This window comes from Rhinoderma darwinii, chromosome 1 (genome assembly GCF_050947455.1).
Source record: "Rhinoderma darwinii isolate aRhiDar2 chromosome 1, aRhiDar2.hap1, whole genome shotgun sequence".
NCBI lineage: Eukaryota > Metazoa > Chordata > Amphibia > Anura > Rhinodermatidae > Rhinoderma > Rhinoderma darwinii.
In genome coordinates this window covers 442,225,166-442,369,344 of record NC_134687.1, presented here as the reverse complement: position 1 = coordinate 442,369,344, position 144,179 = coordinate 442,225,166, and the positions used below count along the sequence as shown (strand labels likewise).

At 43.4% G+C, this 144,179-nt stretch overlaps 2 protein-coding genes across 2 annotated transcripts; both read left to right on the top strand.

The window, feature by feature from the left end:
* Positions 1-8,542: 8,542 nt before the first annotated feature.
* On the top strand, positions 8,543-41,590 carry LOC142743299 (protein DGCR6-like). The gene is made up of 5 exons (XM_075853934.1): positions 8,543-8,755; positions 11,887-12,047; positions 13,825-13,925; positions 34,785-34,925; positions 41,121-41,590. Exons 1-5 carry the CDS (start codon positions 8,646-8,648, stop codon positions 41,202-41,204), a joined length of 597 nt encoding a protein of 198 aa, XP_075710049.1. The 5' UTR covers positions 8,543-8,645; the 3' UTR covers positions 41,205-41,590.
* A 45,722-nt stretch (positions 41,591-87,312) lies between these two features.
* SLC7A4 (solute carrier family 7 member 4) lies at positions 87,313-131,698 on the top strand. Its single transcript, XM_075831030.1, has 5 exons — positions 87,313-87,483; positions 104,928-105,977; positions 122,421-123,115; positions 125,005-125,113; positions 131,286-131,698. The coding sequence occupies exons 2-5, from the start codon at positions 104,996-104,998 to the stop codon at positions 131,480-131,482; spliced, it is 1,983 nt and encodes a 660-aa protein (XP_075687145.1). The 5' UTR covers positions 87,313-87,483; positions 104,928-104,995; the 3' UTR covers positions 131,483-131,698.
* Positions 131,699-144,179: the final 12,481 nt, after the last annotated feature.

Genomic DNA, 144,179 nt, shown 5'->3' with positions numbered 1-144,179 from the left:
AATGAGGTTCCCACTTCCTATGTGAGAGGGTGGGAGAGAGAGCTTGCGTCGCCTTCATCGGTGGCGGATTGGTCAAAAGCTTTTAAGTTGTGTCATAGTTTCTCCATCTCCTGCAAGGCCCAGGAAACAAATTATAAGATCTTGTCGCGCTGGTATAGGGTCCGAGCATTGCTCCATTCCTTCTACCCGGCGGTACCAGATGAATGTTGGCGATGTGGCAGAATTGGGGGTACGATGCTGCACATTTGGTGGTAGTGCCCGTTGCTTCAGCCATTCTGGGCAACGGTGGTGGACCTTATACAAAAAATCACGGGCCAAGTACTCCCAACACCCCAGAGGTGTTGCTTCTCTCCATGCTCCCTGGAGCGATTAAAAAATACTCGAAAACTCTGATCAGTTTCCTGTTGATCGCAGCCCGCAGTTATTCCACGGTTATGGAAAACCAGTAGCGCGCCGACCATCACTGAATGGTTTCAGATTTTATTGCTGCAGAGAATGGAGGAGGCAACACAGGCCCAGCGAGAATATCAGAGAGCGGGAAGATTGGTCTGGCAAGAGTGGCAGGAGTTTTGTGAGTCGGACGAATATCTGCTCTATGCATAGGCCATATAGGACATAGCAGGGAGGGGGGGGGGGTTGGCTTGATCCGCCTGGAGGTCGGTAGTGGGAGTTTGGGTCCTCTGGTTCTGTCTGCTTTCTTTCTCCTCTATCCGATGAGGAGTACGCAATTGATGCTTTGTCACATGCTATGGTACCTTGCCGCCTGCCGTGGTGCCCACTGTCCTGGATGCATTTTCAATATCGTGAGTAATGTATAGCTCTGTGTTCTCAATGCCCGGACATCCTGTCCATTGTATTAATGTCGCCTCTGCTGGTACAGAGGTCTGTGTTACATTATATAGATGTGTCATATGCATAATACAGCTTGTTTACTTTTTCGTGATTTTTGCGTGTTTTTTCTGACTAATTATGTAAGATGGATGCGTATATTTTCTGTATTGATGTATACTATTGGCCTGTTATGATTTCTTTGTGTTGAAAAATACCCAAAAATAAAGAATGTTAAAATAAAAGTCAATGTCTGTTTGTCTGTTCTCTATAGGCATCCAAACGCCTGAACCATTTGACCCCAAATTTGGCACGTAGGTACATCGGGTGTCCGGGAAGGTTTTGGTAAATGTCCCAACCTTGCCGTTGTTCTGTTATCAGCCATTATAGCGAATGTCTGTTTGTCGTCCTCTATAGACATCCAAACACCTGAACTATTTGACCCCAAATTTGGCACATAGGTACATCAGGTGTTCGGGAAGGTTTTCGTAAATTTCTCAATCTTGCTGTTATTCTCTGAAATGAAACACGCAACCCTAAACCATCTCTACACAATATAAATGGAATTCTTTGCCTTGCCATCTGAGTCATGTAGGTTAAGTTTTGGCTCATCTAAAAAAAATAACTTCCCTTACAGTAGCATAACATAGGGGGAATTTTCCATCCTGTCAGCTAATAGGTCAAGTGGAATTTTTAATAATGCTTAAAACAATATAAAGACCCCAAACCACCTTAATTGTATTTTTCTGTTCTACTTTGTTATATTTATTATCCTTTTTATGTGTTTGTAAAATTAATTGCACTTATCTTAGATCTTTCATTCCTAAAGTTTCCTATATACGGCCCTATGTATATCATTCTGGTATCCTTCTGGAGCCCCTTCGAGGTCTGTTACCTCTCATCATTCAGGAGGCTGAAAAAACCCTTTGTATCTTCTCCATTCCTACCTAGCAGTATATTCCTGCACGGGTGACCAGATGTACATACTTAAACAACATCACAATATTGGGTATGTATATGGGAACAATACAAACACCAATATGAGTTCAAAATTAGAAAGATATTTATTACAGATATATAAATCACATTGACAAAATAAAAACAATTAAAATGGCATAAACTTGCACAAAATTCAAGAGGGCTACCACCATGATAAGTGGTCAAACACCAGCCCTCATATAACCGCTAACCCTTATAACCATGGATATTTCTAATACACAGAAGGGCCCCGTTACCTACAGAGCCCAAAAATGTACAAATATACTAAATGTTGAATCAATGTAACCAGATAGCGTGTATAGCGTTGTTACCAATATGAGGGGTAGTGGTGAGAGATGTCCCGAGCGTATCGCCCCAACATGGCTTCCCTGAGGAAAATTCTGGTTGCTGGACAGGCTGTTATTAAACTATATACAAAATGGGGGTGAACTTTTGGGGTCTTTATGTAGTCTTAGGCTTCATTAAAAAATGTAAATGTCCTATTATATTGTAGGGTGGAAAGTTCCCCCATAGGTTGTACTGCTGACGGGACTAAGGGAAAAAGATTTAAATTCTAAATCCAAACTTTATTCCACTCAGCTTCATACCATCTGGCATGTTCCTTAGCCCATTGAAGCCGCTACTTTCTATTTCCTTCATCAGGAGAAGATTCTTTCTGAGACGACGACTTTTACCTCCTGTTTGCTCAGAGACAACCGAGAATCAGAGATAGAGCCTGCAGAGGGAAAACTGCTAAATAATGCAGAATGCAAGTCATGAAAAGGCAGAAATAGTGTTATTCCTCATGTACACACATATGACAGCTTATTCTGAATAGTCACCTGAAAAGTTAGATACACTTTAAAGAGGATCTGTCACTAGTTTAGTAATGCCCAATCGCCTGGCTAATCTGATAGACGCTGTCACACTGATAATGCTAGTGACAATTGTGTCCCAAAACATGTATTATTTTAAAAGTTATGAGCTTTTTTCTAAATATGTAAATGAGCCTTTATTAGACAAGCGGGAGGTTACACTAGTGATTCTCCGGAGGTGGAGCTCCTCACAGCCTCTGACGCTGTCCTATCAGTATGAAGCTGCTTCACACAGTGTGAGAGACTGAGGCTGGAGGGAAGGGGCGGGGTCACTTCAAACAGCCATATCTTGGGCTGTGGCCCACCTAGAACAGCGGTGGCATATGAAAGAGGACATTCTAATCTGTCATATGACACCAGGATCGCAGTTCTAGCTGTGACAAGACCAGAGATATCACCAGTTGAATACAGAGTCAGGAATGGACGCTGTATATTATAAGATCAGGCTGTGTTGCTGGGCAGGGAAGGGGGAGAAGCTGTATGCTGATTGGACAGCGTCATACAGAAAACATTACACTGCCCAGAGTGAAAAGAAAGAGTCACCCCCTATTTGGCTAGTAGAGCCACATTAGCATTCATAACTTTGCAAATAATAAACATTTTTTTAAAACAAATCAAACTATAGTGATCAGCAGCAAAGCGCCTATTAGATTAGTTAGGAAATACGGAATTGATAAACTGATGACAGAGTCTCTTTAAGGCCTTGTTCACACTGTGCAGATTTTGCAAGTATTTTTTATGGCAAAAACAGGAATGGAAACTAAACAGAAGAAAATTATAAAGGAAAGCCAAGTAGGTTTGATGTCCGGGATCCAATTCTGGTTTTGGCTTATAAAAACCGCATCTGAGACAAATCTTCAGTGTGAACAAGGCCTTACAGGGTTCATGAAAAGGGGTTGCATGCAAATTTAACATGTTACTTTGCAGTCATTTAGTAAGGCTGGGTTCACACGACCTATTTTCAGACGTAAATGAGGCGTATTATGCCTCGTTTTACATCTGAAAATAGGGCTACAATACGTCGGCAAACATCTGCCCATTCATTTGAATGGGTTTGCCGACGTACTGTGCAGACGACCTGTCATTTATGCGTCGTCGTTTGACAGCTGTCAAACGACAACGCGTAAAAATACAGCCTCGTCAAAAGAGGTGCAAGTCACTTCTTTCAGACGTAATTTGAGCCGTTCTTCATTGAACTCAATGAAGCACAGCTCAAAATTTACGGCTGTCAGAGAAGCCTCGCAAAATGCGAGGAGGAGCAATTACGGCTGAAACGAGGCAGCTGTTTTCTCCTGAAAACAGTCTGTCATTTCAGACGTAAAAGCCTCTCACCGTGTGCACATACCCTAAGGCTGGGTTCACACGACCTATTTTCAGACGTAAACGAGGCTTATTATGCCTCGTTTTACGTCTGAAAATAGGTCTACAATACGTCCGCAAACATCTGCCCATTCATTTGCAGGACACTTCTTTGGACGTTTTTGGAGCTGTTTTCTCATAGACTCCAATGAAAACAGCTCCAAAAACGGACGTAAAAAACGCCGCGAAAAATGCGAGTTGGTCAAAAAACGTCTGAAAAGCAGGGTCTGTTTTCCCTTGAAAACAGCTCTGGATTTTCAGACGTTTTTGGTCACTACGTGTGCACATACCCTAAGGGTATGTTCACACAAGGGCTTCCGTTACGGCTGAAATTACGGGGATGTTTCAGCCTGAAAACTTCCCCGTAATTTCAGCCGTACCGGCATGTGCAGGCGCTTGAACGCCGCGTCAATTACGGCCGTAATTGGCGCTGCTATTCATTGGAGTGAATGAATAACGGCTCCAATTACGGCCAAAGAAGTGACAGGTCACTTCTTTGACGCGGGCGTCTATTTACGCGCCGTCATTTGACAGCGGCGCGTAAATATACGCCTCGTGTGAACAGACAAACGTCTGCCCATTGCTTTCAATGGGCAGATGTTTGTCAGCGCTATTGAGGCGCTATTTTCGGGCGTAATTCGGGGCAAAAACGCCCGATTTACGTCCGTAAATAGGCCGTGTGAACATACCCTAACAGTAAAATAGTGGGCACTTGGTACTGTGTACTTAAAGGGTATGTGCACACGTAGTGACCAAAAACGTCTGAAAATCCAGAGCTGTTTTCAAGGGAAAACAGACCCTGCTTTTCAGACGTTTTTTGATCAACTCGCATTTTTCGCTGCGTTTTTCGCGCCGTTTTCGCGGCGTTTTTTACGTCCGTTTTTGGAGCTGTTTTCATTGGAGTCTATGAGAAAACAGCTCCAAAAACGTCCAAAGAAGTGTCCTGCACTTCTTTTGACGAGGCTGTATTTTTACGCGTCGTCGTTTGACAGCTGTCAAACGACGACGCGTAAATAACAGATCGTCTGCACAGTACGTCGGCAAACCCATTCAAATGAATGGGCAGATGTTTGCCGACGTATTGTAGCCCTATTTTCAGACGTAAAACGAGGCATAATATGCCTCGTTTACGTCTGAAAATAGGTCGTGTGAACCCAGCCAAAGGGGTATTCCCAACTTATAAAGTGATGTCATATCACTAGTATATTATCCAAATGCAAAGATTGAAAAATTAAGCACTACCTCTGTTAAATTTTCACTTTTATTTCTCTATTAAAATCATGTGGGCAATATAGGATATGCCATAACTTTAAGATAGGTGGGGGTCCGACCTCTGGGACACCCACCGATGCTGAGAATGTCTGTGTAACGTTTATGGATATGCCAGATCCTCACTATATCGTAGTTTATGTTAAAATGGTTGTCCGGTTCTTCACAAAAAAAAAAGCTGGACAACCCCTTTAATAGAGGGGTACAGAGCAAGAGTCTCCCTTTTAGGGTTGCACGATGCATCGAAGCTTCGATAATGTTTTAATGCTGTGAACCCTCAAACAGTTCGATACCGTTATTTCATTATGTCGATACTAAGCTGTGCGGCAACACAGCTCAGTATTGTAATACATAAATGTAGTTAGAGCGGGGCTGCGGGTGTGTAAGGTTGGGTTCACACACCCTATTTATGGACGTAATTCGGGCGTTTTAACCTTGAATTACGTCCGAAAATACGGCTCCAAAGCGCCGGCAAACATCTGCCCATTCATTTGAATGGGTTTTACGATGTACTGTGCCGACGGTCATTTTTTTTACACGCCGCTGTCAAAAGACGGCGTGTAAAAAAGACGCCGGCGTCAAAGAAGTGCATGTCACTTCTTGGGACGTAATTGGAGCCGTTTTCCATTGACTCCATAGAAAAACAGCTCCAATTACGTCCGTAATGGACGCTGCGAAAAACGCCTGCACTTGCCATTACGGCTGAAATTCAGGAGTGTACGTGTGACCAAACCCTAAGGGTATGTTCACACGGCCTATTTACGGACGTAATTCAGGCGTTTTACGCCTCGAATTACGTCCGAAATTGCGCCTCGATAGCGTTGGCAAACATCTGCCCATTGAAAGCAATGGGCTGACGTTTGTCTGTTCACACGAGGCGTATATTTATGCGTCGCTGTCAAAAGACGGCGCGTAAATAGACGCCCGCGCCAAAGAAGTGTCATGTCACTTCTTCAGACGTAAATGGAGCCGTTTTCCATGGACTCCATTGAAAACCAGCTCCAGTTACGTCCGTAATGGACGCGGCGTTCAAGCGCCTGCACATGCCGTTACGGATGAAATGACGGGGCTGTTTTCTCCTGGAAACAGCCCCGTCATTTCGCCCGTTACGGACGCTGCCGTGTGAACATACCCTAATAGTCATTGCCCCGCTCCTGAGTCCTGACAAGCGTGTGCGTGCAGCATGATGTGATGCGACCAGCGCTGCACTAATGATTGCTTGCACTGAAGACAAAACATAGCGGGTGAACTACAAAACACCCCCATGTGCTGTCTTCAGTGCCGCTCATTAGTGCAGCGCTGGCCGCATCACCTCATGCTGACCGCGTGCACTAAGGCTGGATTCACACGAGAATGTTCGGTCCGTAAAGGACGGAACGTATTTCGGCCGCAAGTCCCGGATCGAACACAGTGCACGGAGCCGGGCTCCTATTATCATAGTTATGTACGACGCTAGGAGTCCCTGCCGGACAACTGTCCCGTACTGTAATCATGTTTTCAGTACGGGACAGTAGTTCCACGGAGAGGCAGGGACTCCTAGCATCGTACATAACTATGATGCTAGGAGCCCGGCTACCTGCACTGTGTTCGATCCGGGACTTGCGGCCGAAATACGTTCCGTCCATTACGGACGTAATGTGCTCGTGTGAAGCCAGCCTTAGGCCTGATTTACACGAGCGTGTGCGTTTTGCGCACGCAAAAAACGCTGCGTTTTGCGTGCGCAAAAGGCACTAAACAGCTGCGTGTGTCATCAGTGTATGATGCGCGGCTGCGTGGTTTTCGCGCAGCCGCCATCATTATGACACTCCGTTTGAATGTTTGTAAACAGAAAAGCACGTGGTGCTTTTCTGTTTACAGAGTTTGACAGCTGTTGCGCGAACCACGTAGTTCGCACGGAAGTGCTTCCGTGCGGCATGCGTGGTTTTCACGCACCCATTGACTTCAATGGGTGCGTGATGAGCGGAAAACAGCGAAATATAGAACATGTCGTGAGTTTTACGCAGCGGACTCACGCTGCGCAAAACTCACGGACTGTCTGCACTGCCCCATAGACTAATATAGATGCGTACGACACACGTGAAAAGCATGCGCGTCTATTAAGCTCGTGTAAATGATGCCTTATTGTCAGGAGCAGGGCAATGGCTGTATTACACAGCCGCAGCCCCGCTATAATGGCGGAGATCAGAGAAACCTCTCATCTCTGACCGCAGCATTCAAGGGGTAAATTATGCACTTTGGATCGCGTCACATGGAATATACCATATATGGGCAGACAGCCCAGGGTCCATTGAAGGACCCCAGGGCTGTCTGACCATATTTCCTGTTGTTAGGGCATACTTAGGTATGTCCTAACAACTGCCTGTGTACTATCAGTATAGATATATGCCAGTACATTAAAGTTTAAAAAAAAAGTTTAAAAAATACACACATTTTTTACAATAAACGTTAAAATAAGTCTCGATACATAAACTATACACATTCGGTCGTGACCGTAATAACAAAAATAAATAGCGTCATTTAGGATGTTTACGCTGTTATAAAATAAAAACTGCTTTCTTTCACTTATTAATGTGAGGTATTATTAATTATGAATCTCCATGTGCCCCACATTAACAGTAATTAACCGAATCATGATGTACCTCACACATTAACCCAACGTTGTCCATTATGACTGAGGAACATGATGGGGTTAATTACCATTAATGTGAGGCACATATAGGTACAAAATTCATCACCCCACCTCACATCAGAAAACGGAAGAACTTTTTTTTAAAATTATTATTATTATTGTTGGCAAAGCATCGTTTCGGTATCGAATATCGCAATACTACACAAAGTATCGGTATCGAAGTCCAAATTCTGGTATCGTGACATCCCTAGTCCCTTTATTACATTCATAAGACTTATGGGGGCTATGAACATGGGTTGGCTAAACCAGATTATCCCTTAAAGGGGAACATTTAATCTACTCAGAAACGATCATAACTACTAACTTGTAAAAACTGCGCAGCCACCTAAGCTCAGCAGACATTTTACTGAGAGGGTTAAGCGTATTTCTACCCTTCCTCCTAGCTGAATCTCGTAATACACGGGTTCTACGTGGATTTACTGACGTAATATACCGGAGACTTCTAGTCACAAACCCTAAACGTTTCTACATATTATGAGAACAACCGCACGTCCCCCTCAACCGTACACCGCGCGACACCGGAAGTGACGTGATTCTATAACCAGAAAACACGGCTGCAGTTCTCACGTGACTGCTGGGGATTGTCACATGACTAGCAGCATATCTTCACATGATGTTGACGTCCCCCTGGCGGTGGTACAGCTGACATGGCTGCTTACCTGGGGATGTATGGGGAGCCGAGCGACATAGCCCAGCAGCAGGAGCGGCACTATCACCTCCTGTCCGAGCTGCAGAGCCTCGTCAAAGATTTACCAAGGTATAAACAACGTAGGGCTGGTGCTTCCATCTGTGTTCACTGTTTACTCCCCGTTAGTAACGTTACTAGTGGTTTACCGGGAAACACGCCATTGCACCAAGACTGCCACAATGTCCAGAGGTATTTAGCTCGTATCTCTAGCAACTTTATTATATATCGCAGTGACTTGTGAGTTAGATCCCCCTGACCTATTGCGCTATAGGGCTCTGTGAACCGCACTGCCCTCCCCCATAAATATTTCACTACCTCCGTAACGCCAATTATTTTGATGCCTTATAGCGAATGCGTTGTACGCCTCTATTAAAATGAATGTTGCTCCGAAAACCTGTCACCAATGTCCAAAGGGATCGTTGCCTTTTCCTTTGATTGGGCGCTGTCTAATACCACACTCCTCTTGCGCTGCCCAGAAGCTTTCTCAACACAGAGACTACATTGTGGGCCTCCGTTTCTCTCCGAGTGGCCAATAGTGGCTACTACATCCCAGACCGTTTGTGTGTCGTGGACCAAATTCTACTGTTCAGGGAAAGTGACTACTAAATTTTTGGCTTTACTTGCCTGTGATGGGACAGTTCACTCCGGCTGCTATGTATTAAAGGTATCTACCCGCATTTATGAAGACTGGTGTAGTTGGAGCGTTATGTGCCTTTAAAAGGTGCAAGTTTCTAATAAATTTGGCGTGTTTTGAACCCTCTGACAGCTACGTTTTTCTTTCTGATCTGTCAGATATTTATGCTGCCCTGTCTGAGGATAATATAAAGTAGTGACAGACGCTGATTTCAGCAATGTGTCACTTAGTGCAGTAGCTTGGGAGAATTAACATGTTATACGTGCATCTGGTGGTGATGCAGGGATAGAGTCCAATGATATGCATGCAGTAACTGGAGAAATGTGTCAATCAGCAGCTGGAGGGCATTGGCATTGCCAGTCACGAAAGTATAAGCTGTAAATTCTCACAAGCTACTGTGCATTATCGAATGGGAAACTGCTGAAATCAGCATGCTTGTCACTACTTTATGCTGCCAGACCGCTTAAATATCTGACAGATCCGGGTTGTCCCGACCTTTGCATTTTTATTTAATCATGTAGAAAACATTGTTTTAAAGGGTAAATCAACTTTTAAAAAACTTTTGACATGTCAGAAGTTTTGATTGGTGGGGGTCCGAGCACCGAGACACCCATCGATCGCTAAAACAAAGCAACAGAAGTGTTCAGGTGAGCACTGTGCTGCTTAGTTTCTGATTGTCTTTCCTTGGAGTACTTTCTTTGTTACGGTTTCTGTGGTAGTTACAGCAGAGGAAGCGTAATCTTGCGAGATTACGCTGTAGATGACAGTTTACAACGAGATTGAGCTTCCTCTGCAGTAAGTACCACAGACAGAGTAACGAAGTGCAGAGATTGTGAATAGACATCCCGTGGAATGTCTATTCACTGTCTAAACACTTCAGTATTGTTAATGTGTTAGTATAAGACAGCACATAAGGATCTAGCAGGATCCCTATGCGCTGAGTAAATGAATGGAGAGGAGTGCATGAGGCTGATTGGTCACTCATTGGTCAGCGTCATACACTCCTCTGTACAACGCCCACTTGGTCTAAAGTAAAAACACGCCCACTTGGGCATTAAGCAACTCATTAGCATAAATCTAAAATCGCTAATAAAGTGTTGAATACAGATAGTTTTTTTTAACCATAAAAAGCACTGCTGTCACCTACATTATAGGAGGGAAAGAAAAGACGTCACCTGTAAGTCATTGGATGTAACTGCACGGTCTTCGCTCTCCACTGTGTAGAACTGGTAACATTATTAGGTGCTGCATTATTTAGAGGTATGGGGGGGGGGGGGTACAAAAACATATGTTTGGGGGTTTGTGCCCATGATCTTTTTAGACCCAAACAACGCCTATGGCTACTTGTGCTTCACTAATGGGTCACTTTTGAGACCCAGCAATGCCGCTGAAAATTACGGGGGAGTCGTAAAAAGAAGTTGCTAAGAGGGAGGGGGCCCAAGCAGAACTTGCGCACCAGGGCTCAAGAGCCTTTAGCTATGCACCTGCAATCCTCTATTCTGTAGTCATTCAGAAAAGCAGCGCTCATCACGAGCCTGCACAGTTTTAAAGTTAGATCTCTCCGCCGGCTATATAAAAGTGCAATGGAAAGCAGATTTTCAGGCAGCAGCGTCTGTATATACTAGCTTCAGACACTCACTGTGCACACGCCAATGAATGAGGCACCTACAATGTTCTACTGGAGGAAGGCTTCAGAGAAATACAGCCAATGAATGAGGCACCTACAATGTTCTACTGGAGGAAGGCTTCAGAGAAATATGGCCAATGAATGAGGCACCTACAATGTTCTACTGGAGGAAGGCTTCAGAGAAATATGGCCAATGAATGAGGCACCTACAATGTTCTACTGGAGGAAGGCTTCAGAGAAATACAGCCAATGAATGAGGCACCTACAATGTTCTACTGGAGGAAGGCTTCAGAGAAATATGGCCAATGAATGAGGCACCTACAATGTTCTACTGGAGGAAGGCTTCAGAGAAATACAGCCAATGAATGAGGCACCTACAATGTTCTACTGGAGGAAGGCTTCAGAGAAATACGGCCAATGAATGAGGCACCTACAATGTTCTACTGGAGGAAGGCTTCAGAGAAATACGGCCAATGAATGAGGCACCTACAATGTTCTACTGGAGGAAGGCTTCAGAGAAATACGGCCAATGAATGAGGCACCTACAATGTTCTACTGGAGGAAGGCTTCAGAGAAATATAGCCAATGAATGAGGCACCTACAATGTTCTACTGGAGGAAGGCTTCAGAGAAATATGGCCGATGAATGAGGCAAATGGAAGACCACGTTTATTCTTCATAGTGAAACCCACCTGTAGCTAGGATGAATATTTTGAGGGAAGAATTTCTAAAAGTGGCTTCTCCTCTCATTTGTCTCCGTGTGTACCTGATGTCTGCTTTTTAGATCGGCTCCATTAGGGCACAGCTAAGTCTGAAGAAAATGGCAAGTAAGCCATACCCGTGAGTAGTGACTTCCACAACTCCATGTCTGATTTACTAGTAGAATTGTTATCCTATGTCATGTCTTCTAATGCTTATCACTGTAATCTTTTTCTTCCAGCTCTTTTCAGCAGCGTCTGTCTTACACCACTCTCAGTGATTTGGCCCTGGCACTCATTGATGGCACCGTCTTTGAGATTGTTCAAGGTTTGTTGGAGATCCAGCATTTGACGGAAAAAAACCTATATAACCAGCGTGTAAAGTTGCATGCAGAACACAGAGGTAAAGAACAAGTATAGATGTTTGGGTCTTTATCACTGACGCATTACACTACACTTTACAGACCATTTGTGGCTTGTCAAATCTCTGATGTAAAATTTCTAACACTATGACTGATGCCATAAGCCACATGCTAAAATCGTGAAAGTACAGTTTTTTTCACCTTTTTATAAGGCCTAGAAATGTTGAACTAGTGTTTGTAAAGGTCTGACCTCATCTGTGTATTCTTCTTGAATTTAAAGACATTCCACTCTGGAATGGAGTTTTCCATGCACAGACATAACGTATCTACTACTTCTATATGCATTTGTACATATCCATAGTATTTAAGGACTTATTCCCCACTTATTTGTCCCCCTGGATTCTACGTTGATTCTTCTGCTTCCTGATACTGATTTGAGATAGAGGTATGTGTGTGTGTGTGTGTGTGTATATATATATATATATATATATATATATACACCTCTAAGCCCAGCAGCGTGTGGGAGCAAGCTATGAGGATCAGACCAAAGTTCCAAATACACAGAAATCTAAAAAATGAGCAGCAACTCCAAGGATTCAGGTGAAAAAAATGGGTACTTTATTGCCCGTGCAATGTTTCTGCTCCGTCCACTAGAGCCTTTCCCAAGCTTGTCAGCTCAGCAGAATGCAGGGTGAAGAAAGGAGAACAAGCCTCCTGGCACTCCGCTATAAAAATTGTGAACGTTGGAGGATACGATGGGAAACCAATAATGAAGTAACCTTCGTGATCACATCCTTCTTCTCTTTCAATTCAAAATGTTCTTAATATTTTAGGGGATATGTAAAAATTGTCCTCACTTCCTGTGGATAGGTCATCAATATGAAAAATTGTCCCATGCCTTTAAGGAAGAGAAAGGTCTAAGATGTCTAGCAAGATTTGCCAAATTTATCATACAGCGTGCGCCACGGTGATCAATTCTGTGCATTTTCTGCTTGCCTGGTCTAGTTTAAATCTGTCACACAGGGGTACATGTGCTGCAAGAAAAAACAAAGCAAATTTGAGAGCATGCTGCAGATTTTCAAATCCGCAACCTACCTTCTATGCTGCAAAGTCTTTCTGGATTGGTGCACACTGTGTGTTTTTCCAATAGAAGATAGTCCGGACACTGCATTTGTTTACCAGCATTCATGACTGCTGGAATCTGGTTACTTTGGGCAGCCTCCACTATTCTGCTGATTTCGCTAGTTAAACATTACTTTTAGAAAGACTTAGAATCCCTGTTAATAAAATCTGGTACATTCTTGATCCCACAGCACTCCGTGTTTCAAGGGTGCGTGAGTAGGCTTCCACGCCAACGTATAAAAAAAATGGGAACTCCGCACTCCAAGGTATTATGCAATAAGTGCTATTTTATTTCACATATAGCGAAAAGTAGTAATCCAAAATTAGGTATAACGTTTCGGTCTATACATTCGACTTTCTTCAGACATGGATTATGTCCGTGGATATTCGGCACTTGCGACCTCAGTCGCTGTTAGGTAATGGCGTCATTATCCACGGACGTAATCGGTGTCTGAAGAAGGTCGAATGTATAGACCGAAACGTTATACCTAATTTTCGATGACTACTTTTTCGCTATATGTGAAATAAAATATCACTTATTGCATAATACCTTGTTAATAAAATCTATTTCTGCTGCTGATTTGCTGCATGCAAATTACATGCAGATTTTGAAGTAAATCTGCATCAATTCTGCAGCCTGTGAATTCACCCTAACCGTACCAATTCCTAAAAATATTTTTTCTCCTCTTTGTAAAGGGTTAAAACAGGATCTTCTCAAGAAGCATAAAGAGGCTCGGCAATCATGTAAAGCACATAATATACCTGTACTTCGATCCACCCAGCAGAGGGAGCTAGAGGCAAGTACAGCATGCTGTGTTTGTGACCTTGTATTGAGTGTTTGGATAAATATCTGGATTGGTTCTGTTTGTTGTATATGGGGCTTGTCTGAGCTTTTTCTTTTAGGCCCTGTTTACGTGGAGTTTTTTGCAGGCAGAAAATTCTGCCCGTAAAAATAGGCTCCAGTTTATTTTTAGGCGATGTTCACATGGAGTATTTTGCCGAGTTTTTTGACGTGGAAACCGCGTCGCAAAAACGGCCCTAAAATGCCTCCCATTGATTTCAATGGGGGGCGTCGGCGTCTTTTTCCCGACATGCCCGATCTTCGGGCGTTTACGCCTCTGACCTCCCATTGACTTCAATGGGAGGCAGAGAAGGCGTATTTCGCTGTGTTTTATGCCCGCGGCGCTCAATGGCCACGGGCGAAAATCGGCGTGCAGGGAGAGAAAAATCTCCCTCAAACTTCCAAACTGAATTTTGAAACAGATATTCCTCCTGCAAAATACTCCGTGTGAACATAGCCTTAAGTGGTTTTGCACCACAGGTGATTCTTGACCCATGTGTTTGTTTGTTTTTTTGTTTTTCTTTACATCTTCAACAGTAAAAGGAAAAAACCGTGAGCAGTTTTTGCCATAAAACGCGTCAAAACTCTGTGGCCGTTCGCTGCGATTTTTTTCCGTCTCCCATTTATTTCAGTGGGGTTTTTGAGTTGGAAAATGCCTCAAGATAGGGCATGTCGCTTTTTCCCGCGAGTATTTGCGCTCGCGGTAAAAAAACAAAAACCTCCATCTTCCATTGAAATCAATGGGAGGCAGTTTCGGACATTCTTTGCTGAAATGAACCACAACAAAAAAAAAACTAAAAAAAAAAAAACTGTGAACAGGGCCTTAGTGGTTTGTAAAAAAAAATATGTATTTGTTTTGATTTTACTGTAGAAATAAAATAATTCTGCCTGGCAGAAGGCACAACTCTTACTAAAAGATACTACGGATTCTTCTGTTTCCCCCAGGACTCCGTTATGGAATAATCCATGGCTGCCTCACCTGGTGTCCCTGCCGGGAGCGATGATGTGGGCTGGGGTAGGGGTTCGATTTTTAGGCCAAATATACTCTGTAGACAGCGAGTTTGTCTCCTTTTCTGAGCTAGAGGAGAGATTTGGGGTCTCGAGAGTTTTTATTTTTATTTTTTATCATTATCTCCAGTTGAGACATGCCTGCTTGGCTCAGTTTGGTTCTGTTATGCCAGCTTTGGGGTTTTCCGGATTGGAGGACCTACTCTGCACCCCAGACCTTCCTAAGACCCTTACTCAGACGTATGCCCTGTTGCTGTCCTCTGTAAAATGTCCATTTGATAGGGCGTACCTGGGGTGGAAGAGAGATATCCCTGATCTGTCGGAGGAGGAGTGGAGGGAGATGGAGCTTTCCTTCTTTGATTCCGTAGTTAGTGCTCGAGACTTTTTAATACAATCACGGTTTTTACACAGAATTTACTATACTCCGGTTAGACTTCAGAGAATTGGGGCCTCTGGGTCGGACAGCTGTTTTTGGTGTCAGTCGGATGTTGGCACGTACCTCCACTGTGTATGGTCCTGACCTAGGATTTCACTATTCTGGTCAAGGGTTGTAGAGTTTCTGCATGACAACTTTGAGTTTCCCCGGGTTCTCTCGCCACAGGTGTGCCTCTTGGGCATTATGAATGAGTTAGTACAAGGCTATTATGACAAAATCTTTTTCCGATTTGTTTTGTTCTGTGCACGGAAGGTTATAATTATGGAATGGAAGGCCACGGTGTGTCTTAGTATAGAACATTGGTTACAACTGGTAAATAAGTATATACCGTTATATCAGAAATTATACATTAGCAGAGGGTGTCCTGACAAATTCGGGAAGATATGGGCTAGATGGATGGAGATTTCGGACACTGTTGTCTGATAGATAGGAGTGAGTGAAGTGTAACTGGTTGTCTGTTTTGGCAATAATGGCGGTCAAATGTTGATCCTATTTTCTTAATACACTTATATGCACCGGTGATCCGTTACGTTTTCATGTGGGCTTTTGCACTGTAATTGTATTTTTCTATATGATTGTCATTGCCAACTAGTGCGGTTGGTTGGTCAGTATGTTATGTATGTTTTTGTGCGCAATTTTGCGCTTTTGTACATTTGTATTTTGAGAAAAACCTTTTAAAAAAAGAAATAAAATAATTCAAAAGCTAAAAGTTATATAGAGCTTAAAGGGGTATTCCAGACAGAAAAATTTTGGATCAGTGGAGGTCCAACTGGTGGGACGCCACCGATTGCTAGAAAGGGGTCCTCTGCTTTCACAGGTGAAACTAATTGAAAGAACTTGTTTCACCTGTAGAGGCCATGCAGCCATAAACTGCACCGCAAAACCACTGTAAAACGTGTGCAGAATGGAAGAAACTGGGTTTGAGCCTCCAAAATAGTTTTTATGGTCTTACAAAAAGGGCTTCCTTGCCATTTGATTATAGGGGGGGTTTGAAAGACACCTATGGGCAAAAAAGGCAGTTAACGTCCTTAGAAGGGCATGGGAATCCAGGGCAGCTTATTTCAAACCTAATGTTGCAGCCACCTGTATGGCTAGAACCCTTATTCTGTGGCTAGAGCAGTTTGAAGCCCATATTAGAGGGAAGTCTACTAGGCATAAAACTCTCCCTACGATTCAAAAGGCAGTAGATTTCATTGCAGATGCCTCGGCAGATTCAGCTAGGTTAAGGCCTTTTACACTGGCCAATCATCGGACAAACCAGCGTTCATATAATGCTTGTTCCCGATAATTGCCCTGTGTAATCCAATCAGGGCAACAATCAGCCGATGAACGAGAAAATGCCCGTTCATCGGCTGATCTGCATTGTTTTAAATGGGCAAAATATCACTGTCGGCAGCACATCTCCCTCTTTAACCCCTTAGTGTCTAAGCCTGTTTTGGCCTTGTGGACACAGCCGATTTTTGCAAATCTGACGTGTTACTTTATGTGGTAATAACTCCGGAATGCTTTTACCTATCCAAGCGATTCTGAGATTGTTTTCTCGTGACATGTTGTACTTTATGATACTGAAAAAATTTGGTCGTTAAATTCAATATTTATTTGTAAAAAACACAAATTTAGAGAAAACTTGCAAAAATCTGCATTTTTCTAAATTGTAATGTATCTGCTTGTAAAACAGACAGTAATACCGCACAAAATATTTACTAGTTAACATTTCCTATATGTCTACTTTATGTTTGCATCGTTTTTTGAACGACCTTTTATTTTTCTAGGACATTACAAGGCTTAGAACTTTAGCTGCAATTTCTCGCATTTTCAAGAAAATTTCAAAAGGCTATTTTTTCAGGGACCAGTTCAGTTCTGAAGTGGTTTTGAGGGCCTTATATATTAGAAAGTCTCCATAAATCACCCCATTTTAAAAACTGCACCCCTCAAAGTATTCAAAACAGCATTCAGAAATTATTTTAACCCTTTAGGCATTTCACAGGAATTAAAGCAAAGTAGAGGTGAAATTTACAAATTTCAATTTTTTTTTTTTTACGAAATTCATTTGTAATACAGTTTTTTCTGTAACACAGAAGGTTTTACCAGAGAAACGCAACTCAATATTTATTGCCCAGATTCTGCAGTTTTTAGAAATGTCCCACATGTGGCCATAGTCTCCTAATGGACTGAAACACCGGCCTCCGAAGCAACGGAGCACCTGGTGGATTTTAGGGCCTCTATTTTCTTAGAATATATTTTAGGCACCATGTTGGGTTTGAAGAGGTCTTGTGGTGCCAAAACAGTGGAAACCCCCCAAAAGTGACCCCGTTTTGGAAACTACACCCCTCAAGGAATTTTTCAAGAGGTATAGTTATCATTTTTAGCCCACAGGTTTTTTGCTACATTTATTGGAACTGGTCTGTGAAAATGAAAATCTACTTTTTTTTCTGAAAAAACATACGATGTTTTCGTTTTTACAAGGAATAAAGGACAAAAAGCACCCCAACATTTGTAAAGCAACATGGAGTCAGACTACAGTTCACCCCCCCCCCCTTCAGGAATATTTTGCATCACAGATCTTAAAGGGAACCTGTCGCCAGCATTTCACCTATTGAACTCTACTCACCACTCGATGGCCGCTGCTGTCTTCATTGCCATTATTCCCTCTCCTAAACTCCTCCTCCGACTGTAAATAATGGTCTGCAAACACTTTGCGCCTTTTATGGTAATAATCCGGCAGTTTCGTTCCTTTCTCTTCTTATGCCTGCCCACCACTGAAAACTGGCCCGCCCTGAATGCCAAAATCTCATCTGAGATATGCATGTGCCCTTCATGTATGGTCCGACACCCTACACTGCTTCGTACAGACCTCAAATCTAGTTATCGTGCATGCGCTGCTATGGTGTCCCATTGAGCACAGGACGTCTATGCACAAGGGTGGGATTTTGTGTGTGTGATGGTGGAGGCGAGAAGCTGTCCATCAAAAGTAAGGAGGCGAGAAACTTGGAAAGGTTTGAGAAATGAAGATCTGACTACTTTCAAACGAAGATGACTCTCTTTGTGCTCATTAGCATACAGCGCTGGAACACTAAAAAACTGAATACTAAAGGTACAGAGCTGACTTAGAAGACAATTATAGGTTATATAAAAATGATTTTTCACCCACTGCCACCAGGTATTGCTGGTTTAATAGGTGAAATGCTGGTGACCAGTTCCCTTTAAAAAGTCCAGGTGCTTCAAATGACGTTCGAAATGGGAGTAATTTCTGTGCGGGAAAAAAGCGTCTTGGGCCTTATTTACACAAGCGTTGCGCATCGCGGATGTGAAAAACTGCAGTTTTTCATGTCCGAGGTGAATCCGTGCTCTGCGGGACGTGATATCTCGCATCCCCCATAGATGAGTCTATGGAGGGATGCGTGACGCTTGAAAAAATAGGACATGTCCTATGTTTTCACGGACCCTTCACATGGTCCGTTGAAACAACGGCCTTGTGAACGGCCACATTCAATTATATAGGTCCGTGCGACGGCCGTTGTTTCAACGGACGTCACACGGATGTTTAACATGCTTGTGTAAATAAGGCCTAAATCCAGGTTCCAGAGGCAGAGAAGGGGGCAAGATTCCATTTGATTTTTATTTTTTATTTTTTTTGATCGCTGGTTCAAGTCCCATAGGGGGATTGTTAAAATTTTCTTTACTATTTAAAAAAAAAAAAACAAAAAACAGCCCCCCCCCCTCAAAAAAACTATGTAAAAAAAATATATAACATCATTTTGTATCCAAGCATCCATAAAAGTCTGAACTATTGCAATTTAACATATCTAACCCGCTTAGGGAACGTAGTAAAAAAAAAACAAAAAAAAAACCCTGGAATCAGTTTTTTTTGGTCATCCTATCGCCTACAAAAAATGGAATAAATGGTCTCATGTACCCCAAAATGGTACCAATAAAAACTACAGTTCACCCTGCAAAAACTAACCCCTTACACTGCTAAATCGACGGAAAAATAAAAGTTACGGCACTCAAAAATAAAATTTAGTTTTGTGTCTCAATATTCTAACAGTTTTGTGGTTTTTTTTCTTGTAAAAGTAGTAAAACATAAAAAAAAACAAAAAACTATCGCCGTAATCGTATAGGCCCGCAAAATAAAGCAAACATGCTGTTTTTACTGCACGGTGAATGCTGTAAAAACTAAACCCCCAAAACAATTGAAGTATCATGGTTTTTTCTTCCAGTTTTGCCGTACATTATATGGTACAATAAATGATGTGAAAAACTACAACTCCTCCTGCAAAAAAACAAGCCTTCATACTGCTGTATCTACGATTAAAATTGTACAAATGGGGTTGTAATAGGGGTCTTAGTCTAAGCACCCTGAAAGTACAGGTTTCTATCGTATAAAATTGCAGATCACCCATGGATAGTTAGACATCTTTTTTAAGGCTTTTTTCCAGGTCCCGGACAGTTGTAAAACTACAATCACATGACAGTGAAAAAAAATGGCCATTAAAAACTGAACAACTGTCCTCTTTTAATGGCTGTTTTTCACCAGTGTCAACAAATTTTCATCCATTTCAAGTCTGTCTGACCATTTTTAATGGCCATTTTGTCTTTCGCTTGTCATTCGTTTTTCAGGGCCGTTAAAACCCGCCACCCCAAAAAAACATAAAAACACACGGATGGATTTAATTTGTCAAGTTTTGCTTTTTGTTTTTTTTGTCCCAACCCCCTGAAAACACCACAGTGGCCCTGTAGATAATGCCCAAGTAGTGCCACAGTGTCCACATACAAGTGTCATGTAAAGGGCCATAGTGCCACAGTGACCATGTAGATAGCGCCACATTGTCCCCTGTAGATAATGTCCCTATAGTGCCACACCCCCTTGTAGATGGCGCCACATGCCCCACCATATAGATAGCGTTATTGGGACTCCCTCTAGGAGCAGAATCCCTAGCTGCCAACGCTCTGGCCTGGGGATTCCGCTCCTGGAGTAGCCCCCGATGTCACTGTCCATATATGGACAGTGACATCAAGGGCTTCCCCGGGCTCCACGCTAGAAGGGAGTCCTCTTGTGAGGGCCAGGATCAGTTTTAAACGGTCACAAGGAATACACCCATAAGAAGTTGTGTTCTGAAAACTATCACACGGCCAGTTTTCACGTGTGAAACGTAGCCTTACCCTTTAAAGCCATTTTTCTGGTAGCCATCACCTCTGCTTCAATGGTAGGTAAGTTACAAGCCCTGTGTGTGTATATCCTCCCTATACCAATATCTTGGAGGATAGGGTAATTATCAAACCTGCTTCAGTACATTGCTTCTACTACAACTTTTAGAAAATCGAATTCCCTTTTGTGTACAATTTGAAGGGCCTAATAAAAGTGGATTCCATCTGGAAGCCATCCGTGCGCGGTCTGTATTTCACAGATCTGTCATTAACGGCCGTTTGACATGCAGCAGATGTGTGCATGAGGCTTTAAGAACAATTTCCGTAATATACTATTAGGCCTCATGCACATGACCGTAGCTGTGTGCACGGTCCGTGATTGCAGCACGGATGGCTGCGGATTGTCATCCGTGGGCTGCCCGCAATTCACAAACCGTACACACATTGATTTCAATGAGCCCGGACCGCATAATGACTTGTCCTACCTTTTTGCAGTCCGGGCTCCCGGCCAATGCATGGACCATGTAAACCATGGTCGTGTGCATGGGCCCATAGAAATGAATGGGTCCGCAATTCACCTGCAGATTTGCGGGTGAATTGCAGCCTCAAAAACACGTTCGTATGCATGAGGCCTTGGGCTGTGTTGACACATCACGTTCAATTTGCGTGTTTTGACACAATTTTTGCAAAGTCGTGGCAGCAAACCGTAATGGACTGCGATGTATGAACACAGCCTTCAGACTATGGCTATACAGAGACTTTTTGCAGTGCTACTGTGTTATTTTTAACTATTGAGAGACCGCTTTTGTCCCCAAAATTGCATGCAATCAATGTATTCCTTTGAACTGTAGCTTGATAGTTAAAAATCAGTAGCGTTACAAAACTAGATTAATGGAGTAATAATAAACAGATGAGTTTTCTCAGGGGTTGCGTTTTTAGCCCCTGAATATTACCACAGATAAGGGGGCATGTGCACATGCCAACCTCATGATTTCAGCCATCTTCCATGACATACTCTGGAGTTTGACTTAAAGAGACTCTGTCACCAGATTATAAGTGCCCTATCTTGTAAATAATGTGATCGGTGCTGTAATGTAGACTACAGCTGTGTTTTTTTTTTTTTTTTTTTATTTCGAAAAACAATCATTTTTGACGGTTATGACCTATTTTAGCTTTATGCTAATGAGCTTCGTGCCCAACTGGGCGTGTTTTACGTTTTGACCAAGTGGGCATTGTGGAGAGAAGTGCATGACGCTGACCAATCAGTGACCAATCAGCGTCATACACTTCTCTCCATTCATTTACACCGCAGATAGCGTTCTTACTTGAACAATATATGCAGCCACATACACACAAACTAACGCTACTCAAGTGTCCTGACAGTGAATATACATTACCTCCAGCCGCGGCGTGATGTGTATTCAGAATCCTGATACTTCTGTAGCGTTTCTGTGAGATTTACAGCAGAGCAGGCGTAGTCTCGCGAGATTACACTGTAAATTGTCATTTACAGCGAGACTACGCCTGCTTTGCTGTAAATCAACCACAAACTCTACAGAAGTATCAGGATTCTGAATACACATCCCGTCCTGACTGGAGGTAATGTATATTCCCTGTCCAGACACTGCAGTAACGTTATAGTGTGTTTATGTGGCTGCATATAGTAAGAACACTATTGCAGCGTAAATGAATGGAGAGAAGTGTTTGAGGCTGATTGGTCACTGATTGGTCAGCGTCATACACTCCACTCCACACCGCCCACTTGGTCAAAAAGTAAAACACTCCCAGTTGGGCATTAAGAAACTCATTAGCATAAAGCTAAAATAGGTCATAACTCCGTCAAAAATGATCGTTTTTCTAAATAAAAAACACTACTGTAATTTACATTACAGCGCCGATCACATCATGTACAATATAGGCCACTTATAATGGGGAGACAGAGACTCTTTAAGTTACACAACAACGGACTGGTGATCATTATGGAGATAAACCGGCTATGTCAGATGGAGGAGCTGCTTTGTATTCAGAGTTGTACATAAAAATGTATGTTTAATACAAAATGCTAATGTTCGTTTCTTGTATTTAGCAATTGACTATAAAGGAGATTACAACGTATTTAGAAGGGCAGCTGTAATGTGGTGTGATTACGGGCTGATGAACAGGCTTGCGACCATAATCTGTTCCTTTCACAGCTTATACCAAATTAATTTGCAGTAAAATCCCATCTTTACTGCTGTGTCCTGGAAGATGTATCCCTCATTGAATGGGCTGCTGTAAATTGCACAGAAGAATAAATTATGCAATGCTAAATACTTTTGTGTCAAAAAAGACAAGAGTATTGTAGGTATGATACCTTTATTGGCTAACCAGAAAAATTCTATATGCAAGCTTTCAGTGCACACAGGCTCCTTCTTCAGGCAGTTTACAAATGAATGACTTAGAATAAAGCACAACATTTTAAGATGTTACACAAAGACAATTCGTATATGAGGTGATACGTCATCAAGGCCTCATGCACACGACCGTGCCCGTAATCACAGGGCCGCAATTGCGGGCACGGACGGCCGCTGACGGCTACGGACAGCCATCTGCATTTTCGGCACGTGCTCCAATACAAAGTACGGGAGCACGGCCCATAAAAAGCAAAAGATAGGACAAGCCCTATCTTTTGCAGTACACCTCTACGGCCCAGACACCTTCCCGTTAATAAGCGGGATGGTGTCCGTGGACAATAGAAGTGAATGGGATTTTTTTCGGTCGTGTGCATGGGGCCTAAGATAATACGGGGCAATAAAACTGAGGCTATAGGAGTGGTGACTTAAGGGGATTTTACACAGGACGATTATCGGGCAGACGAGCATTCATATAAGGGCTTATTTAGACGAACGTGTAAATACATCCGTGCAACGCGCGTGATTTTCACGCGCCTCGCACCGACCTATGTTAGTCTATGGGGCCGTGCAGACTGTCCGTGAGTTTCACGCAGCGTGTGTCCGCTGCATAAAACTCACGACATGTCCTATATTTGTGCGTGTTTCGCACATCACGCACCCATTGTAGTCAATGGGTGCGTGAAAATCACGCGCAGCACACGGAAGCACTTCTGTGTGTCGCGCGTCATTCGCGCAACAGCAGTAAAAAGTATGAATGAAAACCGAAAAGCACCACGTGCTTTTCTGTTTACAAACATAAAAACAGTGTCCTAATGATGGCGGCTGTGCGAAAAGCACGCAGCCGCACATCATACGAGGGTGACACACGGAGCTGTTAAGTACCTTTTGCGCGCGCAAAAGCTGCGTTTTTGCGCGCGCAAAATGCACATGCTCGTGTAAATCCGGCCTCATTCTCATTGCCAATAATTGCCCTGTGTAAAAAATAAAAAGGGGAACGATCAGCAGATGAACGAGCAATTGCTCGATCATCTGCTGGCTGTATCATTTTAAAAAAGTAAAATATTATCGTTGTCGGCAGCGCATCTCCCTGTGTAAACAGGGAGACGCGCTGCCGACATGATTATGTATGGGGACGAGCGATCCCCATAGCTCCGGCTGACAGGAGCAAACGAGCGCCGATCAACGATGTCTTGTTGTTTGGTGCTCGCTGTATCGGCCGCTTGTCGGCCTGTGTAAAAGGGCCTTTAGGAGTTAGGGAATTGATAAACTGGTGACAGTCTCTATCTCAACTAATCTAAGAGGCGCTTTGCTGCTAACTACTGTTTTCTTTGTTTTAAAAAAAACAAAACGTTTATTTTAAAAGTTATGAATGCTAATGTGGCTCTAATAGCCAAGTAGGAGGTGACTCTTTCTTTTCACTCTGGGCAGTGTAATGTTTCCTGTGTGACGCTTTTCCTGTGTCCAATCAGGATACAGCTTCTCCCCCTTCCCTGCCCAGCAACACAGTGTGATCATATAGTATACAGCTTCCATTCCTGACTGTGTATTCAACTTGTGATATCTCTGGTCTTGTCACAGCTAGAACTGCGATCCTGGTGTCATATGACAGATTAGAACCTCCTCTTTCATATGCCACCGCTGCTTTATATGGTGGTCCACAGCCCATGATATAGCTATTTGAAGTGATCCCCCTTCACTTCCCTCCAGCCTCCGTCTCACACGGTGTGAAGCAGCTTGATGTTGATAGGACAGCGTCAGAGGCTGTGAGGAGCTCCACCTCTGGAGAATCGCTGCTTTTGACACCTGCTTGTCTAATAAAGGCTCATTTACATATTTAGAAAAAAAGCTCATCACTTAAAATCTTAAACTTTTTGGGACACAATTTTCACTCATCAATGTGACAGCTCCTATCAGATTAGCTAGGAGATATGGCATTACTAAACTAGTGACAGAGCCTCTATAACCCCTTAACCTCTTCCCGCCCTGCTCGGCATTAGTACGTCCTGCAGAGGGGTTAGTTCCCGCATCAAGAAGTACAGTTGCGGAGTAGTTCCCGGCGCACACTGTCCTAACGGATAGTGTCCGGGAACCGGGAGTTCAGCTGTCCCCGGCAGCTGACACTCCAGCCTTGCCGGTCAGCGGACCATCGCCGCTGATTTCAGCAATTAACCCCATAAATGCGGCGACAGATTGCCGTCGCCGCATTTAAGTGGTTTGAAGCACATCAGCAGCCCCCACAAAGTGATCATGGGGGCTACCGATGCTTGTTGTGGCAATCGGAGGTCAGACAATGTCCTCCGAGGCTTCCTGTCAGTGTGACTGTCATGTCACAATGACAGTTGGAATGCATTACATGTGTAGTGTAATGTATTCCAGCAGCGATCAGAGCTCCAAGTCTAAATGTCCCCTAGTGGGACAAGTAAAAAAAAAGAATAAAAATGTTTTAAAGTGTAAAAATAAAAGTTATAAGTTATATAAACAAACACTGCATTTTTTTACTATAATAAGTCTTTCATTATAGGAAAAACATGAACACGTTAAAAAAAGTACACATCTGGTATCACCGTGTTCGTAACGATCCCAACTATAAAACTGTAATGTTGTTTTTCCCGCACGATGAACACCCCAAAAAAAAAATCTATAAACGACACCAGAATCGCTATTTTTTTTTTGGTCACCACCCCTCCCAAAATAGAGAATAAAAAGTGATCAAAAAGTGGCATGTACCCGAAAATAGTGCCAATAAAAACTACAACCCGTCCCGCAAAAAACAAGCCCTTACACAGCTTTTTTGACACTGAAATAAAAAAGTTACGGCTCTCAAAATATGGTGACACAGAAAATAAATTATTTTATAAAAAAAATGATTTTATTGCGCAAACGCTGCAAAACATGAAAAAACCTATATACATATGGTATCGCCGTAATCGTATCGACCCGCAGAATAAAGTAAAATTGACATTTATAGTGCACGGTGAACGCCGCAAAAAATAAACGAAAAAACATTGTCAGAATTGCTTGTTTTTGGTCACCCGGCTTTCAAAATTTTTTTATAAAAAGTGATCAAAAAAATCGCATGTACCCCAAAATAGTACCAATGAAAAGTACAGATTGTCCTGAAACAAATAAACCCTCACACAGCTCCGGTGGTGAAAAAAATAAAGAAGTTCTGGCTCCCAGGAATATGGCGCTGCAAAATGTGCAGTGTTTTCTAAAAGCGGGTAACATCCGACACCATTTATCAGTGCGACACCGGCCACATATCTATGAATTATTATTTATTTACCCCATTATTATACCCTCTTATTATGCTCTGATGTACTCCGCACAGATTACATACGCCCCCCACATTATAAACTGAAATACCAGCAAAATCCCAAACAGAAAAACTGCCAAGCGGAATCTGCGATCCAAAATCAAAATGGTGTCCCTCCCTTCTGAGCCCTGCAGCGTGCCCAAACAGCAGTTTGCGTCCACATATATGGCATCGCCATACCCGGGAGAACACGCTTAACGTTGTATGAGGTATTTATCTTCAGTGGCACAAACTGGGCACAACATATTATGCACTAAAATAGCATATCAGTGGAAAATTGCAATATTCACACCATCCGCTGTGCATTAACCCCTTTGCGCACTATGACTTAATAGCACATCATGGTGCGGGGGTTCATGTATGGAGCCGGCTCACGTGCTGAGCCCGCTTCATACACTGCGGGTGTCTGCTGTGTATTACATCTGACACCCGGGACTAACGGACAGGAACAGCGATCGCGCTGTTACATGAGTCTGTAAAAATAACAATATACTGCAATACATTGGTATTGCAGCATATTGTACCCACGATCCAATGATCGCTGGTAAAAGTCCCCTAAGGGGACTAATAAAATGTGTAGAATAATTAAAGTTATTAGTAGTGAGAAAGAAAAAAAAAAAGTTTAAAGGTAAAAAAAACAAAAGCATTTTCCCATTTTTCTTCTAAAGTAATGTAAAAAAAATAAACAGAATTGATATCGCTACGTCCGTAAAAGGCCGAACTATTACAATATACCATTATTTAACTCGCACAATGAACACCGTAAAGAATATAAACCGCCAAAAATCGCTGCCGTTTTCACCGCACGGCGAAAGCTGTAAAAACGAAAACCCCAAAAAATGGAATCAGATTTTTTTTTTCCTATATTACTATAGTTTCCTATTTATTTATTTTTCAGTTTCCCAGACATTTTATGGCACTTTAAATGGTATCAATAGAAACTACAATTCCTCCCGCAAGAAATAAGCCCTCACATCACTCTACTGACGGAAAAAGAAAAAAGTTATGGCTCTTGGGAGGCGGAGAGTGAAAAACGAAAATAAGAAAGCAAAAAATGGATCAGTCCTGAAAGTATTAATTCATTTCTAATGAAAAAAAACTTTTGACCCCATGTGGGGTATTTCCGTACTCGGGAGAAATAGCTTTACAAAAATTGGTTGTTTATTTATTTCTCCTTTTATCCCTTGTGAAAATGAGAAAATGCAACATTTTAGTGGGAAAAAATTGTGATATTAATTCCACTAAATTCTGCAAAAAACCTGTGTGGTCAAAATGCTAATTATACCCCTAGATAAATTCCTTGAGGGGTGTAATTTCCAAAATGGGGTAACTTTTGGGGTGTTTCCATTGTTTTGGCACCACAAGACCTCTTCAAACCTGATAAGGTGCCTAAAATATATTCCAAAATCCACTGGGTTCTCCTTTGCCCCTGAGGCCTGTGCTTCAGTCCATTATCACACTAGGGCCACATGTGGGATATTTCTAAAAACTGCAGAATCTGGGCAATAAATATTGAGTGGCATTTCTCTGGTAAAAGCTTCTGTGTTACAAAAAAAAATGTATTAGAAATGAATTTCGGCAAAAAAAATAATTTGTAAATTTCACCTCTACTTTGTTTTAACCCTTTAGGCGTTTCACAGGAATTAAAGCACTGTGAATGCTGATTCGAATACCTTGAGGGGTGCAGTTTTCAAAATGGGGTGATTTATGGGGACTTTCTAATATATAAGGCCCTCAAAGCCACCTCAGAACTGAACTGGTCCCTGAAAAAATAGCCTTTTGAAATTTTCTTTAAAATATGAGAAATTGCTGCTAAAGTTCTAAGACCTGTAACGTCCTAGAAAAATAAAAGCACGTTCAAAAAACGATGCAAACATAAAGTAGACATATGGGAAATGTTAACTAGTAACTATTTTGCGTGGTATTGCTATCTGTTTTACAAGCAGATACATTTAAATTTAGAAAAATGCTAATTTTTGCAATTTTTTTTCTAAATTGTGGTGTCTTTCAGAAATAAATACCAAAATTATCGACAACATTTTTTCACTAACAAAGTACAATATGTCACGAGAAAACATTCTCCGAATCGCTTGGATAGGTAAAAGCATTCCAACGTTATTACCACATAAAGTAACACATGTCCGATTTTGAAAAAATCGGCTGGGTCCTGAAGGGGTTAAGGACACGCCTAATGGACCAGGCCGCTTTTTTTCAAATCTGACATGTCACTTTATGTGATAATAGCTTTGGAATGCTTTTGTTTTTTTTAGGTGATTCTGGGATTGTTTTCTTGTGACACATTGAATGCATCGAACAACGTTACCAATAATTTGTGAAGAATACCAAAATTTTAAGGAAATTTAAATGTATCTACTTGTAATACCACACAAAATAGTTACTAGTTAAAGGGGTTTTCCGAGTTAAAACTTTTTTATGTGTTAGTGCTTTTAACTTGAATGTCCTTACATTTGTAATGTACTTAGTTTCAAAATTGGCCCAGTTTCCCAATGCCGCCGTGAGTCACATGATTGGTGACGTCACTCTCTGCCCGCTGTTTATCAGCCATATACCTGTTACGTGGTCAAATTTAAGTTTTCTTCTTGGTATGCGCGTTCCTGGCTGTATAACAGAATAGCCCATACACTGCATGTCACCAGTGACGTGGCGTATATCAAGAAGAAAATTTTAATAATTTGACCACGAAACCGGTATACGTCTGATCAACACAGCGGGCAGAGAGTGACATCACCAAATGTAAGCACATTCCCAAGTTAAAAGCACTAACACGTAAAAGTTTTAACTCCGAAAACCCCTTTAACATTTCCCATATGACAACTTTGTTTGCATCGTTTTTTGAACATTCTTTTATTTTTCTAGGACGTTACAAGGTTTAGAACTTTAGCAGCAATTTCTCACATTTTCAAGAAAACTTCAAAAGGCTATATTTTTCAGGGACAAGTTCAGTTCTTAAGTGGCTTTGAGGGCTCTATATATTAGAAACCCCCTATAAAGCACCCCATTTTTAAAACTGCACCCCTCAATGTATTCAAAACAACATTTAGAAAGTTTCTTAACCGTTGTAGTGTTTAACAGGAATTAAAGCAACGTTTGAGGGGAAATTTACAAATTCTTATTTTTTTTGCATAACTATTTTAATTATTATTATTTTTTTTTGGAAGACAGAAGGTTTCACCAGAGAAACGCAACTTGATATTTATTGTCAGGATTCTGCAGGTTTTTTATTTTATTTTTTTAAAATCATCCCACATGTGGCCTTAGTGTGTTAGTGTACTGAAACACAGGCCTTAGAAGACTAGGAGAACCTAGTGGATTTTGGGGGCCTCCATTATTTTACAATATATTTTAGGCACCATTTTAAGAGGTCTTGTGCGGTCAAAACATTGGAAACACCCCCCAAAAAGACACAGTTTGGCAAACTACACAACTCAAGGAATTTATCATTTTAACCCCACAGGTTTTTTTCTGTATTTAGTGGAATTGGGATGTAAAAATGAAAAAGATAAAAAAAAATTCCAATAAAATTTAGAAATCTTCAAGGCATAAAGGAGAAACGGCACCCCAACACTTGAAAAGCAATTTCTCCCGATTAAGGCAATACTCCATATGTGGTAATAAACTGCTGTTTGGACCCACGGCAGGGCTAAGAAGGGAAAGGGTGCCATTTAGCTTTTGGAGCTCAAATTTTTCTGGAATGGTTTGCGGCACCATGTCACCTTTGCAAAGCCCCTTCGCAACCAAATCAGTAGAAACCCCCCAAAAGTGACCCCATATGGGAAACTATACCCCTGAATGAATTTATCTAGGTGTGTAGTGGGCATTTTGACCCCACTGTTTTTTTTGTTTTTTTTTGCTGAATTTAGTGGAATTATGCTGTGAAATGAAATATTTTTTCCTGATTTAAAACTTTGAAAATTTAAAATTTTTACAAGGAATAAAGGAGAAAAGCTCCAACATTTGAAAATTAAATTTATCCCGAGCACGATAATATCCCACATGAGGTCATAAATTACTGTTTGAGCCCTGCCATGTGTCCAAAGACAGGAGCGCTATTTGGCATTCAGATTTTGCTGGATTGGTTTTTGGGCACCACGTTGCATTTGCAAAATCCTGAGGTACCATTGTACAGTGGAAGCCCCCAAGAAGTGACCCCGTTTTAGAAACTACACCCTCAACGCATTTATAATTTGCCTGGACACATGATGGCTCAAAAGTGAAGCACACCATGTCCATTTAAGGCCTATTTTGGTGATTTTCGCAGCATTGGTCCACAATTGCAGAGCTCTGAGGTCAAATAGTAAAACAAACCCCCAAGTTGTCACCCCTATTTTTGGAAACTACACCCTTAAGGCATTTTACCTTTACAGGTGGTTTTTCATTACAAATTAATGCGCAGCGTATGGTGCAAAGTGAAAATTGCAATTTTCCACTGATATGCCATTTTAGTGCACAATATGTTCTACCCAGTTTGTGCCACTGAAGACAAACACCTCATAAAATGTTAAGTGGGTTCTCCCGGTATGACCATGCCATATCTGTGGACGTAAAATGCTGTTTGAGCACGCTGCAGGGGTAACGTACAGCTGACACACTTGGCTGATGTCACAGGCTCAGAGAGGCTTCTGAGCCTGCGCCATTTTCCTTTTTGCGGCCGGAAGCCATTTTGGTCCCGCCTCTGGGCAGGACCTAACAGGCTCCCGTACTTGGCAGACGAGGCCATTGTTCGTCCTCCGGTCTGCCAGAGCAGCCATCGGAACCCCCATGAATAGCATTGCAGGCTTCCGATCTGCTAGTAAACACCATAGATTCAGCGCTAGTCTTTGAGCGATGCATCTAAGGGGTTAATCGGCCACATTAGAGGCTAGCTGACACCCGCTAGGCAACGGTGCGGGTCCTCTTCTGAGTCAAAACTAGCAACACAACGTACCTATACATTGTGTTGCCTTGAGTACTTAAAGATAGAGACGTAATAGTACGTCTGATATCGTTAAGGGATCGGGAGTCAGTCTGATGGGGGATGCGACCTGCGTCCATGTAATGGCTTATATATCCAGCTGTTAGATTGAGGCCTTGTGTCAATGACTGGAATGTTGTCATCCGCTTGAATGTCCGATTTAAAGGTCCTAATACTGAAGGGTCATTTTAAGAACAGAAAATAAAAATTTGGGAAAACTGTGGTCTGGTCTAGAGGTATTTTCTCACAGGTGTATCCAGCTCCTGTTTTATTGTATGTCTGTGTAGATTCATCCTGGTTTGTAGTTTTTGTATTGTTTCACCAATGTACAGGGTGGGCCATTTATATGGATACACCTAAATAAAATGGGAATGGTTGGTGATATTAACTTCCTGTTTGTGGCACATTAGTATATGGGAGGGGGCAAACTTTTCAAGCTGGGTGTTGACCGTGTCGGCCATTTTGTATCCAACTTTAGTTTTTCAATGGGAAGAGGGCCATGTGACACATCAAACTTATCGATAATTTCACAAGAAAAACAATGGTGTGCTTGGTTTTAACGTTAGTTTATTCTTTCATGAGTTATTTACAAGCTTCTCTTTGTTTACAGCCATTGACATGTCGCAGAGGTTAACACGTGAGGAGCGGATAGAAATTGTGTTGTCTGGTGAACGCAGTACCCGGGTCATTGCAGCAGATTTCAATGCAAGACACCCTACGAGACCACCCATCTCCCATGCTACAGTTTGCAAACTGCTTGCCAAGTTTCGTGAAACTGGTTCAGTGTTGGATTTGCCCAAATGTGGACGCATAAAAACTGTCACTAATGAAGAAACATCAGTGGCTGTCCTAGCTTCATTCAGCAAGAGCCCACAGCGTAGCACTCGCCGCATGTCACTGGAGAGTGGCATCAGTCGAACATCCCTTCGGCGGATATTAGCTACTCACAAATGGCACCCTTACAAACTCCAGCTGCTGCAGCATCTCAACGAGGATGACCCAGATCGGCGCACTGAATTTGCAGAATGGGCAAAACAAAAATTGGAACAGGACCCTCAGTTTACACAGAACATTTTGTTCAGTGATGAGGCAAACTTTTATGTGAATGGTGAAGTTAACAAACAAAACCACCGCTATTGGTCTGACACTAACCCACATTGGATAGATCCCTCCAAGACTGTTGGAACACAAAAATTGTTGGTATGGTGTGGTAAATGGGGTACAAAGATAGTGGGGCCATTCTTCATCAGTGGAAACCTCAAGGCCACGGGATATCTGAAATTGCTACATGATGATGTGTTTCCCTCTTTATGCACTGAAGCTGGCATGTTCCCTGAGTTTTTCCAGCAAGATGGTGCACCACCACATTATGGGTGTCGGGTCCGAGCATTCCTAGATGAACAGTTTCCTGGAAAGTGGATTGGTCGTCGTGGGACAGTTGAATGGCCCCCTAGGCCTCCCGATCAGACCCCCTTAGACTTTTATCTTTGGGGTCATCTGAAGGCAATTGTCTATGCTGTGAAGATACGATATGTGCAGCAACTGAAACTACGGATACTGGAAGCCTGTGCTAGCATTTCTTCTGCGGTGTTGCTATCAGTGGGAGAAGAGGGTTGCATTGACAATCCAACACAATGGGCAGCACTTTGAACACATTTTATAAGTGGTCAGAAACTTGTAAATAACTCATGAAAGAATAAAGTAACGTTAAAACCAAGGGCACCATTGTTTTTCTTGTGAAATTCTCGATAAGTTTGATGTGTCACTTGACCCTCTTCCCATTGAAAAAACTAAATTTGGATACAAAATGGCCGACTTCAAAATGGCCGCCATGGTCAACACCCAGCTTGAAAAGTTTCCCCCCTCCCATATACTAATGTGCCACAAACCGGAAGTTAATATCACCAACCATTCCCATTTTATTTAGGTGTATCCATATAAATGGCCCACCCTGTAGATTCCTTTATTGATGCACCTTGTACACAGGATCATGTAAACTACATTGAAGGATGTACAGGGGAACGTGCCAGTGATTTTATAGTCCTGTTGCGAGTTTGGTAAGAAATATCAGAGAAGAGATGTCCATAAAGTACACCAAGGGTTTAGCATTTGATGGACAGATTTCTGCTGGTTATGCAGTTACAATTTCGTACTGTTTTTGTCCGTGTTGTAGGTCACCTGGATGTGGCAATTAGATTTTGTGTTCTTCTATATCTGTAGTGAGCAGGAATAGTCCGTACATAGTGCAGTGAATATAGCCCCACTTCTAGTTACATGTCTAATGAATTCTAGCCTTGAGATAGTAGAAAACTAAAGAGAGATTCCCATCCTGTAAAGTCCTATAATTGCTATAATCACATGTCTAACCTGTGCAACCTGCCCCAACCTTATCTCCTGGTATACGGTGTTTAACTTGTTTTCCTTGTAGATGGCTCTGCAGGGAACACAAACCACAATGGTCTTCCCCTAGTGAATACACGACAATGCTTTTGAGGCCGCAATTTATCTGCATTATTGCGGACCTGTTCTTTTCTATAGCCCCATGCACACGACCGGGGTTTACATGGATCAGTGCGAGGGCCGCAAATCTGGACCGCAAAAACTCAGGACATGTAATTTTACAGTCCAGATTTGCGCATTCACCAATACTGGTGAATTGTTGTGGTTCCACGAGTCCTGATGACCCACGGATGCACAACAAGGCTTTTTTTGCGGTCTGCGAAACCAATTCGGTTGTGTGCAATGAGGCCTTAGGCTGGGTTTACACGACCTATTTTCAGACGTAAACTAGGCGTATTATGCCTCGTTTTACGTCTGAAAATAGGGCTACAATACGTTGGCAAACATCTGCCCCATTTGAATGGGTTTGCCGACGTACTGTGCAGACGACCTGTAATTTACGCGTCGTCGTTTGACAGCTGTCAAACGACGACACGTAAATTGACTGCCTCGGCAAAGAAGTGCAGGACACTGCTTTGCTACGTAATTTTGAGCCGTTCTTCATTGAAGTCAATGAAGAGCAGCTCAAGATTTACGAGCGTCAAAGACGCCTCGCATAATGCGAGGAGGAGCTTTTACGTCTGAAACGAGGCAGCTTTTTTCTCCTGAAAACAGTCTGTCTTTTCAGACGTAAAAGCAAGCTAGCGTGTGCACATACCCTCACTGAGCTTTATGGTTTACTATGGGTGGCCTTCTGTCTGGTCAAGGCCTCCTGTCCACTAGTGGCATCAGGGATAACGCAATCCATTAAGTAAACCTATCCGAAGTGGGCATTTAGGAAGAAGCGGACAACACAATTAAAGGGGTTTTCCAGGATTAAAAAAAGCCTGTTCATTTTTCCTTAAGTGCCTCTTGCACATGAGCGGTGTCTGATATTGCAGGTTATCCCCATTTACTTGAATGGAGCTGAGCTTCAATACCAGACGTAGTCCATGAACAAGTGAGGCACTATTTACGTAAAAATAAGACACTTTTTCTAGTCCTGGACAATCTAAATCAATTGAATGTAGTTTGACATTTTATTCACTTTTTTTTACTTCCAGGCTCTAGAACAGAGAATTCGGGAGGAACAACAAATGATGGATGAAAAGATAGTACTAGAATTAGACCAAAAAGTTATAGACCAGCAAAGCACCTTAGAGAAAGCTGGTGTGTCTGGGTTCTATGTTACAACTAATCCCCAGGTAGGTGTTCAATTATACAGAATTCTGTGTGATCCTCCAGCTAACACTTGTATTAGGGGAAATTTGCTGCGCTGAACATGATGCTGCAGGACGTGATGGTGTAAAATAACATCGGTGCAGGGGACAAAGGCTTTTACTTGCTGATTCTTTTTAATAAGTTGAAGGGTGAAATTCATGGCACACCTCAGTCCTGTTTTGTTATTTTCAGATGGAATTATATCTGCTTTCTTCCCTTCACGTCCACACTTCTCAAGCACAACACTGATCAATACCAGAAATCTCATTTTGTTTCAATGGTTAAGATTCAGGGATACAACAAAAATAAGCAAAGTTACAACTGTGATTCTACAGGATTGTTGGTAAAATTTTGCGCACCTAGTTTGGTAACTATTTCGATCCTTAATGACCAAGAGATTTAATAGTTTTTGCCTCCTCTGATTCAGTCCACCATAAATGTTAAATTTTTAAGGGCATTTTTCAAAGATTTTTGAGGCTTTGTTTTTTTACGGGACAAGTCATACTGTTTTTTTTTTTTTTTTTTAGGCATTGTTTTCAGGTAACTATATGGTAGCATTTCATTTATATGAAATTTTTCATATAGGGCATTTGGGGCATAACTTTATTGCTCGGGTCAAGACAAGTGTGCGGATATATAACAAGCCTCTATCTTAAATGTTTGTTTTATACCTTGATTAAATTAATTTGTTTAAAATAAAATAGTGCATTTTGTATTTTTTTATTTTTTGTTTGCGTTGCGGCAGGATCTGTCTACAAAAAATGGGAACTGGACAATGCTTAGCAATTTGGAGTGTTTTTGCAATGGCAGCTGGTAGAAGCCATAGGACACACCAAAAGGCTAAGGTTATGTTCACACAACTTATTTTTGGGCAGTAAATGCCCGAAAAATCTGAAGCAGAACGCCTCCATACATCTGCCTATTAATTTCAATGGGAAATACGGCGATCTGTTCCGACGGGCCGTTTTTTTATATGGCCGTTTAAAAAAAAATAACGGCCGCGTCAAAAAAACACCCGCGAAAAAAGTGCATATCACTTCTTGAGCCGTTTTTAATTGACTCTATAGAAAAACGGCTCCAAAAACACCACAAAAAACGCTAGTTGCTAAAAAAAAAAAAAAAAAACTTCTAAAAATAGGGAGCTATTTTCCCTTGAAAACCGCTCCGTATTTTCAGACTGTTTTTTGCTAAGCATGTGAACATACCCTAAGAATTGTGTATATATAGAAGTGTCAAGTCAATTCCTTTGCACGTAAAACACGCCAAATGTTCCCGTAGTCAGTGGGAGTCCTAATTAAGTGCCAAAAAATGTGCAAAAAGCACACGCAAAATTCGTCAGTGTCAAACGCTTGATTAAGCTTCCCATTTAAATCAATGGGCCGTTTTTTTTTGTTTTTTTTTTTTAAAACGCTTGCGGAAAAATCTGTGGCGTAAAAAAGCGTTGGATCAAAAAAAAAGGATTTGTGCATGGCAGCATAGAAGTGAATGGCGCAGCAAACATGCAACACAAAAAAGTTGAAAGGGCTCTGCTCTACCACTTACTATGCATCGCTGGTGCGAGGCAGTGACATCATCAGGAAAGTTATGGGGTGTATTATACTATATTGGAGGCATAATACTGTGCAGGGGCAGCTTTGGGGGTAATACTGTGTGGAGGGCAACTATAGGGGCATTATACTGTGGAGGTAGTTATTGGGGCATTATAATGTGTGGGGGCAGCTATGGGGGGCATTATACTGTGGAGAGCACTATGGGGGTAATATACTGTGGGGGCAGTGTCAAAAGGTATATTATACAGTAGTACAGGATAAATATTTTAATGGCATAGCTTGCAAATAGGGGCGTGACATGCAAAAAGGGGTGGGGCCTAAATCGTTCATTAATCGTAATCGAGGTTACATGTTCAATTAATCGTGATTTTGATTTAGGTTACAATCGCCCAGCCCTATGTCATACAGTATGTCTATAAGACCTAAGGTATGCCCTAACAGAGGGTATCACCAGGCAGCCCTGGGAGCCTTTCTTAGGCCCAGGGCTGTCAATCGTATTGTCAGTGCTGACAGGGAAAGAACAAAGGGAACATCCTCCTTTTGTCAGCACTGCAATCTACGTTGATCACGGTGTGAAAAGGGTTAAATGGCCAGGATCAGGGTTTTCTCAGATTCCGGCTGTCAATCACAGCCATCCTCCAGCAGGTGATCACTCAGGCACAGGTTCCGTGCCCCACGCTTACACACCACATATATGTACGTGTGAATGTACGTGTCGATGCAGGAAGGCCTTTTGTTTACCGCCTGATTCACTCTACAAATGAGGTATTTAAAAGCGTATTCCCATCTTAGAATGGTATGTTGCTAGGATATGCCATAACATTCTAATCGGTAGGGGTCTGAATCTCTGGGGCCCCTACTTATCACAGAACCAGATTCTTTTGGCTTTTTTCCTGCACAGTGGAGATATCGAAAAGGGCGTGTCGACAGAATCCCTTTAACATACCGTTATTCATGTGGTAGTTCAGAGCGCACAAGACCAGGGTAGGTGCACGAATAGGGTCCCAACCCAATCACATAGCAAAGAAGTATTCGGCACACCAGTTGCAGTTTTTAGAAATCTTGACTTTTATTTTATCAATAGTTGATGCCGGAGGTTTAGTGCGACATTTCGGTCGTAATTTAGACCTTCATCGGGCACTTATTCCTCCTGGTGTCTGGTTTATCCAGTCGTTGGCGCTGTGTATTTCAATGGCGGCTGACCACTATGTTTTGCGCACGGACCTTTGTTAGTGAGTGGAGCCGTGCAGACAGTCCGTGATTTTCACTCCGCGTATGTCCGCTGCGTAAAACTCACGACATGTCCCATACTTGGCTGTTTTTCGCGCATCACGCACCCATTGAAGTCAATGGGTGCGTGATAATCGCACACGAAAGCACTTCCGTGTGTCGCGTGTGATTCGCGCAACAGTAGATAAAGAAATGAAGGAAAAAAGAAAAGCACTACCTTCATTTCTTATACTACACTTCAAAACCGTGTGTCACAAGCATAGCATATGCGTGAAAATCATGTAGCCAACACTGACACGGAAGTGCAACGCGCGCAAAACGCACACGCTCGTGTGAATCCAAACTAATTAGCAGACCGTGTACATGGGTACTGCACGTCAGGTTGTTTCTGCATTTGATGTGTCTTGGCTTAAATAATTGATGTCTAAGAGGATCAAGACTCTGGTAAGATGCCATTTTTTTTTCTAGGTTGCAGACAAATTACAACTCAAAACACAAAATCTAATTCTAGTCTAGTAAATCTGGAAATGTATTTTTTTTTTCAGTTTTCAAAAGGTATTTACACTGGCTATAAAGCAAATTTTAGTTGAGTAAGGACCTGCTCACATTTGCACTATAGTTTGTTTCTAAATTTCTTGTTGGGCTTCTGCACAATTCTTTGTTTCAAAAGCAACATAATCCCTCATGGGATGTTGTATTGCAGATATTTGCCTAACATAGTAAATTCGTGTTTTTTTTTTTTTTGTTTTTTTTTACAGAATTTTGATATCCTTTAGGGTATGTTCACACGCTGAGCCAAAAATGTCTGAAAATACGGAGCTGTTTTCAAGGGAAAACAGCACCTGATTTTCAGACGTTTTTTGAGCAACTCACGTTTTTCGCGCCGTTTTTTCGGCCGTTTTTGGAGCTGTTTTCAATACAGTCTGAGAAAACGGTTCCAAAAAACGTCCCAAGAATTGTCCTGCACTTCTTTTGACGAGGCTGTAATTTTACGCGTCGTCTTTTGACAGCTGTCAAACGACGACGCGTAAATTACAGGTCGTCGGCACAGTACGTCGGCAAACCCATTCAAATGAATGGGCAGATGTTTGCCGACGTATTGGAGCCGTATTTTCAGGCGTAAATCGAGGCATAATACGCCTCGTTTACGCCTGAAAATAGGTCGTGTGAACCCAGCCTCAAAGAGACTCTGTCACCACATTATAAGTGCCCTATCTCCTACATAAGGAGATGGGCGCTATAATGTAGGTGACAGTAATGCTTTTTATTTAATAAAACGATCTGTTTTCACCACTTTTATTAGCGATTTTTAGATTTATGCTAATGAGTTGCTTAATGCCCAAGCGGGCGTATTTTTACTTTGGTCAGCGTCATACACTCCCCTGTACAACGCCCACTTGGTCTAAAGTAAAAATACGCCCACTTGGACATTAAGCAATTCATTAGCATAAATCTAAAATCGCTAATAAAGTGGGGAAAACAGATCATTTTTCTAAATAAAAAGCATTACTGTCACCTACATTATAGCGCCCATCTCCTTATATAGGAGATAGGGCACTTATAATGTGGTGACTTTAACTATTTACACAACGCAAAAGTAAAGATTCTGCTGTCCCCTCTTTGGAATCTGTATGTTTATCTGTACACCACAGACATTCATGTGACTTAAAGGGGATGTCTGCTTTACTACCCATTTAAAATGAGCTGATCACAGGTTATACATTAGATCATCTGTAACCTCTAGGGGAACCTAGCAGCAAGGGTTCAAATTCACCTGCAATGCTACAACCGGGTAAATGAAGCCTGAAATGGTGCCCATTGAAACGAATGGGCTGTCAGTGTAATGCATGGAAGAACTGGGTCATCTAGAGGGAGACGTGTTTTTCTTCTGGGGAAGAATTTTTGCAATTTACCCAGACCAGTCCGCAGAAAACCTCTCCAACTTCAGTAATTCTCATGCTTTCAGAATCCGCCAATAGGCTCTTGCAGAGATAACCTGATTCTTTCAAAGGTGCCCAATGGGTAAAGGCTGCAAAACCTATTTGGTAGCTGTCGGCTGACAACTATATATAAAAAGCCACTCCCTATCCATCTACCAGTAGCTTATCTCCTGCCTGAAAAATGGATCGCTTATGTTGGTCTTACACTCTATCTTTCTTTCCCCAGACGTCTGCTATTAGGGGACTTTTGGGAGGTCTTCATTCACATTAGATCGTCTGCCAATCCCACCAAAATCAGCCTGACTGATCTAATGGCCCTCATTTATCAATAAATTTGCACCTTTTTTTTTTAGACACATTTTACTCCAAATAGTGTCTTTTATACTGTGTGACATATTTATTAACCGTTTGTGCCAGTTTGTAAAAGTGGAGTGAAAATTGGGTTTGGCTTACTACTTGGCCAGGATTCAGACACCTTTTATGACTTTTTTTTTTTCTTCTAAAAATTGCCAAATGAGATAGTCATAGCTATACTCCACACAGACCCTGGCATAGAATGGACTAACGTTAGCCAGTGTGAAAGTTAACGGCAGAGGTGTATGTTGTGACACACACCTCTCAAAAAAGTGAACATGCAGTCGTAAATCGCTCCCAGCTTATGGCTTTAACTTAGACATTGACTAAACGGACGTTCCTTTTGATAAATGTGGGTGGATGTGAATGCCCAACTTTAGACCTCAAGTTCAAAGTATAGATTTAAAGGTGTGTACATTAAGGGATTGCTTTTACAACAGTGCCCTGATATAGATCTAGTATCAGAATGACTCCATTTATGAGCATAAGCAATATTGAAAATAGACCTGGGCACCATCGGGGAAATCACGTCCTTCTGTTGTCTCCATTTACAGCAGTCTATTGTCTGCCTATAGCTCAGCAGACACACAAGCTGTCACAAAACGGCCTCTCTGCTGAAGGGATACATGGAAGCTGCAGGGAATTGGATTTTCCTTAATTGCCACAATATGATGGTATCTGGTCTCTCGTCGGAACGCTGTTCCTGTTCATTCACTGACTGATTGTGGATGTTTTTATGAATTGCTATATAAGCAGTTCCCCCTATATCTACTAATGTTGACATGTTACTGTTATTCTAGGTTTGACTAGTATTGTATGCCGCTTCTGTGCACTTTGTAAATGTTACCCATGTTATCAGTTCTGCACTCTGTGACTTGTTCGTGCAAATAATAGCCTGCCTCCTGGATATTATCCACTTATGTGACATGTGTTCTTATGATCTTATGAAGGTGCAGAGCCAGACCGAGCCAAGCTGTTCATTAAGATTATAGTTGTTCTCAGAAACAAAGTATTGCAGTGAAATGATCATCATGTACCAAATATATTGAAATGCACTTGATGGAAAGTGTGAATAACTTTTTTAAATTGTTTTGTTTTCTCCTAGGAGCTAACATTGCAGATGAATTTATTGGAACTAATCCGCAAATTACAGCAGAAGGAATCTTCAACCAGCAAAACCTATTCCTAATTTCCTACATGAAATAGCAGTGTGTTTTTGTTTTCTAGTGTTTTTTTGGTTTGTTTTTTTTCACGTTCTGTCAGATTAGCCGGTGAACACTATTGAATCCCAATTTTACTCTGAAAACAACTGATGTAAATATTCATTTTCGAGACCTGGAGTTCTCCTGCAAAGTGTAAGGCTGGTCTAAAGCGTGGCCTCCAGGGGAAACTTTTAAGGTTGTAGAGGTCTATAACGTAAGGCAATGCTTTTGAGTTGTTGGGATTTTGCCCCATGTTACATTGTCGTCTTGCTGTTGGCTGTGGTCAAGAGCTTGTATTGTAAATTATATATTTTTCAGCGGGGATAGTAGATATTTTGTTCTGTTTTATTAAACAGGGTTTTTTTTGCCCATGTTTCTTTTTACCGATCAATTTTTCTCTCGCTGTATAATGTAAATTCTATGAATTTTTAATGCTGGAAATACTGTATTCCTTTATGGCTTTTTATTTTATTTTTTTTGTCCTGTTCTCTTAATGTATTTCTTTTCTTCAGAAGAGTCAAGTCAATCTTGTATCTGGTCTCTGTAGACTAAGGGTATGTTCACACAGGCTATTTTCAGCCGTTTTTCGGCCTGTAAACGTCCCAAAAAATGGCTAAAAACATCTGCCCATTGATAATAGGAAATATGGCGTTCTGTTCCGACGGGGCGTTATTTTACGTCTCATTTTCAAATAACGGCATGTAAAAAGAAGTGCATGTCACTTCTTGAGCCGTCTTTGGAGCAGTTTTTCATTGTCTCAATAGAAAAACTGCTCCAAAACCGCTGCAAAAAATGCTAGTTGCTTAAACTTTTGAAAAGCAGAGGCTGTTTGCCCTTGAAAACCGCTCTGTATTTTCAGCCATTTTTTGTTGAGTGTGAACATACCCTAAGGCTGTACCATTTAGCTACAGTGAATCAGTGAATGTCTGTTTAGAAAAACGTTTCCACACTATGGAAGATGTTAATGAATTGCAAGTGGATTTAAACAAACTAAGTGTTTGGACATCCAGTTGGCAAATGAGGTTTAATGTACATAAATGTAAAGTTATGCACCTGGGTACGAACAACCTGCATGCATCATATGTCCTAGGGGGAGCGACACTGGGGGATTCACTTGTTGAGAAGGATCTGGGTGTACTTGTAAATCATAAACTAAATAACAGCATGCAGTGTCAATCAGCTGCTTCAAAGGCCAGCAAGATATTGTCGTGTATTAAAAGAGGCATGGACTCGCGGGACAGGGATGTAATATTACCACTTTACAAAGCATTAGTGAGACCTCATCTAGAATACGCAGTTCAGTTCTGGGCTCCAGTTCATAGAAAGGATGCCTTGGAATTGGAAAAAATACAAAGAAGAGCGATGAAGCTAATAAGGGTATGTTCACACGGCGGGGGTCCGTAACGGCTGAAATTACGGGGATGTTTCAGCCTGAAAACATCCCCGTAATTTCAGCCGTACCGGCATGTGCAGGCGCTTGAACGCCGCGTCAATTACGGCCGTAATTAGCGCTGCTATTCATTGGAGTCAATGAATAGCGGCTCCAATTACGGCCAAAGAAGTGACAGGTCACTTCTTTGACGCGGGCGTCTATTTGCGCGCCGTCATTTGACAGCGGCGCGTAAATATACGCCTCGTGTGAACAGACAAACGTCTGCCCATTGCTTTCAATGGGCAGATGTTTGTCAGCGCTATTGAGGCGCTATTTTCGGGCGTAATTCGGGGCAAAAACGCCCGATTTACGTCCGTAAATAGGCCGTGTGAACATACCCTTAGGGTCATGGAGAATCTAAGTTATGAGGCAAGATTAAAAGAATTAAACCTATTTAGACTTGAAAAGAGACGACTAAGGGGGGACATGATTAATTTATATAAATATATGAATGGCACATACAAAAAATATGGTGAAATCCTGTTCCATGTAAAACCCCCTCAAAAAACAAGGGGGCACTCCCTCCGTCTGGAGAAAAAAAGGTTCAATCTGCAGAGGCGACAAGTCTTCTTTACTGTGAGAACTGTGAATCTATGGAATAGTCTACCGCAGGAGCTGGTCACAGCAGGGACAGTAGATGGCTTTAAAAAAGGGTTAGATAATTTACTAGAACAAAAAAAAAATATTCGCTCCTGTGTGTAGAAATTGTTCCCATCCCTTGGTTCAACTTGATGGACAGGTCTTTTTTTTTTTTTTTTCAACCGTACTAACGATGTAACTATCTGCATCCATAATCCCCGCTCTAAATGTTGAAAACACTCCATAATTCCCAGTTAGTGCCTTTTTAATACACTGTGATAGCCAGATGTCTCCCATGAATCAGCTATGAGTCAGTTAATGCATAAATCAGGTGTGAGGGCTAGAGTTCTCCCATAAAAATGACATCCACAGTTCCTTCATAAATCTACAATGACAGCAAGATTTTCCTCATAAATCTACAGCGAGACCTAGAGTTACCTCATAAATCAAACATAAGAGCCAGAGCTCCTCTGCACTACATCTGCATTTTCCTATCTGGAGCATAACACCTTCCCCCCTTTCCCTTCTCTCTCCCGGTCATCGCGGCTTCTGTTCTAATCCTAACTGCGCTCGAAGATTCAGTTCCTTTTATTTATAGCTGTCCTGCCACTGCAGTAGCATGGAGCTCATCCACTGGTCAGGTAAGAATGTTCTGCTGTTTTTTTCTATCTATACAGACACTACAGTTAAATATTTGCCTGAAATAGGGCTGCTGCCTATAACTTTCTGAAATGAGAAAAGTACAATTCTCTAAACTATTGTGTTTTAACTGGTAGTATACAATCCATTTCACATAATAAACGTTTTGGTTTTTTTCAACCGTTTTTTAAAGTTTTTATAAATGTACAAAAGATACGAATGATTGACAATGTATAAAGTCGGCAAATGACGGCATACCGAGGACTATAGAAGCTTTCAGCTACCGTATCACAAACCCTTATGAAGATCTGACTACTTCAAGGAAGAGTTGTTCAGAAGGCTTATGTCGAGGTAGATTCCTAGGTATATAATGTACAGTGTAATAAACGAAAAACAGTCAAGGGAAACTGAAAACAATAATGTAACAAATGCGCCCATAACTGGGCAGTGTTTCGGTCTGTGTAAGGCTATGTTCACACGGGGTATTTTGCTGAGTTTTTTGACGCGGAAACCGCGTCGCAAAACTCGGCAGAAACGGCCCGAGAACGCCTCCCATTGATTTCAATGGGAGGCGTCGGCGTCTTTTTCCCGCGAGCAGTAAAACTGCCTCACGGGAAAAAGAAGCGACATGCCCTATCTTCGGGCGCTTCCGCCTCTGACCTCCCATTGACTTCAATGGGAGGCAGGAGAAAGTGTATATCTCGCTGTTTTATGCCCGCGGCGCTCAATGGCCGCGGGCGAAAAACGGCGCGATAATTGCCGCGAAAATCGGCGTGCAGGGAGAGGAATATCTGCCTCAAAGTTCCAAACGGAATTTTTAGGCAGATATTCCTCCCCCAAAATACTCCGTGTGAACATAGCCTTAAAGGATAAGCTTGTGTCCAGACAAAGGCAAGTGGAGTATTAATATAAAGAGGTTGCATGTTCAGTGTTTGCCCAAACTATAATCTTTAACAAATTTGTTTGTCGCTTGTCTATTACGTGCAACCATATATTCATACTTGTAGCTGATATTTACTGCATGCTGATAGCTAGAAGTAGTCGCAGCAGTGTGGATTGTAACATCCACGGACCGTCGGGGTTACTCACCCCTCGAGGGCCGTGGCGCTGGTCCGCATCTCCCCAGGAGACTCCAGCGCTCACTTCCGCTCTGTCCTGTAGGATGCGCGTGCACGCTCACACCCGGCCTTAAAGGGCCAGTGCACGCACATGAAAAACGTCAGTAATTAGACCATGATCATCCTTGACTATAAGAAGGGCTCCGTAAATATCAGCTACAAGTATGAATATATGGTTGCACGTAATAGACAAGGGACGAACAAATTTCTTAAAGATTATAGTTTGGACAAACTCTGAACATGCAACCTCTTTACATTAATACTCCGCTTGCCCTTTTAATACTTGCCTGAGCATTGTTTGTATTCCTCTATTTAGTCTTGCAAATGGTTCCTTAGTCGTATCCTGCTCCCGTGCTCTACTACCTGTGTTGCGTGGTGTATTTGTTCCTGTGCCATATCTAGTCTTGGAGTCGTGTTGTGCCGGCGTCTACGCCTGCTGACTTACACCACATCTGGTGTCGATTGCCACGTTTTGCATCACCTGCCGTCAAGGTCTTATCTGTGCTTAAGCCGTTGCTACTGTCTGGACTATTACAGGTACCCTTGTGCTTAGACTTTATATTGACTTGGTATACTGTTTGGCCAGCTGGTACCCCGCTACGGCGGTGCGGCTTAGTGGATCCACATACCGACGGATCGTGAGAGTACGCTCAGGCAATGGACTCCGCTGGTCAAGCCAAGACCACGCCGACGTCACAAGCCATGCGGGCGGATATACTAGACCTCCAGTCACGACCGGACCAACTCCTCCAGGTGGTGAACATTATTGCGCATCAGCTGCATACGCAAGCTGCAGCCCTCCTGGCACCTGCTCCTATTGCTCCTGCTCTTCCTCCTACTACACCACCTGGCAGTACAGATTCCCTATTCTCTATGCCACTGCCTCTTTCATTACGACGGAGACACGACCTGCAGGGGATTTCTGAACCAGTGTCATATCCACTTCAGTCTACTTGCCGGTGCTTTTCCTTCCTATGGCGGAAGGATCTCATTCATAGTCTCTCTCCTTACTGACAAGGCCTTGGCATGGGTGAACACCATCTGGGAACGTTAGGGACCGGAGACCTGCGACCTACAGACTTTCCGCACTGTATTTGAGGAGCCGGGGCGAGTCTCTTCATCGGCTAATCCCTGCTGACCCTTCGACCAAAGAAAAACCTCCGTTGCCGAGTGTCACGTTGGGTTCGTGGATCCACGGGGCCGTACCGCCTTGGCGGTATGGCAGCTGGCCAACAGGGCGCAGGTCAGAGTCTATAGTTCATATAGGGTACCTGTGGCAGCTCGGACAGTAGCAAGGCAGGCTTGGCTGGGACTAGGCAGCAGGTAGATGTCAGGCGTGGAGTAGCAGGACAGGCATGGTATACAGCATGGCACTAGATCAGGATACAGGGAACACTGGGAGCAGGAAACACTAGGGGACTATTTTCAAGACAGACTTAGGCTGGATTCACACGAGCACATTACGTCCGTAATGGACGGAACGTATGTCGGCCGCAAGTCCCGGACCGAACACACTGCAGGGAGCTGGGCTCCTAGCATCATAGTTATGTACGATGCTAGGAGTCTCTGCCTCTCCATGGAACTACTGTCCCGTACTGAAAACATGATTACAGTATGGGACAGTTGTCCTGCAGCAGGCAGGGACTCCTAGCATTGTACATAACTATGATGCTAGGAGCCCGGCTCCCTGCAGTGTGTTCGGTCCGGGACTTGCGGCCGAAATACGTTCCGTCCATTCCGGACGTAATGTGCTCGTGTGAATCTAGCCTTAGGATACGACAACAACAACGCTCAGGCATAAAAGCAAGGGGCTGAACCCCTCTTATCGTCCAGGGACTTATGGGCTGATAGTTCATTAAAGTCCGATGAGCGCGCTGCCCCTTTGAGCGGTCACGAGTGTGCGTGCGCACCCTACGGGATCCGGCTGAGTGGAGGCGAGCGCTGGCGTCTCCTGAGGAGGAGACTGGGGCCAGCGCTCGCTGACTCGTCAGGGGGAGAGTGGAACTGACGGCCCGCAGCCACAGACATGACAGAGAGTAAGCCATTTAGTTCCGTACCCTGGCGGCAGAGCTGATCTGGAACAACGACGCCTTAGTGGCTACATTCTGACAAGGGTTTTCCTCCGATATCAAAGACATGCTTGCTGTTCGAGATCTGCCCTCTACCCTAAATGACCTCATTCTTTCAGCCACCCGGATTGACGAGGATCCAGGAACAGTCTCAAGAGATTCACCGGGGCAGGAGATTGCCAAGGCAGGCTCCTACATTCCAGCAACCCCTGCTGCCCTCATCAGCTGTTCCACCAGAGGAGCCTATGCAAATAGCCCATCTCAAGTGGTCTATCCAGGAGAAACTGTGCAGACTTCTTTCGGGACTCTGCCTGTATTGTGGCCTCGGAGACCATTTTGTTTGTCTGTGTCCCCAAAAGCCTAAAAAGCTCCAGAGCCTAGGATTGGTTGGAGAGACAACCCTAGGTGGAAAAAGACTAAATAATAAACTCTCTCCCACATTGTCCATTCCCGTGACCATGGTGTCCGGTCAGAAGACGCACCGGGTCACTGCCTTCGTGGATCAGCTCCAGTTGCAGATGGTTCTATTGGAGACACCCTTGGTTGCTGCCTCGGTGAATGAGCTTCCTCTGCCTGAACCTATCGTGTCCAAGACCAAGCCACAGAAGCTCCAAGTGGAAGCTCTTCATACCGAGCATATTACCGTTCTCATTTTGTCCAAAGCCATTATTCCTGTATTGCTGGGTCTTCGTTGGCTCTGGCTTCATGCTCCAGTCCTGGACTGGAATTCCGGAGAGGTTCTCCAATGGGGCTCCAAATGTCTCCACCGCTGCCTTCTACAGGTTCATCCGGTTCTGCCTCCCATGTCTCAGTCATTGACCGGACTACCTGCTCATTTTGCACAGTTTGCGGACGTCTTTGGCAAGAAGGAGGCTGAGATGCTTCCCCCACACCGGGCGTACGACTGCCTGATTTGAACTGGTTCCTGATTGCTCACCTTGCCGTGGACGCCTCTCCTTGCCAGATAATCAGTCCAAGTCAGCCTATATCAAGGAGAATCTGGAGAGGGGTTTCATACGAAAATCCTCCTTCCCGGCCGCTGCTGGGTTCTTCGTTATAAAGAAAAAAGATGGATCTCTTTGACCCTGCATAGACTACCGTGGTCTCGACCAGATCACGGTCAAAAACAAATACCCTTTGATCTCGGAATTATTTGATCGCATACGAGGAGCCAAGCTTTTCTCTAAACTAGACTTGCGTGGGGCCTACAACCTAATCTTAATCCGTCAAGGTGACGAGTGGAAGACTGCATTTAACACTCTCAATTGGCCCTATGAATACCTGGGGATGCCCTTCAGCCTGTGTAACACTCCTGCGGTCTTAAAGAATTTGTCAATGATATCTTCCGAGATCTCCTCTGTCTGCTTTTGTAGTCTATCTTGATGAACTTTTGATCTTCTCCCAAGATCCAACGGCACATCGGAGACATGTCCATCAAGTCCAGCTGTGATGACGGGAGAATCGCTTATATGCCAAGTTGGAGTAGTGTACTTTTGAAAAAAACTCTTTGCCCTACATCATCTCGGATCAGGGTCTCAAGATGGATCCTGAGAAAGTAAAGTCCGTCCTGGAGTGGCCACGTCCTCTGGGCCTGCAAGCCATACCACGTTGTTTGGGATTTGCTAACTTCTACCGGCAGTTTATCCCAAACGTCTCCTGACTGACGGCCCCATCTCTACCCTTACCAAGAAATGTATGTGTAACGTCTATGGCCGGGGGCCATCATTCGAACTTACCCTCTGACGGCCATGGACATCTGTCTTCGCGGCGTCCGCTCCCTCCGGGGAGACGCGGGCACTCTCTTCCGGGTCCTCGGAATGTTTCCCGAAGGGCTCGCGTGCCCGCACGGCCTTAAAGGGCCAGTACGTATCCAGTTGTCACCAACCAATAATTAGCCCAAATGGCTGCTGGACTATAAAAAAGGGCTCTGCCCACTTGTTCCTCGCCTGAGCGTTGTATACCTAAGTTCGTCTCCCAGTGCTTTCCAGTTCCCAGTGTTACCCGTTCCTGCTGCCTGTACCCTGTATCCCGTGCTGTCGTATCTACTGAGAAAGTCAAGTCGTGTCTTCCGCTGCATCCACGGTGCCACCTGCTGAGAAAGTCAAGTTGTGCTTCCGCTACTGTCTACATTGCCTCAGGTATCCGTTCTGAACTATAGACATTGTTTTGTACCTTGTTGGCCAGCTGCTATCCCGCTACACGGTATGGCCTAGTGGGTCCACACCCCGCGCCGTGACCATACGAATTCCAAAGTGTGGACTCCAGAGGCATTCAATAGCCTCAAGGATGCCTTCACTTTAGCCTCGATCCTCCATCATTCTGACGTGCTCCACTACCGTCCCGCTGACAAGAATGTGAGGGCCAATACCCTGTCCAGGTCGTTTGAAGGGAATCCATAGTGTCCTCCGTTTCAAAGTATCAAAGATCCGTCTTGCATTGTCACTGCCAATCCCTTGCAAGTTAGAGACATCCCTCCGGGGAGGACTTTTGTTCGGCTGGCAGACGGGAGAAGAATTTTCCACTGGGGACACTGCTCCAAACTGGCTGGGCACACTGGTGTTCGCAAGACTCGAGACCTGATAACTCGTGATTTAAAAAACAAAATTGATTTATATGGAAAGCTTTACTCAAAAGGCAAGGATGGGCAGGGTAATAATAGTAAGAAGATTTATTTGCAAAAAAACGGCAATGCCTTTCAACGCAGAACCTGCGTCTTCATCAGGCCAAAAGATAACATAACAAAACAAACAACTTATATGCACGTGTGGATTTGGGGGAGGAGTTCAAAGCAAAAAACTGCCAAACAAGGCAATCAATTTAAAAAAACAAACGTGAATAACATCAGGGATTAGACCGCTATCAGAACTAACTATGTAGGCAATATCAACAACAAAAGTTTGTTAGTTGATGTAATAATAATTGTTCCACAGGTAGATGCAATACAAATCATAGGTACAACGGAACAGGTTTGGCAGAAATAATAACAAAACCAACACCTATGCAAAACATAAAATTAGAATAGCGGATCGACCTGTAGAATCTTCTAAAAGACCTTTTATACCTTTCAAAGTCATGCTATGGAGAAAGTGCAGGTATTATCGCTGTTGAAAGCGACAACCCTTGCAGGTGTGACTGGATTTGAAGGTATTTAAAAAATTTATGTATCCTATATTGGGATTGTAAATCGAAAAAGCTCCGCAATGAGGTGCCTGGGTAGAGGTCTGAGACCCGAGTGATACCTGCTAGAGACCAGTTTTTTTAGAGATAAGTTCGAGATGTGGTGTTCTGGAACCTCAATAGGGAGATTAAAAAGGTTATCCGAGGACCAAAAATTGCATTGCATAAATATTTTTATGTAAAAAGAAGTCGCTTACTAATGTACTTTAACTTAAAATTCGGTACTAAATGGTGCCGTTCAAACCCAGTGAATTGCTCCCGGAAGTCCTGGAGCTTTTCTAATATTGATGATGCGCTATCAGTGGCATAACCCCAGATGCTTTTTTTTTTTTTTTTTTTTTTTTTTATCACTTATGGTCATGATAAATTGTGTTAAATAATGACTCATGAATTCTATTGGCATCCTTGATCATCAAATGTGTCTCTTGGACGCATATGACATCAGCATTACAGTCCTGGGCTTTTTCCAGGGGGAGGAGTGTTTTAAAGGGGGTAATTTTATACCTTTTGCATTTAGGCTTGAAATCTTAATAGTCAAGGTGACAAATAAAAGTCAAAGCTCTAAGTAAGCCTGGGTTTTTAGTCTATGTAAGGTGATCACACCTGGCAAGGCTTCTTTACTCATTTCATCTTGGCAGATTAAGCAATATTCGCACTCTCAGCAGATCTCCCTTTAGGCGGGGTATCCATATGTGGTGGTGAGGGATAAAGGACAAGAAAGTAAACCAGTAATATAGTGAATATACTAATATAGTCCAAACAAAAGATATAGAGTGCAGACTATAGGCCTGCTTCATCTTTGGTGGAAAAAGTTTGTCAGAAAGAATTTTATAGATGGAGATCCAACTATTGGGATGGGATTTTGTTCAGGCCTTCCTGGCTTGCGTAGGCCACTCCATTGGGCTGGATTTTGGCATGTACCCGCGATAGTAATGTTCCATTTTTCCATTAGAATTTGGCCATCTTCAACTGACCTGATTTATGAATACGCTTTCTGCATTGTTAAGAATAACTTTAGTTGGGAAGCTCCACTTGTATTGGATGCTGTTGCTTCTTAGTGCTGATGTTATAGGTAGCAATTTTCTTCTCTCTTTAATGGTGGCTTGAGGTAGATTGGTGAAGAGGGAAATATGCGCAAAGGGCACGGATAAAGTATGATGTCTTATGGAAGCTGCGATAAGATTGTCCTTTACCTGCAAGCATGCCATGTCATGAGGCTTATTTTCAGGTATAAACGGTGGTTACGGCAGGCAATGGGCTTTGTGTATAGTCAGGCCAAGCATCGACGAAATTGGGAGTAAAACTTTCATGAGTTCCTGCAGAAAAGACACCAAGTCATGGAAGGCAAATGACTCTGGAATGCCTTTTTAATTTTAACATTATTTCTGTGTAAGCATTTCTCAATGTCTGCCAGTTTTGCTTTAAAGGCGTTCACCTCATCTTCTATAACATTTGTGTGCATCCATTAAGCCGTTATGTGCGGTTAAAAACACTCCCATCTTGAATTTGATATAATCTACCGTGGCACCTAACTCGTCAACTTGGAGACTTTTTGCATTAGAGTAGATAGATCAGAGTGTAGGGAGCTCTTTAGGGCCACTAGCATGCCCTACGTTAGATCCACTGACGTTACTTCTGAGGAAGCCGGTATGTCTGCTATAAAGTCAGCAGAGGCATCAAGAGGCACATATATCATGCTTGGCCAGGCTACAGGTAGAGGAAGACTGCATCTCCGAGTGTGTGCCGTGGCCTGCATCCGGGCTTCTGTTATGCTGCTGCATGACATCTGGCGGGTGCTCCCTCCTCTTCCAGAGGTTGGTGTTTGTCCACTGGTTCTGGGAACTCATGTGGTGGACACAGTTTCCTTTTGTCACTGGGGTGGCCTGCTCCATTTTCTATCAAAGTGGACATCTAGAGGGTCTATACTCGGGTTGAGGCAAGTTTTTAAGATTGTCCGGTGCCTGTAGTCATTGTTAGCTGCTTAATGTGGAATACTGTGAGCCGAGCAGCTACTGTGCAGCCGTCTTAGATGCAATCCGGCCACGTCCCCTCTGAACTCCTCTTCATCCAAATCAATTTCCACATCCTAACTACCACTATTAACATTAGGATGTGGTTATTGATGTAAATACAATCCACTTAATGTCTCTGATGTTATCAGAACAGACATGCTACAGACACTGGGGTGCTAACTTCAACTGATAACTATTCACAGTGATGGTATACAGAAAGAGAAAGGTTACAGGGACGAACCCGCGCTTTCCATGCTAGCATCTCTGGGTTAAGGCTTCAGATCCAAACTATAAACACTGCCCTGGTTGCTGTCATTACAACGTGTAGCAGTGGGCAGGTTTCTGCCAATGCATGCAGGATAGTATTGGGGGACGTTGGCGTGCCCGATATGGCTCCACAGATGCTTTCAATGCTGTGGTGCTATAATTTTTATTTTTTAAACTGAAATTTGTGTCCGATTTTGTTTTAAGATAAACAAATAGCAGAAACAAAATCATTAGTGTACAATATAAACAAGTAATAATGTCTTTTGTTAGAGGTTTTCCCATCACAGAAAGTGATGGCGTATCGCCAGAAAATACCATCACTTAATGATCCGTGGGGGATTGACTGAGACCCCCCCACCAATCCTCAGAGTGAAGGGGCCCATTCACAGGTTTTCCCTGCACAGGGCCACTGGCTCTGTAATGTACTATAACACAATCCCATTCAAGTGAATGGGGCTCTGCTGCAGATCCCTGAACAGCCAGTGGCTGAGAGCACTGCTGTGCACGTGAAAGGAGACTGAATACTAAACTAGTGCGGCGGCCCCTTTATTCTCATGGTTGGTGGGGTCTTGGTAATCGGACCGCCTCAGATAAGAAAGTGATGGCATATCCTAGCGATATACTATCACTTTCTTTGATAGGGAAACCCCTTTAAAAGCTAAGGGTGTAGATGCCCAAAAAATTATAGGACCTGCCTGGTGACACATACTGTTTAAAGCTGGTCATACATGAGTGATTTTTGATGGCAGAGAAATGAACAACTAGTCCTTCATAACCTGATTTTAGATTTTTTTCATTGCTTACAATGCCATTTACTACAATGACAAAACGCAGATCTCCACATAGGTGTTTGAATACGAAGAGCAAGTGAATATAGATAAAAGGGATACCATTAGTGGTGTGCGCATATTGGCATTGATCTCTCGTTCATTATTGCAGATTTCTCAAATATGATAATGATTATACCTGAGCAACATCTCAAATTGAGTTTTCGACAGACATCTACCTTTGGTCAGCATATGACGTGGTCTTTTATGTCACAAAAAGGGGCAGGCCGATAAGAGATGGTCTAAATCTGTCATAACAGACAAATAAAATCACGTGTGTATGGCCTGTTTACGGGTTATCTAAGAGTCTGTTAAACTTTCAGAACCTTTTCGCTGCCATAAGTTTCTGGGAACTTTGTACCTCTTGTAGCTGTGATAATTTTCACACTTCTGAAATTTGCAAGTAAAGTCCGAATTATAGAAACTATATACCCATAACAATATAGTTTTTTTATATTTTCTGAAAGTAAACACCAGCCATTTTACAACTCGTAAAAGCATAATTCTTTGGAAAAAAAACAAACAACAAAAATAGAATTCAAAAAAGCAAAGCAAACCTATGCAGAGCCTTAAAGGGGTTATCCCAGAATATACAACTGTCACCTATCCACAAGTAATTGTGGTCTAATCACAGGGGGCCCCATCGCTGGGTCCCCCATTTCACATGAGAATGGGGGTTCGAAACCCAGATCCTCCACACTGCAGTGAGGAGGAGCTTCAATGGAGCAGCGATCATTCAATATGGGACTAATCTTAGTAGACTAGTCATGACATCCATCCTATTCCTGCCCATCCTGCAGCCCCTATATCTTGTCTTTCTGATTCCTTTAGCTAGTCACAGCATAACCAGTAGTATTTCCGTTTTTTTTTCTTTAGCAATCAAAATGACAGCTATTTTTTTTTTACAGAGATTTTGTAATTATTATATTTTTATTAGAAAGATTAGGCCACATGGCTTCTTTTCAGTCGTATTTTGGAGTGTAAAACACGGCTCCAAAAATGCATTTAGAGGCATTTAGAAATTAGCCTTTTATTACTCTGCCTCAATCATATGCCGTGTGAACAGACCCTTATAAACAAACATGACTGTTGCTGCATGACTATGGAGATTTGCCATTGGGACTCTATGAAAGCTGAGACAAAAGTTTGGGGAGCTGTAATGGCAGCCCTGTTGATTGTCACCCCAAAACAGATTTAGGAAACTGAATAGTATTTCTAACCCCACGCTTCCCCAGGAAGTTATCACAGACCATGTGGAATGCTATGCCTCCATCTTCAGCTGCTACAAACCAACATGCTTTGTAAAATGGACTATCTCCATCCATCTGTTCCTTTCTCAGCCAATTAACATCCTTACTCTCAGGAGTCGTGAGTTGTAAGCTGGCACAAATGTGCCAACATAAGCAAATTGATTGTTTATGTATCTGTACCTTCACAGGTTTTCAAATATACACATATTGGCCAGTATTGTCCCCTGATGAACCAACTATGGGAAACGCGTTAGGATGAAAAGTATCACTGCTATTGGTGTATGCAAAAAAAATAAAAAAATTTGGGGTGTTTATTGGCTACAATAAGTGTGGGGGGGGGGATTTTTTTTTTCATCCCTGGAGTATATACATGGGTGATGTACGGTACCACGCCACCTAGAAACACATTTGTTTTGGATACTCCAGGTGATAATTGTGGATTACTTATTGAATCAGCCCTGGTGGTGTCGTGTATTTGTATCTCAATGGAATTACCTTGAGTCAGAGGCGTAGCAAGGGGTTTAGCACGGGGGAGGGGGGGTGAAAAACCTCTGAGTGCACCCCTCACACAGTATAATAGCTTATAGCTGCCCCACACCGTATAATGCCCCCATAGTGCCTCCCACACAGTATAATGCCCCATAGCTTCCCCCACACAGTACAATGCCCCATAGTTGCCCACATACAGTATAATGCCCCCATAGCTTCCCCATACAGTATAATGCCCCCTTAGCTGCGACTACACAGTTTTATGCCCCAAAGCTGCCACCATACAATATAATGCCCCCTTATCTGCCACCACACGGTATAATGCTCCGCAGTACCTAATAAAATAATCAAATATTTACCTATCCCGTTCCCACAACGAGTGGAGGAGATCCCTCTGCTCTTTCGCTTTGTGCAGTGTGTGGCTCTGCGCAGACAGGCGCGATGACGTCACTATATCGCACCTGTCTGCGTCGAGAGGCTCACAGCTGACATTACATAGTGAATGTTGGAGCAAGGAGTCATCAGCGCCCTGCTCCAGCATTGGATTCAACTGTGTGTGCATTCCGAGGACGCAGATAAGTTGAAACCGGGACACGCCACTGCTGGGGGACTGGCCCTCTCAGTGGGCCCGGCTCGGCCCCCCCCCCCCACTAGCTACACCTCTGGCTTTAGTATATTAGTCCTATAATTAATAAAGGTTATGTTTTATGAAGAGTTCCTATTCTGTGACACCAACATGGCAAAAGGACATACAGCATATTTAAGGCCTTGTTCACCCAGTGCAGTTTTGATACAGAGGCGCTGCCCTTACATCGGCTTTGCAGGCAACTATAGCACAGCTTCATTCACTTGAATGGTGCTGTGTTGCAGCTGCCTGCACAGCTGGTGGCCGGGAGTGCCTCTGTGCAGGGTAAAACTGTAAAGGGGATGCAGCGCAAAACGTTACGGTATATTCTGGCAAAATGCCTTCACATTTTTTGATGGAAATAACCCTATACTAGTCCTTCTCAATGAATTAGAATATCATCAACAAGTTAATTTATTTCAGTAATTCAATTCAAAAAGTGAAACTCATATATTCTATAGATTCGCTACACACAGAGTGATCTATTTTCAGCATTTTTGTTTCTTTTAATGTTGATGATTATGGCTAACCGTTAATGAAAACCCAAAATGTAGTCTCTCAGAAAATTAGATTAATAAGCTCAATTTCAAAAATGATTTTTAATACCGAAATATTGTCCTACTGAAAAGTATGTACAGTATATGCCCTCAATACTTGGTCGGGGCTCCTTCTGCATGAATTACTGCATCAATGCGGTGTGGCATGGAGGCGATCAGCCTGTGGCACTGCTGAGGTGTTACGGAAGCCCAGGTTGCTTTGATAGCGGCCTTCAGCTCGTCTGCATTGTTGGGTCTGGTGTCTCTCATCTTCCTCTTGACAATACCCCATAGATTCTCCATGGGGTTTAGGTCAGGCGAGTTTGCTGGCCAATCAAGCGCAGTGATACTGTGCCAAAAGTACCAATACCTGGTTTAATAACCAGTGTGGGTAGGTGCCAAGTCCTGCTGTAAAATGAAATCAGCATCTCCATAAAGCTTGTCAGCAGTGGGAAGCATGAAGTTCTCTAAAATTTCCTGCTAGACGCTGCGTTGACTCTGGACTTGATATAACACAGTGGACCAACACCAGCAGATGACATGGCTCCGCAAAGCATCACTGACTGTGAAAACTTCACACTGGACCGCAAGCAACTTGGATTGATTCCCCTCCACTCTTCCTCCCGACTCTGGGACCTTGATTTCCCAAGAAAATGCAAAATTTACTTTCATCTGAAAACAGGACTTTGGACACTGAGCAACAGTGTTGGTCCACTGTGTTATATCAAGTCCAGAGTCAACGCAGCCGTCTACCAGGACATTTTAGAGCACTTCATGCTTCCCTCTGTTGACAAGCTTTATGGAGATGCTGATTTCATTTTCCAGTAGGACTTGGCTCCAATGTTCCCTATATTCCACGGCCCCCACCGCTCACTGAACTTTAAAGCCAGTCAATGAGGCGGGCGGAGTTTCTCAATCTCCTCCCTCACTCACCTTCACAGAGCGGCCACCCAATGAGAACTCCCGGAAGATGAGAAATTTTGAAGTACATTTGGTTTTCACGCAATAAGCCAAGTTTTCACAGGTGTCATAATGTTGGAAACTCCCATAAATCACCCCATTTTGAAAACTACACCCCTAAGGTATTTATTAAGGTTTGTTGAAAGTATTTTGACCCCACAGTTTATTTGTTTTTTGTAAGAATTCATGCAAAGCAGATGAAAAAAAAAAATTCACTTTTTTTTACAAATGTGTCATTTTGAGGACAAATTTCTTTGTGAAGCGAACATGAAAATAAAGAAACACACCCCAAAATCTATCGCCCTGTTTCTTCTGACTTCAAAAATACCCCCATTGTGACCCTAAAAGCTTTCAAGACCCATATTTTGCTTGAAAATGTTCGAGGCCCCACTGCACATTTGGAGAGGTTTTGAGCTGCCAGAACGAGAGGAACTCCCCATAAATAGAAAACTAGACCCCCTCAAGGTATTTATCTAAGGTTGTAGTGAGCATTTAGGCCCTGCCCTGAATTTATGCAAAGCAAGTGTGAAAAATTAGAATTTGCTTTTTTTTTCACAAATGTGTCACTTTTTCATGAATTTTGTTTTTTTGTACAAAGCAAAGTAAACTGAGGAAATGCACCCCACATTTTATTGCACTGTTACTTCTGTGCTAAAAAAAACAAACAATGAGGCCCTAATCTGCTGTTTCGATACACGACAGGCTTTCATGGCATCATTCTAGCTTGAATAATTTACTGGCACCATTTCATGTCTGCCGAGTCTTTGAGGGGCTAGGGCAATATAAAAATAATTCAAGTAATTGATAAAACAACAACCCTCAAGATATTCATCTAGGGGTATAATGAGAATTTTTATTAGACTTTTGCTGAAATCCAAATTATAAGTGGCCAATATGGTATTGCGAAATGGGGTGAAAATTAAGTAGAGAATGAAACAGAAAATAAAGTCATGTAAATGTCTGACGGGACAAAACAAGAGTACAAATAACTAAATTAAATTAAAAAAATATAATCTAGTGACGAATGGTATATGTGAAAACATTCGTGCATACAGAGGCCTGGTTTGACTGGGCAAGTATCACACTGGTAGCCTGTGTCTCTTCTTGTTCCGTTTTTGAAACACACCCGGCATCTCTTTTGGGGACGTCTCTTATTAGCAGTTGGGGGCACTTGGGATTGGAAATGCTGTCCCAGAATTACTCTGCTGGCCTCGCTTGAGGTTCTACCCATGGTCTCCCCACCCTGGTCTACAAAAATAAACAATTTTATGACCTTTTCCTGATAGTTTAGGTAAGGTACCTGGTTTCCTGCTTTCCGGTATATAGTAAATGAATTATAGAGTGCCATTTGCACAAGATGGATGGCCAATTTTTTGTACCAGACCCTGGACTTTCTAACGGCGCTATAGGGCTGCAGCATTTGGTCGGCAAGGTCCACCTCTCCCATATGTTTATTGTACTGCTGTATGCAGAGCGGCTTAGTAATGGTGGCATTCGTCCCTCACACAGAAACAGGACTCCTTTCATCAGCATGGAAGGAAGTGATCATGAGGACATCTTTTTTTTTTTTTTTATCCCTGTATTTAACAATCATTGTGTCCTCATGACAAAGAGCTCGACTTTCATTGGCCTTTAATTTTAGGTTCTTTGGAAAGCCTTTCTTGTTGCGGCTAATCGTGCCGCAAGCCACCGGTTTGTTTTTTAAATTAAATTTTAAACATGGGAACACTTGTATAAAAATTGTCAATATACAAGTGGTACCCCTTGTCTAGTAGTGGGTAAATTAGGTCCCAGACGATTTGTCCACTTATATTGAGCATGGGAGGGCATTCAGGAGAGTTCATTTGGGTATCCTTTCCCTCATATACCCTAGACTTATACCTATAGACTTTCATGCCATATCTGGCTCTCTTGCTGGGTAGGTACTGCTGGAATTTTAATCTCCCCTTGAATAGAACCAGGGATTCATCCACGGCAAGATTCATTTCTGGGGTATATGTCTCTGCAATTTTTAAATTAAAATGGCTAATAAGAGGACTTATTTTATATAGCCGATCATAGCTGGGGTCACTTTCTGGTGGACATTGGGAATTGTCCATGTAGTGAATGACACGCATTATGGCCTCAAAACGTTTGCGTTTCATCACTGCACAATACATGGGGGTATCGTACAGGACATCAGTCGACAAATATGAGCTTATAGTGGGCTTTTTTTTACAATGCCCATATTTAAAATTTTTGCATTTCTGTCTGGTCGACTGGATACCAGATGTTGGATCTGGCATAAAAAGACGTGGGGTTACTTGCCATAAATTGTTGGGCATACAAATTAGTTTGTATAACCATTACGTTAATTAAGTCTTTTGAAAAGAAGAACTTAAAAAAAATCTGCCGCACTATATCCGGTGGTATCTATATTAATCCCCAATGCAGAAGTAAAGTCGGGAATTTGGGGATTATATGTGGCTGTGGACAGCCAATCAGGCTCACTAGCGCTTGTACTAGGCTGACTTTCGCTCAGCCTGCCCCATCTTGCTTCCGGTTCATCGCTGTCACTGGATGACGACAGCAATAAAAATTGATCATCAGTCTCACTTGCGCTGTCTGTGTCTGAACACATTATCGCAAAGACTTCCTCAGCTGTATACAACCGCTAAGAGGAGACATTGTATGTATGTATGTATGTATATATAGATATATATATATAGATGTGTGTGTATGTATATATATATGTCTATATAACTGAGACCACTGGCGTAGCTATAGGGGTCGCAATTGCGACCGGGCCCTGAAGCCAAGGGGGCCCACAGCCCCCCGCACCACATCAATAAAAAGTTACTATAGTAACTCGGGCCGCGGGCCCCTGTTACTATAGTAACCGACTTTACTTACTTTCCTGGTTCCGGATCGCAGCGGAGATCCTGACGTCAAGCGCTGTGCGCAGTGCATGAAGTCACAGCGCTATGCGCCGCGCACAGCATCGAGACGACCGAACTACCGCCGCGGCTGAAGAGGAAGGTAAGATTAGCCCTGACTGGCGGGGTCCGACTTCCAGGACCCGCCAATCAGCTGTTTTGAAGGGGCTGCAGCACTCGTACGAGAGCTGCTCCCCTTCATTCCGGTTACTTCATTCCGGTCACACTGTGAATCGGTGTCGGAGGTAGTAATATAGTTTAAAAAAAAACACAAAGACATAGAAAAAATATTTTATTGAAATAAAAAAAAAACCCACACTACCCTCATTAACCATTTTATTGATAATAAAAAAAAAAGTCGTCATCGAAGTAGTCCTGGAATCCGCCGTAGTCCAACCACCGAACCTGTAAGAAAACACACAAGAAAAACGATTAGTAACACATGGTAGGCTTAGATACATGGCCCATGTGTGATCCTGTCTGATGAGCCCTGTATATAAGCCTACCACACTGTAGGTTTAGATACAGGGCCCCAGCACACAGTAATCTTATACTGTATAAGATTACTGTCTGCTGGACCCTGTATCTAAGTCTACGTTGTGGTAGGCTTCGATACAGGGTCCCACAGACCGTATCACACATGGGCCCTGTATCTAAGCATAACACATGTGTTACTAATCGTTTTTCTTGTGTGTTTTCTTACAGGTTCGGTCGTTGGACTACGGCGGATTCCAGGACTACTTCGATGACGGCTTTTTTTTTTATTATCAATAAAATGGTTAATGAGGGTTGTGTGTTTTTTTTTTACATTTCAATAAAATATTTTTTCTATGTCTTTGTGTTTTTTTTTAAACTATATTACTACCGCCTTAGTAATGGCCGCCGGCTGATTGACAGTATCCATTGCTAAGGCGGGGCTTAGTGTTAGCCGGTGCAGAGGCTAACACTAGCCCCCATTATTACCCCGGTACCCACCGCCACCAGGGGTGCTGGGAAGAGCCGGGTACGATCCAGTACCTGACCATCTGTAGTGATGGTCGGCCACTGGGGTGGCCGCTGGCTGGTATTATCAGGAGGTGAAAGGCCAGATACAGTGGCCCTTCCCACCCTGGTAATGCTAGGCTGCTGCTGCTTTATTGTATCTGGCTGGTTATGAAAAATGGGGGGACCCCACGTCATTTAAAAAAAATATATAATAATTGGAAAGAACGATGTCGGGTCCCCCCCAATTTTCATAACCAGCCAGATACAACACAGCAGCAGCAGGCAGCATTACCAGGGTGGTAGGGGCCACTGTTTTTGGCCTTCCCCAGCCTAATACTACCAGCCTGCGGCCACCCCGGTGCCTGCCCGTCACTACAGATGGACGGGTACCTGGCTCTTCCCAGTACCCCTGGTGGCGGTGGGTAGCGGGGTAATAACGGGGGTTAGTGTTAGACTCTGCACCTGCTAACATTAAGCCCCGTCTTAGTAATGGAGGTTGTCAATCAGCCAGCGGCCATTACTAAGGCGGTGATAATAAAGTTTAAAAAGATACAAGCACATAGAAAAAATATTTTATTGAAATAAAAAAACACAACCCTCATTAACCATTTTATTGAGAATAAAAAAAACGCCGTCATTGAAGTCCTCGAATCCGAAGTCCAACAACCGAACCTGTAAAAAACCACAAACACACAAAAATAATCAGTAACACATAAAGAAGCAAAATTATTATTCTTACCTTTCCTGGGTCCAGCGCTGGAGCCGCAATGTCAGCGAGCTGAGCCCTGTATCTAATCCAATCATGTGTGATACTGTCTGCTGGGCCCTATATCTAATCCAGTCATGTGTGATACTGTCTGCTGGGCCCTATCTCTAATCCTATCATGTGTGATACTGTCTGCTGAGCTGCTGTATCTAATCCTATCATGTGTGATACTGCCTTCCGAGCCACTGTATCTAATCCTATCATGTGTGATACTGTCTGCTGAGTCATTGTATCTAATCCTATCATGTGTGATACTGTCTGCTGGGCCACTGCATCTAATCCTATCATGTGTGATACTGTCTGCTCAGCCACTGTATTTAATCCTATCATGTGTGATACTGTCTGCTCAGCCACTGTATCTAATCCTATCATGTGTGATACAGTCTGCTGAGCCTCTGTATCTAATCCTATCCATAGTTTATAGGGTCGTAGTGCTATAGATATGCTATGGTGTCTCCTATACACACATTTTTTTTTTGGGCGGACACATATGTATTGGGGCTATTTCCCCTGACATTTTAAGCCCTGAGGGTATGTTCACACGGCAGCGTCCATTACGGCTGAAATTACGGGGCTGTTTTCAGGAGAAAACAGCACCGTAATTTCAGACGTAATGGCATGTGCAGGCGTTTTTCGCTGCGTCCATTACGGACGTAATTTGGGGGCCCAATAAGAACTTTTGCATCGGGGCCCATGAGCCTTTAGCTACGCCCCTGACTGAGACTAACTTATATTTTTTGTATTTTGTTTTTTTTTATATTTTTTTTTATACGAAACCCTAATAACGTAAACCTTACTAGCACTACTTAAAGCCCTACACCTAGCTAATGCAAATTAACGCCCAACCCTAACGCTACCTAACACCCTACACCTAACGCTACCTAAAACTCTATATATAATCAAATTATTTGATTTGTGTGACACAAAATGACAATGGGGGGGGGGGGGTATATGGATGGGTGGGGAGGATCACTGGGGCAGATATGAAGGGGTTAAATCTGTTTTTTTACTTGGCTGGAGGACAGGCTGAAGCAGCTCTGTTTTCCTCACAACCACTGACAGCAGTGAGGAGATCAGAGCCGTGTACCGGCTTTTTCTCCTGTCTTTGCTACATTGACAGCTGTCATTGGTCTGTCGTCAGTGATTGACCAATCACAGCCATTGCCAGGCTGGGACTACTTTGATCGGTCCCCCGGCCGCTGACTGTGATGATCAGCTGTCTGTGACAGCTGCTGGCACAGTTCTGTCACCGTGTGTTTACACATAGAGAATCTATGGGGGTATTGTCAAGAGGAAGATGAGACACCAGACCCAACAATGCAGACGAGCTGAAGGCCGCTATCGAAGTAACCTGGGCTTCCATAACACCTCAGCAGTGCCACAAGCTGATCGCCTCCATGCCACACAGCATTGATGCAGTAATTCATGCAAAAGGAGCCCCGACCAAGTATTGAGCGCATATACTGTACAAGTATACAAAAATAGATGGTGTGCATGAGGCCTAACAAAGTCTGGGATTCCGCTCCTTCAGGGAGCTACAGTTGCGCGATCTAAAGGAGGGGGGGGGGGTGCTATCTACAAGGGGGCTGAGTGGCGCTAGCTACAAGGGGGCTGTGTGGTATTACCTACAGGGGGGCTGACTTTATACTTTCTCTACCTTTAGGCCAGCATCACACAGTCTTAATGCAGTTTTGGCACCATTTTTTATTTTTTTTTCCAAGCACAGTGGACATATACAAAAACTGCATCGAAACTGTGTGTTATCCTGGCCTTAGGCTGAAATCACACATGCAGTTTTTAGTGCAGATTTTGGCTCCGTTTTTTTAAACAAAGCTAGTAGTGGATTTAAAAGTAAAGAAAGGTATATAAAAAAAACAACACTCATATGTCTCCTTTCTTTTGTGTCTACTTCTGTATTTAGCTAAAAAAAACAACTGAGCCAAAAACTGAGCCAAAACTGCACGTGTAATCCAGACCTTAGGTTTTTGTAGAACTTTAAGGTGCAGTTTTTGATGCATTTTTTTTTTAGCCAAGCCAGGAAAGGATTCAAAAGGAAGGACTCCTACTTCTCCTTCCTGCTGGATCCGCTTTTGGCTTTGGCTCAAAAAACTGAGCGAAGAGCTGCACTAAAACTCCATATGTGATCCAGGCCTAAGGGTATGTGCACACGTAGTGACCAAAAACGTCTGAAAATACAGAGCTGTTTTCAAGGGAAAACAGCCCCTGCTTTTCAGACGTTTTTTGAGCAACTCGCGTTTTTCGCTACATTTTTCGCGGCGTTTTCGCAGCGTTTTTTACGTCCGTTTTTGGAGCTGTTTTCATTGGAGTCTATGAGAAAACAGCTCCAAAAACGTCCAAAGAAGTGTCCTGCACTTCTTTTGACGAGGCTGTATTTTTACGCGTCATCGTTTGACAGCTGTCAAACGACGACACGTAAATGACAGGTCGTCTGCACAGTACGTCGGCAAACCCATTCAAATGAATGGGCAGATGTTTGCCGACGTATTGTAGCCTTATTTTCAGACGTAAAACGAGGCATAATACGCCTCGTTTACGTCTGAAAATAGGTCGTGTGAACCCAGCCTTAGGGTATGTTCACACGAGGGCGTCCGTAACGGCTGAAATTATGGGGATGTTTCAGCCTGAAAACTGTCATCGTGCCGACCGAAGCAAGGATCCCGTTGTCGGCGTTGTGGAGCAGCTCAGTTTGTCGTGGGAACGGGGCCAAGGTGAGTACAATTTTTTTGTTTGGGGGGGTGGGGGGCTGTATGGCACTGTCTACAGGGGGGATTATGGCACTGTCTACAGGGAAGCTGTATGGCACAATCTACAGGGGGCACTATCTACAAGGGGGGCTGTGTGTGGCAGCCAGGGGAGGGGGGCATTATACTGTGTGGAGGCCACTAAGCGGACATTATACTGTGTAGGGGCACCACAGGGGGGCAATATACTGTGTGTGGCACTTAGGGGCATAATACTGTGTGGGTACAATTAGAGGACAAAATACTGTGTCCTTGAAGGGGTTCTAATATATTATTATTATACTGTATGGGGGTCGCTAAAGGGGCATTATACTGTGTGTGTGGGGCACTAAGGGGGTGTTATACTGTGTGGGGGAACTATGTAGGGCACTATACTGTGGGGGGGTATTATACTTTTTGATGATAGAGGTGGGGCGCCAAAAGATAATTTTACACGGGGCACCATCTACACACAGCGATCTTTGGACATGGACCATGTATGCAGCAGTTCTTTGGTGCTAGTAATTGTGTCTTTAGCTTTCGCTTGTGATAATATGTTACTGGAAGATACTTAAGGGCATATACAATTGTAGAAAAGCCGGTCTTTCATATGTTGTACTGTCAATACTTAACCCCTTACCGTTGCAGCAAGTTTTGACCTTCCTCATTTTTCAAATCTGATGTGTCACTTTTTGTCGATATAATTTTGAAATACCTTTACTCATCCAAACGATTTTAATATTACAGTATTTTTTTTATTTTTTATGACACATTGTACTTTATGGTAGTGGTAAAATTTGGTTGATACATTCAGTGTTTGTTAAAAACATCAACACTTTTTTTTTACATTTGGAAAAATTTGCTTCTTTCCAAATCTGAATTTATCTGCTTGTAAGACAGACCGTTATACCACAAAAAAATTACTAGTTTACATTTACGTCTACTTTATGTTAGTATCATTTTTTTAAAATGTCCTTTAATCTTTTTATGACGTTCGAAGGCATATAAAATTATTGTAGGCAGGGTTCTATCGTAGCGTAAACACTGCAGAATTTCTGTAACCGAATTATGTGCGGAAAGTCCGCAGTGTTTACAGTAGCAGCAAAGTGGATGAGCTTTTGAAAATCTCATGCCCACGATGCGGAAAAAAACGCAGCGTAAACGTTAATAAATTGACCTGTGGTTGGGAATTAACAGTTTAAATCTTAACGCTGCGTTTTCATTTATTTTATGTTGGGGGTTTTTCCCAATGAATTTAAAGGGGATGGACAACCTGCAACAGAAAGCTAAGTTTTGCGGCGGAGTCGCAGCGAATCCGCTACAAAAATCGCAACTCAGGAAAAAAAAACAAACAACTATATTTACCCAGAAGTCTCTCCTTTTTCCTGCAGTTCGGCCTCCTGGGACGTCATACCTGGAGGCCGGACTATGCGCAGAGAAGAGGGAGGGGGTAAGTATGATCAGGTTTTTTTCTTTTCTCCCCAGCGCTTTTTCTACAGCGGAAATTCAGTTCGAAATACGACACCACAATGTGGTGCCATTTTGCGTACAGAAGGTGCAGCAGGTTCCAGGTCAGATACGATGCACACTTTTTTTACGCAGCGTATCCGACCAGTGGGAACCCGGCCTTAGGGACCAATTCAGTTCTAAAGTGGCTTTGAGGGGCATATATTTCAGAAATTCCTATAAAACACCCTATTTTAAAAACTGCACCTTTCAAAGTATTCAAAACAATTTTTGTAGGTTTGTGAACCCCTAACACAGAACATGTTAACAGAGAAATGTATCTAAATATTTATTACACTGATTCTGCAGTTTTTGTTTGGTTGTTTTAAAGGTACTATTTAGGTTCTGCAGAGGCCTTGAGATGCCAAAACATAAGAAACGCCCCCAAAAATACCCCATTCTGAACCCCTCAAGGAATTACCGTAATCTAAGTGTGTACTGAACCCATAGGTGTTTCATAGAATTTATGAGAATTAGGCCGTGAAAATGTTTATTTTATTTTTTTCAATAAGTTGTAATCTTTGTTTGAACTTTCTCATTTTAACAAGTAATGCTGGAGAAAAGGCACCCCAAAATTTGTTACACATTTTCTCCCTAATACAGCAATACCCCATATGTGGTCGTAAAGAGATGATTGGACACGTGGCAGGGTTCAGAAGGAAAGGAGCGCCATTTGGCTTTTGGAGAGCAGATTTTGCCTGGTCATCCGACAGGGCTCAGGTGTGAAAGAGTACCATGCGCAGTTAAGGCCTAAATTGCTGATATACACCGTTTTACCTACAATTGCAGAGGCTCTTCGGTCAAAACCCCCAAGAAGTGACCCCATTTTGAAAACTACAACCCTTAGATAATTCATTTAGGGGTGTAGTGAGTATTTTGACCCCACAGGTGATTTCCAGAAATGAATGCACTGTGGATGGTGCAAAATGAAAATAGCAATTTTTCCACAGCTATTTCAGTACACATTCTGTTGTGCCCAGCTTGTAACTCTGGAAACACACAACCCATTAATTGTTATGTTGGTTCTCCCGGTTATGGCAATGCCTTATATGTGGATGTAAACTGTTGTTTGGGCAGACTGCAGGGTACAGAAGGGAAGGACTGCCATTTGGCTATTAGAGCACGGATTTTGCCTGATAGAAGTTTTGTTTTGGGTATTACTGGTATTGAAATGTATAAGTGGGAGCATATGTAAGATTTGCAGGGTACATCAGGGCATAAAAAGGTGGTATAATAATAAGGTAAATAAATAATAAAATTATCCATTGATGTTGTCGTACGCTTTGGAGCGATCCTTTATGCACAGGTCAGGTTTTTTGTGGCAGGTGACGCACTGATAAATGGTGTCCCTTCTTATCCTCTTTTTGGAACATACCGTATTTTTCAGACTATAAGGCGCAGTTTTTAGCAAGAATAAATCTTGCTAAAAAGTCCCTCGCCGGGCCCCCTGACCGCTTCTTTACTTAACCCCTTCCCGGCACATCATGGAGCAGGGGCAGGGGGATGATGTATGGAGCGGGCTGCAGGTGTCCGCTGTGTTTTACAGCGGACACGCTGCTCTAACGGCCAGGAACAGCAATCTCGCTGTTCCTGACCGTTTAAAAGTGTTGTGCCATAAAACATATGTATCCCCTATCCACAGGATAGGGGATACATGCGTGATCGATGAGGAGAACGGGTACCGAAAGTCACCAAGAGCGCTGCATGAGAAGCTTTGACTTCCGCGTTTTGCAGCTCTATAGAGATGAATAGGATTCTTCTGCACATGCGCGAGTGGCTCTCCATTGATCTCTATGGAGCTGCGGAACAAATAAGCCAGACACAGAACCCGGAAGTCCAGGCTTCTCATGTAGTGCTTTGGGTAACTTTTGGTCCCCTGTTCTTCTTATCGCTGGGGGTCCCTGTGGATAGGGGATAAATGTGTTTTATGGCAAACCCCTTTAACTAGTTCAATGCTGCGGTTAATAGCGACCGCGGAATTTATATGGGGTTTTTCTATGAAGGACATTTATGAAATATCCACAGGATATGTCATAAATGTCAGATAGATGTGGGTCCCACCACTGGGACCCGCACCGATCTCTAGAACGAGGCCCCTAAACCCCGTTCTAGCTTTCTGTGCTCTCCCAGCCTCTTGATTACATGTGGCGTTCCTGAAACAGCGTAACTCGCAGAGCTACGCTGTTTCCGTAACTCCCATAGAACTGAATAGTAGTTACGGAAACAGCGTAGCATGCTACACTGCTTCTCTAACTGCCATTCACTACTATGGGAGATAGGGAAACAGCGTAGCTCAGCGAGTTACGCTGTTTCAGCAGCTCCACATGCAACCAAGTGGCCGCTGGTTCAAGTCCCCTAGGGGAACTAATAAAATGTGTAAAAAAAAAACGTTAGATACATTTTCAGGAGTGTAAAAAAGTAAAAATATTAAAAGTTAAAAAAAAAAATCACAATGTAAAAAATAAAATAATTTGGCATCGCTGTGTCCGTAAAAGTCCAGTCTATTACAATATACCATGATTTAACTTGAATTAGGCCGTTTATTTTATTTTTTTCAAGAAGTTGTAGTCTTTGTTTAAACTTTCTCATTTTAACAAGTAATGCTGGAGAAAAGGCACCCCAAAATTTGTTACACACCAGCTTACCTGACAGAAACACAGTTGTGATGTCACAGCAGCTTATATGACTGAAACACTCTTATGATATCCCAGCAGCTTACCCTGGGGCAGACACCAATAACAGAGAGTCCTTGTGCAAGAACTGTATATGGGCGCCTTGATTTTTAACTGCTAATTTCCATAGATTACTTCGTTCTTGGCTCTCTGGAATCCCTCACTACTTTACCAATCCATAAGTAATAGTGAGACATAGAAGTAGTATAGCACTTTACATGTGATTTAATAGACATTAGGATCCACTATTATATTTTTAAGGTAGCAGTAGCCCTTCCTTGCCTGCAGGGCCCCCATGTAGCTTCACAGGTTGCCCCATATAGTATGTCTGCCCCTGTAATGACAGGTTGTTACCGCACACTTTCAGCATTCAAACTTCTGACATGTCATAGAGAAGATGTCGTCTGTGGAGTTTAAACTTAACGAGCAATGCTTCCCCTTTATTTCTACTTGCTCACTGAATCTTTGACACGCATGTAGCGGCGATTCACCGATATTGCAGCCTTCTTCTCCCATTATCTTCACTAAGCACAATTCATACCGCAGCAACAGTGGCAGTGAGGGAAAGAGGGGGCCCCGATGCTAGCGACAGCCGCATTCACTTGTATCTGAGTTCTCTGGATGTAGATACAAATTAACATTATAGGCTGCTGCTGCCTCTCTGAATCAGCGCCTTTCAACGATGCTAGCGGCGCGATGACGTCTTCATACCGCTTGCGTCGTTCAGCCCCAGCAGACCTGCTCAGAACGAGCAGGACTGCATTGCCACCGGACGGCACGGGAAATGGATCATGTGAGTATGTAAAGTTTTTGTTTTTTTTCTAATAAAACTGAGTGGCATTATGTACAGGGGGGGCACTATCTACAGGGGGGCTATATGTAGGGCACTTTCTACAGGGGTAGGCTATATGTGGGACATTATATACAGGGGTGGGTTATATATGGGGCACTATCTACAGGGGGGCTACATGTAGGGCACTGTCTACAGGGGTGGGATATATGTGAGACACTATATACAGGGTGTCACGAAGGGTCTGTGAACCCACTGGGCCATACCGCCTTGGCGGTAATGCAGCTGGCCAACAGGGCGCAGGTCAGGGTCTATAGTATATAGGGTACCTGTGGCAGCACGGACAGTAGCTTGGCAGGAACTAGGCAGCAGGTGGATGACAGGCGTAGTATCCAGCACAGCACGACTATAGCAAGCACGGCACTAGATCAGGATACAGGTTACCGGAACAGGAAACACTGGGAGCAGGAAACACTAGGGGACCATTTGCATAGACAAACTATAGGGAACACAACAATGCTCAGGCATAGAACTAGGGGGCTGGACCCCTCTTATAGTCCAGGGTACTCACAGGTCAAAGTTCATCCCTGAGGTCCGGTGCGCGCACTGCCCCTTTAAAAGCACCTATGGGATCCGGCAGAGGTGAGTGGACGCGAGCGCTGGCGTCTCCTGAGGAGGAGGCGGGGGCCAGGAATTGCCGACTCGTGGCTGCGGCTGTCAGGGGGAGGTTGGAGCTGACAGCCCGCAGCCACGGACATTACACAGGGGGAGCTATATGTAAGGCACTATCTACAGAGGTGGACTATATGTGGAGCACTATCTATAGGGGAAGCTATATGTAGGGCAGCACGGTGGCTCAGTGGTTAGCACTATTGCCTTGCAGCTCCTGAGTCCATATGTGGGCACTATCTACGGGGGCTTCTATGTAGGACACTATCTGCAGAGGCTCTATTGGGGTCACTATCTACAGGGGCACGGTGTGTGTGTGGCAGTGTATTATACTATTATAATCAGGGACATGGTGTACGGTGCAATTATAATTAGAGGTGCAGTGTATGGCGCGATTATATTTAGGGGTGTTGAGAATTTTATCTTCGTTTTATAGGTGCAGAAATGTTTTAAAAGTGAGAAGCTGAAAACATCTGAGTGGAAAACTGCAGAAATGGGTTGTGGCCGGGAGAAGTCATGAAAGAGGTCTGTACCGGACGGAGAAGAAAAGAGAAAAATAACTAGATGTGAGATGTCACCGGTGATTCACTTAAAGGGGTTGTCCGAGATTTATTTTTTCAGTAAATTTAAACACACATTGCACATATTTACAGTTAAATAATATACTTACCTGTGCAATCTTGCTTCTGTTCTCCCCTCTGGCTGTTCTTTTCTTCGGATCACATGACTTCTGACGTCACTTTTTCAGGCTCCTCCACTGTCGTGTCGTATCCCGATCATATGGTCTCGCCCCAGAGAGACCTCGGATGGGATACGACACGTCACTGGTAACGTGTCGTTTCGGCGTGTGCAGGTTGATTACTGCCCGCCCAGCCTATGTAGCTTTTCACTGTGAGCGCGCCTATGACCCCAGTCAGAATTTCGTAATTTCCTGGCTCTTCCTAAAGCTGCTGCAGGTGTCCGACATACGGGGCGCCTGTCAGCAGCAATCAGCTGCTCTTCGGCGCGCGCCCCCCCAAAAGCAGCTGATCGCTGCTGACAGGCGCCCCGTATGTCGGACACCTGCAGCAGCTTTAGGAAGAGCCAGAAAATTAGGGCGTTCTGACTGGGGTCTGTGACAGCCAGGAAGTGGACCAGTGCAGTCACCTTACCTGTCACCTGACCTTACGTCAGTGACATGAGGTCAGATGACTCAGGTCAGGGGACAGGTCCACTCCCGTGCTGCAGCCTTCCAGCTCTGCCTCTACTCTGTGCTCTGTGCTCTGCTGTTACACACACGCCGAGAAGCAGAGAGGAAGCTCCGCCCACAGCCTGTCCTGACCTGTGATGCTGTCAGCAAGGAGACATGGTGAGTGTCTGTGTGTTTATGTGTGTGTAGCGTGTATACAGTGTGTGTCTCTGTCTTTGTATGTGTATATGTTAGTGTGTGTGTGTGTGTGTGTGTGTGTGTGTGTCTGTCTGTCTGTCTGTCTGTCTGTGTCTCTGCATGTGTTTGTCTCTTACATTATCTGTTCTCAGAGAGTTATCACTGTGTTATCTGTGGTGTTACATAGGACTTCAGGTAACACTACTATCTGTACTCAGAGAGATATCACTGTGTGTTATCTGTGGTGTTACATAGGACTGCAGGTAACATCTACATTACAAGGGATCATGGGTATGGTGGGTTACAAGACAGGAAACAGACAGTAAGGGATGTAAACAAACAGCAAGGGATGTAAACAAACAGAAAGAGCAGCAGTGACGATGGAAATCAAACAGAAACTGGTTAGAAGTTTAATAGGGGGTATTAGGGAAGACAAACCAAGGCTGGGGGACACTTTTTAGAATTTATTTTTTTTCCTGGACAACCCCTTTAATGTAAATGTTTATTCTGCTTCTAATCAGTACTGTAGTCACTGTATGATCTGCAGCGAGATGATGCGTGGTTTGATTGTGATATGATTTTTTTTTTTGTGTGAAACCTCATCTCCCAGCATCTCCTGACCATTGTTTGGGCCATGCTTGGAGCTGTAGTTTTACGCCGTATAAACCTATACAGCAGGGTTTGCACTATATTAAGCTGTATTTGTTCTGGTGCTGTATATACACTGCGTTCCAAATTATTATGCAAATGTTATTTTTCGCTGATTTTCCTAAATAGTCGATGCAAATGACAGTCAGTATAATCTTCAAGCCATCAACCGTTGGAGTATAATGCAAATTTTATTGAACAAATCTCCTAATGATAACAGATTTTTTTTTAGAAGTAAAAAACTCAAAATGCACTGTTTCAAATTATTATGCACAACAGCGATCAAAACATTTTAAAGGTTGTAAAGAGAACTAAAATGGTAATTTGTTGAATTTGCAGCATCAGGAGGTCATATTTACAGAAATCAAAAGCTCTTTCAATCAAAAAAAAATTAGCAGGCCAAGTGTGAAGGATTTGCCTGAAACAGCTTCTGTGTCGAGGCCCGTGGTTAATCAGTCTGCACCTGTCCCTAGGTCTGCTAGAGTAACTCGATCTGCTACCACTCAGGCTGGTAGGCTGAGGAGTGGGAGAACCTATCACAGCCTGGCCAGACGGTTCTAGCTCCCGCCCTTGGTCTATTTATACCTTCATTTGCTGCCTGTCCTTTGAATGCAATTTTTGTGTTTCCTGGCTCTGCTGTTCCTGCTAATACCATTGACCTCTGCTTTATATTGACCCTGCTTGACTGACTATTCTCCTGTTCTGCTTTTGTTACCGCGTACTCTCCAGGTTTGATTCGGCTCGTTCACTACTCTGTTGCTCACGGTGTTTCCGTGGGCAACTGCCCCTCTTCCCTTGCTTCTGTGTTCCCTTGTCTGTTTTGTTTGTCGTTCACATAGTGAGCTTAGGGACCGTCGCCCAGTTGTACGCCGTCGCTTAGGACGGGCCGTGCAAGTAGGCAGGGACTGACTGGCGGGTAGATTAGGGCTCACCTCTCCGTCTCCCTACCCAGACATTACACCAAGTTACATGTTAACATAGGACCCCTTCTTTGATATCCCCTTCACAATTCTTGCATCCATTGAATTTGTGAGTATTTGGACAGTTTCTGCTTGAATATCTTTGCAGGATGTCAGAATAGCCTCCCAGAGCTTCTGTTTTGATGTGAAATGCCTCCCACCCTCATAGATATTTTGCTTGAGGATGCTCCAAAGGTTCTCAATAGGGTTGAGGTCAGGGGAACATGGGGGCCACACCATGAGTTTCTCTCCTTTTATGCCCATAGCAGCCAATGACACAGAGGTACTCTTTGCAGCATGAGATGGTGCATTGTCATGCATGAAGATAATTTTGCTACGGAAGGCACGGTTCTTCTTTTTGTACCACGGAAGAAAGTGGTCAGTCATAAACTCTACGTACTTTGCAGAGGTCATTTTCACACCGTCAGGGACCCTAAATCTCTCTCCCATGATTCCAGCCCAAAACATGACTCCGCCACCTACTTGCTGACGTCGCAGCCTTGTTGGGACATGATGGCCATTCACCAACCATCCACTACTCCATCCATCTGGACCATCCAGGGTTGCACGGCACTCATCAGTAAACAACACGGTTTGAAAACTAGTCTTCATGTATTTCTGAGCCCACTGCAACCATTTCTGCTTGTGAGCATTGTTTAGGGGTGGCCGAATAATAGCTTTATGCACACTTGCAAACCTCTGGAGGATCCTACACCTTGAGGTTCGCGGGACTCCAGAGGCACCAGCGGCTTCAAATACCTGTTTGCTGCTTTGCAATGGCATTTTAGCAGCTGCTCTCCTAATCCTATTAATTTGTCTGGCAGAAACCTTCCTCATTATGTCTTTATCTGAATGAACCGGTCTGTGCTCTGAATCAGCCACAAATCTTTTCACAGTGCGATGATCACGCCTACGTTTTCTTGAAATATCCAATGTTTTCATACCTTGTCCAAGGTATTGCACTATTTCACGCTTTTTGGCAGCAGAGAGATCCTTTTTCTTTCCCATATTGCTTGAAACCTGTGGCCTGCTTAATAATGTGGAACGTCCTTCTTAAGTAGTTTTCCTTTGATTGGGCACACCTGGCAAACTAATTATAACAGGTGTCTGAGATTGATTACAATGATCCAAAGAGCCCTAAGGGTATGTTCACAGGAGGGCGTCCGTTACGGCTGAAATTACGGGGATGTTTCAGCCTGAAAACATCCCCGTAATTTCAGCCGTAACGGCATGTGCAGGCGCTTGAACGCCGCGTCAATTACGGACGTAATTGGCGCTGCTATTCATTGGAGTCAATGAGTAACGGCTCCAATTACGGCCAAAGAAGTGACAGGTCACTTCTTTGACGCGGGCGTATATTTACGCACCGTCATTTGACAGCGGCGCGTAAATATACGCCTCGTGTGAACAGACAAACGTCTGCCCATTGCTTTCAATGGGCAGATGTTTGTCAGCGCTATTGAGGCGCTATTTTCGGGCGTAATTCAGGGCAAAAACGCCCGATTTACGTCCGTAAATAGGCCGTGTGAACATACCCTTAGAAACAATACCATCCATGAGTTTCATTGAAAAACGAATAATTAAATGTTTATGACACTTAAATCCAATGTGCATAATAATTTGGAACACGGTGTATGTACTGAGTGTCACGGTCTGTGGGAATGTGGCACAGATGGAGGTGGATGCAGCAAGTTACGCCAGATGTGGCGAATCACACTGGACGTGGCAGATGACAGCAGGAGCAGTGGGACGCGACTCCAACACTAACAGGCTCAGGAACAAGAACACAGCACAGGATACAGGTAACAGGGAACGGGTAACAGGAACGGGATCACACTAAGGGACCATTTGCAAGACTGACATGGGAATACTAACAATGCTCAGGCAAGGATCAGAAGGGCAGGGCCTTTTTTTATAGTCCAGGGAATCGTGGGCAGTTGATGATTCCATTTGTGTGCACGCTGGCACTTTAAGGCCCGGCACGAGCGCGAGCGCGCACCCTACGGGACACAGCGGACCGGAGCAGAAGTGAGCACTGGTGTCTCCTGGGAAGGAGATGCGAACCAGCGCTCACAGATCCATGGCTGCAGCCGCCGGGAGTGAGTAAACCCGATGGTCCGCGGCCATGGACGCTACAGTATCTCCCCTCTTACGACTCCTCTTCTTGGGACCAGAGCGAGAGAGGAACCTCTTAATGAGAGCAGGGGCACTGAGGTTCTCTTCCGGGCTCCCAGGACCTCTCCTCAGGACCAAACCCTCTCCAGTCCACCAAATAGAAAGTCCTTCCTGCTACCCTTTTTTCAGTCCAGGATCTCCCTCACCTCAAACACGTCAGATGAACCGCTGGGAGCAATTGCGGGACTGGGAGTCTTACTGTAGCGGATCCGGACCACAGTCTTCAGGAGGGACACATGCAAGGAGTTGGGGATTTTGAGGATAGGAGGCAGCCGAAGCTTATAGGAGACAGGGTTTATCTGTTGCAATATCTCAAAAGGTCAGAGGAACCTGGGACCAGACTTGTATGAAGGCACCTTTAAATGAATGTTCCATGAGCACAGCCAGACTTTGGTACCTGGAAGATACTGAGGCGGCTCTCCTCTTTTGTATCCGCTTTTCGCTTCATGCGATCGACTGCCAGCAAAATAGAGGACCGGGTCTGTTGCCAGATTTGCAGAAAGTCCCCAGATGTAGCAGACACAGGAAGAGGAACTCTAAGATGTTGATTGTACACAATGTAGAATGGTGTGGAAGTGGTGGACTCACTTGTGTGGTTGTTGTATGAGTACTCGGCCCATGGAACAAGCTATACCCAGTTATCATGCTGCATGCTGATATGAAGTGGCGGAGATAATTCTCCATGATCTGGTTAATCCTCTCGACTTGCCCATTGGACTGGGGGTGATAGGCTGAGGAAAAGTCCAATGTCACATCCAGGAGTTTACAGAGGGCGATGTGAAGGGGCAAGCCATGGAAACGGAAGATGTGCTGAATGGAGAGACTCGCCAGTCGGGGAGGAGAAGGTAGGCCGGTCAGCGGGATAAAATGTGCCATCTTCGAAAACCCGTCCACCACCACCCAGACAGTGTTGCATCCTGCTGAGGGAGGAAGGTCTGTGACAAAGTCCAAAGTTGGATTGAGCAACCTTGTTAGAAGCACACACCGTGCAAGAAGAGACAAAGTCCACAACATTTTTGGGTAGCGTGGGCCACCAGAAGTGACAAGTAATCAGGTTTCGGGTCTTATGAACACGAGCGTGCCCAGACAGTTTAGAGCTGTGTCCCCAGCGGATAATTCTTCTGTCTGCCAACCAAACAAAAGTCCTCCCGGGAGGGATGTCTCTAACCTGCAAAGGATTGGCAGTGACGATGCAGGAAGAGTCTATGATACTTTGAAGGGACTCCAGTGTGTCATCCGTCTCAAATGACCTGGACAGGGCATCGGCCCTCACATTCTTGTCAGCGGGATGGTAGTGGAGCACAAATTGGAAACGGGTGAAGAACAGCGACCACCTGGCTTGAAGGAGGTTTAGTCGTTGAGCCGACTGGAGATAGGTGAGGTTCTTGTGGTCAATGTAGATCAGGATGGGTTGAGCTGTGCCCTTTAGCAGATGTCTGCACTCCTCCAGAGCCAATTTGATGGCCAGTAGCTCCCGATCCCCAATAGAGTAGTTGTGCTCTGCAGAAGAAAAAAGTCTCGAGTAATAGCCACATACTACTGCCTTTCCTTGGGAGCTTCTCTGGAACAGAAGTGCACCTGCACCAACAGAAGAAGTGGCCACCTCCAATGAAAACTGCCGAGACACGTCAGGATGATGGAGGATCGAGGCTGAAGTGAAGGCTTTCTTGAGGCTAATAAATGTGGATTCTGCCTCTAGAGTCCACATGTTAGTGCTCACACCCTTCTTGGTAAGGATAGAGATGGGAACCATCAGCGATGAGAAGTTTGGGATTAACTGCCGGTAGAAATTGGCGATTCACAGGAAATGTATGGACCTCAGGCCTTGAGGACGTGGCCATTCCAGGACAGACTTTACTTTCTCAGGATCCATCTTGAGACCTTGATCCGGGATGATGTAGCCCAGGAAGGACAGAGAATTATTTTCAAAGACTCACTTCTCCAGCTTGGCATATAAACGATTCTCCCTTAATCGCCATAGAACCTGACGGATATTCCTCCGATGAGTCGTCGGATCTGGGGAGAAAATCAAAATATCCTAGTGTGTTACCTCTTCCAGTCCCTGCTCCTGTTCCTGTTCCCAGCATTTCATACATTCCCGGTCTAGCATTGAGCTGTGCCAAAGTCGTGCCATGCTGCATCCACGTCTGATCTGCTTCACCTCGCCTGACGTCTAGCTGCTGCCTCGTCCCAGCCGAGCCTGCCCCGCTGCTGTCTGAGCTGCCACAGGTACCTATAGAACTATAGACTCTCACCTGCTCCCTGTTGGCCAGCTGCCTTACCGCCAAGGCAGTACGGTCCAGTGGGTCCTCAGACCCTTCGTGACAGTAAGTACAATATATTTTTTTTGGGGGTGGGGCTGAGTGGCACGATATACAAGAGGGGGAGCACGGTGGCACTATATGCAAGGGTTGGAGCAGGGTGGCACTATACACAAGGGGGGCTGTGTGGCAATATACACAAGGGGGAGCTGTGTGGCACTATATACAAGGGGCTGTGAGGCACTACTAAGGTGGGCTGTGTGGCACTATCTACTAGGGGGTGCTTTATGGCACTATTTACAAGGGGAGGGCTGTTGCGCTATCTACAGGGGTCTGTGTGTGGCACTATCTACTAAGGGGGGGCTGTGTGTCAGTATATACAGGGGGAGCTGTATGGCGCTTTATACAGGGGAAGCTGTATGGCGCTATCTACAAAGTGGAGCGCTATCTACAAGTGGGGCATGACACTGTCTATAGGGGGGGCTGTGGAGGACTGTCTACAGCGGGGCTGTATGGCACAATCTACAGAGGGCACTTTCTATGAGGTGGGCTGCATGTGGCATCTGGGGGGGGGCAGACAAAAGTTTGCTATGGGGCCCAGTCTTTCCTAGTTACGCCCCTGCATGTGGGGGTGGATTTAAGCGACCGGGCTTTACAGCCCTATTCAGTAAAACCCAAAATAAAAACCTGGTACAAAAAAGTGGCCATTTTTACAGGTGGCAATCCACAATTCATTTGTGCTGTATAAAAAAAACAGGAAGAGACACATATCTGGATTTCCAGGAGAAAATTATTGAAGGCCTCATATTTGAAGTTCAGGACACCAGAGAATGCCCCCATCCTGAGGATGTCAAACGATTGATTGAAAGGCATTTTATCAGTCCCATTTCCCCAACACCAACTAGAAGTAACCCCCAGAAAAACTGCCGTATCAGCAGAAAAGATGGGCACCGCAAAGACTCCCAATATTTTTGTCCCTCATGTCCCAACCAGGTCTATGCATTCATCCATGTTTAAAAAAAAAACAAAAAAAAAAACACCATACTGTTGTGAATTAGTAGATTTTAGATTATTAGTTGAAAATATATTTGCCCTAGATTAAAAATTTATTTCCCCCTTATTTTACTCCAAGGGTGAGGAAGGTAATGGGTGGGGGGAGGATGTCATGTTTGCATATTTTCTAATGTTCAACTGCTGGAAAGACCCTTCATTTCCATAAACCTGCCATTTCTTATTTAAGGAGACCAAAATAAAATAAATTCCCATTATACCCCTAGATGAATATTTTGGGATCTCTGCTTCAAGACCAGATATTTTGGCAGTGTTAATGCGGCATTTTGCGCGTGCAAAAGGCCCAATAAAAGCTCCGTGTGTCAGCAGCATATGATGCGTGGCTGCGTGATTTTCGCGCAGCAGCCATCATTATGACACTCTGTTTTTATATTTGTAAACAGAAAAGCATGTGGTGCTTTTTTTTCCCATCATTTCTTTATCTACTGTTGCGCGAATCACACGCGACACACGGAAGTGCTTCCGTGTGCGATTATCACGCACCCATTGACTTTAATGGGTGTGTGATGCGCGAAAAACGGACAAATATAGGACATGACGTGGGTTTTACGCAGTGGACATAGTCCGCCCTCCTACATCTCTATGTGAAGAATAAGGCACACATGGGTATGCCCATGCACAGGAGAACTGGCAGAACGTGAAAGGAGATTAATTTTGTCCGTGGTCTATACTGTGTGAGGAAAATGCTCATGTAAACGAACACATTTCCCCAAAAAAATACTAATCTTATTTTGTTCCATCTTTTTCAAGAAACTTTCATAAGAAAACTGGACTTTCTAAAAATATGATAAACCCCTTGAAGGAAACCTTGTGGGGTCTACTTGTGTGAATGAAGTCATTTATGGGGTGATTCTAATGTTTCAGCAGCATTAGGCCCCCCAGAAAACAGTATGCGGCTATAAAATCAAGTGTAGAATTGCTGGACCCAAAAGGCCAAAAAAGCCTCCTTTTATGCAAAGCCCTGGCACATGCCCGCACAGTGAATAAACCACACATATTGGGTATCCCCATGCACGGGAGAAGTGGCAGAACGTGAAAGGAGGTGAATTTTATCTGTGGTCTATACCGTGTGTGATCACTGTTTGCATTAAATGACACATTTGAGAAAAAAATAAAAATTATGTATACTGACAAATGCCCTTAAAACAAAGCCCTTTCTGTCCTTTAACCCCTTCCCGCTCCTGGACGTACTATTAGGTCATGGCAGCTGTATCGTTCGCGCTCCATGACCTAATGGTTTCGGCCGTCCTCCAGACACATACAGGAGCTGTGACGGCTGCTGTCTCGTACAGCAGCTGTCACAGCTCCTACAGCGGGGACCGATCGCTGTGTCCCCGCTGATTAACCCCTTAAAAGCCGCGTTCTATAGAGATCGTGGCTTTTTAGGGGTTAAGCTGCCATCGCCGGCCTGCTACGCGATAGCGGCCGGCGATGGTGACTATGGCAACCGGACACCAAACAATGGCGTCCGGCTATGCCATAGACGGAAGCCTAGTGGGTCCTGACAACGTCAGGACCCACTATGCTTGCTGTCAGTGAGTAGCTGACAGTTCTAATACACTGCACAACGCATGTAGTGCAGTGTATTAGAATAGCGATCAGGGCCTCCTGCCCTCAAGTCCCCTAGTGGGACAAAGTAATAAAGGTAAAAAAAAGATGTGTAAAAATGAGAAAATAAAAGTTTTAAAAGTAAAAATCCCCCTTTTTACCTTATCAGTCATTTATTATTAATAAAAATATATAAACATACAAATAAACTATACATAATTGGTATCGCCGCGTCCGTAACGGCCTGAACTACAAAATTATTTCATTATTTATCCCGCACGGTGAACGCCGTAAAAGAAAATAATAACAAACCGTACCAGAATCACAATTGTTTGGTCACTTCACCTCCCAAAAAATGGAATAAAAAGAGATCAAAAAGTCGCATGTACCGAAAAATGGTACTGATGGAAACTACAGTTTGTTACGCAAAAAATAAGTCCTCGCACGGCTTTATTGATGGAAAAATAAAAAAGTTCTGGCTCTTAGAATAAGGTAACACAAAAAGTGAATGATTTTTTACAAAACGTATTTTATTGTGCAAACGCCATAAGACATAAAAAAACTATAAACATCTGGTATCGCCATAATCGTATCGCCCCGCAGAATAAAGTGAATATGTCATTTATAGCGCACGGTGAACGCTGTAAAAAAAAAAGAATAAAAAAACAATAGTAGAATTGCTATTTTTTAGTCACCACGCCACCTAAAAATAGAATAAAAACTGATCAAAAAGCCGCATGCACCCCATGAAAACTACAATTAATTCCTCAAGGGGTCTAGTTTCCAAATTGGGGTAACTTTTGGGGGGTTTCCACTGTTTTGGCACCACAAGACCTCTTCAAACCGGACATGGTGCCTAATAAAAAAAGTGGCCTCAAAATCCACTAGGTGCTCCTTTGCTTCGGAGGCCGGGGCTTCAGTCCATTACCACACTAGGGCCACATGTGAGATATTTCTCTAAACTGCAGAATCTGGGCAATAAGTACTAAGTTGGGTTTCTCTGATAAATCCTTTTGTGTTATAAAAAAAATGGTATAAAAAGGATTTTCTGACAAAAAAAAATATGTACATTTCACCTCTACTTTGCTCTAAATTTCTGTGAAACAGCTAAATGGTTCATGAACTTTCTAAATGCTGTTGTGAATACTTTGAGGGGTCTAGTTTCTAAAATGGGGTGTTTGATAGGGGTTTCTAATATATGGGCCCCTCAAAGCAACTTCAGAACTGAACTGTAACCTAAAAAAATAAATAAATGAGGCAATACTTCGCTTCTTACATTATACTGATAATGAGCCGTGCCCACCCCGAGATGACACCAGTTTTGACCGTTTGTATAAACGGAGACCCCTATTAGACCGTTTCAGTGCCCGGTTTTCCCAAGCATACACCCCCGAGAAGTGTATTTCTATTGATGAGTCCCTGGTACATTTTGAAAAGAGGGTTCAATTCCGCGAGTAGCTGCCGGGTAAGAAGGCAAGGTATGGCGTGAAGATGTATAAGCTGTGCGAGAGTGCATCAGGGTATACCTACAGGTTTAGGATATATGAAGGAAAGGCCACCCCCAAACCAGACTGCATCCTGGACTACAATAGGTACATGGGAGGGATGGACTTGTCAGATCAAATCCTGAAGCCCTACAGCGCCATGCAGTGTGGTATAAGAAGCTGGCCGGGCACATCATACAGATGGCTTTGTACAATGTGTACGTGCTACGTCGATGTGCAGACCAGACGGGAACTTTCCTGGAATTTCAAGAGGTGATTATCAAGAACCTAATCTTTAGGGACCAAGAAGGGGGGGCACCCAGTACTTCTGGAAGCGAGGCCACACGCATCGTACCAGGGCGGCAACACTTTCCAGGAGAAGTTCCCCAAACTGGCAAGAAGGGAAAAAGTCAAAAGAGGTGCAAAGTCTGCTATAAGAGGGCGATAAGGGATGACACAATATATCAATGTGACACGTGTCCCGAATAACCAGAGCTCTGTATGAAAGAGTGTTTTAAAATTTATCATACATCCCTAGGTTTATAATTTACCACAATTTTACTTACCCTGATGCACTCCGCACAGCTTATCCCCCCTCGTCTTTCCCCTCTGAGCCCTGCTGTGTGCCCAGGCAGCTGATAACAGCCACATGTAGGGTATTGCCATACCCGGGAGAACCCACATTACAGTTTATGGGGTGTAGGTCTCCGGTCAAAATGCTCACTACACCTCTAGATGAATGCCTTAAGGGTGTAGTTTTTAAAACGGGGTCACTTCTTGCGGGTTTCAACTGTACTGGTACCTCAGGGGCTTCTGCATACATGACTTCGCACTAGAAAATCCCCAGTAGGCCAAATGGTGGTCCTTTCCTTCTGAGCCCTCCAATGGGCCCAAACGGCAGTTTATCACCACAAATGAGGTATTGCGGCACTCAGAACAAATTGCGCAACAGAATGGGGTATTTTGTTTCTTGTGAAAATAAGAAATTTTCAGCCAAAACTACATATTATTTGAAAAAAATAATTTTGTTTTCATTCCCAGCCCAATTCAAATAAGTTCTGTGAAAAAACTACGGGGTCAAAATGGTCACAACACCCATAAATGAATTCCTTGAGGGGTGTAGTTTCCAAAATGGGGTCATTTGTGGTTGGTTTCTATTGCTTTGATACCTCTGGGGCTCTGCAAATGCGACATGGCACCCAAAAACCAATCCAGCAAAATCTGGACTCCAAAGAACAAATAGCGCTCCTTTGCTTCTGAGCCCTCCCATGGGCCCAAACAGCAGTTTATCACCACAAATGGGGTATTGCCGCACTCAGGACAAATTGGGCAACAATATGGAGTATTTTATTTCTTGTGAAAATAAGAATTTTTGAGCTAAAATGACATCTTATTGGAAAAAATATATTTTTTTTTAATTCCCAGCCCAATTCAAATAAGTTCTGTGAAGAAACTATGGGGTCTAAATGGTCATATTACCAATAAATGAATTCCTTGAGGGGTGTAGTTTCCAAAATGGGGTCACTTCTGGTGGGTTTCCATTGCTTTGATACCTCTGAGCGACATGGCACCCGAAAACCAATCCAGCAAAATCTGGACTCCAACAAACACATAGCGCTCCTTTCCTTCTGAGCCCTCCCATGGGCTTAAACGGCAGTTTATAACCACAAATGAGGTATTGCCACACTAAGGACAAATTGGGCAACAAAATTGGGTATTTTGTTCCCTGTGAAAATAAGAAATTTTTATCACAAATGACATTTTATTGGAAAAAATTACATTTTTTTCATTTCACAGCCCAATTCAATAACGTGCTGTGAAAAAACTGTGCAGTCAAAATGGTAACAACAACCAGAAATGAATTCCTTGAGGGGTGTAGTTTCCAAAATGGGGTAACTATTGGGGGATTCCTACTGTTTTGGCACCTCAACACCTCTTCAAACCTGGCATGTTGCCTAAAATATATTCTAATAAAAAAGAGGCCTCAAAATGCACTAGGTGCTTCTTTGCTTCGGAGGCCTGTGTTTTATTCCATGAGCGCAGTAGAGCCACATGTGGGCCATTTCTAAAAACTGCAGAATCTGGACAATACATATTTAGTAGTGTTTCTCTGGTAAAACCTTTTGTGTTACAGAAAAAAAAATGAATAAAATTGAAATTCAGCAAGAAAAATGAAATTTGCATATTTCAGCTCCACTTTGCTTTAATTCCTGTGAAATGCCTGAAGGGTTAAAAAACTTTCTAAATGCTGTTTTGAGTACTTTGAGGGGTCTAGTTTTTAAAATGGGGTGTTTTATCAGGGTTTCTAATATATAGGCCCCTCAAAGCCACTTCAGAAGTCAAGAGGTACCTTAAAAAAAAAGGCTTTTGAAATTTTCTTACAAATATGAGAAATTGCTGTTTATGTTCTAAGCCTTGTAACGTCCAAAAAACTATGCCAATCTAAAGTAGACATATGGGAAATGTGAACTAGTAACTATTTTGGGTGGTATAACCATCTGTTTTACAAGCAGATGCATTTAAATTTTGAAAAATGCTATTTTCTCAAAATTTTCTCTACATTTTGCAATTTTTCACCAATAAACACTGAATATATCGACCAAATTTTACCACGAACATGAAGCCCAATGTGTCACGAGAAAACAATCTCAGAATCGCTTGGGTAGGTTTAAGCATTCCGACGTTATTACCACATAAAGTGAAATATGTCAGATTTGAAAAATGGGCTCTGAGCCTTAAGGCCAAAACTAGGCTGCGTCCTTAAGGGGTTAAAAAGAGTGTAAAATTCAAATATGAACTTTATTCACCTGCAGAGTTATAGTCATCTAAAGAAGCGCATAGCAAAATTGTGAAAATGTCTCTGGTCATTTAGCTGTAAAACAGCCTGGTCCTTAAAGAGACTCTGTCACCACATTATAAGTGCCCTGTCTCCTATATAAGGAGATGGGCGCTATAATGTAGGTGACAGCAGTGCTTTTTATTTAGAAAAACGATCTATTTTTACCACGTTATTAGCGATTTTAGCTTTATGCTAATTACTTTCCTAATGCCCAACTGGGCGTGTTTTTACTTTACACCAAGTGGGCGTTGTACAGAGGAGTGTATGACGCTGACCAATCAGTGACCAATCAGCGTCATGCACTTCTCTCCATTCATGTACTCCAACATTGTGATCTTGCTAGATCATGATGTGCTGTCACATACACACACATTAACGTTACTGAAGTGTCTTGACAGTGAATAGACATCGAATTCAGCCAGGACACGATGTCTATTCACAATCCCGACACTTCGGTAACGTTTGTGTGGAACTTAATGACAGCAAGTGTGATCTCGCGAGATCACGCTGTAAGCTGTCATTTACAGCATGCTCTCGCGAGATTATGCTTGCTGTGCTGTAAGTCCCACACAAACATTACCGGAGTGTCGGGATTGTGAATAGACATCCCGTCCTGGCTGGAAGCGATGTCTATTAACTCTCAAGACACTTCAGTAACATTAATGTGTGAGTAAGTGACTGCACATCGTGATCTAGCAAGATCACAATGTCTGAGTACATGAATGGAGAGAAGTGTATGATGCTGATTGGTCACTGATTGGCTAGCGTCATACACTTCTCTCCACAACGCCCACTTGGTTAAAAAGTAAAACACGCCCAGTTGTCTATTAAGAAAGTCATTAGCATAAATCTAAAATAGGTCATAACTTGGACAAAATTAATTGTTTTTCTAAATAAAAAACACTGCTGTAATCTATATTACAGCGCCGATCATATTATATACAAGCTAGGCCACTTATAATGGGGTGACAGAGCCTCTTTAACCGGTGAAAGGAGTTTTCCCATCAGAGACATTTATGACATATCCACAGGAAATGTCAGATAGATGCGGGTCCCACCTATCTCTAAAACGGGGCCCCCTAAACCCCTTTCGTCCTCTCTGTGTTGTGGCAGATGCATGTCATTCCCGACCATTAATTCGGAAACAGCGTAACTCGCTGAGCTGCGCTGTTTCCGTAAGTCCCATGCAACGTAATGGCGGTAATGGAAACAGCGTAGCTCGCATGCTACGCTGCTTCTGTAACTGCCATTCACTACTATGGGACTTATGTAAACAGCGCAGCTCAGCGAGTTACGCTGTTTCCTAATTAATGGTCGGGAATGACATGCATCTGCCACAACACAGAGAGGACGAAAGGGGTTTAGGGGGCCCCGTTTTAGAGAGAAGATGCGGGTCCCACCTCTGGGACACACACCATCTGACATTTATGACTTATCCTGTGAATAGGTCATAAATGTCTCTGATGGGAAAACTCCTTTAATTATTGCAATAGCCTCCTGTACAAGTGAAAGTGCTATAAGAGAGACCACCAGCTATCCTCTTAGCCTGTCTGCAGACGAAGGGTATATTGAGAAAATACATGGCAGAAATCCTCTGCTGGGGATTGGCCAGTGAATATGCATGCAGATTATCCCCATTGTAATTCTGTGGAGCTAATCTCTGAATTTCCTGGGCATAATCCATGGCAATTAGGAACATGCTGCAGATTGAAATCTGTAGTGCGTTCATTATTTTGATGAAGCAGGTATTTTCCTAAAAGTGTGAATGGGGTTTAAAATTCACAGGCATTGCCGGCAGAATGTGAGCGGATTTTGTCAGGATTTAGGCTGGGTTCACACACACTATTTACGGACGTAATTCGGGCGTTTTAGCCCCGAATTACGTCCGAAAATGTGGCTCAAAAACGTCGGCAAACATCTGGCCATTCATTTGAATGGGTCTTACGATGTTCTGTGCCGACGGTCATTTTTTTTACGCGCCGCTGTCAATAGGCGGCGCGTAAAAAAGACGCCCGCGTCAAAGAAGGGCCTGTCACTTTTTCAGACGTAAATGGAGCCGTTTTCCATGGACTCCATGGAAAAACAGCTCCAATTACGTCCGTAATGGATGCAGCGAAAAGCGCCTGCACATGCCATTACGGATGAAATTACGGTGCTGTTTTCTCCTGAAAACAGCACCGTAATTTCAACCGTAACGGACGCTGCCGTGTGAACATACCCTCAGGCGCAGCATCCGCATTTAATCCTGACACAACCCTGGATGTGTGAACATGACCCAACACTGCAATATCTACGTTCAACATTGTATTCTGTTGTAAGCTTGCAGCCCGTATTATGCGGACAAGCTCGCAGAGCATCAGCAGATAATACGACATTTATGACTCTGCCCTGTGATCTTTTAATCAGATCTGCAATTCAGACAACAACACCACAACAGGGAATTGCTACTCATGCAGTTCCCTGATATATTAGTAGTATATGTCAAGGGAAACGTCACTTTCAGGCAGCTGATTGGAAAGGGTTAATCCCCTATATAAGGTATAGGTGAGACATATTTAGAAATAAAAGAAGGGTAGGGATTTAGATGGAAAAATGCACTGCCCCTCACAAACAAGGGTAGCTGGAAAGACACGGCAGCTCTGGGATGGACTGAACAGGTTAAACCTCCAGATCGACGTCACTGTTAGAGCAGCCTCAGCAAATCACACCGCTGTCACTTTAAGGATCCAGGATCTGTCAACACAGCTCCGCCCTGAGCAGCGCGATCAGCTCTCACGGTGCTGGGAAATCCTTCAATAAACAGCAATTCGGGGGCAGGTGACCGGATCCGGCACCGGGCACACACACTATGCACAGGACTGGCACGGATCTGTGACGGTACATTGGGAACAGGTGAGGATCTCAGTGCTGCCCATTATCAGCTGTATGGAATATGGGGAGCGGCTGCGTGTGTGTGGATGGCAAACATTCAGCCAACTGTCCGTGATGTGGTGCCAGTGCATTGTGTGCTCTTACCCACCAGCATCATGCCATGTACAGTAGTGCAGGTTGCCATGTCTGCAGGACTAAATAATTCATGTGTGCAGCTCTTATCCTGGAGCATCTGCTCTCAGCCTGTGTGGGGGCAGAACAGCCATGGAGCAGGATTATGGCTTCCTCTTATATTATGAAGGTTGTTGGGTTGTCACAGAACACATTATAACTACAGGTTCCCTTCATGAAGATATATATATGTATGTGTGTGTATATGTATATGTATATATATATATATATATATATATGTAAGTTGTGGTATGTAAGCAAGATGTCGTTTATAAGTAGGAAAGTGCAATATGTAGTTTGTAAGGTGTAATATGTAATAAATTATTCTACACAAAATCCGGTGATCGCATCCCCATTCAGCAGAACTTTGGGAGGTACAGGTATTGCAGCTGTATTCGGGATCGTAAAATGTGTCCATATTACGACTATCTAAACATAGTCTATACCATAGTATAAAAATAAGGAAGTTTGCATACACTTTTTATAAAATGACTAAGTAAAATGTACACTACAAGTTAGATGTAAAGATTTGGCCGTGATACGCTTGGAAATCGGAATGCTCCCCTGGAAGGTGGCGTGAATGAAAACATATTTCACACTATGCAAAGAAAATGTCCTATGGAAAATTGTTTGCATTGAAATGTTGTGCATTCGTGTTGTCTCGCATGTTTTTCTATTCGGCGATGGTAAACGCTATGATTGATTACCACTAACAACCACGGATTATTTTTTTTGCATGACTAATACGTTTTTCCGACCAATTAAGCCGATTTCTACACTCCTCAACATTGAACTTGCAACACCAAGAAGGAAAGGTTTTGGAATTGTGGAAATCACAGGATCGATAGACATGTCAATGATATGCAAATGATAAAAAAATGGAAACAAAATAATCCAAACATGTTGATTTATTCAGTATCGAGTATGAGCGTCACATGCAGAAATACACGCACTTAAAGGCCTTGGCATGCTATCAATGAGGTTATTAATGGTTGTCTGAGAAATGTTATGCCACGCTGAATGCATTTGGGAACGCAAATCATCAAGATTGGCTGCTGGCACTCCCTTTGCATTGACTGACCAATGACGTCCCAGATGTGCTCGATGGGAGACAAGTCCGGAGACGCTTCATGCCATGGTAGCACGTTTAGGCCATGCACGCTGCTCACAGTAGCATGTGCAACATGCGACATGGCGTCCTGTTGAAAAAGGGATTCTGAGACACTTTGGAGAAATGGCCGTACCACTGGTCTCTCGATGTAAATGAAATGAAGACTATAGAGGTCAGGATGCCGTACATTATGCCATCCCACACCATAATCCCAGGAGTAGGACCGGTGTGACGTTCCCTTGTGAAGGCCTCTTGCGGCGTTGCAACGTGGTCTACAGACCAATCTGGCTATCATTGCGTCCGAGACCTAAGCAGGACTCATTGCTGAAGAGGCTAGACCTCCATTGCCGTCTTGCTGTACACCATGATAGCCTTTGAGAGCGGTGGCGTGTGGTTAATGGAACAGGTGTAGCTGGATGTCTGTCTTATAGCCCAATGTCATGCAGACGCCTTCTGATGGATTGCGTCGATACTGGTTGCCGCCCTAGTCTTGGGATGTGATGTCCAATTTCACTTGCAGTACAGAATGGATCACTACGTGCCATTCTTCCAATCAGACGATGCGTCCGTGCAGAGGTTCGCCTCCGTGCACCTCTTACTGTCATTCCCATTCGTTGTTCTCCCAACATCCAGGATACGCAATGTTGAACAGTGCTCACATCTCGGCCTAGGCGCCTAGCGATCTGCCGGAGAGATAAACCAAGGTCTCTCAATTCAAGGATTCTGTCCCTCTCAGTTTGCGATAACTGGCACGGCGACGATCAGGAGGTAGCGCACAGACATCCCGCACCACTTGATCCGATTTTTGAGGTTTTATGTGGCTAAAAGACTTTGCTTTCTATCTGGCTTTTCTGGCTCTCTCACATGCCACAGATTAGAGCTCGGTCCTTGAAAATGTGATCATTTGCAGATCATAGCGACACCTGCTACTTCATTGATTTGCATAACCTTGCGGCTTGCCTTTCCTGGTGTTGCAATTTTAATGTTGAGGAGTGTATCATTTGGAATCGGCTGTTTTTAGTACCAGAGACGTAAGTCTGTGTTCACACATCGCGGCAAGAAAACGCAATTTGACTGCGATCTGAGCAAAATTGTCACTAAATTGCACCATAATCTCGGCTAAAACATAAATTGACCGCAATGTGTAAATGGAGCCGAACGATAACTCTCATTGTTTCGGATAATCATTACGTCTATGGCCAGTTTTATGTGTGTTTATGTAAGATCTAGTTCAGTCCTACATGGCAGCGTCCACATGCTGCCCAAACCTTGTTAACTTGCGTTGGCCAATGACTGCACGATTTGGCCATTCGTGCCATACCCGGCAAAATCGTGGGGACATTGGCCACCACAAGTGAACATGGTTGCCGACACTGCTATACCCTAAGTAAGGTAAATAAATATTGTCTACATATAAGAAGAAAAGTGTTGTATACAAGTAGGGTACAGTATATCCGTAAGGTAGTTTCCACATTAAGGTTGTGACAAATGGTAAATTTTCTTTTGTAGGGGTGTACAATGTAACTTCTGAGCATTTATAGCATGTAGGTAAGGCTGAGTTTTCCGTCCAGAACCTGCAGCACCGCACTATACAATGCAAGTGAATGTGGTCTTACAAAACTCAATTTTACATGTAGATTTTACCCTGTAATAAAAAGACTGTAATCTGCGGCCAAATTCCCACCAAAATCCAGTGGCAGATTAAGTAGACCATGGGCTCTGGACTGTACCCCAAACTTGGGCCCCCCTTCTCCAGTGCCGCCCTGCCATGCCATATCAATAGCCTAACCCACCTTTCTGTCTGAGCATCGACAAATGTGTGTTACGATTCCTCTTGTCAAAGCACTGTGTCCCTACATACTGACAGTCTCCAGTCATCACTGACCGTATCACACTGTGTAGGGACACCACCTCCTGACAATGGGAATGGTAACACCCATTTATCTCTCAGTCCTGGGCTACACAAAGACTTTTTGTGGCATGTCACACCCTGGCTCATGTAGATAGCCCCACACTCACCTGTTCCTGCGCCGTCCTCTCCTCCAGCGATGCAGAGTCTCTTCTGTCCAGGCCTCATCTAGCTGAGCGCCTAATCCAGGGAAGGAAATCGATGGTTCCCTTGCCTCGCCAGCGCTGTCAATTGTATCTGCGTCCAGAGAATGTGGATACAATTGAGTCCTATTGTAGTTTTAATGGGGATCCGCTATTGCCAAAATCCATGTATTTTGGTGCAGATTTTCAGGCTATTTTGCAGCAGGTTTTTAGGTAAAGTCTAGATAATAAGGTATAGTATATAATTATTGTATGTAAGGCACTATGTAAGTTGTAGTATTTAAGTTAGGTTTAGAATGTATGTAAGGTATACTCTAAGTATGCAAATTAAGTCCATAATCCTGGTTGTATGTCAGCAAGGCTCAAATTTGTATTTGTGCTCGGCGGGACTGTTTAGACCGATGTATGCGACTGTACCTACACGGTTGCATACATCTGCCATAGACTGTTCGATTTATATTCAGAAGTGCGGCCGACTGTGCTTTTCAATATAGTTGAGGCTACAGTATCCCAACATATTCAGACTTGGGGCTTATTCAGATGAACTGGTGTCAAATCGGCCATGAAAAACTGCAGTTTTTCACAGCCGATTTGCACCCGTGCGAAACCGTTTTTTTACGGATCCCTCATAGACTTGAGTCTGAGGGATCCATGACCGTCCGTTAAAACTAGCGGCCGTGTGAATAGCCCCATATAAATAAATGCAAATTCGTCTGAATAAGCCATAAACGTATGTTAAGAGGCGCCCTGCAAAAACAGCTGCTGTAAATACATGAAAATGACCTCCCAGGATTAGGCCCTAGGACGGTATGTTCACACAGCCTATTTTCAGCCGTTTTTCGGGCCGTAAACACACATAAAAGACGGCTAAAAATTTGGGGGCTGAACGCCTACAAACATCTGCCCATTGATTTCAATGGGAAAAACTGCATTCCGTTCCCACAGGGCGTTTTTTACGCGTCCGTTTTTAAAAATGGCCGCGTAAAAAAAAGCTCCTTCTAAAAGTGAAGTGCATGTCACTTCTTGAGCCGTTTTTGGAGCCATTTTTCATTGACTCAATAGAAAAACCGCTCCAAAAACGGCCATAAAAAACACAAGTTGCTTAAAAAACGGCTGAAAGTCAAGGGCTGTTTTCCCTTGAAAAAAGCTCTGTATTTTCTGCTGTTTTTTGTTAAGCTTGTGAACATAGCCTTAGGGTCTATGGGGAGACTACGGCTTCCCCTATGGCTATAACAGGTAATCAGATCAGCAGCTTTTAGCTGGTGGCGTCATCCTCACCCCCCCATTTTTTATTTTTAGAATATTTCCATAGTCAGAAGATTAACAGGTGACCTAGAAATACTTACTCTCATTGTTCCCTCAGCTGCCTTACTCTATACTGTGTGTGTGCTTTATCTACCTGTTTTATCGGTCAGATTTTCCCTGGTGACAATGGCAGACATCCTGCAGATGCTTAGAGGGTTAACTGCTGTCCTTAAGGGGAGTGGGTGAATAAAACACATTTTCGTTAGATTATCCTGAATGCTGCGGTTTCTCTCTTCGATTTGGCTCTTGCATGTCTCCATATTATAAAGTTTCTAAACAAAGTACATTGGGGCATATTTATCAATACAGTAAAGTCGTACTCCTATCCAAGAACATTCTGACGAGTGGAGACCTCTGTGAACCCCTGATCAGGAAGGGACATTGGGCCCTTTATTCTTCAGAATGCTTAGGGTCTGAAAGGTGCATGACCTCATTGACCATAATGTTTTGACATATCACTAGGATATACCATAACAACATAATCAGGTGGGAATACATCTTTAAATGGGTTGTCCAAAGATAAAAAAAATTCACTTATCCGCAACATAGGTGATAAATGTCTGGTCGCTGGTGGCGCACTGCTGGGACCCTCATCGATCACTAAAAATGAGGTCCTGAGCCACCCGTTCTTCCTCGCTGCACGACCGCATTGAGGAGAACTTTGAATGGAGGGGCAGTCGAGCATGCGCGATGCCGCTTTTTTCAAAGTCGCTGGCACTGACAGACAGTCAAGTTCTGCACTCAACTATTTTAAAAGGGCCACAAGCATTAAATAAAGCAGCATGTGGGGTGCAGGGGGGAGGAACGGTGGCTCTGGACCCCTTCTCTAGTGTTCTGTGTGGGTCCCAGCGATCAGTCATTTATAACCTACTTATCACCTAAAAGCGCAGATGACTGTGTTGGGAATTTTCTTAGTGTATGCGCGTTTTAACGCATTTGGCTTTATTCAAGAGACCTCAGTTCGGGCTATTATGGTCAATGAACTAATCTTGAGCTTCCCAAATGAATCTGGGTGCAGCTCCGTTGTTTAGAGCATACCTATATCTTTTCAGAACAAGCTGTCATGTGTTCATACATGAGAAATAACTCGGAAAGTCTTCAGATCATTTCACTTTTTTCACATTTTGTTATGTTGAGGTCTTGTGCTGAAATAAAAATTAAATTCAAGTCCCCCCCCCCCCCCCCATAATTCTGCACACAATATCCCATAATGACAGAGTGAAAACAGAATTTTAGACATTTTTGGAAATGTATTAAAAATTAAAACCTCAAAATTTGCATGGACATAAGTATTCAGACCCTCTGCTATGACACTTGGAATTTAGCTCTGGGGCCTCCCATTTATCTAGATCATCTTTGAAGTGTTTCTACACCTAGATTTGAGCCCACCTGGGGTAAATTCATTTGATTGGACATGATTGGGAAAGAGACATCCCTGTCTATATAAAGGTCTCACAGCTGACAATTCATATCAGATCAAAAACCAAGTCATGAGGAGGAAAGAACTGCCTCAGTGACAGGATTGTGAGGAGGCACAGATATGGAGAAGGGGACAAAAAATGTTCTGATGCGCTGAAAGTTTCCTAGATCACAGTGACATCCATAATTCTTAAATGGAAGAAGTTTGGAACAAACAGAACTCTTCCTAGAGCTGGCCCCTCCACCAAACTAAGTAATCAGGGGAGAAGGGCCTTGGTAAGAGAAGTGACCAAGAACCCAATGGTCACTCTGGCTGAGCTCCAAAGATCCTGTGTGCAGATGGGTGAAACTTCCAGAAGGTCAACCATCCCTGCAGCACTCTACCAATTTGGTACAGCAAGTAGTGAGGAAAGTGACAAAACGGCACTCGCCCATATGGGTGAGTGCTTATTTTTAACTTTCCTCACTACTTGCTGTACAAGATTTTGCTTCAACTGTTTGTTACTGAGCACCACCCAAAGTAATTATAAGGGTATGTTCACACGCCCTAATTACGTCCGAAAATACGGCTCCAAACCGCCAGCAAACATCTGCCCATTGAAATCAATGGGGTTACAATGTTCTGTGCACAGAGGCTTTTTTTTTTACGCCGCTGTCAAAAGACGGCGCTTAAAAAGACGCCCGCGTCAAAGAAGTTCATGTCCTTCTTGAGACGTAATTGGAGCCGTTTTTCATTGACTCAATTGAAAAACAGCTCCAATTACGTCCGTAATTGACGCCGCGAAAAACGCGAGTACGAGCAATTACGTCTGAAATTCAGGAGCTGTTTTCGCCTGAAAACAGCTCCGTAATTTCAGGCGTATCGGACGCTACCGTGGGAACATACCCTAAGAACTCCTTTTCTGAATTTCCTGCACATCCGCTCCCTGCCTTTAAAAATTGACTAGTAGTGCCAACTTCTTTCTACCATGCATGACTCCACCGATCTTGGCTTTATGGCAGAGTGGCCAGAAAGAAGCCTCTCCTCAGTAAAAGACACCGGAGAGCCGCCTGGAGTTTGCAAAAAAGCAAAAAAATTCTGTGGTCTGATGAATCCAGGATTGAACTCTTTGGCCTCCATTCTAAGCGTCATGTCTGGAGGAAACCAGGCACTGCTCATCCCCTGCCCAATACCATCCCTGCAGTGAAGCATGGTGGTGGCAGCATCATTCTGTGGGGGTGTTTTTCAGCGGCTGGGACAGGGTTGAGGGAAAGAGTACAGAGATATTTTTAATGAAAACCTGATCCAGAGTGCTCTGGACCTCAGACTGGGCTGAAAGTTGACCTTCCAACTTAGGGACAACTCTGTGAATGTCCTTGAGTGCCCCAGCCAGACTTGAACCCAGACTTGAACATCTCTGCAGAGACCTGAAAATGACGGTCTACCAACGGTCCCTATCCGACCTGACAGAGCTTGAGAGGATCTGCAGAGGAGAATGGCAGAAAATCCCCAAATCCAGGTGTGCAAACCTTGTGACATTGTACCCAAGAAGACTGGAAGCTGTTATCGCTGCTCAAGGTGCTTCAACTAAGTACTGAGTAAAGGGTCTGAATACTTATGTCAATGCAATATTTTAGTTTTTCCTTTTAAATAAATTAACAAAGATTACTAACATTCTGTTTTCACTTCATGATGGGGGAAAAAACGTGATTTTTTATTTCTTTTATCACAAGGCCTCAACATAGCAAAATGTGAAAAAAGTGAAAGGGTCTGAAGACTTTCCAAATGCATTGTATATCTGACCATTATATGACTTGTATTCTTTATTTTTCATATGATTTCCAAAGGCTCATGGAGGCCATTACACAGCTGTAATGAGCAGTGTAGCTGTGAATCCAACACTGGGGTGAGATATAACACAGATGCTGATGCAGCTTCCTAGTGTCTCCTTCCAGCAGATCCCTCCTCCTTCCACTCCCCTCTCCATAGACTTCTATGAGCAGCTATAACCTGGTCCTTAAGTAAAGTAGTGAATCCAACTCCTGAGTGAGTGAACAGGAGTCTGATAATTGGAGAAAGCAGAATTTTTCTGCAAATAGATGTATTACAAGGTTATTTATCTTCACTTGTACTATTGATTTATATAGTAAAAATTAAATAAAGTATCGGCACTCTTTTAGGGTGCCTTAGCATTTAGACCACCACTGATCAGACAAATATAGCATATCTTATTAATATCCTAAAAATGTATATGTGGAAAAAAAACTTGTGGTAAAGCCAGCAGCTGTCATTTTCATAACATTCATCGGTAGCATGTTAGATGTTTCTTTATTTATGACCTTTTCACATAGTGTGAACAACATAGAGTAGCAATTTTAGCATTTTTTAATATCTGTTAAACAATGAATGTTCTACATAAATAGATGTCTCTAGCTCTCCATTTTACTAAAGACCGTAAAGTTTCCGGTGTCAGTCGCAGTCATGCCATCACGAGCATCTGGTGACAGCTTAATTAGATGTAGACATGCAACAGGGACTAAAATCACTTGTATGTGTTATAGGATCCGTATCGTGATAACCATGAGATTTCTTATGTCTTCGGTTGTATGTACACATGCAGCTCTTGGGACTTTTTTTTGCCGTGATTTTTCATAAATAAATTACAAAACTGCCATTTGTAACTACACCTGTAGATTTTTGTATTTCATTTATTTTTGGTAAATGCTAATGCATAGGTAAATAGATATCTTGTGAGGCTATGTGTTCATACAGAACTACTTCACTATACTAATGAATACTTGTTCTTTATGCTGTGTATTAATCCTTGTGCAGCGTGATGTAATCACATACTGTATGTTGGAACATAGAGTTGTCACCTGTTGGTACTGTGTCCAGGTATAGATCCTGCGCAAGGGGGCCCAAGAGTTTCAAGTTCCACTAGTATTTCGGTTAGAAAGCTGGTCAGAAGTCCGTGTTATGTTTCTATTTTTTTATTTTTATGTGATAATAAATTTGGTTATAAATGCTAGGATGTGGCCACTCCTGCTATAGCAGAGGAAATCTTAATAAGTTCCTAACCGTATTTTATCAATCCCTGTGTAATGTTTATAACTTGTATTGCAACATAGTCTTTGGTTTTATATATTGAACTCTGCAAGTCTGTTTCAAAATGTATAGATTTGCAATATCAAGACTTTTTTTCGTTTAAATATCTGAAGGAAAGTATGTAAGGGGTAAGCTTTCTCCCTTGGATTATGTATAATATATATCCTGACATGAATTATCAAAACAATAAAACCAGCATTGGTATCAATTGTTAGCAATATTTTAGTATCAAAGGGGTTGTCTCATGAACACAACCCCTGTGCATATGCCCTATTGGGGCATATGGATGTCATAGAGGGGTGGAGGTCCCACAATTCAGGATCAAACTATGAGCCAGAATGAAGAGCTGCTATGGAAAATTGACTCTATTCTGGGTATTACATGTACAGCTATTTATCACAATCGCTACCATATAATACTATATTTAGAGGCCTGACCACTTCGGGGAAATACCTACCTGTCTGTGTCTTCCCTCGGCTTCAAACTGAAAGGGGTTGTCTCTGATGAGACAAACCCTTTAAAGGGGTTTTCCCATGAGAGACATTTATGACCTATCCACAGGATAGTGCAGCCTAAAGTCATAATCGTCTGACAAGCATTTGAGAAGGGAAAAATAATAAAAATGCGTTATTTAAAGGGGGTTCCAATCAGACATCTATGACATTCACAGGATATCTCATAAATGTCAGATAGATGCGGGTCCCACCTCTGAGACCCGCAACTATCTCTAGAACGGGGCCCCCTATATCCCATTCAGCCGCTCTGTGTTGTGGCTGTATGAGGTGAATTCCAACCATGAAAAAGGTTATGTGGTCGCTGAGCTATGCTGTTTCCGTAAGTCCCATAGAACTGAATGGTAGTTACGGAAACGGCGTAACTCGCGTGCTACGCTGCTTCCGTAACTGCCATTCACTACTATGGGAATTACAAAAACAGCTACACTGTTTTCGTAACTCCCGACCATATAACCAGGAAGTGGCCGGGAGTCAGCGAGATCAGACAACGCTAGAACAGGGTTCAGGGGGCCCCGTTCTAGAGATAGGTGCGGGTTCCAGAGGTAGGACCCACATCTATCTGAAATTCATGACATATCCTGTGGATATGTCATAAATGTATGTCATGGGGAAAACCCCTTTAATATCGAAGTCTCAAGCATGTCAATCGGAAGCCATGGTGAAGTCCTCATGTAGCACTATACGGACAAGTACTGTTCTATCCCATAATGTTAACTTACAGTTCTATGTGGAGCAGCAGTGTTCAGGAAAGACCTCGCATTAACCACATTGGACAGTAATGTGTTAAGACAATATGCTTCAGTACTGCGTTGGAGTACCAGTAGTAAGCTAACATCGTAGTAATTGTCTGAGCTATTTCAGCCAAAGGTTTGGTGTCTATTGATCTGTATGGCAGTGATGGAAATGACCACTCTTAGAAAGCCATACTGCTTCTTCTAGCATATTCTCCTTCACCAGCATCTTTTCATATTGTCAGGGAGTAGGAGCAATTGGTGGTGACATTAGACAGTCCGCACACTATTACCCAAAAAAAGTCTAAATTTATTGGGTATGGAGATAGTTTGCTGCTTTCTGCCATTGTATTCAATTAAAGCAAGAAGCAGTCTATTGTAAACTCATACATGGTTTTTACCACAACGCTCATATTTAAATGGTTAAACAGGATATATACCTTTTGAGCACCATTTTATATTGTATTTATGTGTAGATGTCTAAATATAAAGGTTATCTATTTTATTAATACATTATATTAGGTAACTCGCGCTGGTATGAGTTATAGCGGATGTCATGTCCCATAGCTGCATTTATAATTGTTTGTTTTGTCATTGCAAACAGTTGATGCCCCATTTACAGCTTATGTTAAAAAAATAGTTCAAAGAAAAAGAAAAGAACAGCGCTTCAAAAATTTCCGGTACGCGACGTCAGGAGATAGTCACTGTCCAGGGTGCTGAAAGAGTTAAACTGTTTCAGCACCCTGGACAGTGACTTCCGATCACAATATACATGAACCTGTAAAAAAAAACCGAAGTTCTGACTTACCGATAACTCCCGGCTTCTTCCTCCAGTCTGACCTCCCGGGATGACAATTCAGTCCAAGTGACAGCTCCAGCCAATCACAGGCCAAGCACAGGCTGCAGCGGTCACATGGACTGCCGCGTCATCCAGGGAGGTGGGGCCCGATGTCGAGAGGTGCGTCACCAAGGATGCGTCACCAAGGACACGTCACCAAGGCAACGGCCGGGAAGTTCTCGGTAAGTACGAACTTTTTCTTTTTTTTTTAACAGGTTGCTGTATATTGTGTTCGGCATTCACTGTCGAGGGTGCTGAAAGAGTTACTGCCGATCAGTTAGCTCTTTCAGCACCTTGGACAGTGACGGGCGTCGACTAGCCTCATCTCTATGATGGCGGCTGCGCGAAAATCACGCAGCCGCGCATCATACACGGATGACACACGCAGCTGTCAAATGGTTTTTGCGCACGCAAAACGCTGCGTTGTTTGCAAGCGCAAAAACGCAACGTTCGTCTGAATCTGCCCTAAGTGTACCATGGGCCCTGGGCTGTTGACACAACTTGGGCCCCCTCCTTCCTTCTCACATGCAATTCAACCCCCCCTCCAAAACCCGCTGACACTGTACCTGTCAGAGCCACTGACTTGACGGATACAGGTTTTAGCATTAGATACAGCTGCTCTGTATTCAGGATATAAAGCAGCTGTATCTCAAAAAGTAAAAATCATTTTTAATAAAAAGTATTTAGAAAGTTGCACCAAACACACTGATAGACTGTTGTATTAAAGAAAAAATAATAATAAAAAAAATAAAATTATTATCCCTCCTCTTTAAAGTGTAACTTTTTTTTCTTTGTTCCAAGAAAAGCAAATCAGAAACTAAGCGGCACAGTGGTCACCTGAGCGCTTCTGCCTCTTTGTTTTAGCGATCCATGGGGGTCTCAGTGCTCGGACCCCCACCGATCAAAACTTCTGACATTTCACTATGACATGTCAGAAGTCTTTTAGAAGATTAGTTACACTTTAAAGGGGATTTCCCGTGAGGGAAATTTATGACATATCCTTTGGATCCTGTCAGATATATGTGAGTGCCACCTCTGGGACCCGCACCTATCTCTAGAACCGGGCACCCTAAACCCTGTTCTAACTCTTTCTCCTATGGCTGCCTCTCGGCCACTTCCTGACCATGGACTTTCCATAACTGATAGTGAATGGCAGTTACGGAAGCAGCGTATGAGACTTAGGCCTGATTTACACGATCGTGTGCGTTTTTGCGCACGCAAAAAATGAGGCGTTTTGCGTGCGCAAAAGGCACTTAACAGCTGCGTGTGTCATCAGTGTATGATGCGCAGCTGCGTCATTTTCGCGCAGCCGCCATCATTATGACACTCCGTTTGGATGTTTGTAAACAGAAAAGCACGTGGTGCTTTTCTGTTTACATTCAGAGTTTGACAGCTGTTGCGCGAATCACGCAGTTCGCACGGAAGTGCTTCCGTGCAGCATGCGTGGTTTGCACGCACCCATTGACTTCAATGGGTGCGTGATTTGCGAACAGCGCACAAAGATAGGACATGTCGTGAGTTTTTTTTAAGCGCACTCACACTGAGCAAAACTCACGGACTGTCTGCACGGCCCCATAGACTTACTTAGGTGCGTACGACACGCGTGAAAAGCACGCGCATCGCACTCACGTATATCACGCACGTGTAAACGAGGCCTTACGGAAACAGTGTACCAGAACCAAGCTCCGCACATAAATACAACACCAGAACCAAGCCTAGTACATATATACAGTATTAGAACAAAGCTCACTACATATATACAACACCAGAACCGAGCTCGGTACATGAATACAGCCCCAGAACCGAGCTCGGTACATGAATACAGCCCCAGAACCGAGCTCGGTACATGAATACAGCCCCAGAACCAAGCTCGGTACATAAATACAGCCCCAGAACCAAGCTCAGTACATAAATACAGCCCCAGAACCAAGCTCAGTACATAAATACAGCTCCATTTAGTGCAACCCCTGCTGTATAGGTTTGTATGGATAAAACTACAGCTCCCAGCGTGGCCCGAACAATGGTAAGGATATGCTGGGAGTTTCTGTTTACCCCAAAAAATATCATTCCACCCATCATCTCGCTGCAGATCATACAGTGACTACTGTACTGATTGGAGGCAGAATAAACATTTACATTAAGTGACTTACTGGTGACTTCATTTCAGATTCTAGTTCTTCTTTTTCTCTTTTCTTCTCCATCCAGTCCAGACCTCTATGACTTCTCCCGGCCACGACCCATTGCTGCAGTTTTCCGCTCAGATGTCTTGGGCTTCTCACTTTTCAAACATTTCTGCATCTATAAACAAAGATAAAGTTATCATGGTGCCGCACAATATGTTATATATAGATATATAATCGTACCATACACTGCACCTCTAATTATAATAACGCCATACACTGTGTCCCTGATTATAATAGCACCATAGACTGTTTCCCACACACACACACACACACACACACACACATAGTGCCCCCATAGAGCCCCCTGTAGATAGTGCCCCACATATAGCCCCCCTGTTGATAGTGCTCTACATATAGCCCCCTGAAGTTAGCGCTCTACATCTAGTCCCCCTGTAGATTGTGTCCCACATAAAGCCTCCCCTGTAGATTGTGCCCCACATATAGCCCCTTGTAGATTGCGCTCTACATATAGCGCACCCTGTATATAGTGCCCTACATATAGTCCCACTGGAAATTGGGTCCCACATAAGGCCTCCCCTGTAGATTGTGTCCCACATATAGACCCTCCCTCCTGTAGATGACATGCCCCGTCAATCAGCGCCCTTCAACAAAGGAAGCGGTGCGATGACGTCATCGCGCCGCTACCATCATTGATTGGCAGGGCAGAATGACTTCCCCCGCCAATCAGCGCCTTTCAACATGTTGAAAGGCGCTGATTGGCGGGACAACTCATTCTGCCCTACCAATCAACGTCATTGTAAGGCGCTAAATGGTCGGGCACGGAACGTACCCGGCCATTCAGCGCTTATGCATGTAATTGTACCTGCGTTCTATAGACGCAGGTACAATTCGTGCAGGAGGGGGTGGCGGCGGCTTGTTTCCTCTGCGCCACCGCCCCTTCAGAGAGGCAGCAGGGCGGAAGGTGCGGCCCTATTCCCTTTCAGCCCGCCCCTCCTCCCCATTAGCGGTGCTAGCGCGCTGCAATGTGTTTTTTTAAAAATGATGTGTGGTTCGGGCCATATGATAATCCGCCACTGGTGTACAATGTCGTAACTGCTGCTGTCCTTCCCTCTGGGCATTGGGTAGTGCAAATACCTTGTCCGTATGTAAAATACTTGTAGGAAAAAAATTGTGGGATTTTTGGAGGCGCTGCTAGTAATAAAACTCCATTTTAGGCAGGAGGTATAAATAAAAGCCTTTTTATTTATTTTTTTCAAACAAAAAACAAAATGGAACTTGGAAAGCATAAGTTGCTGAAACATGATAAAATTATATAATATGGATGCGAGATCCATTTACAGCTTAGACGCCCATTTACAGCTTGGCTACATCAAATTACTGTATAGTGCCTAGTGTAAAGGCTCCAATTTACAGACTTCAACTCTCTAGAACAAGCTCCTGTGCATACATTGATCTAGTAAGGGAGATTTCAGCTCTGAAGAATTATGATTACAACAGGGCTATAATACACGTGAATCTGTAATTAACTGTACACATTTTAAGTTTCTAAATGCCTAAACCTCTTAACCTTTCTGATAGTAGACTTGGTTGCATCAACGCCATACAAAACTTTAAGTTAGACATACATTAGGGATTTCAGACGTCCGTTTTCTGAACGACTTGTCATTCACGATTACCCTGTAAAGGCTGACATTTTAGACCCCAACGCACTAAGTTAAAACTACAATTCACTGATTGATATCTGGCTTCATCTTTGGCCTGGTTTGTTCTTCCATTGATGGGATGCAGGTCTGACGTCTGGAAAGAACAACTTTCCTAACAGTGCATCTGCCAACAACCCAAAAAAAAAATCCAACGGCAGATCAAATTTTCCACAGATATTTGTCTTCGGTCAGCACCTGTCACACTCATTCGTGTCACAAAAAGGCACCGACAGTCGGCAGAAAGTGGCCTAAATTTGGCCTTTTTGGCCAAAATCTCTAGTGTATGGCCAGCTTGAGTATTATATTTCAGGTCCATTAATGCAGTTTCATGGTCTGCTGCTTCACTGCTGAACTTTGTTTTACATTCGGGATGAATATGACCTATAATACCCTGAGGAAAAGTCATATGTTTAAGTCGTATGTTTAATAATAATAGATTCTCAGAACTCCATTTTGCTGTAGGGTTATACCATGCCCCATGTGACATGCAGACATCTGAGAATCATAAATTAGAAACCCGTTCAGGAATGACTCAAAATGATAATCTTATTACATAAATATCACTTTCCTCACGTGATCACTTTTCTATGGGTCCGGCTTGTTTTACAGTTGTGCTCCCATCTACTTATTTAATTTTAGGAGACTCCTACCTATAAACTTTATTCCCCATGACCATGCCCACAGGTCCTATGATGAGAAATAACGTCACAAATCATCTGCATCTCATTGTGCCCTGTATACACCTGTACGTCCTCTAATACTTTTAATCCTCTAGCCCTATTTAAAGAGAATCTGTCACGGTGGTACGAGTTGTAGGAAACACTTGCCATTTTTGTTAGGGTTTATGTAAACTAGTGCTAAGGTTCAGTGGTCTTTTTCGTTGCTAGGAAAGAAGAAAGCTACTTTTCTTAGAGAACTTCAAGGTCACAGTGCACCCGGATTCCTGCAGTGTGTACTTCAGTGATTGATGCTCTATTAGGGTATGTTCACACGCCCTATTTTCATACGTAATTCGGGTGTTTTACGCCTCGAATTTCGCATGAAAAAACGGCTCGATTACGCCTACAAAACATCTGCCCATTGCTTTCAATGGGTTTTACGATGTTCTGTTCCCACGAGGTGTAATTTTACGCGTCGCTGTCAAATTACGGCGCGTAAAAAGACGCCCGCGTCAAAGAAGTGCATGTCACTTCTTGGGACGTTTTTGGAGCCGTTTTTCATTGACTCTATTGAAAAACAGCTCCAATAACGTCTTTAAAATACTCTGCGAAAAACGCGAGTAGTTACAAAAACGTCTGAGAATCGGAAGCTTTACTGTGGTGCAGACATTGATGGATCCTATTAATATGTATGCCAAAGTGCATGTGTTCTGTTCGTTGTTTTTACAGGCTCTGTTAGGAATTTTTATTTATTTTTTTTTAATTCGTTCAATGGGAGAAAAATTACTGCAAACGGATAAAAACTGAAAAACCAATGACAAATTAGTATAAATTGGTGGCAGAGCACGAAAACTAACTGCAAAACAACTCAGACGTGACCCTAGCCCAAAATTCCAACCTAAAGGCACGGCAGGTTGGTACTTAAATGGACCCACTAGCAGTTCTCCTACTCTAATAGGGTAGCATTGTGCGCTGTATACAAGGTAAAAGAAGGGAGTAGTAGCTGCCTGGGATTCAGATGCTTGCTGCAAGAAACAACCCCATTTAGCTGTATGAAGCTGCTTTTCAGTGGCAGAAAATTCCACAACAAAATCTGCATAGCGTACAGGGCGCCTTACAGTAATAGGCACTGATAATAGACTTTCTTAGGTTTTCCTGCTGAATCTACTTTTGCTCAAGCACCTATGCTGGATTTAGACTCGGTCCTCAGCAGCATATTCCCAGGGGAGAGCCCTGTATAAAAATACATTATACGAAGGGACCTGCCGACCGATGTTTGAGTATTTGCCGACCCGTACTATGTTAGGGCTATTGATTCTTTTGTGGCGATAACTGCTAGTTCTTGGTAATAGGTACAGCACTATTGGGCTTGGCACCAGAGTCATAACTTAGCTGCAACTGAAGTTTGCTCTATACTGGAAGTATATCTTTATAGCAAAGCTACACTTTACCTGTAAAGAGCAGGAAAATATATATCTTGCGATGACAAAAAAGAATAAAAATGCAAAAAGCAACTTTTTACCTTTTTTGTATCGAAACATCTGAAATTTTAACTCTAGTAGAATCCTATTGCGGCATAAAAGGGGTCCGGTTAATTCAAACATGCATTTTCTGGCTCTTCTAAACCTAGCACTTGTTTTGAGCCGTGGTCTTTATTCTGTTGCCGTGTTGTGGATATTAAATGCATGTGTTGGAAATATTGAAACGTTTTCTTTTATTTTTGCTCTTCCAGATTAACTACTAATAGTCATGAAAGAAACGCATCTCTAATCGACGTGTTGAAGAATACCACTTTACAAGATGGGGAATAGACTGCCTTCTTCCGCGGCCGTTGTTCGGTTTTGCCAGAAACTGAACAGAGTGAAGACTTTGGAAGATGACTTGATGGAGACATCGTTTAAAAGATGCCTTTCGACGCTTGACCTCACCCTTTTGGGTGTGGGTGGAATGGTGGGTTCTGGCCTGTATGTACTGACTGGCACAGTGGCCAAGGAAATAGCAGGTCCAGCTGTTGTCATATCATTCCTTATCGCCGGTATTGCCTCTCTTCTTGCAGCGCTCTGCTATGCTGAGTTTGGTGCAAGGGTGCCAAAAACGGGATCTGCATACATGTTTACCTATGTTTCAGTTGGTGAACTATGGGCCTTCCTGATTGGCTGGAATGTCATCTTGGAATATATGATTGGCGGTGCAGCAGTTGCAAGAGCTTGGAGTGGATATTTGGACTCCATATTTGATCACAAGATCAAAAATTATACTGAAAGCCATATTGGAACTTGGAATGTTCAGTTTTTGGCTCACTACCCCGATTTCTTGGCTGCTGGAATATTGCTGTTTGCCACCGCTTTTATTTCTTTTGGCGTGAGAGTATCCTCCTGGCTTAACCACATTTTCGCTGCCATCAGTATGGGCGTAATAATATTTATCCTTATATTTGGGTTTATCCTTGCAGACCCGAAAAACTGGTCTGCTGAACATGGTGGTTTTGCTCCATTTGGCTTCTCTGGCATTATGTCTGGTACTGCCACGTGTTTTTATGCCTTCGTAGGCTTTGATGTGATCGCAGCGTCAAGTGAAGAAGCAAGGAATCCCCAAAAAGCTATTCCCATAGCAACAGCTGTGTCATTAGGTCTTGCAACAGGGGCCTATATCCTTGTGTCTGCTGTACTGACTCTAATGGTGCCTTGGAATACATTAATACCAGACTCTGCTCTTTCTGATGCATTTTTCAGGCGAGGTTATTCATGGGCAGGATTTATTGTAGCTGTTGGTTCTATTTGTGGTAAGTCACATTTTACTTATTTTTATTTTTTTACATTTTCTTTACATTTTACTCTTCTTTTTTTTTTTTCTGCATGTATAATTTGTAGTCTATAGCCTTTATATAATCTTACATTTTATTCTTTGCTTTTTGATACTTACAAAAACACAGCACCCATTAACTTCTTAAGACATCCTTGTAAATTCACCACTTCATTGAATCATAGCGACAATGATCCCTTTGAGACTTACAAAAATAGTGGGCACCACACATAAATGTTTAACCCCTACCCCCTGCATGGGCCCCAATGAACAAGCAATTTTTTTAGTTTTTCCATCGTCATATTCGAAGAGCTATAACTTTTTTTTTTATTTTCACGTCGACATGACTGTATGAGGATTTTTTTATTTTTTTTTGCAGGATGCGCTGTATTTTTCAATGGCACTGTTTTGGGGTATGTAGAATTTTTTTTTAGCAACTTTTATTAACTTTTTCGGGGGGGGGGGGATATAAAAAAAAACAGCAATTTAGCCATTGTTCTATGCGTTTTTACATTTACGCCGATTTACTGTGCGGCGTAAATAACATGCTACCTTTATTCTATGGGTCAGTACGATTACGGCAATACCAAATATGTATAGTTCTTTTTTTATGTTTTACTACTTTTGCAGAATAAAAACACTTTTGAACTAAAATAATTTTATTTTGCATCACCGCTTTCCAAGAGCCATAATTTTTTTATTTTTCCGTCAATGTCACCATATAAGGCCTTGTTTTTTGCGGGACTTCATTGTTACCATTTTGGGGTACATGGGACTTATTGATCTTTTATTATTATTTTTTGGGGGGGAATGGGAAAAAATAGCAATTTTGCCGTTGCTTTTTGCGTTTTTACGGGGTTAACCTTGTGGTTTAAATAATATGATAACTTTATTTCTTGGGTCATTACGATTTACGGGGATACCATATATGTGTAGTTTTTATTTTATTTTTACACTTTTACTAAATAAAACTATTTCAATATTTTTTTTAATGTGTACCTTATTCATTTTTATTTAATATTTTAATTATTTTTTCAGTCTCACTAGGAGACTTTACTATGCGATCTTTAGATCACAGATATAATGCTTTGGTATACTTCATATACCAGAGCATTATTGCCTGTCAGTAAAGAACGGACAGGCATCTATTTGGACATGCATCTGGCATGCCCTAATAGGTATATAGCCAGGGCAGACCTGGGGGCCTTTGTTAGGCTCCCGGCTGCCGTGGCACCCCACCGGATGCCCGCAATTGCATATGCGGGCCACCGATGGGTGACAGAGGGAGCTCACTCCCTCTGTAAACAACTCAAATGCAGCAGTCGCTAATGACCGCGGCATTTGAGAGGTTAAGCAGCCGCGATCGAAGTAAACTTCGATCGCTTCCGTTGGAGCAGGAGCCCGGCTGTCATCAGACAGCCAAGCCCTGGCTCCATCCTGCACGGGAGACCCGTGCAGGACGTTGATTAGGCTACCGTGAAAAGGTGGCGGCCTAGAATAAAGCCCATTAATGACTGCTGTGAAAAGTCGTATCGGCGGTCATTAAGGGTACAGAGACGCATTGAACAATTGTACAAGACAAGGAAACACGTACGTCAGACCTCACCTCTTAATGTGAATAAAATCACTTTATTACGAAATACAAAAAAAAAGTAAAAATCTTAACATTAAAAATGCACAAAAAAGTACTGGTTAGGCCATGGGACAATCACTCATGGAGAAAGACAATCATACAACATAGACCACAAATCGGATGGAAAAAATGTTCACCCAGCTTATTATCACTATGCCCACAAACATGTAACCCAATAATAATACAAGAGGAGAAAACCCCCTACAGAAAAAGAAAATTAATATATACAGTATACATGTGGCAAATATATATGCAATATACATACAAATATGCACTAATATACAACCATAAGAGAGTGGTGGTGAGTGGCTATGGACTGCCAGGTTCGTCAGAGGTAGGGTCCCAATAGAGAAAAGCCTGTTTAAATAACGGTACATATGGAGAAGGATCCAAAATATGGTGACCTACACCAACATTTGTGTAAAGGAGTAACCTTATAGGCAGCAGTCCCATAACCAGATCCCACCAGAGTTGCAAACTGGCCTGTGCAACACAGGTGAGAATAGTACATGCAAATGCAGTCGCCTACCTACAGCTATCCATGTGTTCACTGGGACGGCATAGTGCTGGACACGTCAGAGTACATGACGCGTGTGTGATATTATGAACAGGCACACCACAGAGCCCATATCACATGTTAACGGCGCGTGCCCAAGGAATGTGGCATTTACCCAGAAAGATGTAAAGAGTGATGTTTAAGGCGGCACAAATTCAATCGCACATCGGCAGCGCATGCCCAAAGGGTATGGCATGTACACAATAGATAGAGGCGACGCATACCCAAATCTCAGGGAACATATACACAAAACCCAATATATAGTGATGACTACCTATTCCCAATCAAATAACTGATCAAATTGTTATTTATATAACTTATATGTGAGTCCATGGTCAGACAGGCAAAAGTAGCAAAGTGCAACAATAATATAACATTGGTAGCCTAGATATTAGAACAGGAGTATCCAATTATCTATAATATTTACTTAGTCGCAGAAGGAACATTGGTACTACTCTGACATGCCCCCTGTACTTCGCACCATGCTGTCCCAGTGAACACCTGGATAGCTGTAGGTAGGAGACTGCATTTGCATGTACTATTCTCACCTGTGTTGCACAGGCCAGTTTGCAACTCTGGTGGGATCTGGGAATGGGACTGCTGTCCATAGGGTTACTCCTTTACACAAATGTTGACGTATGTGACCATATTTTGGATCGTACTCCATATGTACCATCATTTAAACAGGCTTTTCTCTATTCGCACCTTAAGGGGGAGTTCACACAGTTTTGTGACAAGTTTTTTTGACGCGGAAACCACGTTGGAAAACGCGCCAAAGAATGGCCGAAAATGCCTCCCATTGATTTTAATGGGAGGCGGAGGCGGTTTTTTCCCGCAAGCGGAAAAACCGGCTCGCGGGAAAAAGAAGGGACATGCCCTATCTTCGGGCGTTTACGCCTCTGACCTCCCATTGACATTAATGGGAGGCAGAGAAAGTGTATTTCGCGACGTTTTATGCCCGCGGCGATCAATGGCCGCGGGCGAAAAACGCCGCGAATAATTGGCATGCAGGCAGAGAAAAATCTGCCTCAAAATTCCAAACAGAATTTTGAGGCAGATTTTTCCGCCTGCAAAAAAACTCTGTGTGAACCCAGCCTTACTCTGACAAACCAGCAGTCTGGCAATAAGCGTGGGGTTCTATGATCATCATGGAGCCATAGCCACTCACCACCCCTGTCTTTTATGGTTGTATATTAGTTCATATTTGTATGTATATTGATATATATTTGTCACGTATAAAATTTTCTTTTTGCTATAGGGGTTTTTTTCCTCTTGTATTATTGCGGGTTTATATATTTGTAGATACAGTGATACTAAGCCCTGGGTGAACATTTTTTCCATCTCATTTGTGGTCTATATTGTATGCAGGGCCGGCCTTCGGTTGGATGGCGCCCTGTGCGGGACTCTCTATTGCTGCTCTCCACAAACCGCAAATTAACCACATATGTAGGACACACACATACTGGAACATATATACTGTACATACATAAAGGCACAAGTGCATTCGGAAAGTCTTCAGACCCTTTTATTTTTCACATTTTGTTATGTTGAGTCCTTGTGCTAAAATAAAAAAAAAATCATGTTTTCCCCATCGTTCTGCACTCAATACCCCATAGTGAAAACAGAATGTTAGACATTTTTGCAAATTTATTAAAAATGAAAAACTCAAATTTTGCATGGACATAAATATTCAGACCCTTTGCTATGACACTTGAAATTTATCTCTGGGGCCTCCGATTTCCCTACATCATCTTTGAGGCTGGGTTCACACGACCTATTTTGAGACGTAAACGAGGCGTATTATGCCTCGTTTTACGTCTGAAAATAGGGCTACAATACGTCGGCAAACATCTGCCCATTCATTTGAATGGGTTTGCCGACGTACTGTGCAGACGACCTGTTATTTACGCGTCGTCGTTTGACAGCTGTCAAACGACGACGCGTAAAAATACAGCCTCGTCAAAAGAAGTGCAGGACACTTCTTTGGACGTTTTTGGAGCTGTTTTCTCATAGACTCCAATGAAAACAGCTCCAAAAACGGACGTAAAAAACGCCGCGAAAACAGCGCGAAAAACGCCGCGAAAAATGCGAGTTGGTCAAAAAACGTCTGAAAAGCAGGGTCTGTTTTCCCTTGAAAACAGCTCTGGATTTTCAGACGTTTTTGGTCACTACGTGTGCACATACCCTGAGATGTTTCTACACCTTGATTGGAGTCCAGTTGCGGTAAATTAATTTGATTGGACATGATTTAGAAAGACACACCCTTGTCTATATAAGGTCTCACAGCTGACAATGCATATCAGAGCAAAAACCAAGCCATGCGGAGGTAAGAACTGCCTGTAGAGCTGAGAGAAAGGATTATGTGAAGGCACAGATCTGGAGGGTACAAAAATAATTCTGCTGCACTGAAAGTTCCCAAGAGCACAACGGCTTCCATAATTCTTAAATGGAAGAAGTATGGAACAACCTGGACTCTTCATAGAGCGGGCCGCCCCACCAAATTAAGTAATCGGGGGTGAAAGGCCTTGGTAAATGAGCACGCCATCAATCTGCGTGTCATGGCCGCGGGCCGTCAGGCTCACTCACCCCCTGACGGCCGCAGCCATGGGTCTGTGAGCGCTGGCCCCCATCTCCTCCTCAGGAGATGCCAGCGCTCACTCCCGCTTCTCTCGGCCGGGTCCCGTAGGGTGTGCTTGCACGCTCGTGCTTGCTCTTAAAGGGCCAGCACGCACATCTGAGTTAAAGTGCCAAATTAGCCCATGAGCACCCTGGACTATGAGGGGCCCAGCTCCTTCCTGCCTTGCCTGAGCTTTGTTGTCCTTACCGTAGTCTGTCCATGCAAATGGTCTCCTAAGTGTTTTCCAGTCACCAGTGTTTCCCGTTCCTGTATCCCTGGGTGAAGTGCCGTATTGAGTTGGAGTCATGCTGCGCTGAGTACCACGCCTGTCCTGCTTCACCACGCCAGGTGCCTGCTTGCTACCTAAGTCCCAGCCGAACCTATCTTGCTACTGTCTGAGCTACCACAGGTACACCTATACGAACTATAGACTGTGACCTTTGTCCTGTTGACCAGCTGCCATACCGTCAAGGCGGTACAACCCAGTGGGTCCATGTACCCAATGTGACACTGGGCTTTATGGGAGAGTGGCCAGAAAGAAGCCTTTCCTCAGTAAAAGACACATGAAAGCCCGCCTAGAGTTTGCAAAAAAGCATCTAAAGGACTCTCCGACTGTGAGAAACAAGATTGCTGGGGGTGTTTTTCAGCTGCTGGGACAGGGAGACTGGTCAGGGTTGAGGGAAAGACGAATGGAGCAAAGTACAGAGATATTCCTAACTAAAACCTGATCCAGAGTGCTCTGGACCTCATACTGGGCTGAAGTTTCACCTTCCAAGACAATGACCCTAAGCACACAGCCAAGACAACACAGGAGTGGCTTTGGGATAACTCTCTGAATGTTCTTGAGTGGCTCAGCAAGAGCCCTGACTTAAACCCAATCGATCATCTCTAGAGAAACCTGAAAATGGCTGTCCACCGACTGTCCCTATCCAACCTGACAGAGCTTGATAGAATCTGCAGAGACGAATTGCAGAAAATAACCAAATCCAGGTGTGTAAACCTTGTGACATTGTACCCAAGAAGACTGGAGGCTGTTATCGCTGCCAAAGTTGCTTCAACTAAGTGCTGAGTGAAGGTTCTGAATACTTATGTCAATGCAATATTTTAGTTTTTCCTTTTCAATAAATTAGCAAAGTTTACGAACATTCTGATTTCACTTTGTCATTATGTGGTATTGAGTGCATAATGGTGGGGCAGAACTTGAATTTTTTTCTTTATTTTAGCACAAGGCCTCAACATAACAAAATGTAAAATAATTGAGAGGGTCTGAAGACTTTCCGAATGCACTGTATACACTCATTCTGGAATATATACATACATAAAGGTAAATATATAGACACACACGCATTATCATGAAGTGCACCTCCAAACTGGAGATACACTTTTTTTAAAAATTATTTCCATTCAGTAATTGCTATGAATTTGTTAAAAAAAAAAAAAAAAAATTACATATATGAAAATGTGGTTTTCCTTAAGGGGCAGCATAGAATATAGGGGGCAGCACAGATATCTTCATTTTATTTGTTCTACTTTAATACTGAACACACACTTACAAAGAGACATATACATATATATATATATATATATATATATATATATATATATATATACAGGGTGGGCCATTTATATGGATACACCTAAATAAAATGGGAATGGTTGGTGATACTAACTTCCTGTTTGTGGCACATTAGTATATGGGAGGGGGGAAACTTTTCAAGCTGGGTGTTGACCATGGCGGCCATTTTGAAGTCGGCCATTTTGTATCCAACTTTAGTTTTTTCAATGGGAAGAGGGTCATGTGACACATCAAACTTATCGAGAATTTCACAAGAAAAACAATGGTGTGCTTGGTTTTAACGTTACTTTATTCTTTCATGAGTTATTTACAAGTTTCTGACCACTTATAAAATGTGTTCAAAGTGCTGCCCATTGTGTTGGATTGTCAATGCAACCCTCTTCTCCCACTCTACACACACTGATAGCAACGTCATTATGGGTGTCAGGTTCGAGCATTCCTAGATGAACAGTTTCCTGAAAAGTGGATTGGTCGTCGTGGGCCAGTTGAATGGCCCCCTAGGTCTCCCGATCTGACCCCCTTAGACTTTTATCTTTGGGGTCATCTGAAGGCAATTGTCTATGCTGTGAAGATACGAGATATGCAGCAACTGAAACCTACAGATACTGGAAGCCTGTGCTAGCATTTCTTCTGCGGTGTTGCTATCAGTGTGTGAAGAGTGGGAGGGTTGCATTGACAATCCAACACAATGGGCAGCACTTTGAACACATTTTATAAGTGGTCAGAAACTTGTAAATAACTCATGAAAGAATAAAGTAACATTAAAACCAAGCATACCATTGTTTTTATTGTGAAATTCTCGATAAGTTTGATGTGTCACATGACCCTCTCCCCATTGAAAAAACTAAAGTTGGATACAAAATGGCCGACTTCAAAATGGCCGCCATGGTCAACACCCAGCTTGAAAAGTTTCCCCCCACCCATATACTAATGTGCCACAAACAGGAAGTTAGTATCACCAACCATTCCCATTTTATTTAGGTGTATCCATATAAATGGCCCACCCTGTGTGTGTGTGTGTGTGTGTGTGTGTGTGTATATGTATACATACATACATACATACATACATACATACATACATACATACATACATACATACATAAACTACCGTTCAAAAGATTGGGGTCACCCAGACAATTTTGTGTTTTCCATGAAAACTCACACTTAGATTTATCAAATGAGTTGCAAAATGACTAGAAAATATAGTCAAGACATTGACAAGGTTAGAAATAATGATTTTTATTTTAAAAAATAATTTTCTCCTTCAAACTTTTTGCTTTCGTCAATGAATGCTCCATTTGCAGCAATTACAGCATTGCAGACCTTTGGCATTCTAGCTGTTAATTTGCTGAGGTAATCGGGAGAAATTTCACCCCATGCTTCCAGAAGCCCCTCCCACAAGTTGGATTGGCTTGATGGGCACTTCTTGCGTACCATACGGTCAAGCTGCTCCCACAACAGATCTATGGGGTTGAGATCTGGTGACTGCGCTGGCCACTCCATTACAGATAGAATACCAGCTGCCTGCTTCTTCCCTAAATAGTTCTTGCACAATTTTTGGAGGTGTGCTTTGGGTTATTGTCCTGTTGTAGGATGAAATTGGCTCCAATCAAGCGCTGTCCACAGGGTATGGCATGGCGTTGCAAAATGGAGTGATAGCCTTCCTTATTCAAAATCCCTTTTACCTTGTACAAATCTCCCACTTTACCAGCACCAAAGCAACCCCAGACCATCACATTACCTCCACCATGCTTGACAGATGGCGTCAGGCACTCTTTCAGCATCTTTTCTTTGCCACTCTGCCCTGAAGGCCAGCATCCCGGAGTCGCCTCTTTACTGTAGACGTTGACACTGGCGTTTTGCAGGTACTATTTAATGAAGCTGCCAGTTGAGGACCTGTGAGGCGTCTATTTCTCAAACTAGATGTTAGGGATCTGCCAGGTACTTCATCTAGCTATACTCCTGGGATTAATCAATCCACACCTGAGGCCAGACCTGTTCGACTGACACCATCTCCCACCAACCAGGGTGGCAGGCTCAGGAGTGGGAGAGCCTATCGCGGCCTGGTCTGTCGGAGTTAGCTCCGCCCCCTGCCCTTTATTACCTGCCCTGTGCTCTCCCTCAGTGCTTGTAATTCTTTTGGATTCCTGGCCCCACTGCTGCTTGCTCCAGCCTGCTTCTGCCGTGCTTCTGCCTTGCTGCAGTTCTGCTTGACCTGCTTTGCTTTGCCCCTGGCTTGCTTCTGTCTCCGTGCCCGCTCGGGTGTACTCACTTCGTCCTGGTCCTGACTGTTCGTTCGCCGCCCCGTTTCCTCGTGGCGTTCCGTGGCTACTGCCCCTTCCCTTGCGTGTTCCCTGTTTGTCTTCCTGTGCACTTAGCCAGCGTAGGGACCGCCGCCCAGTTGTACCTCGTCGCCTAGGGCGGGTCGTTGCAAGTAGGCAGGGACAGGGCGGTGGGTAGATTAGGGCTCACTTTCCCTTCACTTCCTTCCTGCCGTTACATAATTACAAGCCCTTACCTAGTCTACCATTTCTCCTACGCTGACGCTCTCATGGACCCCCTTGAGACCCTGACCCAGCAGATGCAGGGCCTCTCCCTACAGGTCCAGGCCCTGGCCCAAAGGGTCAATCAGGGTGACGCTGCTTTAGTAGTACCCCTCACCTCACCTCTAGAACCCGACCTCAAGTTACCTGACCGGTTTTCAGGGGACCGTAAGACGTTTCTCTCCTTCCGGGAGAGTTGCAGACTGTATTTCCGCCTAAAGCCCCACTCCTCAGGTTCCGAGAACCAGCGGGTGGGTATCATCATATCCCGACTCCAGGAAGGGCCCCAAGAGTGGGCCTTCTCCTTGGCTCCTGACGCCCCTGAACTTTCCTCTGTTGATCGTTTTTTCTCTGCCCTCGGACTCATTTACGACGAGACTGACAGGACTGCTTTAGCCGAGAGTCAGCTGGTGACCTTACGTCAGGGTAGGAGACCGGTTGAGGAATACTGTTCTGATTTTAGGAAGTGGTGCGTAGCTTCTCAGTGGAACGATCCGGCCCTAAGGTGCCAGTTTAGGTTAGGATTATCTGACGCCCTGAAGGATCTGCTGGTTAGCTACCCCTCGCCTGACTCCCTTGACCAGGTTATGGCCCTAGCAGTACGACTTGACCGACGTCTCAGGGAACGTCAGCTAGAACGCTTCAGTGTGCTCCCCTCTGACTTTTCTGCGATCCCCCCCGAGGTCCCGTCTCCTCGCCCCTCCACGGAGGACTCGGAGGTACCTATGCAACTCGGGGCCTCCATGTCCCCTCGACAACGTAGGGAGTTTCGCAGAATGAATGGTCTCTGCTTCTACTGTGGGGACGACAAGCATCTACTGAACACCTGTCCCAGGCGCAAGAATAAGAAGCCGGAAAACTTCCGCGCCTAAGTGATCATCGGGGAGGTCACTTGGGCGCACAGGTATTTCCCGTTAATGTGAAACGCAATAAAATTTTGCTTCCCTTTCAGGTCTCGTTTGCTGGCCGGTCTGCCACGGGCAGTGCTTTCGTGGATTCTGGCTCATCTGCTAATATCATGTCTGTGGAATTTGCTATGTCTCTAAAGATGCCTTGTATTGATTTACCTTATCCTATCCCTGTAGTAGGAATCGACTCAACCCCCCTTGCTAATGGTTATTTTACTCAGCATACTCCTGTTTTTGAACTCCTGGTTGGCTCCATGCATTTGGAGCAGTGCTCTGTACTGGTGATGCAGGGATTATCGTCTGATCTGGTTTTAGGCCTTCCCTGGTTGCAATTGCATAATCCCACATTTGATTGGAATACTGGGGATCTCACCAAATGGGGTAATGAATGTCTTATGTCATGTCTTTCCGTTAACTCTATTTCCCCCCGGGAGGAGGTAAACACGCTTCCTGAGTTTGTTCAGGACTTCGCCGATGTGTTTTCTAAGGAGGCCTCCGAGGTGTTGCCCCCCCATAGAGATTACGATTGCGCTATCGATTTGGTGCCTGGTGCCAAGCTTCCTAAGGGTAGGATATTTAATCTTTCATGTCCTGAACGTGAAGCGATGAGGGTGTATATCCAAGAATGCCTGGCCAAGGGTTTCATTCGCCCCTCGACTTCTCCTGTAGGTGCTGGCTTCTTCTTCGTGGGGAAGAAGGATGGTGGTCTTAGGCCGTGCATTGATTATCGTAACCTGAATAAGGTCACCGTAAGGAACCAGTACCCACTTCCTTTGATTCCGGATCTTTTTAATCAGGTTCAGGGAGCCCAATGGTTTTCTAAGTTCGATCTACGGGGGGCATATAACCTTATCCGCATCAAAGAGGGGGATGAGTGGAAAACTGCGTTCAACACACCCGAGGGTCATTTCGAATACCTGGTCATGCCCTTTGGGTTGTGTAATGCCCCTGCTGTCTTCCAGAATTTTATTAATGAAATCCTGAGAGAGTACCTGGGTAATTTTCTTGTTGTGTACCTTGATGACATACTGGTGTTTTCCAAGGACTGGTCCTCCCACGTGGAGCATGTCAGGAAGGTGCTCCAGGTCCTTCGGGAGAATAATCTGTTTGCTAAGACTGAAAAATGTGTCTTTGGGGTACAGGAGATACCATTTTTAGGGCAAATCCTCACTCCTCATGAATTCCGCATGGACCCTGCCAAGGTTCAAGCTGTGGCGGAATGGGTCCAACCTGCCTCCCTTAAGGCGTTACAGTGTTTTTTAGGGTTCGCCAACTATTACAGGAGATTTATTGCCAACTTCTCGGTCGTCGCTAAGCCTCTTACGGACCTTACCCGCAAGGGTGCCGATGTCCTCCATTGGCCCCCTGAGGCCGTCCAGGCCTTTGAGACTCTCAAGAAGTGCTTTATCTCGGCCCCCGTGCTGATTCAGCCCAACCAAGAGGAGCCATTTATTGTGGAGGTTGACGCTTCCGAGGTGGGAGTGGGGGCCGTCTTGTCCCAGGGTACCAGCTCCCTCACCCATCTCCGCCCCTGTGCTTACTTCTCTAGGAAGTTTTCGCCCACGGAGAGTAACTATGATATTGGCAACCGCGAACTTCTAGCCATTAAATGGGCTTTTGAGGAGTGGCGGCACTTCCTGGAGGGGGCCAGACACCAGGTAACGGTCCTTACGGATCACAAGAATCTGGTTTTCCTAGAATCGGCCCGGAGGCTTAATCCTAGACAAGCTCGGTGGGCACTATTCTTTACCAGATTTAATTTCTTGGTTACCTATAGGGCTGGGTCCAAGAATATTAAGGCTGACGCTCTGTCACGTAGTTTCATGGCCAATCCTCCTTCTGAGAAGGATCCTGCTTGTATTTTACCCCCTGGTATAATCGTCTCTGCCACGGATTCTGATTTAGCTTCTGATATCGCGGCTGATCAGGGTGCAGCTCCCGGGAACGTCCCTGGGGACAAACTGTTTGTTCCCCTGCAATACCGGCTGAGGGTACTCAGGGAAAACCATGACTCCGCTCTATCTGGTCATCCTGGCATCTTGGGCACCAAACACCTCATTACCAGAAACTATTGGTGGCCTGGGTTGCCTAAAGATGTTAGGGCTTACGTCGCCGCTTGTGAGGTTTGCGCTAGGTCCAAAACCCCTAGGTCCCGACCTGCGGGCCTACTACGTTCCTTGCCCATTCCCCAGAGACCTTGGACCCATATCTGCATGGATTTTATCACCGATTTGCCTCCATCTCAGGGCAAGTCGGTGGTGTGGGTGGTAGTCGACCGCTTCAGCAAGATGTGCCACTTTGTGCCCCTTAAGAAGCTACCTAACGCCAAGACGTTAGCTTCTTTGTTTGTGAAACACATCCTGCGTCTCCATGGGGCCCCAGTCAATATCGTTTCTGACAGAGGGGTACAATTTGTTTCCTTATTTTGGAGAGCTTTTTGTAAAAAGTTGGAGATTGATCTGTCCTTCTCCTCCGCCTTCCATCCCGAAACTAATGGCCAAACGGAAAGGACCAACCAATCCCTGGAACAATATTTAAGGTGCTTCATCTCTGACTGTCAATTCGATTGGGTCTCATTCCTTCCCCTTGCTGAATTTTCCCTGAATAACCGGGTCAGTAACTCGTCAGGGGTCTCCCCGTTTTTCTGTAATTTCGGGTTTAACCCAAGGTTCTCCTCCGTCTCCCCTGGTTGTTCCAATAATCCTGAGGTAGAGGAGGTTCATCGGGAACTGTGCACTGTCTGGGCCCAGGTTCAGAAGAACCTAGAGGCGTCCCAGAGCGCACAAAAGATTCAGGCGGATAGTAGACGTTCTGCTAACCCCCGGTTTGTCGTCGGGGATTTGGTCTGGTTGTCGTCCAGGAACTTGCGCCTTAAGGTCCCGTCCAGGAAGTTTGCTCCCCGATTTATTGGACCTTATAAGATCATTGAAGTCCTCAACCCTGTATCCTTCCGTCTGGAGCTCCCCCCATCCTTTCGCATACATGACGTCTTCCATGCCTCCCTCCTTAAACGCTGCTCCCCGTCCTGGTCCTCCTCGAGGATACCTCCTGTTCCCGTTCTCACCCCTGAGGGGGTGGAATTCGAGGTGGCCAAGATTATGGACAGTAGGATGGTCCAGGGCTCCCTCCAGTACCTGGTCCATTGGAGAGGATACGGGCCGGAGGAGAGGACTTGGGTACCTGCCCGTGATGTACACGCTGGGGTATTGATCAGGAGGTTCCACCTCCTGTTCCCCACTAAACCGGGTCCCCTTAGTAAGGGTCCGGTGGCCCCTCATAAAAGGGGGAGTACTGTTAGGGATCTGCCAGGTACTTCATCTAGCTATACTCCTGGGATTAATCAATCCACACCTGAGGCCAGACCTGTTCGACTGACACCATCTCCCACCAACCAGGGTGGCAGGCTCAGGAGTGGGAGAGCCTATCGCGGCCTGGTCTGTCGGAGTTAGCTCCGCCCCCTGCCCTTTATTACCTGCCCTGTGCTCTCCCTCAGTGCTTGTAATTCTTTTGGATTCCTGGCCCCACTGCTGCTTGCTCCAGCCTGCTTCTGCCGTGCTTCTGCCTTGCTGCAGTTCTGCTTGACCTGCTTTGCTTTGCCCCTGGCTTGCTTCTGTCTCCGTGCCCGCTCGGGTGTACTCACTTCGTCCTGGTCCTGACTGTTCGTTCGCCGCCCCGTTTCCTCGTGGCGTTCCGTGGCTACTGCCCCTTCCCTTGCGTGTTCCCTGTTTGTCTTCCTGTGCACTTAGCCAGCGTAGGGACCGCCGCCCAGTTGTACCTCGTCGCCTAGGGCGGGTCGTTGCAAGTAGGCAGGGACAGGGCGGTGGGTAGATTAGGGCTCACTTTCCCTTCACTTCCTTCCTGCCGTTACACTAGAGGCTCTAATGTACTTGTCTTGTTGCTCAGTTGTGCAGCGGGGCCTCCCACTTCTCTTTCTACTCTGGTTAGAGCCTGTGTGTGCTGTCCTCTGAAGGGAGTAGTACACACCGTTGTAGGAAATCTTCCGTTTCTTGGCAGTGACCCCAAACTTTTGAACGGTAGTGTGTATATGTATACACACACACAGACGCACATATATACCCACACATACTGGAACACATACACAAACAAACACATATAGACACAGACATATATATTTATATACATACACATAGACACACATAGTCCCTTATCAAATCTCCTTGCTGACAGGCTCACAGGCTTCATGCAGGGGCGGGCTGTGGGTGGAGCTTCCTCTTCTCTGCTTCGGCTCTTGTTTACTCTGTGTGTGTGTGTGTGTGTGTAACTAAGAGTAGAGGACAAAAGAGGCAGAGCCCAGTGGCGCCCCCTACATGCTGGGAGGGTGTAGCACACTGTGCACTCACACAGCTCTTACACCCCTAAGGCTGGCCCTGATTGTATGATTTGTCTTTCTCCATGAGCGATCTTCCCATGGCCTAACTAGGGGCCAGAACTTGGGTCCGGTACTTTTTATGTGCCTTTTTAATGTTTTTAAGGTTTTGTCTGTTAGTTTTTTTTTGTATTCTGAAATACTGTAATAAAGTATAATTTCATTCATATTAAGATGTACAGTCTGGCGTATGTGTTTCCTTGTCTTGTACAATTGATCCCATGTACTGGCGGAGGTTTTAAAAATGTATTTTTTTTGTTAAGTTGATCATTTGCGTATTGCCAGCTTTAATTGTGGCATGTCATGGGGAAAAAAAAAGGATTAGGCTGAGTTCACACAACCTATTTTCAGGCGTAAACGAGGCGTATTATGCCTCGATTTACGCCTGAAAATAGGGCTACAATACGTCGGCAAACCTCTGCCCATTCATTTGAATGGGTTTGCCGACGTACTGTGCAGACGACCTGTAATTTACGCGTCATCGTTTTGACAGCTGTCAAACGACGACGCCTAAAAATACAGCCTCGTCAAAAGAAGTGCAGGACACTTCTTTCAGACGTAATTTGAGCCGTTCTTCATTGAAATCAATGAAGAGCAGCTCAAGATTTACGAGCATCTCAGACTCCTCGCATAATACGAGGAGGTGCTTTTACGGCTGAAACGAGGCAGCTATTTTCTCCTGAAAACAGTCTGTCATTTCAGCCGTAATAGCCTGCTACCGTGTGCACATGCCCTTAAGCTTAGATCATGTGCTTTTTTTTTTTTTTTTTTTTTATGCTCATCCTTCCTATATGCCTGGAAGTATACCCAGACATATACAATAACGTGCCCATAGCGCACAACATGCAACCAGCATATGCCTAAAATGTGACCTTTTTGGGCATACGCTGGGCCGCTATGCGTTCGCATACCTTTTTTTTTCACTGTATAGAAAAGTGTGGTCTACCAAGTGGGGCACAGTAAAAAAATAAAAAAAAGTATACCATGCGGTATATGTATTTTTTTACAATCTGAGTCAATGGCTGACGTAGACCATACAGTGGCATATCTCCAGAAGCTTATGTCAGGGAATGTTTTCAGTGTATATATCGAATGCACCTGAAAAAGGAGATGTAAACTTAGCCCAAGACTGAATTAAGATGACCGTGGTATACGTCCGTGTGACGGCTGTTAAAACAACAGCCGTCACATGGATGCATGTATTTCAATGGGGCCGTTCACACGGCCAGTGTTTTAACGGACCGTGTGAAGGGTTCGTTGAAAAATAGAACATGTCCTATTTTGTTCAGTTTTCACTGATTCCTTGATAGACTCAAGTCTATGGTGATCCGAGAAAACGAGACCTGCACGGGGGAAACTCTGATGTGAAAAACGGCAGTTTTTCACGTCAGAGTTTCCCCACGGTCGTCTGAGTTCGGCCTTTGACTGGTAAAATTCCAACCTGTTTGATCCTTTTTCCACTGATGCTACTGCTAGTCATCCAGCTGAACCTATAGAAACCAGATTGTGGCTGGATTCTAATAAAAAGCTGTTTGATCAGCTGACAAGCTAATGCATGTGCGTTACAGTCCTATTACATTCAGAAGACCAATGAGCATGGTTCTTGGAGGTGCGCCACAGCCCGTTAATTTTATCAATCCTTTGGGGGTCACAGGGTGCAGGCCCCCACCGATTACATCTTCTGTCTCAGTGACATATCCCTTTATAGTATAGGGAAGGTTCATATCTACGTATCCAGCTAATGTTAAGATAATATTAATGGCAAACGGCTATGAAGAAGTTTTTGATAATTGTGTTTGGTGGAGTAATGTTGGTAGCAAGTTGCCTTAAATATATTGTAGCATTTGGCTTGCCATTTATTTTTCAAAAACATCAATATCATTAGGCCATTTAGGTTTCCGGACCTTCCATCTCTAGTGCTAGGTGTCTGTTCAGTCATCCTAGAGCAGTATAAGAACTTGTTGCCATTGGCCTGCTACCGAATCCTGTCAGGGAAGGACTGACAGGATTTGACAACTAGTGATTTTGATTTGCAGAATTCCTTATTACTGGCCCAAATGGCCTGGGAAAAAGGAACATAAATGGTGTTTTGAAATCTGATCTATACCTAGTCCTGCATTTTTCTTTGAAGTCATATATGTGGATTATGTTTTGCTATTGTCTTTCTGTAAATAATTAATACAGATTTTGTTTTCTATTAAAGCCATGAATACAGTGCTGCTCAGTAACCTCTTCTCCCTCCCAAGAATTGTATATGCAATGGCTGAAGATGGGTTGTTGTTTCAATTTTTCGCTAAAGTAAACCCAACCACCAAAGTACCTCTCATTGGAATTGTGGTATTTGGTATTTTGATGGCATTCTTGGCACTTATCTTTGACCTGGAAGCCTTGGTGCAGTTTTTGTCTATTGGCACTCTCCTGGCGTACACCTTTGTAGCCGCTAGTATCATTGTTTTAAGATTTCAGCAGGAAAAGGCAGAACCTTCAGATGGAGCAGAACAAGAGCAAAGTCCCCAGCATCATGACCCTGATGTCAGTGCAGAAAGAATTTCTGGGGCAGAAATGAAGGAATATGAGTCTTTCTCCGATAAGCTTCAGTTAGTGGAAACTCAGAAAAAAGCCAAAGAGCGAAGAGAGACTGGACACCTGAAAGCTGCTTTTGAACCATACCTAAAGTTCTTGAGTGACTGTTACCCTGGAGAAGTGGTCACAATTGCGGTAGTAACCATGATGTTCTCCGCCATTTGCCTGTGCTCGGTCTTGGTGTTCGGAAGTAATCAGCTTCATCTACCCAAATGGAGTTTTTATTTATTACTTGTGATTTTTTTGATTGGATTCTTAATCAGTTTATTTTTAATTTGGGTTCATGAGCAACAGAAGAAAACTACAACATTCCAGGTATTTATTTAATTATAGTCTACAAATAATGAAATAAAAGCTTTTAACTATGTTTAGGCTGGATTCACACGAACGTGGCATTTTTGCGGACGCAAAAACGCGGCGTTTTGCGTGCGCAAAAATCACTTGCCAGCTCCGTGTGTCATCCGTGTATGATGCGCGGCTGCCATCATAGAGATGATTCTAGCCGACATCAGTCACTGTCCAGGGTGCTGAAAGAGTTAACTGATCGGCAGTAACTCTTTCAGCACCCTCGACAGTGAATTCCGATCACCATATCTAGCAACCTGTTAAAAAAAAAAAGAGGTTCGTACTTACCGAGAACTTCCCGGCCGTTGCCTTGGTGACGCGCCCTTGGTGACGCGCCTCTCTGGACATCTGGCCCCACCTCCCTTGATGACGCGGCTGTCCATGTGACCGCTGCAGCCTGTGCTTGGCCTGTGATTGGCTGCAGCTGTCACTTGGACTGAATTGTCATCCCGGGAGGTCAGACTGGAGGAAGAAGCCGGGAGTTATCGGTAAGTTAGAACTTTTTTTTTTTAACACGTTCATGTATATTGTGATCGGAAGTCACTGTCCAGGGTGCTGAACCAGTTAAACTCTTTCAGCACCCTGGTCAGTGACTATCTCCTGACGTCGCGTACCGGATATTTTTTTGCCGGGTTCGGCCAAAACGAGTTCGGCCGAACCCGGTGAAGTTCGGTTCGGTTGTCAGGGTTCGCTCTTCTCAAAGACACTCCGTTTGGATGTTTGTAAGCAGAAAAGCACGTGGTGCTTTTCTGTTTACATTCATCCTTTTGACAGCTGTTGCGCGAATCACGCAGTTCGCACGGAAGTGCTTCCGTGCGGCATGCGTGGTTTTCACGCACCCATTGACTTCAATGGGTGCGTGATGCGTTGAAAATGCTGAATCAACGGACATGTCGTGAGTTTTTTGCAACGGACCAACGCAGCGCAAAACTCACGCACATGTCTGCACGGCCCCATAGACTAATATAAGTCCGTGCAACGCGCGTGAAAATCACACGCGTTGCACGCGCGTATTTCCCGTTCGTCTGAATAAAGCCTTAATGTCAGGCAGAAAAAAAACCTGCCTCAAAATTCCTTCAGGCTTTTTTTTTTTTTTTTGGTGGTTTTTAATGAATCAAATGCAAAAAACTGGGGGCGCTTTTTGGTCAAAAAAACCTTTCTGCCTTCCATTATTTTCAATGGCAGTTTAGAGGCGGAAACCGCACCAAGATAGGGAATGTCACTTTTTTTTCCGCAAGCGGTCAAAAAACGCCCGTTGAAATGCTTCCCATTGAAATATACGGTGGGGGGGGGGGGGATTTTGAGAATTGGAGAGTTTTTTTGGCGCTGATTTCGATGTGGTTTCCGTGTAAGAATCAGCGCCTAAAACCTCTGTGGGAACTGGGCCTTTAAGATAAACAACTAGCTGTCGGTTTATTACCGACAAACTGTTTCTCGGAATTTGACAAGATGTTTGGCAACTGTATAATTCTATCCTTCACATCACCTGTACAAAAGAAAAATCACTGTTTTAAGATGAGAAATAAAGTTACATTAACATGAAGCACACCAGTGTTTTTCTGGTCAAATTCTCTACCAGTTTGTGTCACACACCTACCTTGCCACCTGACAATCTGAAGTTGAATCCAAGATGGTGGCATTCAAGATGGCCACCATGTTCGTGGCATGACCTAAAGTGTCTTTTTTCCCTCCACAGCTTATGCCTAAAATTGGATCACCGCCTGCCAAACCGTTTTTTTTTTTTTATATGGGTGTTTCCATAATTTTGAGACACCCTGTGTAGATGTATCATTTATGATTGTGACCTATATCTTATCTGCTCATTTTACTTAACATATTCATGTAACTTTCATTTGTAGGTTCCATTGGTGCCGCTGATCCCATCTCTTAGTATCCTGCTAAACATATATCTCATGCTAAAGCTTAACTACATGACATGGGTGCGGTTCGCTGTATGGCTAGCCGTAGGTAAGACGCTGTTTCATATGTATTTATTGGTATTCTGTTCAATAGTCCCCACAATTATATTTTTGTCTATATACAATACTATGGGTGATTCTGTCAAAAAGGTGAGTTTTATGCAAACCGTTGTGATAAAATATTTTATTAACGGCATGTTGTTTTTCTTCCACATAGATGTCAGCGCCTCTATATCCTTTCATATTTTTCTGTGTTTACTTTTTTTTGAACACACTAGGACGGTTCTCCACAGTTATCTGGGGATAGCCTACCATAGCCTATAGAAAAGTGAATTCATTTTCATTTTGAGTAACTTCACCAGAAAAAATAGAAAAATGTGTGTGTATGTGTGTGTGTGTGTATATATATATATATATGTGTGTGTGTATATATATATATATATATATATATACACACACACACACACACACACACACACACACACACACACACACACACACGTATGTGTGTGTATATAGTGTGTGTACAATTTAACCAGAATAGCTACGCAAAGATTTGATTGTTATGACTGTACCAAAGGCACATTATCATTTAGCTTAGAGGAAGAAATGGATAAAGGAGCACACCAAGCAAAACTGACTTTGTGGTATGCCTAGTGCAGGGTCTGATGGGAAGAACATGACACAGACATTCTATCATTGGTGTTCTCTTAATACTTGTCACGCACCACCCCCTCAGACCCTGTACTAGGAATAACACCGTGTGTAAGTTTTGCTTAGAGTGTTCTTTTAAAGCTTACCTCCCATTTTATAGATAATATAAAAATAAGCAGAATTTACTATACTAGGTTGCCACCATGTTTTACCAGTCTTCAGTGTCCAGTTTCCTCTATACCAGGGTTGCCAACCTGGTTTTACCTTTTTTCAGGACAACTTCATGGACGGCAAACGTTTTTTATGGATATTTTGGAAAAAACACAATGAATGATAAAGATTATAATTAATATATGTCTATAACTTAGAATAGTGATGTGAACACATTATCAGCATTCTAAAACCATGATAATTCCAATCACACAAATTGGCACGAACTTATCCAACTAACAAACTGTATTTTTTTTTTTATGGACACTGAAATAAGTCCCTTATTTTCACATACTGTCCAGGACTTTATGGACGGTTGGAAATCATGCTCAATATAGATCGTCTAGTCCAGATTGCTGTGTAATATTCAAAATCCACCACTGGATGTTGCAGTCAGTATTCAGCTGAGATATGGCCATTGTTGGCATACAACCCCTATTGATGAGAACACTTTAAGGAAAATTGCATGATCATAGGATATGTAAAAAAGTTGCATTCTTTATGTAGCCAGGTCTTATGTGCACTATACATGAGGTTTGAACTAGGAGCTTTATAGAATTGATCATTTAGATTATACTTTGGCAAAATACTGTACAAGAGAATATAAGAAACTTTGTAATATGTCTTATTAGAGCTGCACATAAAAGTCTATAGAGAGGAAGGGGCAGGAGTAGAATAAGACAGCAGCAGAGACACACAGAGAGGCATCGCTGCAGGCTCTAGTAAGGGTATGTTCACACGCTGAGAGGCAGTTACGTGTGAAAAGACAGACTGTTAACAGCTGCCTCGTTTCACACGTAAAAGCTCCTCGTAATTTACGAGGCGTCTGAGACGCTCGTAAACCTTGAGCCGTGCTTCATTGATTTCAATGAAGAACGGCTCAAATTACGTGGCAAAGAAGTGCCCTGCACTTCTTTGCCGAGGCAGTAAATTTACGGGTCGTCGTTTGACAGCTGTCAAACGACGACTCGTAAATAACAGGTCGTCTGCACAGTACGTCGGCAAACCCATTCAAATGAATGGGCAGATGTTTGCCGACGTATTGCAGCCCTATTTTCAGACGTAAAACGAGGCATAATACGCCTCGTATACGTCTGAAATTTGGCCGTGTGAACATACCCTAAGTGTTCTATCTCACCCCAGTGCTGGATTTACAGCTACACTGCTCAGTACTGCTGTCTAATCTCCTCCAACCTGCTGCTGTTTCTAAAGGTGTGCTGCAATGTGTGTATAGAAGACATGATAGCAGTTAGGCTTCGTTTAGTGACAACTAAGAATTAGAAATAGAGCCTGCAGAGGGGAAAACTGCTAAAACATGCAGAATACAAGTCATCTAATGGCCAGAAATAGTGTTATTCCTCATGTACACACATATGACAGCTTATTCTGAAAAGTGACCTGAAATGTTAGGTACGCATTGTCATAAGTAGTTCCTAAATCGAAAGTGATTTACAAAAACGTCAATGTGCTTCTCTATAACATGTTTATGAAAGTTTTAACAGGGAGTCAAATGGCTGAACAACCCTGTTCTTCCTGAAGAGGAACTATATGGGGAAAAAACTTTATTTTAGCAAACATGCCCTATTTTTTTTTTTTTTGCATTTTTAGATGTTTGTAACATAGCAAATAGACTAGTGAGCTAAATGTGGGAGTCTACAAAGTAATTTTGGTCACGTACACATCAAGTAGTGAAGGGGTTGACCCACTAACAGTCAGCGGTTATCACAGGGGGAAGCTACAGGCAGGGAATGCAGTAGAAATGTTCTAGTACATGGTACTCATTTAAATGAATGGACAACATAGTCATGTTGAATCGTCTAGAGCAAGAGGCGCTTTTTGCAGCAGCTATACTTTGTGGCTAATAGAGGTGGTTTCCAATAGAGCATATGGATGGCACAACCCCTTTTTAAATAAACATGCATAACCATCTAAATAATGGGAAGCAACTTAGTATGCCATTCAGATTACTTTACTTTACAAACTATTTCATAGCAACTCTTCTGTGTTTCCACATCAAATGTAAAGGGGTTTTTCTGTACTTTAATATTGATGGTCTATCCTTTAGAATTGGTCACCAATATCAGATCCGTGAAGGTCAGACTAACATATACAGGCCAGACAGAAACCACAAGGACACTCTTTTGGCCATTGCCAAAGAGTTACTGTCACACTATGAACACGTGTACATCGGGAGCTTTCTTGGCATACACGCTAAACGTACATTACACATGTTATATGAACAAGACCTTACGGTCACCGTTTATAAAGGCCCTTTTACACCGGCTGATAATCGGCCGGTTCATCAAGCGCCGATCAACGAGCATTTGTCTGCTGATCGCTGCCCTGTTTCATATGTTCTATAAACGCTCGTCTGCCCAATAATCGCCCAGTGTAAAACCCCCTTTAGGCAATTGACTGCAGCAGAAGCTCTCCCTATCTGTGTGCAATAGGAGACCAGGCATGCAAAACCACACTCTGGAGATAAGTAGCTACCCGACCCCTCTAAGGCTTCGTTCACATCTGCGTCAGGGCTCCGTTCCGATGTTCCGTCTAAGCTTTCCGTCGAAACGGAGCCCTGACTGACACAAACGGAAATCGTAGGTTTCAATGCTGACGGATCCGGTGCCAATGGCTTCCATTTGTCTCCGTTGTGCAATGGTTCCGTCGTTTTGATGGAATGAATACTGTAGTTGACTACGCTATTGATGTGAACGAAGCCTTATGCTGCTATCTTGGAGGCACTGGCGTAGCTATAGGGGTCGCAATTGCGACCGGGCCCCGAAGTCAGGGGGGCCCACAGCCCCTCCGCATCACATCAATAAAAAGTTACTATAGTAACTCGGGCAGCGGGCCCCTGTTACTATAGTAACAGACTGTACTTACCTTCCTGGTTCCGGATCGCAGCGGAGGTCCTGACGTCACAGCGCTATGCGCCGCGCACAACATCGAGAGGACAGAACTTCTGCCGTGGCTGAAGAGGAAGGTAAGATTAGTAGCCCTGACTGGCGGGGTCCGACTCCCGGGACCCGCCAATCGGCTGTTTTGAAGGGGCCGCAGCACTCGTACGACAGCTGCTTCACCTTCATTCCGGTCACTTCATTCCGGTCACACTGTGAATTGGTGTCAGCGATTCACAGTGTGAGCGAGTAGTGAAATGAACGGGAAGCAGCCCTCATACGAGTGCTGCGGCCCCTTCAAAACAGCTGATTGGCGGGTCCCGGGAGACGGACCCCGACACCTCAGCTATTGATGGCCTATCCTGAGGATAGGCCATCAATGTTTAGGGACTGGACAACCCCTTTAAGCCTACGATGTAGCAGGCTTAGAGGGCCCATTATGAATTGGGGCTATTTCCCCTGATATTTTAAGCCCTTAGTGACGCCCCCGGCTGCTAGTGCTGCATTGTTGGGTCACTTAGGAGACCCAGCGATGCAGCTGAGAGCTGCGGACCATCGGCCATGAGAAGTAATACTCATCGTGTGCATTGACTCTTATAATGGACCTCAATGGCTCATATAAACACACAGTAGGATTATACAAGAGTCAAGATAATATTTTTCCAAAAAGCCTAAAGGGTCTATTCAGATGTTGAGGTGCGGTTAATACCGAATCAAAAAATTGCATCTAAAAAATGGCATGCGTTTTACCAATATTCGGTGCGTTTTTGGATGCAATATTTACTACATCTGCATGGAAAAACACACCACATCACAGTAAAAACGCATACGGTATTCGGATGCAGTTTTTCGACGCAGTTTTAACTGCACCTCAGCTGCAACGTCTGAATAGATCAAAAACTGCTGCTTCATATCGCAGCTACTATGCAGAAAATATTAAGGAACTGCTTGAAAAGTAGTGTTCTATTAATTTTTTGAATCGAGCAATTTTAATCGACTGCAAGTCCAAAGAGTTTCAACACCCTGGGGCTTTCCTATCCATCCTTCAGCAGGGTTCACAATGAATTATGACTTCTAGTGTTTAGTCTCGTTTCCACTTACAGACTTTATTCCCTTTATGTACCAGAAAGGGAAGCCACTCTGTAAGGACGGCTTCCTCTCTAGTGGACCTGCTGTGTTCATGTGTCACATGGAAGGCCATTTATTTAAATGGGCAGCATGTAATGCTATATTTCTCCTGCGGCGGAAAATGTGTGCCTAGATATGGCTTGGAAGCTGGATATGTGTGCACAAAGATATCAAACACAATACCCAAGTGAATAACAATGGGACTTTATTTATTATGTAAAATAAAGCAGTAGATAGGCTGTGTGGGTGTGTATATGTGTGGGTGTGTATATATGTGCGTATGTGTATACATACAAACATACCTACATACCAGAAACATAAATAAAGCATCAAATTAGCAAGGAAATCAAGCATCAAATAAGTAAGCCTAGTCATAAGTTACTTAGCTCCAGGCTTGGAGAAACTGAGCTTGCATCAACGACCTAGGAATTCAAAACACAAAGCAGCGTGTTCTCAAGACATCTGTTCAAATAGGCCATCCCCGGAGATGGACTAACTCATTTATAGTCCAGAGTTCTTTTGTAGCCAGTGCAAAATTCCTCATAAAAGCCTTGCACACCCAAATTTCTTATCAATTAAGGAGAGTATGTGCATGTGGTGAGCTCTAAGGCTGTGTTCACATCATTGTTGCCCTTCCGCTGAGGGGTTCAGTCTGAGGTTTCCGTTGGGTTAACCCCTCAGCAGAAAGGCAAACTGAAACCACAGCTTCTGTTTCCCTCACCATTGAACTCAATGGTGACGGAAACCTAGCTAATGGTTTCCGTCCTACACCATTGTGACAGGGTTCCATTGTTTTGATGGAATCAATAGCGCAGTGGACTGAGCTATTGGTTCCGTCAAGAACAACGGAACACTGTCACAATAGTGACAGTCGGAAACCATTAGCTAGGTTTCCGACACCATTGATCTCAATGGTGAGGGAAACGGAAGCTTAGGTTTCCGTTTGCCTTTCCGTTGAGGTGTTAACCTGACCAAACCGCTCAGCGGAAGGGCAACGGTGATGTGAACAGGCCCTTACAATGCACCGGACCATCGGCAATCGGCTGATTGCCTCACCATCTACTTTATGAGACAACCCTTTAAAATTATCCTCTCCCCTCACTTTTTTTTTTCTTCTGTTCAGCTGTTTTTGGTTTGTTTTTTTAGTTATAACTGTTTTCTCCCTATGTTTTTTTTTTTTGGACTGGTAACCAGAAATGCAGCCATTACAGCTCCTAAAGTACTTGCTACCTATTTTTTTCTAAACTCCAGAATGGTGACCCTGCCTAGTAATGCAGCGATACAGTAACAAGTATTGCATAATATCAATTATATCTTGTTTTTTTTTTCCAGGTCTTATTGTGTATTTTGGTTATGGCATCTGGCACAGTAAAGAGAATTTGCGTGGTCCAAAAGGTCATGGAGTTACTGCACGTTATGTAGTATTTCCAAGCAGCAGCCTCGAAGAAACTGTCCAACAGATCCAACCAAATCTGCAAGACACCATGGGAAGAGCTGAGATTTCGGATGAAGAAATCCATAAGAGATGATAGTTAGAGCTGTAAGTTAGGGCTTAAGGCTATGTTCACACTGACATTTCTCGATCCATTCTCCCCTCTTCTGTCATTGATGTAGGGGTATGTTGAAAAGACTGGAATGGATGACCGAGTGGGGAGGATGAAATACTGGTTTATTATGGAAAGTTGCACTGCCTTGGAAGCAACTGCCCTATTCGGCCCCATGCACACGAACGTAAAAACGCCCGTAATTACGGGCCCATAGACTTCTATTGGCCACGGGTACCTTCCCGTTTGCTTATGGGAAGGTGCCCGGGCCATTGAAAAATATGGAACATGTCCTATTTCAGGCCGTAATTACGGCAGGGGTAGGACCATAGAAGTCTATGGGGCTCCCGTAATTACGGGTGGCTACGTGTGTGCACCCGTAATCGCGGGTGCGTTGCTAGGCGACGTCAGGGGATAGTCACTGTCCAGGGTGCTGAAAGAGTTAACTGATAGGCAGTAACTCTTTCAGCACCCAGGACAGTGACTACCGCTGGAGTTAATAGTATTAAAAGTTAACTTACCCAGAACTCCCTGCTTCTTCCTCCAGTCCGGCCTCCTGGGATGACGTTTCATCCCATGTGACTTCTGCAGCGGTCACATGGACTGCCGCGTCATCCAGGGAGGTCGGATTGGATGTCAAAAGAGGGACGCGTCACCAAGACAACGGCCGTGGTACGTATGAACTTTTTACTTTCAATCGCTGCGGAAACTCTGCCCCAAAGGGCTGCCCCTTCTCTCTATTCAGCACTGATAGAGAGAAGGGGCTGCTGATTAGTGCAGAGAAAACGGGTCCGTAAATACAGGTGGAATACTGATGACAACAGACCCGTATTTACGGGCACGGGTCCGTAAATACTTGTGGAATACGTGTGACAAAGGACCTGTATTTACACCAGTATTTACGGGACGAAAAAAATACGTTCGTCTGCCTTACTCTGTAACTACTTATTTATTTCTAAAATAACAAGGCGTCTATTTGGTCAATATTTTATCATTTTCCCCTCCAGTCTCATCTATTCATTTTTTCTTGAGGATAGATGGCAGCAGAAGGGCGAAAAGCATGAATAGTGTCAATCCTTATGTTGTACCTTTTCCTTCACAAGAAAGATTTGCCATTTGCAATGAAATATTGGGAAATCACATGAAATATTTATACAATATCACAAGTGCAGAATAGGTCACCTTTACTTTGAGCAGACCACACTATTCTGTAGTAACAGGTATTGGAGCTGAAAAAGTTGCCAGCAAATTCTTAGTACATTAACTTGTCATATTTTAAATAACCAATATATCTGAATGGCCCACAGTATTACTATTATTATGTGGAACATCATTCCTATCCCCAATGATTTACATATAGTAACAACCAATTTGTTGTCCGTGTTTTCATTGAATACATAAGTGTATACAATAAGTAAAATTTAAAGACCTATCTATATATTTTCTATTGTATGTATTGGGATGCAAACAGTTGTCACAAGCACAGTATCCCAAAACTTTGATAAAAGCATTTTTGTTCCAATGTACAGATGTAGCCAAGTTTATCCTGACTCCGATAACTTTGCTGTAGCGTGATATCACACGAAAAAAAGCCATTGAAAAAGTTAAGTTAAAGTTTCTTGCCACTGTGTATTTAATGCGTTAAGTCAAGATATACAGATGTAGCCATCTTTATTAAAAATGAAACAACTGGTTTATTATCTTATCCGTTATCAAGTCTTGTCCTATGATACAGTAAAATAAAACTTCTCTAGTGAAAAGAGAATGTAATAACTATCACTCAGGTCTGTGAAGATTTGTGACTAACGAATGTCCAATAATAGACTGTTATAAAACAGACAAAAGCTCCACACCAGGTATCTTCTCATAGACCATGCCCTATTCAGACGTGTTATTAGCAGTCTCTGGCTCGTCTTGGCTTCAAGCTGTGACATCTTGAGAAATGTCTCCATGTACAGTGATGAAATTGGGTTCTGAAACGCTTCTTTTTGCTTTTTCTATTTACTTTTTTGTTTGAGTCTATTTTACAAGTTTGACATTTCAGAGATGTCAACAGGCAAAATCGTTGGTGTGTCTCTCATTGGCAAGTGACTGCTTTGTGAGTGTGGCAGAGATGTCGCATCAATTTGAGACTCGATAGACTTGTCTTAAGTTTCAAATTTGGGGAAAATCCCTCTGAAAACTTTTGGGTCTCCTAGGATTACAAAATGACCATTAACAAACAGTTGACAATGCAAATTCCTCATGATCATGTGCATTCTGCCCATTATATGGTCTGCAATATAGAACAGTATTGTAGGGAGCGAAGTACTGCGTGTTGTGCCGTATCTCGTGCATTACGCTAAAAGCCCCTAAACCTCGACCTGATATACATCTTGTGGAGCATGCTGCATATTTCTACATAAAACAATTTGTATATATCACTGCATTTTTATACGATGGTATGCATGGCCTCATCAGCATGTATACAGGGGCAAAGACACTAGCACTGGTATATGTGGTCAAATTATTAGCACAAGCAAGTTACTAGAAATAACAGCCGAATAATCCGTTTGTACATGTGGGGTGGCACATATAATAACGTTTCAGATTTTGGTTTGGTTATTTGTGTATTAGAATTTAGTTACTTGGATTCGAATGATGACAGTGTGCAAAGTGTGACATAATCCTCATTATAGTCAGTTTTATGGAGCGGAACAAAACGTTTCAGCAGACCTGTATGGGATTGATGTATTGGAGGTTCACGGAGTGTGTAGCTGCCCATTACCCGTTAGCTTGGGTGTAATTATTGGATAAGTGCTTTCTTTTACCACCAAAAATGTAACATTTCCATGGGTTTTCCAAGTCTCCATAAAAAAACTTTGTAAACGCATTAGTCTGAAGCACTTTTAATAAAAAGGTTGGTGTTTTTTCTTTTTACCCTTTTTCGGTGCTTCTGGTTTTGGGGCATGGCGTTCTGTACATTCAGAGACTGAATAGGAAGAAAAGGATTATGGGAAGCATGTACGGGACATCACACCACCTTAGATTTTCAATTTAGAAATATGAATGATAGAAGTTTCGGCAAACCTCTTTAAACTCTAAGAAAAATGATGAAGTCCTCCCCACTCTAGAGATGTAAGGGTATGTGTACACAGTGCAGATTTTGCATTCATTTTTAAAGTCAAAACCAGATTTTGATCCAGGGGAGCAGACCTATAAGGCCTTCTTTTATATATTTCTTCTGTTTAGGTTCAGTTTCTGGTTCTGGCTTGAAAATGACTGGCAATATCTGCTCTCTAAGAACAAGGCCTTACACACCATCACCAAATGTGAGCGCTGGCACCTGACTGGTCATGCCAATAATCTGTCCCTTTTTGCTTTCCAGTGACAACTGATTATTGCATTTCAGCTTCCCTTGACACAACCATTGTAATTTCTGCACATCCCCCAGCTTTCCCGTCCTTGTATGCACTATTGTTGCTCTAGCTTCAGGCTATTCTCCTTTTCCTAAACCTGTTCCAGCAGCCTTGATCATATGGTGTGCCCCTAGTCTTTTTTTTTTATGCTTTATTCTATTATGTAAATTTAGCACTCCCAGCTTGGCTTGGCAGTTCTGGCGTGTGTGCTCCTTTTTTTTTTTTTTTTTACTTGTCAATAGTTTATATAAAGAAGTTAAACCTATTTTCTCCAGTATGTTAAGTAAAAGCCTCAGATTTTCTTATAGGATTTTATTGACCCTATTTTTATATTTTACAAAATCCTATAATTTTTTATTTTTTTTTATGGCGTGCTTCATCCACCTATTTACTTGTGATTTAGTAGAACCCCAACTTCACTTTACATTTACTGTAATTTTTCACAAATTGGTTGAGCGCCCTTCCATAATGGACGCTATATTTAAGTTAAGCCTCACTGAATTTTCTATGGCAACATATGACTTAATACGAATATAGAATACAAACTAAATGAGAGAAATCTTTGCTGTGATACTACATGTTAGATTGTAGCAGAATGAGGCGATGTACTTTTGATCATTTGGATTGACTGTGCAGTATAGGAAAAAAAAAAAAAGCTGCCAACAAGCAGCCCTAATGCTGTGGATCATATCATGTATTTTTGTGGACAGCTTATCTTATTAACACATTGATACCTGATGTACATTAACACATCCGAATAGGCTGATCAACAAAATACCCACGAACATCAGATTTTTCCGCAGTGAATCCACAGCACAAAGCATTCAAACAGAATGAGAATGCGGCGGATGTGAAAATTCACAGCAATACTTGTTTTTTTGGGTGTGGAAAATGTTCTGCAGCAGGTGGGTGAGACTTGATCAGATCTCATCTACGCGGCTGGTGCTGTAATCCGCTGCAGGTTTTCAGTTCACAAGTAGGAAATCCGCAGCATGTTTTGATTTACATCCTGAAAATGTTCACCGGCATGTGTATGAGATTCGTTCAAAACTGCAGCGTTTCCGTCCCGTGTGAATCCAGTCTTACGGTGTTATGTATGTGTGTACTGAAAGCGGTTACCAGAGTGGAGCTCTCAGGAAACTGTGCTGTATGGATGAGAGTAAACAAGTACACACCCAAACCAGGCCTCCTTCCCACACAGATTGTATTTTAGCGTTTAAGAATGCATGTAAAAATGCCTGCAGTTTTTGGTGGTTCTATTTTTTTGAGGGCCCATTTTTTCCTGGTGTTTTTTCCTGGTGGTTTTGAAGTTCGATTGAGAAGCCTATGGAGAAAAACACGTGGAAAAACTACCATAGTTAGAGCAGACTGCGTTTTGATAAAAATGTCCCTGACCCAAAAATTCTACAAAAAACACCAGTACCCAAAACAGTTTCCAGGCTTTCTAATTTCACTATATACTTTAGGGTATGTGCACACACACTAATTACGTCCGTAATTGACGGACGTATTTCGGCCGCAAGTCCCGGACCGAACTCAGTGCAGGGAGCCGGGCTCCTAGCATCATAGTTATGTACGATGCTAGGAGTCCCTGCCTCTCTGCAGGACAACTGTCCCGTACTGTAATCATGTTTTCAGTACGGGACAGTAGTTCCACGGAGAGGCAGGGGCTCCTAGCATCGTACATAACTATGATGCTAGGAGCCCGGCTCTCTGCACTGTGTTCGGTCCGGGACTTGCGGCCGAAATACGTCCGTCAATTACGGACGTAATTAGTGTGTGTGCACATACCCTTAAACTAACATCTGACTGGAGCGTTTTAGCCCAAAAAAAGTGCAAAAGTTCACCACCGAAAACACTGCAAAGCGCTGTGTGTGAAGTCGGCCTTACAAAAATTTGCAGTGATCCCTTTAAGCCCTATTTATAATAAATGTGATCGGAGTTTTAAGACCTTTCGCTGAGCTTCACTTTTTAGAATAAAGGCCTAAAAAATATAATGCAAGTTGTGAATGGGATATAAAGTAAAGCAGTACACAGCAAAACTGCATCTACTACCACAATCATGGCGGCTTTCTCTCCAAGAAACAGCTCTAGCAAAAACGTGGAACACTCTTTTACACAAAGAATATGTACAGTTTTTACGCATTACATAAAAAATGAGAAACCATACACTTTAACTTCAGACAAGCTAATCTAAACGGACAAATCCCACATAGTAATCCCTTCTTGCGATCTGCTGTTTGCCTCTTTTCTGCACATACAATGTGATATCACAGTACAGCACATGATGCAGTGCGCTTCTAGCTGGCATCCGGTGAGCTCTGATCATGTGATTTTAACCCAAAGTTAATTATATGGCCGTTAAATTGTATTATCAGTGCTTATGGCGACTACAAAACAAATCTTGTATTTTTGTATCAATGTATTTTATCATTCTTTGGAAGAAAAGTGCTAACTCCAAATGTCTTTACCAATGATTTAGACTTTTGTATAGTTTTACAGTGTATTTATTTCATAATGAAAGTAGCTAATAAATGTTTAGAGATGTAAAGTCTCTTGTTGGCCTCTTATTTCTTAACCATTTACAGACCAATTAATATTAACAAAGAGGTGCAGACATCTTGACACACTGGGGAGAAATATATTAAATGGGAAGGGAGACGTGAAGCAGTTGCCAATAGCAACCATGAGATTCCAGCTTTAATTTTCCAGAGGGCCCTTCAAAAATGAGAGCTGGAATCCGGTTGGTTGCTATTGGCAACTGCTCCACATTTCCCTTGCACTATGCACTACTTTTTGATAAATCTCTCCTAATAACAAATTTCCTACTGTTTCCCTACTGTGGTAGCTGTAGCGGAACAAAGTTAGCCATTGCAACCTGCCCCCTAATCCAGGTGGTCCATAGACCCTCAGCAGCAGATGGGCCCAGCCGTAGTATGTCCACATGTAGCATGCTTTTTCTGCCACAGATTTTTCCCGCTACATCCACATGTATTGTACTGTAACTGCAGATTTTCTGTGTAGAATCTGAGGCAATTTCACCACATTTGAAAGTAGTCCAAAGTCCAAAAGCTGCCTCTGGCTGGAGGTTCAGCAGACTATGGCCCCATTCACATTTTAGCATCAATACTGGCGTATTTTTCATACCACAGTATGTCAATTCTTGCTGTGAAAAGTGGACTGAATTGCTACATTTTTCAGAGGAGAACATTGACAGAAAACGCCGCAAAATACGCACCATTTTCTGCAGTAAAAACCGCAGGAAACGGTGCATTTTTTCCGCAGCGGAATGTCTGCTACTTTCTGCGGAATTGCTGCGACATTTTCTGCAGCAATTCCATTACATGTGGACAAGCCCCTACACTGACTAAATACAGAATGCTAGATACTGAGCTTGTATTCTTTTGGTAGCACTGCTGGCCCACTATTGGGATTGCGGCCTGCAACTGATTATCAGAGCACTTCCATTGGTAAAGGGAGTGCTTTCAATAAAAACAAAAAACTACTACAAAACTTGCTAGTTATGAATTTTCCTCATATAATTGACAGCGTTTTCACTCACTTTAGGCCTCATTCACATTTCCGTGTTTGATCTGTATTGTTAATCTAGTGTTTAAAACCAAAACCGTGAATGGACCCTAAACAGAAAAAATGATGAAAACATTTCTACTTTTGCATCCACTACTGATTTTGGCAAAAAATAAAATAAAAACCCACAAAGTACTGCTAAGGATATGTTCCCCCACATAGGATACACTGCAGTTTATCTGCAACAGAAAGTCTGCAGCAGAATCAAGAAAAACGCTGCTAAATCTGTCACAGAAATCCACACCAAATATTGCGTTTTTCCTGCTCACATTGCTGCGGAAACACAGCGGTTTTACCTGTGGATTTAGTGTTAAACATTGCAAAGTATATGTGCACCTGCGGATTTGAAGCGGTTTTTACTGTGTTTCCGCTGTAAAACACGCAACGGTTGCAGAATTTAAGCTCCCCTTTGAACACTATGGGCCAAACACACCGCATCTTTGCACAGAACCCGCTGCATAAATTTACTTGCTGCGGAATTGAAAGTGGCACCGCAGAAAACTTTCCGCACGTTTTTTCTACAGCGTGGGCATGAGATTTTATAACTCTCATTCACTTTGCTGCTACTGTAAATGCTGCGGAATTTCCGCACAGAATTCCGTAGCGTTTACGCTACGTGGGAACCCAGCCTTGAATAGCAAAGTGTGAACAAGGCCTAATGTGAGTGGGATTGGCCGGAACTGTGACGGAAGCCCCTAATCGAGCCGCCAACGCAGAAGTGAACCGGGCCTAAACTGGTAAAAAAAAATAAAAAAAAATCTTGTCAATTCGTCCTTCTAAGAATATTTTTGACTATGCTAAATGTGAACAGGTTATTCCATAATAATCCAGTAGTACATGAACATTGCTTTCTATGGGAGATCACAAAATTAAAAATGTCTGAAAATACGAAGCCGTTTTCAAGGGAAAACAGCTGCTGATTTTCAGCCGTTTTTTACGGTTGTTCTTGGAGCTGTTTTTCTATAGAGTCAATAAAAAAACGGCTCCAAAAACGGCTCAAGAAGTGACATGCACTTTTTTTTTACGCGGCCGTTTTGAAAATCGCCAACGTAAAAATTGCCCCATCGGAACAGAACACCATATTTCCCATTGAAATCAATGGGCAGATGTTTGTAGGCGTTCTGCTTCCGATTTTTCAGCCATTTTTCCGGACGTTTACGGCCCGAAAAACGGCTGAAAACGCTCCGTGTGAGCATATCCTAAGTGTGTAGGATAATTGGGAAGATTAAAGAGGATAATACAACGAGTTTAGTATATGCCCGTGATATGTGTTTAGTGTAGGATGCCATCCATATATTCTGTGGATCTTTTATATCTTCCATCCTGTATGCCTCTTGTGTCACCTGAACAGATGGCACCATGGTAACAATATGCACAAGTGTAATGCAAATAAGATGAGTCCGCGGCACGATAACATTTCTGGGAATGAAAAATTAAACCTTCACATCTCATTAAACTAAGAGCTTGTTGTGATTTAAAGAGACAGGACTACAAAATGAAAGAAAGCTGGAATCAGATGGAGGACATATGAAAAATGACAGCACAAGAGGCTTGTCGATCACATGAAGTGAATACAAGTACAAATGTACAGAATGCGAGATTATGATGGATCATAGCTATCATATTATACTGATTCTCATGTATATTTTTAATAAAGCCACTCAAGGCAGTAACGATAACGTAGGAGTCAGAGGGACAGATTTACCAAGACTGGCATTTTATATGCCAGTTTTAGATTGAAGCCTGCTGGAGTAAGATGCAAGTAAGACGCCTCTAAAAAATTTTTTACGTAGCTTGGGCTGTCCGTGTGCATCAAAGGGAAATCGACACCAGTTACAAGCTGGCATAGATTTCTGGTATAATTTACTAGTTTCTGGCGTAAATTATAGTCAAGGTATGTTCACACACAAACTCAGAAACGCCTCAAAATAGCGGTTTTCAAGGGAAAGCAGCTCCTGATTTTCAGACTTATTTTATGCCACTCGCGGCTGTTTTTGGAGCGGTTTTCCATAGAGTCTATGAAAAACGGCTCCAAAAACGTCCCAAGAAAAGACAGGCACTTCTTTTTCGCGGCCGTTTTTTTTACACGCCGTTTTTCAAAATGCCCGCATAAAAAAACGGCCCATCGGAACAGAATTCCATTTTTCCCATTGCAATCAATCGGCAGATGTTTGCAGGCGTTCTGATACCGGTTTTTGGCCGTTTTCGGCCTGAAAAACGGCCGGAAATAGCCCGTGTGAACATACCCTCAATCTTTTTACTGCTCACTCCCGCTAAGCACTACCCAATGGCGGAAAGTTTGAAATTGATGAACAAATATTGCGTGCACCATATTTTCCGACTTTTTTAACGCCAGAAAACTTGACATTTTTTTTCGCCATTAGTTAGATCTTAATATTCAGGTACAAATCACTACAGATGGCTATAGATGAATCATTATTCAGACGTGGCATCATGGGGGATCTTCAATATCTAAATTGTTGTAATGTGAGGAATGGTACACTAAAGGTATGTTCACACGAGGGCGTCCGTAATGGCTGAAATTACGGGGACGTTTCAGCCTGAAAACATCCCCGTAATTTCAGCCGTAACGGCATGTGCAGGCGCTTGAGCGCCGCGTCCATTACGGACGTAATTGGCACTGCTATTCATTGAAGTCAATGAATAACGGCTCCAATTACGGCCAAAGAAGTGACAGGTCACTTCTTTGACGCGGGCGTCTATTTACATTTGACAGCGGCGCGTAAATTACGCCTCGTGTGAACAGACAAACGTCTGCCCATTGCTTTCAATGGGCAGATGTTTGTCAGCGCTATTTTCGAACGTAATTCGGGGCAAAAACGCCCGAATTACGTCCGTAATTAGTGCGTGTGAACATATCCTTAAGATTGCATACACTTTCGGAGCTGAAAGAAACAGCCTGGTATTCCTTGAGGGTATGTGCCCACGTAATGACCAAAAACGTCTGAAAATACGGAGCTGTTTTCAAGGAAAAACAACCCCTGATTTTCAGAAGTTTTTTGAGCAACTCGCGCTTTTCACAGCGTTTTTTACGTCCGTTTTTGGAGCGGTTTTCATTGGAGTCTATGAGAAAACGGCTCCAAAAATGTCCAAAGAAGTGTCCTGCACTTCTTTGACGAGGCAGTCATTTTACGCGTCGTCGTTTGACAGCTGTCAAATGACGACGCGTAAATTACAGGTCGTCTGCACAGTACGTTGGCAAACCCATTCAAATGAATGGGCAGCTGTTTGCCGACGTATTGGAGCCGTATTTTCAGGCGTAAATCGAGGCATAATACGCCTCGTTTACGCCTGAAAATAGGTCGTGTGAACCCAGCCTGATTGTGTTCCCCTCCCAAGCATTTTTGTTTCTACCCTTTATATGTACGTATGTCTGTAGAATTTATCCAAGAGCGATCAATGGTGTATTTTAATGAACAAGTTTGTTTTTTTCATTGTGTTTATACATGCTTTTATTGCGTTTTTTGTAACTGTGGCAAAAGTGAGCCATTTTTGTAAGAACCACAGCAGTTTTTGCTGCAATTATAAAAATTGCCACAACGAAATGCAACAAAATTGACACAAGTGAATACACTCCAAATGTGTAATACCTATTTCACTGGAAAAATTGCCAAAAGGCAAGGTTCACATCATGTTCGTTCTCCCGTACGTCTTTTTAGATCAAAGGGAGGATTAGCATAATAGAGTGGAGAGTTTTCACCAGATCTCCTGGATACGGTGTAAACAAAGCCTTAGGGGTGATCTGGGAAATCATTAGGTCTTGTTCACACAGTGCAGATCAAGAAGAGCAGACCTATAAAGCCTTTCTGTTATATATTTCTTCTTCTTATGTTCTGTTACTGGTTTTGGCTTAAAAAATACTTTCAAAATTTGCAGCAAATCGGCACTGTGTGAAGAAAGCCTTATAAAATGAAATAAATGAATTACCCATATATATATTGTTACATTTCTGTCCCTGTATGCGGCTGTGTAAGGGTAAGTTCTCATGCAGTGTAAATAACGAGGATTTTCTGCAACGGATTTAATTGCGGAAAATCCGCAGCATAAGGCCAGAGTCACGCGAACTAGTGCCATTTTTCACATCCGAGCTTCACCCGTGTGGGACCGGTTTTCACGGATCCCCATAGACTTGAGAAGAGGCGTAGCTGGGTTCTCCAGCACCCGGGGCAAAGATTCAGTTTCGTGCCCCCTCCCGAACCGCTTTCCCAACATTTCCTTCTCCCTCACCAGGTTTGCTTTCTCTACCAATCAATGAGATGTAATTTTTTTTTATGGAACCTTTTCTGAATTTTATGGCTATATAAAGTAATTAACATTATAATAAATTAAAATAAATAAAGAGGTCAGTGACTGACTAAAACAGATTGTATAACTGAGGCTAATGAAAATATATGGGGACATAATGAACATCTTCCTCTTGTAGATAGTGCCACACACCCCCCTTGAAGATCGTGCCATACACACCCCTGCAGATAGTGCCACCCCCCCACCCTGTACATAGCGTCATTGGGGCTTCCTAGAGGAGCCCCCGCCGTCACTGTCCATATATGGATAATGACGTCAGGGGCTTCTCCAGGAGCGGAATCCCAGGAAAGAGCGTCGGCAACGATTTGCCGGGGATACCTCCCTACTTTCAAGTATCAGAAAGAGGGACAAACGAAGCGGCACGCATAGCAACACAGTATAATCCCCGCCAGCTGCCCCCACACAGTATAATGCCCCCATAGCTGTCAACATACAGTATAATGCCCCCATACAGTATAAAGCCCACACAGATTTCCCCCATACAGTATAATGCCCACACAAGTCCTCCTATGCAGTATAATTCCCACATAGATGCCCCCATGCAGTATAATGCCCAACCAAATTCCTCCATACAGCATAATGCCCCTATAGCTACTCCACCATACAGAATAATGCCCCCATAGCTGCCCCCTACAATATAATGACCATACAGCTTAAAGCGCCCAAGGCTGCCCCATACAGCATAATGCCCCCATAGCTGCCTCCATACAGTATAATCCCCCTATAGCTGCCCCATACAGTATAATGCCCCCATAGAGTATAAGGCCGCCTTGATACCCCCATACAGTATAGTGACTCCTTAGATGCCCCTAGTGCCAGTGCCCACGCAGATAGTGCCACAGTTCCCATGTATATAGTGCCCACAGTGCCCATGTAGATCTTGACAGTGTCTTCTGTAGATAGTGCCCCTATATAGTGCCACAGTGCCCATGAAAATAGTGCTACCGTCTCTGTAGATAGCGCCATTGGAACTCCCTCTAGGAGCGGAATGCCCAGCCAGAGCATAGGCCGGGAATTCCGCTCCTAGATGCTACTGTACATTTATGGACAGTGACGTCAGGGGTTACTCCTGGAGTGGAATCCCCTGCCAGAACGTCGGCAACGGTGATTCCGTTTCAGAGGAGCCACTGAAGTCACAGTTCATATATGGACAGTGACGTCCAGGGCTTCCCTGGGCACAGTGCTTAAAGTAGCGCTGTGCCCGGGGAGTTCTCGGCGAGCGGAGAGGCTCCCTCTGCTCTGAAGCAAGGAGCTGACGGTTCATTGCTTCAGCATTAAGTTCAACTGCATCTGGGTCCTGGGGACGCAGATACAGTTGACTGCAGGACATGACCCCGGCCATCCGGGACAGCGGGAGGTATAATTCCTCT

Bases quoted from the DNA above. Each gene is read 5' to 3' on its own strand.
- LOC142743299 (XM_075853934.1), top strand. From the start codon at position 8,646: ATGGCTGCTTACCTGGGGATGTATGGGGAGCCGAGCGACATAGCCCAG. The intron at 8,756-11,886 runs GTATAAACAACG...TTTTTCTTCCAG, and splicing joins CTCGTCAAAGATTTACCAAG to CTCTTTTCAGCAGCGTCTGT. The intron at 12,048-13,824 runs GTAAAGAACAAG...CTCTTTGTAAAG, and splicing joins GTTGCATGCAGAACACAGAG to GGTTAAAACAGGATCTTCTC.
- SLC7A4 (XM_075831030.1), top strand. From the start codon at position 104,996: ATGGGGAATAGACTGCCTTCTTCCGCGGCCGTTGTTCGGTTTTGCCAG. The intron at 105,978-122,420 runs GTAAGTCACATT...TTTCTATTAAAG, and splicing joins AGCTGTTGGTTCTATTTGTG to CCATGAATACAGTGCTGCTC. The intron at 123,116-125,004 runs GTATTTATTTAA...TTTCATTTGTAG, and splicing joins AGAAAACTACAACATTCCAG to GTTCCATTGGTGCCGCTGAT.